This window comes from Amia ocellicauda, chromosome 19 (genome assembly GCF_036373705.1).
Source record: "Amia ocellicauda isolate fAmiCal2 chromosome 19, fAmiCal2.hap1, whole genome shotgun sequence".
Classification (NCBI taxonomy): domain Eukaryota; kingdom Metazoa; phylum Chordata; class Actinopteri; order Amiiformes; family Amiidae; genus Amia; species Amia ocellicauda.
The window spans coordinates 1,647,250-1,791,428 of NC_089868.1; the positions used below are offsets into that span (position 1 = coordinate 1,647,250).

A 144,179-nucleotide genomic window follows, 5' to 3' on the forward strand; every position below is an offset into this window, starting at 1 on the left:
CAATATACACACCCCGATGCACCCAAAGAGTGATTGTCAAAGTATGAGTGACTCGCTCCACTAGCAGCACCGACCTGCATCTCTCTGTGACACCCGGCGCCTCCGTCTGGATAAGCTGCTGGTAATGCCGAGCACGGCAGCAGATCTTGTACAGTGGAACCCTAATAATATTCCTAATAATATGGCAACATCCTGGGGGGTCGGTGTGCCGCGCCACAGTGCAGCGACCTTGGCGCATCACTAAAAGGCACCTTAGCGAGGCCTCGGAATCGCTCAAACATGAACCGAGAAATGAACATTGAATCCCATCTACTATTATTACCTAGTAGTGTTGATGTTATCTAAAGTATTTCTATACGTTTTTATTAGTGTATGAATTGTGTCGACCAGGGATCAGAAAGTGAGACAGTATAGGGTAGGCGGTAATCGAAAGCACAAGAAATACATAAAAGGGAGCTATACAGCAGGTGAATAAAACACGGATTGTGACAGTCGACTGTTAATAGCCTATAACAAGGCAGATTAAAATATAACAAACGATACGGATTCTTAAAATCAAATATAATTTCAACGTGCAGGAGACCAGACTGACTTTTATGCATCCCCTCGGGTGTAGATGCATGTTACTTAGACTAACAACGTTTGCATTCTAGGATATTAATAACACTCTCCAGAGCAGGAATTATTGAGTGATATTACAGGGAATGTTGAGTAAAAGACTGACCCCGACGTGATTTGAACACACAACCTTCTGATCTGGAGTCAGACGCGCTACCGTTGCGCCACGAGGTCCTTAAACTTCAGTTAACACAGGACGTCAAGGAAAAATATTGGGAACTATGGTGATGTTTTGCTAGTGACCATTAGGTTAATGAATGGGCAACTGAAGCATTGACGTGATGAAGAAGTTAAACAGAATGCTAAAGAGATAGTGACAGTGAGCATGACACAGAACACATGGCATGACGTGAATACCAAGTTAAACTTAAAGCAGAAATTACAGAAAGAAAGAAAACAAAGAAAACCGGACACTGCACATATGTTTGGTCTTTCCTATATCTTTAATATGATATCTCAGTAGTTTAAATTTGATACAGAAATTATTCTGGAATCCCATGAAATGGAAAATACAGTGAATATAAAACTATATTTGCTGTATTTATAACAAATATATTCCGCTTATACACTCACCTAAAGGATTATTAGGAACACCATACTAATACTGTGTTTTACCCCCTTTCGCCTTCAGAACTGCCTTAATTCTACGTGGCATTGATTCAACAAGGTGCTGAAAGCATTCTTTAGAAATGTTGGCCCATATTGATAGGATAGCATCTTGCAGTTGATCGAGATTTGCGGGATGCACATCCAGGGCACGAAGCTCCCGTTCCACCACATCCCAAAGATGCTCTATTGGGTTGAGATCTGGTGACTGTGGGGGCCAGTTTAGTACAGTGAACTCATTGTCATGTTCAAGAAACAAAATTTGAAATGATTCGACCTTTGTGACATGGTGCATTATCCTGCTGGAAGTAGCCATCAGAGGATGGGTACATGGTGGTCATAAAGGGATGGACATGCTCAGAAACAATGCTCAGGTAGGCCGTGGCATTTAAACGATGCCCAATTGGCACTAAGGGGCCTAAAGTGTGCCAAGAAGACATCCCCCACACCATTACACCACCACCACCAGCCTGCACAGTGGTAACAAGGCATGATGGATCCATGTTCTCATTCTGTTTACGCCAAATTCTGACTCTACCATCTGAATGTCTCAACAGAAATCGAGACTCATCAGACCAGGCAACATTTTTCCAGTCTTCAACTGTCCAATTTTGGTGAGCTTGTGCAAATTGTAGCCTCTTTTTCCTATGTGTAGTGGACATGAGTGGTACCCGGTGGGGTCTTCTGCTGTTGTAGCCCATCCGCCTCAAGGTTGTACGTGTTGTGGCTTCACAAATGCCTTGCTGCATACCTCGATTGTAACGAGTGTTTATTTCAGTCAAAGTTGCTCTTCTATCAGCTTGAAACAGTCGGCCCATTCTCCTCTGACCTCTAGCATCAACAAGGCATTTTCGCCCACAGGACTGCCGCATACTGGATGTTTTTCCCTTTTCACACCATTTTTTGTAAACCCTAGAAATGGTTGTGCGTGAAAATCCCAGTAACTGAGCAGATTGTGAAATACTCAGACCGGCCCGTCTGGCACCAACAACCATGCCACGCTCAAAATTGCTTAAATCACCTTTCTTTCCCATTCAGACATCCAGTTTGGAGTTCAGGAGATTGTCTTGACCAGGACCACACCCCTAAATGCATTGAAGCAACTGCCATGTGATTGGTTGGTTAGATAATTGCATTAATGAGAAATTGAACAGGTGTATCTAATAATCCTTTAGGTGAGTGTATTTGCCTTTACTAATATTGTATTTTATTTTACAATAGGTTTAATATAATAAGGTCCAAATAATAAATGTACATATTTGCACATGCTTGCTTTTGGTGAACAGGTAGAATTGGCCATTGTCTGAAAAAACATGCACTCACCTAGTTATTCACAGTTTAAACAGCGCCAGTGAATATTGGGTTTTAATGTTACAAGAGTGACGATGAAGTTATTGCGTTTAGTTGCTTTAAATAACTACAGTGGTTTGTGGATAACAGGAATATGTGCACATACAGAAAAGTTAAAAGTAACGCTGGGTAAGTACATAATCAAATCAAGTTTCACGAAAGATGATATGCTTCAGATACAACTTAATAGTAAAAATGCATTATGGTAAAGAGTTAATAGCTTTGTTGATAACCTCAACGTATGCTAATCAGTCTCTGTTTCGTGTTTATTATCATAATAATTGTAATTATTATTATTAGTAGTAGTATTCTACAATAAAACTTGCACAAGTTCGAATTGTGCCGATATGTTTTCTGCACAAGGAAAAGTATATGTATTATTAAGTTACACAAGCATTGTAAAGAAACCAACAACATATAGGCACCTGGGTGTGTTCTTCCTACTTGGATAAGTAGGTTAGCCGGCTAAGTTTCAGGATAACTTGGCATTAACTCGGGATTTTCCATTCTCCGTAGCGAGTTTAAAGTTCAGCCAGCTATGTTTCCAGAGCAGCATTTCCAGCATCTCAAACCTGCTCCCTGTCAGGTTAACTTGAAGTTAGATGGCTAACAATCTGACTGTATTTCATCTGCCCAGTTAAATGACAGCTGACTGTGTCCCCCAACAATGACGGCGCCGTTCCTAACAGATCCAGTAGTGATCCAGACCCAGTAGCTTTTCTGCGAGGAATAATTCATAGAGATTATAGATTTAAATTATACAGATTAATTATTTGAGCGTTACAGGTTCGGTCGGAAAGGAATGATTTACGTAGCCGATTAATTAGGACCGCACATCAGTCATTCCGCCCTGGGCCGGCCCTGACCAATTTGATGCCCTAGGCAAGATTTTAGCTGGTGCCCCTGGCATCGCAGCCAATTCCACCACCGATCATTGTGTTCATACACTCACACAGAAACTGCATAGCTTCATGTCTTAGATTTTCTTTATTTTTGAAACAATAAAAAACCACACAAAATAAAAACAGTATGCAAGAAACAAGTGACAAATCGAATTATGAATACAATATAAATTAGTATTGCACGAAAAAACTATATTACAGACACCATAGTGCAAGATGCATAATGTAGCAGTGTTCTACAGCCTTACCGCCTTGCCTTTCTTGCAGCAAACAAGTGACATAAAACGAATTATAAATAAGTGGATGTTTCCTGCAGCACACTTGAAAGAAAAAGTACATTTCTCAAAATTATGTTATAGGTAATGGAGGTTGATGAAAGAGTTAAATAGCTGATCGATCAAAAGGTGTGATCGTTGTGGGGCATCGGTAAGAATGCACAATTCTCATTCATTCCAAACAGTGTCCCTTTATTGCATCACTAGCAATGGGCGTTAGCCTATTTTGGTATTTGTTTTGTGTGTTTTTTATTGCTTCTTGTTTTGTTTTATTTATTCACTTTCCACTGTCAGCTCTCTGCATTCCTTTCCCATCTCTCACTTCTTGATCCTCTGCAATCCGCCTTCCAAACACCGCTCACACCACTGAGACTGCTCTCCTGGCAGTCACTGACTCCCTCAACTGTGCTCGGGCAGCCTCCCTCTCCTCAATCCTCATCCTCCTTGGTCTCTCCGCAACATTTGACACCGTCGATCACTCCATCCTACTCTCCTGCCTCGCTGACCTTGGAATCTCTGGGACTGCTCTCACTTGTTTCTCCTCCTACCTCAACGACCTATCATGTGGCGAGCTTCCTCATCCACCCCTCAACCTCTCCTCACAGGAATAACCCCCGGGTTTAGCTATCCTCCCGATGGGTCACACTTCGGTAGCTACCTTTTTTACTTTCATGGGGCCCTGAAATCCTCGCTGCGCCCCTGGTCATGAAAGCTGTAATGTCTGGTATCAAAATACATTACTGGCTTTCGGCTTACACACGTCATTTCAACCCACTTGCTCAAGCAGACCGAGTAAACGTTTACTCGAGGTATACGGTCACACAGAAGGAGCATCCCAAAAACACCAGTAAATGGCGTAGAAATTTTGAAAACATGCACAATTTTCCACGATCTAAGCCCACAGTTTACGTGCAAAATCTAACGTCTGAGATGATGGTATCCATGTAACATTCCCGAAATGGACGCATTTTAAAAGTGCAAGGTAACGGTCTGGTCCATTTATTGTGGGTTTCAAGGTAAAGTACATTGCTGATGGACGTTTCATGGTTAATGCGGATCAGTGGTTTCCTTTATCATTATGCTCTCTAAATTGTTGTGGGTCTGTTGTACACTGTTCAGTACTGTACATCGTGTTTTAATCCTAACTTGATAAAACACTTCGATGGCTTACATGGCTTTGTAGCCCCACCAGTGACGTAAAAAACCACTCGGTAAGATCATTAAAACAAAGTATTAAACAAGGCGCAATGCACAAGACAGTCCTTTGCCCTGTGCAGTGCTGCGGGTAAACAACTCGTCTCTAGTGCAATAAACTAAGACCATGTAAACCCGAGAGGGAGAGGGGCATTTAATCTGTGACTCGAGCATATTGTCTCCAGTGAGGTCAATACACGCGTCAGGGATATGTATGCTAAATGTAATGTAAATATGATGGATATAATGTATATTGTGGTGGAGTTTATAAAGATAATGTCAGGGGAACTTTAGTGATGTTCTGTGTTTTCTAAATTCCAAGCAGTGGGACTTTAAGTCATAACTTTGTGAGGAATTTACATGTCTTTATAAATTATATATCATTATAAAGTAATAATCCAGCTCACTTTGCTAGCTAGCCTACTGCCAGTTGCCATCCAAATGATGATAATGATCAGCTAGTAGTTAAGTACTGCAGTAGTTTGCCAGTTGTCAGCTAATGATTTTTCATAGTATTGTATTATTTAAATTCAGTTTTTTGTGCACTATAGTATTTTCAGTATTGAGTATTTTTGGTGTGGATGTTATTTTACCTAAACAGTTTATTAGTTATTGCTCTGATTTCAATATGCATAGTGCACTATTTACATTTGTATTGATTATTACATCAATTTCTTCAACAAGTACAGTGTATGTTAAAGTGCAATACATGTTCTGTGATGTGCATTATTTAAATGTTTGTGTTTATTTTAGTTTTAACTAAACATTCTCTATACGCCATAAACATGGGCACCACTAAAATGTTTTTCATCGAGAGGGGGGATGGTTTTGGGGCTACTATCAAATCTCGCATATGGCCCCCAAATGGCTAGGGCCGGCTCTGGACATCACACATTACATAGGATGGGGCTGACGTTGGATGGTACTTTTCGTGACTTAAATCAAGTAACAAGTTACTAGTACACACATAGCCTCTAAGTGTACTGAGTAATGATACTCTCTCTTTCGTTCATTCGTTCCTTAGTATTTTTACCTTTAGTAGTAGTAGTACTGGCCACTACTCGGAAGGTAGCGATGCGCACCAATAGATCACGAAAGCTTTCTCATAGTTTTGTGTTTTAGATAATGGTTCAATACGGACTCAATCCCCTTTCATGGACATGGCAGGGAACTTGCAGTTAGAACTAAGGAGTCTAATAAGACTTGGTGGTACGCAGAACTGAAGTGCCAAGTGACAGGCTATCACTTTCATTGCACACCGCATTGTCTTCTCGCAGGGAGCGAATTGGGGAAATGTTGGATTTACGGCATCATGTAGAAAGACTGAATGGTTTAGTTACAGAAAAAGATAAAAAAGATAGTGACCTTTCTTACTAGCTGAACTAACCTGCATAAAATTAAGAAGATACAGACATTTTCATGCAATTATTTCAAGTTACAGTCTGCTGCTCAGACACAGTTTGGCGCACAGATGCAACTATCATCAACTCAATTATAAACATATATCTAGAGAGACAGAGAGACAGACATGGACTACATATCGTGCACATTGTATGAAATCATGCTGGTATATGTAGGCTTGTAGATGATTGTTAAGAGGCCTATTTGGAAACATACGAAATGAGATATTACCATAATGAAGTCATGATACATGAAGGAAATGTTTTTCATGTTGGCAAAAGTACCCTGTCAAAATGAAAATGAATGAGAAAAGACTAAAACAAAGGGCTCGTCCGGGATTTGAACCCTTTGAATCATACCCCTAGACCAACGAGCCACATAGCACAGGTTTCTGTGAAAACTAGTTAACATCGGTGCCACGTAGAGAGTTGTGCGCTCCTCTATTTGAACACTTTCTCCTTCAAACATTGCATGAGTGTCTGACTGCCGCCATCTAGCGGTGCTGACTGACCGATGGCTCGGGTATCTTGGATGTTGTTAAATGACATAACTGTCCGCCCAAGACACTGATGACCAAGGGTCATAGTTTTCCCTTGTAATAATAACAACAATAGTAATTGGAGTGAATGGAAGTGGCATTTCTATTTCTCCTTACTTTAGCCGTCATCGTCGCCAACATTGTTGTTGGTGAGCATGGAGAGGAGTGTATTAGCTTTTAAAGTATATTCAAGCAATGAACACGTCAAATAAATGTAATACCGAATACTTTTGCACGCAAGTGCACATGTATGTTACAGCGCTTCTGGGAGCACGGCCCACGTGAAGCAAGAGGGCGCAGTAAAGGTCTGCGAGTCAAGTGTGATGTGGGTATCCTGCAGCAGGGAGAGGAACCTTTGTTTTTCTACAGACGAAGCTGGTGCTGTGGGATACTAGTGTAAGGCCATTTATTCGTCATCTGTTCATGCGCAACGGTTCACCAGAAGTGTGTTAGTGAAAACAGCGGTAAGTGCAGGCTTAGTAGGGTCGCAATAGCTTGAATGGTGTCGAACTCCCCCGAAGCATCACAAGTGTGATGGCGGAAGCCTAGAAAGAAAACGTTGCGTTGGCCGGGAATCGAACCCGGGTCAACTGCTTGGAAGGCAGCTATGCTCACCACTATACCACCAACGCCCAGAAAGTCTCTCATTCCATGACTTTTGATGCATTTCAGATCATTCATCTGACTAGATACATGCGAATAATCACAGCCTACAGTGTAAAGCTTCTGATTACAGACAGGGCGTGTTGAGTGTGCTAAGTAACTTGCTAAATTCACTAACAAACAGTCGCTGCTCTTACTACAAAACAGGTGCAAGATATATCATTCTTAGCTAAACAAACCACGTAAACAATCAATGTAACTCTTAACTAAACTAGGAAACGCGAGAGAAAAAGGCGATACTTAGCTGCGGCGACTTGAGCGACTTCTCAGCTGGCTTGCCCGAGTGTCCAGATGCATATGTGGAAATACTTCTATACAAACCATGAACATAGATTCTCGATAGATGAATACTGTTTATTTAAAGGTCAGTTTTTATTTAGCGCATAGTTTATTGAATTTACCCACCAAGGTGGAACACGGACAATGATGTATTTGATTTACAGTGTAACTTGGACTGTTGGAGTAACTTGGACAATGGAAAAACAAACTCGAGAGAAAAGTGTGTGTGTGTGTGTGTGTGTGTGTGTCACCTGCTGGTAGTGATGCATTCACATAACCTACAGACTATTTGGGCTGATTGTTCCTGGTGTATTAATGAAACTTTTCAAAGCGGTGGCTTACGTAGATGACATCACAGTCATTGTTAAGAATGGCAAGGATGTACCTTACCTTAAATGACTGTCAGAAATGAATTGAGTTTCTTCAGTGGTTAATGGCTTTTACTGGGGGAACTAGGTAGAAAGCAAGCCACTGTCTCTAGCCACATTTTGGACAAATGGACAAAACTAGATGGATTTAAAAATAGACGGATAGACAGTCGGATGGCGTCTGTCTACAATATTTTAAATGATAATAGTATATGTAGTATATGCATGTGTATTATAAACTAATCTTTACAGAAAAGGGGTAATACCATAATAAAATGCTGATGAGAGGAGAAGAGATCTTATTCACTGGCCAAATACATGATTTCGACAATTGTCGTACATCTTGACGGCACTTAGCTTTACTTTTCACAATGTATGACTGCACTTACTGTACTTAACTGTATACATTGGAAGTTGTAAAATGTATTATCTTGAATTGCTTTGTTTAATGTAAATTTGAATTTGTAATGTTTGATGCCTTGTACTTAACTGTATTCTTGCACTTATGTTGCAAGTCGCCCTGCATAAGGGCGTCTGCCAAGAAATAAAAATAATAATAATGTTTAATAATAGTATATGTAGTATATGCATGTGTATTATAAACTAATCTTTACAGAAAAGGGGTAATACCATAATAAAATGCTGATGAGAAATTAAGAAAACCGTAAAAGAAAGGCATTTTAAACCAGGACCTCTCGCACTCTAAGAGAGAATCATATCTCGAACAAACTTACATTAGTGACATCTTTACACTAGTGCCACGTAGAAAGCGGTGCGCTCCAACAGCTGGAAACTTTCTCAGTCTCAAGTTCAAGCACCTTGTGTGTGACTGCCATCTAGTGTTGCTGACTAATAGCACTATTGGACTAGAGGAGCTGGGGCTGGCAGAAATTCAGCCAGGCTTTTCTACAGGCGCAAACTCAGCTGATGCTGTGTAGGCTACTCCGTGTACGTCAATGAAAGTCTAGTGACTTCAATATACACACCCCGATGCACCCAAAGAGTGATTGTCAAAGTATGAGTGACTCGCTCCACTAGCAGCACCGACCTGCATCTCTCTGTGACACCCGGCGCCTCCGTCTGGATAAGCTGCTGGTAATGCCGAGCACGGCAGCAGATCTTGTACAGTGGAACCCTAATAATATTCCTAATAATATGGCAACATCCTGGGGGGTCGGTGTGCCGCGCCACAGTGCAGCGACCTTAGCGCATCACTAAAAGGCACCTTAGCGAGGCCTCGGAATCGCTCAAACATGAACCGAGAAATGAACATTGAATCCCATCTACTATTATTACCTAGTAGTGTTGATGTTATCTAAAGTATTTCTATACGTTTTTATTAGTGTATGAATTGTGTCGACCAGGGATCAGAAAGTGAGACAGTATTGGGTAGGCGGTAATCGAAAGCACAAGAAATACATAAAAGGGAGCTATACAGCAGGTGAATTAAACACGGATTGTGACAGTCTACTGTTAATAGCCTATAACAAGGCAGATTAAAATATAACAAACGATACGGATTCTTAAAATCAAATATAATTTCAACGTGCAGGAGACCAGACTGACTTTTATGCATCCTCTCGGGTGTAGATGCATGTTACTTAGACTAACAACGTTTGCATTCTAGGATATTAATAACACTCTCCAGAGCAGGAATTATTGAGTGATATTACAGGGAATGTTGAGTAAAAGACTGACCCCGACGTGATTTGAACACACAACCTTCTGATCTGGAGTCAGACGCGCTACCGTTGCGCCACGAGGTCCTTAAACTTCAGTTAACACAGGACGTCAAGGAAAAATATTGGGAACTATGGTGATGTTTTGCTAGTGACCATTTAGGTTAATGAATGGGCAACTGAAGCATTGACGTGATGAAGAAGTTAAACAGAATGCTAAAGAGATAGTGACAGTGAGCATGACACAGAACACATGGCATGACGTGAATACCAAGTTAAACTTAAAGCAGAAATTACAGATAGAAAGAAAAAAAAGAAAACCGGACACTGCACATATGTTTGGTCTTTCCTATATCTTTAATATGATATCTCAGTAGTTTAAATTTGATACAGAAATTATTCTGGAATCCCATGAAATGGAAAATACAGTGAATATAAAACTATATTTGCTGTATTTATAACAAATATATTCCGCTTATACACTCACCTAAAGGATTATTAGGAACACCATACTAATACTGTGTTTTACCCCCTTTCGCCTTCAGAACTGCCTTAATTCTACGTGGCATTGATTCAACAAGGTGCTGAAAGCATTCTTTAGAAATGTTGGCCCATATTGATAGGATAGCATCTTGCAGTTGATCGAGATTTGCGGGATGCACATCCAGGGCACGAAGCTCCCGTTCCACCACATCCCAAAGATGCTCTATTGGGTTGAGATCTGGTGACTGTGGGGGCCAGTTTAGTACAGTGAACTCATTGTCATGTTCAAGAAACAAAATTTGAAATGATTCGACCTTTGTGACATGGTGCATTATCCTGCTGGAAGTAGCCATCAGAGGATGGGTACATGGTGGTCATAAAGGGATGGACATGCTCAGAAACAATGCTCAGGTAGGCCGTGGCATTTAAACGATGCCCAATTGGCACTAAGGGGCCTAAAGTGTGCCAAGAAGACATCCCCCACACCATTACACCACCACCACCAGCCTGCACAGTGGTAACAAGGCATGATGGATCCATGTTCTCATTCTGTTTACGCCAAATTCTGACTCTACCATCTGAATGTCTCAACAGAAATCGAGACTCATCAGACCAGGCAACATTTTTCCAGTCTTCAACTGTCCAATTTTGGTGAGCTTGTGCAAATTGTAGCCTCTTTTTCCTATGTGTAGTGGACATGAGTGGTACCCGGTGGGGTCTTCTGCTGTTGTAGCCCATCCGCCTCAAGGTTGTACGTGTTGTGGCTTCACAAATGCCTTGCTGCATACCTCGATTGTAACGAGTGTTTATTTCAGTCAAAGTTGCTCTTCTATCAGCTTGAAACAGTCGGCCCATTCTCCTCTGACCTCTAGCATCAACAAGGCATTTTCGCCCACAGGACTGCCGCATACTGGATGTTTTTCCCTTTTCACACCATTTTTTGTAAACCCTAGAAATGGTTGTGCGTGAAAATCCCAGTAACTGAGCAGATTGTGAAATACTCAGACCGGCCCGTCTGGCACCAACAACCATGCCACGCTCAAAATTGCTTAAATCACCTTTCTTTCCCATTCAGACATCCAGTTTGGAGTTCAGGAGATTGTCTTGACCAGGACCACACCCCTAAATGCATTGAAGCAACTGCCATGTGATTGGTTGGTTAGATAATTGCATTAATGAGAAATTGAACAGGTGTATCTAATAATCCTTTAGGTGAGTGTATTTGCCTTTACTAATATTGTATTTTATTTTACAATAGGTTTAATATAATAAGGTCCAAATAATAAATGTACATATTTGCACATGCTTGCTTTTGGTGAACAGGTAGAATTGGCCATTGTCTGAAAAAACATGCACTCACCTAGTTATTCACAGTTTAAACAGCGCCAGTGAATATTGGGTTTTAATGTTACAAGAGTGACGATGAAGTTATTGCGTTTAGTTGCTTTAAATAACTACAGTGGTTTGTGGATAACAGGAATATGTGCACATACAGAAAAGTTAAAAGTAACGCTGGGTAAGTACATAATCAAATCAAGTTTCACGAAAGATGATATGCTTCAGATACAACTTAATAGTAAAAATGCATTATGGTAAAGAGTTAATAGCTTTGTTGATAACCTCAACGTATGCTAATCAGTCTCTGTTTCGTGTTTATTATCATAATAATTGTAATTATTATTATTAGTAGTAGTATTCTACAATAAAACTTGCACAAGTTCGAATTGTGCCGATATGTTTTCTGCACAAGGAAAAGTATATGTATTATTAAGTTACACAAGCATTGTAAAGAAACCAACAACATATAGGCACCTGGGTGTGTTCTTCCTACTTGGATAAGTAGGTTAGCCGGCTAAGTTTCAGGATAACTTGGCATTAACTCGGGATTTTCCATTCTCCGTAGCGAGTTTAAAGTTCAGCCAGCTATGTTTCCAGAGCAGCATTTCCAGCATCTCAAACCTGCTCCCTGTCAGGTTAACTTGAAGTTAGATGGCTAACAATCTGACTGTATTTCATCTGCCCAGTTAAATGACAGCTGACTGTGTCCCCCAACAATGACGGCGCCGTTCCTAACAGATCCAGTAGTGATCCAGACCCAGTAGCTTTTCTGCGAGGAATAATTCATAGAGATTATAGATTTAAATTATACAGATTAATTATTTGAGCGTTACAGGTTCGGTCGGAAAGGAATGATTTACGTAGCCGATTAATTAGGACCGCACATCAGTCATTCCGCCCTGGGCCGGCCCTGACCAATTTGATGCCCTAGGCAAGATTTTAGCTGGTGCCCCTGGCATCGCAGCCAATTCCACCACCGATCATTGTGTTCATACACTCACACAGAAACTGCATAGCTTCATGTCTTAGATTTTCTTTATTTTTGAAACAATAAAAAACCACACAAAATAAAAACAGTATGCAAGAAACAAGTGACAAATCGAATTATGAATACAATATAAATTAGTATTGCACGAAAAAACTATATTACAGACACCATAGTGCAAGATGCATAATGTAGCAGTGTTCTACAGCCTTACCGCCTTGCCTTTCTTGCAGCAAACAAGTGACATAAAACGAATTATAAATAAGTGGATGTTTCCTGCAGCACACTTGAAAGAAAAAGTACATTTCTCAAAATTATGTTATAGGTAATGGAGGTTGATGAAAGAGTTAAATAGCTGATCGATCAAAAGGTGTGATCGTTGTGGGGCATCGGTAAGAATGCACAATTCTCATTCATTCCAAACAGTGTCCCTTTATTGCATCACTAGCAATGGGCGTTAGCCTATTTTGGTATTTGTTTTGTGTGTTTTTTATTGCTTCTTGTTTTGTTTTATTTATTCACTTTCCACTGTCAGCTCTCTGCATTCCTTTCCCATCTCTCACTTCTTGATCCTCTGCAATCCACCTTCCAAACACCGCTCACACCACTGAGACTGCTCTCCTGGCAGTCACTGACTCCCTCAACTGTGCTCGGGCAGCCTCCCTCTCCTCAATCCTCATCCTCCTTGGTCTCTCCGCAACATTTGACACCGTCGATCACTCCATCCTACTCTCCTGCCTCGCTGACCTTGGAATCTCTGGGACTGCTCTCACTTGTTTCTCCTCCTACCTCAACGACCTATCATGTGGCGAGCTTCCTCATCCACCCCTCAACCTCTCCTCACAGGAATAACCCCCGGGTTTAGCTATCCTCCCGATGGGTCACACTTCGGTAGCTACCTTTTTTACTTTCATGGGGCCCTGAAATCCTCGCTGCGCCCCTGGTCATGAAAGCTGTAATGTCTGGTATCAAAATACATTACTGGCTTTCGGCTTACACACGTCATTTCAACCCACTTGCTCAAGCAGACCGAGTAAACGTTTACTCGAGGTATACGGTCACACAGAAGGAGCATCCCAAAAACACCAGTAAATGGCGTAGAAATTTTGAAAACATGCACAATTTTCCACGATCTAAGCCCACAGTTTACGTGCAAAATCTAATGTCTGAGATGATGGTATCCATGTAACATTCCCGAAATGGACGCATTTTAAAAGTGCAAGGTAACGGTCTGGTCCATTTATTGTGGGTTTCAAGGTAAAGTACATTGCTGATGGACGTTTCATGGTTAATGCGGATCAGTGGTTTCCTTTATCATTATGCTCTCTAAATTGTTGTGGGTCTGTTGTACACTGTTCAGTACTGTACATCGTGTTTTAATCCTAACTTGATAAAACACTTCGATTCATGGCTTTGTAGCCCCACCAGTGACGTAAAAAACCACTCGGTAAGATCATTAAAACAAAGTATTAAACAAGGCGCAATGCACAAGACAGTCCTTTGCCCTGTGCAGTGCTGCGGGTAAACAACTCGTCTCTAGTGCAATAAACTAAGACCATGTAAACCCGAGAGGGAGAGGGGCATTTAATCTGTGACTCGAGCATATTGTCTCCAGTGAGGTCAATACACGCGTCAGGGATATGTATGCTAAATGTAATGTAAATATGATGGATATAATGTATATTGTGGTGGAGTTTATAAAGATAATGTCAGGGGAACTTTAGTGATGTTCTGTGTTTTCTAAATTCCAAGCAGTGGGACTTTAAGTCATAACTTTGTGAGGAATTTACATGTCTTTATAAATTATATATCATTATAAAGTAATAATCCAGCTCACTTTGCTAGCTAGCCTACTGCCAGTTGCCATCCAAATGATGATAATGATCAGCTAGTAGTTAAGTACTGCAGTAGTTTGCCAGTTGTCAGCTAATGATTTTTCATAGTATTGTATTATTTAAATTCAGTTTTTTGTGCACTATAGTATTTTCAGTATTGAGTATTTTTGGTGTGGATGTTATTTTACCTAAACAGTTTATTAGTTATTGCTCTGATTTCAATATGCATAGTGCACTATTTACATTTGTATTGATTATTACATCAATTTCTTCAACAAGTACAGTGTATGTTAAAGTGCAATACATGTTCTGTGATGTGCATTATTTAAATGTTTGTGTTTATTTTAGTTTTAACTAAACATTCTCTATACGCCATAAACATGGGCACCACTAAAATGTTTTTCATCGAGAGGGGGGATGGTTTTGGGGCTACTATCAAATCTCGCATATGGCCCCCAAATGGCTAGGGCCGGCTCTGGACATCACACATTACATAGGATGGGGCTGACGTTGGATGGTACTTTTCGTGACTTAAATCAAGTAACAAGTTACTAGTACACACATAGCCTCTAAGTGTACTGAGTAATGATACTCTCTCTTTCGTTCATTCGTTCCTTAGTATTTTTACCTTTAGTAGTAGTAGTACTGGCCACTACTCGGAAGGTAGCGATGCGCACCAATAGATCACGAAAGCTTTCTCATAGTTTTGTGTTTTAGATAATGGTTCAATACGGACTCAATCCCCTTTCATGGACATGGCAGGGAACTTGCAGTTAGAACTAAGGAGTCTAATAAGACTTGGTGGTACGCAGAACTGAAGTGCCAAGTGACAGGCTATCACTTTCATTGCACACCGCATTGTCTTCTCGCAGGGAGCGAATTGGGGAAATGTTGGATTTACGGCATCATGTAGAAAGACTGAATGGTTTAGTTACAGAAAAAGATAAAAAAGATAGTGACCTTTCTTACTAGCTGAACTAACCTGCATAAAATTAAGAAGATACAGACATTTTCATGCAATTATTTCAAGTTACAGTCTGCTGCTCAGACACAGTTTGGCGCACAGATGCAACTATCATCAACTCAATTATAAACATATATCTAGAGAGACAGAGAGACAGACATGGACTACATATCGTGCACATTGTATGAAATCATGCTGGTATATGTAGGCTTGTAGATGATTGTTAAGAGGCCTATTTGGAAACATACGAAATGAGATATTACCATAATGAAGTCATGATACATGAAGGAAATGTTTTTCATGTTGGCAAAAGTACCCTGTCAAAATGAAAATGAATGAGAAAAGACTAAAACAAAGGGCTCGTCCGGGATTTGAACCCTTTGAATCATACCCCTAGACCAACGAGCCACATAGCACAGGTTTCTGTGAAAACTAGTTAACATCGGTGCCACGTAGAGAGTTGTGCGCTCCTCTATTTGAACACTTTCTCCTTCAAACATTGCATGAGTGTCTGACTGCCGCCATCTAGCGGTGCTGACTGACCGATGGCTCGGGTATCTTGGATGTTGTTAAATGACATAACTGTCCGCCCAAGACACTGATGACCAAGGGTCATAGTTTTCCCTTGTAATAATAACAACAATAGTAATTGGAGTGAATGGAAGTGGCATTTCTATTTCTCCTTACTTTAGCCGTCATCGTCGCCAAAATTGTTGTTGGTGAGCATGGAGAGGAGTGTATTAGCTTTTAAAGTATATTCAAGCAATGAACACGTCAAATAAATGTAATACCGAATACTTTTGCACGCAAGTGCACATGTATGTTACAGCGCTTCTGGGAGCACGGCCCACGTGAAGCAAGAGGGCGCAGTAAAGGTCTGCGAGTCAAGTGTGATGTGGGTATCCTGCAGCAGGGAGAGGAACCTTTGTTTTTCTACAGACGAAGCTGGTGCTGTGGGATACTAGTGTAAGGCCATTTATTCGTCATCTGTTCATGCGCAACGGTTCACCAGAAGTGTGTTAGTGAAAACAGCGGTAAGTGCAGGCTTAGTAGGGTCGCAATAGCTTGAATGGTGTCGAACTCCCCCGAAGCATCACAAGTGTGATGGCGGAAGCCTAGAAAGAAAACGTTGCGTTGGCCGGGAATCGAACCCGGGTCAACTGCTTGGAAGGCAGCTATGCTCACCACTATACCACCAACGCCCAGAAAGTCTCTCATTCCATGACTTTTGATGCATTTCAGATCATTCATCTGACTAGATACATGCGAATAATCACAGCCTACAGTGTAAAGCTTCTGATTACAGACAGGGCGTGTTGAGTGTGCTAAGTAACTTGCTAAATTCACTAACAAACAGTCGCTGCTCTTACTACAAAACAGGTGCAAGATATATCATTCTTAGCTAAACAAACCACGTAAACAATCAATGTAACTCTTAACTAAACTAGGAAACGCGAGAGAAAAAGGCGATACTTAGCTGCGGCGACTTGAGCGACTTCTCAGCTGGCTTGCCCGAGTGTCCAGATGCATATGTGGAAATACTTCTATACAATCCATGAACATAGATTCTCGATAGATGAATACTGTTTATTTAAAGGCCAGTTTTTATTTAGCGCATAGTTTATTGAATTTACCCACCAAGGTGGAACACGGACAATGATGTATTTGATTGACAGTGTAACTTGGACTGTTGGAGTAACTTGGACACCCATTGGAATGGAAAAACAAACTCGAGAAAAAAGTGTGTGTGTGTGTGTGTGTGTGTGTCACCTGCTGGTAGTGATGCATTTACATAACCTACAGACTATTTGGGCTGATTGTTCCTGGTGTATTAATGAAACTTTTCAAAGCGGTGGCTTACGTAGATGACATCACAGTCATTGTTAAGAATGGCAAGGATGTACCTTACCTTAAATGACTGTCAGAAATGAATTGAGTTTCTTCAGTGGTTAATGGCTTTTACTGGGGGAACTAGGTAGAAAGCAAGCCACTGTCTCTAGCCACATTTTGGACAAATGGACAAAACTAGATGGATTTAAAAATAGACGGATAGACAGTCGGATGGCGTCTGTCTACAATATTTTAAATGATAATAGTATATGTAGTATATGCATGTGTATTATAAACTAATCTTTACAGAAAAGGGGTAATACCATAATAAAATGCTGATGAGAGGAGAAGAGATCTTATTCACTGGCCAAATACATGATTTCGACAATTGTCGTACATCTTGACGGCACTTAGCTTTACTTTTCACAATGTATGACTGCACTTACTGTACTTAACTGTATACATTGGAAGTTGTAAAATGTATTATCTTGAATTGCTTTGTTTAATGTAAATTTGAATTTGTAATGTTTGATGCCTTGTACTTAACTGTATTCTTGCACTTATGTTGCAAGTCGCCCTGCATAAGGGCGTCTGCCAAGAAATAAAAATAATAATAATGTTTAATAATAGTATATGTAGTATATGCATGTGTATTATAAACTAATCTTTACAGAAAAGGGGTAATACCATAATAAAATGCTGATGAGAAATTAAGAAAACCGTAAAAGAAAGGCATTTTAAACCAGGACCTCTCGCACTCTAAGAGAGAATCATATCTCGAACAAACTTACATTAGTGACATCTTTACACTAGTGCCACGTAGAAAGCGGTGCGCTCCAACAGCCGGAAACTTTCTCAGTCTCAAGTTCAAGCACCTTGTGTGTGACTGCCATCTAATGTTGCTGACTAATAGCACTATTGGACTAGAGGAGCTGGGGCTGGCAGAAATTCAGCCAGGCTTTTCTACAGGCGCAAACTCAGCTGATGCTGTGTAGGCTACTCCGTGTACGTCAATGAAAGTCTAGTGACTTCAATATACACACCCCGATGCACCCAAAGAGTGATTGTCAAAGTATGAGTGACTCGCTCCACTAGCAGCACCGACCTGCATCTCTCTGTGACACCCGGCGCCTCCGTCTGGATAAGCTGCTGGTAATGCCGAGCACGGCAGCAGATCTTGTACAGTGGAACCCTAATAATATTCCTAATAATATGGCAACATCCTGGGGGGTCGGTGTGCCGCGCCACAGTGCAGCGACCTTAGCGCATCACTAAAAGGCACCTTAGCGAGGCCTCGGAATCGCTCAAACATGAACCGAGAAATGAACATTGAATCCCATCTACTATTATTACCTAGTAGTGTTGATGTTATCTAAAGTATTTCTATACGTTTTTATTAGTGTATGAATTGTGTCGACCAGGGATCAGAAAGTGAGACAGTATAGGGTAGGCGGTAATCGAAAGCACAAGAAATACATAAAAGGGAGCTATACAGCAGGTGAATAAAACACGGATTGTGACAGTCCACTGTTAATAGCCTATAACAAGGCAGATTAAAATATAACAAACGATACGGATTCTTAAAATCAAATATAATTTCAACGTGCAGGAGACCAGACTGACTTTTATGCATCCCATCGGGTGTAGATGCATGTTACTTAGACTAACAACGTTTGCATTCTAGGATATTAATAACACTCTCCAGAGCAGGAATTATTGAGTGATATTACAGGGAATGTTGAGTAAAAGACTGACCCCGACGTGATTTGAACACACAACCTTCTGATCTGGAGTCAGACGCGCTACCGTTGCGCCACGAGGTCCTTAAACTTCAGTTAACACAGGACGTCAAGGAAAAATATTGGGAACTATGGTGATGTTTTGCTAGTGACCATTAGGTTAATGAATGGGCAACTGAAGCATTGACGTGATGAAGAAGTTAAACAGAATGCTAAAGAGATAGTGACAGTGAGCATGACACAGAACACATGGCATGACGTGAATACCAAGTTAAACTTAAAGCAGAAATTACAGAAAGAAAGAAAAAAAAAACGGATACTGCACATGTGTTTGGTCTTTCCTATATCTTTAATATGATATCTCAGTAGTTTAAATTTGATACAGAAATTATTCTGGAATCCCATTAAATGGAAAATACAGTGAAAATAAAACTATATCTGTTATATTTATAACAAATATATTCCGCTTATACACTCACCTAAAGGATTATTAGGAACACCATACTAATACTGTGTTTTACCCCCTTTCGCCTTCAGAACTGCCTTAATTCTACGTGGCATTGATTCAACAAGGTGCTGAAAGCATTCTTTAGAAATGTTGGCCCATATTGATAGGATAGCATCTTGCAGTTGATCGAGATTTGTGGGATGCACATCCAGGGCACGAAGCTCCCGTTCCACCACATCCCAAAGATGCTCTATTGGGTTGAGATGTGGTGACTGTGGGGGCCAGTTTAGTACAGTGAACTCATTGTCATGTTCAAGAAACCAATTTGAAATGATTCGACCTTTGTGACATGGTGCATTATCCTGCTGGAAGTAGCCATCAGAGGATGGGTACATGGTGGTCATAAAGGGATGGACATGCTCAGAAACAATGCTCAGGTAGGCCGTGGCATTTAAACGATGCCCAATTGGCACTAAGGGGCCTAAAGTGTGCCAAGAAAACATCCCCCACACCATTACACCACCACCACCAGCCTGCACAGTGGTAACAAGGCATGATGGATCCATGTTCTCATTCTGTTTACGCCAAATTCTGACTCTACCATCTGAATGTCTCAACAGAAATCGAGACTCATCAGACCAGGCAACATTTTTCCAGTCTTCAACTGTCCAATTTTGGTGAGCTTGTGCAAATTGTAGCCTCTTTTCCCTATCTGTAGTGGAGATGAGTGGTACCCGGTGGGGTCTTCTGCTGTTGTAGCCCATCCGCCTCAAGGTTGTACGTGTTGTGGCTTCACAAATGCCTTGCTGCATACCTCGGTTGTAACGAGTGGTTATTTCAGTCAAAGTTGCTCTTCTATCAGCTTGAAACAGTCGGCCCATTCTCCTCTGACCTCTAGCATCAACAAGGCATTTTCGCCCACAGGACTGCCGCATACTGGATGTTTTTCCCTTTTCACACCATTTTTTGTAAACCCTAGAAATGGTTGTGCGTGAAAATCCCAGTAACTGAGCAGATTGTGAAATACTCAGACCGGCCCGTCTGGCACCAACAACCATGCCACCCTCAAAATTGCTTAAATCACCTTTCTTTCCCATTCAGACATCCAGTTTGGAGTTCAGGAGATTGTCTTGACCAGGACCACACCCCTAAATGCATTGAAGCAACTGCCATGTGATTGGTTGGTTAGATAATTGCATTAATGAGAAATTGAACAGGTGTATCTAATAATCCTTTAGGTGAGTGTATTTGCCTTTACTAATATTGTATTTTATTTTACAATAGGTTTAATATAATAAGGTCCAAATAATAAATGTACATATTTGCACATGCTTGCTTTTGGTGAACAGGTAGAATTGGCCATTATCTGAAAAAAACATGCACTCACCTAGTTATTCACAGTTTAAACAGCGCCAGTGAATATTGGGTTTTAATGTTACAGGAGTGACGATGAAGTTATTGCGTTTAGTTGCTTTAAATAACTACAGTGGTTTGTGGATAACAGGAATATGTGCACATACAGAAAAGTTAAAAGTAACGCTGGGTAAGTACATAATCAAATCAAGTTTCACGAAAGATGATATGCTTCAGATACAACTTAATAGTAAAAATGCATTATGGTAAAGAGTTAATAGCTTTGTTGATAACCTCAACGTATGCTAATCAGTCTCTGTTTCGTGTTTATTATCATAATAATTGTAATTATTATTAGTAGTAGTAGTATTCTACAATAAAACTTGCATAAGTTCGAATTGTGCCGATATGTTTTCTGCACAAGGAAAAGTATATATATTATTAAGTTACACAAGCATTGTAAAGAAACCAACAACATATAGGCACCTGGGTGTGTTCTTCCTACTTGGATAAGTAGGTTAGCCGGCTAAGTTTCAGGATAACTTGGCATTAACTCGGGATTTTCCATTCTCCGTAGCGAGTTTAAAGTTCAGCCAGCTATGTTTCCAGAGCAGCATGTCCAGCATCTCAAACCTGCTCCCTGTCAGGTTAACTTGAAGTTAGATGGCTAACAATCTCACTGTATTTCATCTGCCCAGTTAAATGACAGCTGACTGTGTCCCCCAACAATGACGGCGGCGTTCCTAACAGATCCAGTAGTGATCCAGACCCAGTAGCTTTTCTGCGAGGAATAATTCATAGAGATTATAGATTTAAATTATACAGATTAATTATTTGAGCGTTACAGGTTCGGTCGGAAAGGAATGATTTACGTAGCCGATTAATTAGGACCGCACATCAGTCATTCCGCCCTGGGCCGGCCCTGACCAATTTGATGCCCTAGGCAAGATTTTAGCTGGTGCCCCTGGCATCGCAGCCAATTCCACCACCGATCATTGTGTTCATACACTCACACAGAAACTGCATAGCTTCATGTCTTAGATTTTCTTTATTTTTGAAACAATAAAAAACCACACAAAATAAAAACAGTATGCAAGAAACAAGTGACAAAACGAATTATGAATACAATATAAATTAGTATTGCACGAAAAAACTATATTACCGACACCATAGTGCAAGATGCATAATGTAGCAGTGTTCTACAGCCTTACCGCCTTGCCTTTCTTGCAGCAAACAAGTGACATAAAACGAATTATAAATAAGTGGATGTTTCCTGCAGCACACTTGAAAGAAAAAGTACATTTCTCAAAATTATGTTATAGGTAATGGAGGTTGATGAAAGAGTTAAATAGCTGATCGATCAAAAGGTGTGATCGTTGTGGGGCATCGGTAAGAATGCACAATTCTCATTCATTCCAAACAGTGTCCCTTTATTGCATCACTAGCAATGGGCGTTAGCCTATTTTGGTATTTGTTTTGTGTGTTTTTTATTGCTTCTTGTTTTGTTTTATTTATTCACTTTCCACTGTCAGCTCTCTGCATTCCTTTCCCATCTCTCACTTCTTGATCCTCTGCAATCCGCCTTCCAAACACCGCTCACACCACTGAGACTGCTGTCCTGGCAGTCACTGACTCCCTCAACTGTGCTCGGGCAGCCTCCCTCTCCTCAATCCTCATCCTCCTTGGTCTCTCCGCAACATTTGACACCGTCGATCACTCCATCCTCCTCTCCTGCCTCGCTGACCTTGGAATCTCTGGGACTGCTCTCACTTGTTTCTCCTCCTACCTCAACGACCGGACCTATCAAGTGGCGAGGTTCCTCATCCACCCCTCAACCTCTCCTCACAGGCATAACCCCCGGGTTTAGCTATCCTCCCGATGGTTCACACTTCGGTAGCTACCTTTTTTACTTTCATGGGGCCCTGAAATCCTCGCTGCGCCCCTGGTCATGAAAGCTGTAATGTCTGGTATCAAAATACATTACTGGCTTTCGGCTTACACACGTCATTTCAACCCACTTGCTCAAGCAGACCGAGTAAACGTTTACTCGAGGTATACGGTCACACAGAAGGAGCATCCCAAGAACACCAGTAAATGGCGTTGAAATTTTGAAAACATGCACAATTTTCCACGATCTAAGCCCACAGTTTACGTGCAAAATCTAACGTCTGAGATGATGGTATCCATGTAACATTCCCGAAATGGACGCATTTTAAAAGTGCAAGGTAACGGTCTGGTCCATTTATTGTGGGTTTCAAGGTAAAGTACATTGCTGATGGACGTTTCATGGTTAATGCGGATCAGTGGTTTCCTTTATCATTATGCTCTCTAAATTGTTGTGGGTCTGTTGTACACTGTTCAGTACTGTACATCGTGTTTTAATCCTAACTTGATAAAACACTTCGATTCATGGCTTTGTAGCCCCACCAGTGACGTAAAAAACCACTCGGTAAGATCATTAAAACAAAGTATTAAACAAGGCGCAATGCACAAGACAGTCCTTTGCCCTGTGCAGTGCTGCGGGTAAACAACTCGTCTCTAGTGCAATAAACTAAGACCATGTAAACCCGAGAGGGAGAGGGGCATTTAATCTGTGACTCGAGCATATTGTCTCCAGTGAGGTCAATACACGCGTCAGGGATATGTATGCTAAATGTAATGTAAATATGATGGATATAATGTATATTGTGGTGGAGTTTATAAAGATAATGTCAGGGGAACTTTAGTGATGTTCTGTGTTTTCTAAATTCCAAGCAGTGGGACTTTAAGTCATAACTTTGTGAGGAATTTACATGTCTTTATAAATTATATATCATTATAAAGTAATAATCCAGCTCACTTTGCTAGCTAGCCTACTGCCAGTTGCCATCCAAATGATGATAATGATCAGCTAGTAGTTAAGTACTGCAGTAGTTTGCCAGTTGTCAGCTAATGATTTTTGATAGAATTGTATTATTTAAATTCAGTTTTTTGTGCACTATAGTATTTTCAGTATTGAGTATTTTTGGTGTGGATGTTATTTTACCTAAACAGTTTATTAGTTATTGCTCTGATTTCAATATGCATAGTGCACTATTTACATTTGTATTGATTATTACATCAATTTCTTCAACAAGTACAGTGTATGTTAAAGTGCAATACATGTTCTGTGATGTGCATTATTTAAATGTTTGTGTTTATTTTAGTTTTAACTAAACATTCTCTATACGCCATAAACATGGGCACCACTAAAATGTTTTTCATCGAGAGGGGGGATGGTTCTGGGGCTACTATCAAATCTCGCATATGGCCCCCAAATGGCTAGGGCCGGCTCTGGACATCACACATTACATAGGATGGGACTGACGTTGGATGCGACTTTTCGTGACTTAAATCAAGTAACAAGTTACTAGTACACACATAGCCTCTAAGTGTACTGAGTAATGATACTCTCTCTTTCGTTCATTCGTTCCTTAGTATAATTACCTTTAGTAGTAGTAGTACTGGCCACTACTCGGAAGGTAGCGATGCGCACCAATAGATCACGAAAGCTTTCTCATAGTTTTGTGTTTTAGATAATGGTTCAATACGGACTCAATCCCCTTTCATGGACATGGCAGGGAACTTGCAGTTAGAACTAAGGAGTCTAATAAGACTTGGTGGTACGCAGAACTGAAGTGCCAAGTGACAGGCTATCACTTTCATTGCACACCGCATTGTCTTCTCGCAGGGAGCGAATTGGGGAAATGTTGGATTTACGGCATCATGTAGAAAGACTGAATGGTTTAGTTACAGAAAAAGATAAAAAAAAGATAGTGACCTTTCTTACTAGCTGAACTAACCTGCATAAAATTAAGAAGATACAGACATTTTCATGCAATTATTTCAAGTTACAGTCTGCTGCTCAGACACAGTTTGGCGCACAGATGCAACTATCATCAACTCAATTATAAACATATATCTAGAGAGACAGAGAGACAGACATGGACTACATATCGTGCACATTGTATGAAATCATGCTGGTATATGTAGGCTTGTAGATGATTGTTAAGAGGCCTATTTGGAAACATACGAAATGAGATATTACCATAATGAAGTCATGATACATGAAGGAAATGTTTTTCATGTTGGCAAAAGTACCCTGTCAAAATGAAAATGAATGAGAGAAGACTAAAACAAAGGGCTCGTCCGGGATTTGAACCCTTTGAATCATACCCCTAGACCAACGAGCCACATAGCACAGGTTTCTGTGAAAACTAGTTAACATCGGTGCCACGTAGAGAGTTGTGCGCTCCTCTATTTGAACACTTTCTCCTTCAAACATTGCATGAGTGTCTGACTGCCGCCATCTAGCGGTGCTGACTGACCGATGGCTCGGGTATCTTGGATGTTGTTAAATGACATAACTGTCCGCCCAAGACACTGATGACCAAGGGTCATAGTTTTCCCTTGTAATAATAACAACAATAGTAATTGGAGTGAATGGAAGTGGCATTTCTATTTCTCCTTACTTTAGCCGTCATCGTCGCCAACATTGTTGTTGGTGAGCATGGAGAGGAGTGTATTAGCTTTTAAAGTATATTCAAGCAAAGAACACGTCAAATAAATGTAATACCGAATACTTTTGCACGCAAGTGCACATGTATGTTACAGCGCTACTGGGAGCACGGCCCACGTGAAGCAAGAGGGCGCAGTAAAGGTCTGCGAGTCAAGTGTGATGTGGGTATCCTGCAGCAGGGAGAGGAACCTTTGTTTTTCTACAGACGAAGCTGGTGCTGTGGGATACTAGTGTAAGGCCATTTATTCGTCATCTGTTCATGCGCAACGGTTCACCAGAAGTGTGTTAGTGAAAACAGCGGTAAGTGCAGGCTTAGTAGGGTCGCAATAGCTTGAATGGTGTCGAACTCCCCCGAAGCATCACAAGTGTGATGGCGGAAGCCTAGAAAGAAAACGTTGCGTTGGCCGGGAATCGAACCCGGGTCAACTGCTTGGAAGGCAGCTATGCTCACCACTATACCACCAACGCCCAGAAAGTCTCTAATTCCATGACTTTTGATGCATTTCAGATCATTCATCTGACTAGATACATGCGAATAATTACAGCCTACAGTGTAAAGCTTCTGATTACAGACAGGGCGTGTTGAGTGTGCTAAGTAACTTGCTAAATTCACTAACAAACAGTCGCTGCTCTTACTACAAAACAGGTGCAAGATATATCATTCTTAGCTAAACAAACCACGTAAACAATCAATGTAACTCTTAACTAAACTAGGAAACGCGAGAGAAAAAGGCGATACTTAGCTGCGGCGACTTGAGCGACTTCTCAGCTGGCTTGCCCGAGTGTCCAGATGCATATGTGGAAATACTTCTATACAATCCATGAACATAGATTCTCGATAGATGAATACTGTTTATTTAAAGGTCAGTTTTTATTTAGCGCATAGTTTATTGAATTTACCCACCAAGGTGGAACACGGACAATGATGTATTTGATTGACAGTGTAACTTGGACTGTTGGAGTAACTTGGACACCCATTGGAATGGAAAAACAAACTCGAGAGAAAAGTGTGTGTGTGTGTGTGTGTGTGTGTGTCACCTGCTGGTAGTGATGCATTTACATAACCTACAGACTATTTGGGCTGATTGTTCCTGGTGTATTAATGAAACTTTTCAAAGCGGTGGCTTACGTAGATGACATCACAGTCATTGTTAAGAATGGCAAGGATGTACCTTACCTTAAATGACTGTCAGAAATGAATTGAGTTTCTTCAGTGGTTAATGGCTTTTACTGGGGGAACTAGGTAGAAAGCAAGCCACTGTCTCTAGCCACATTTTGGACAAATGGACAAAACTAGATGGATTTAAAAATAGACGGATAGACAGTCGGATGGCGTCTGTCTACAATATTTTAAATGATAATAGTATATGTAGTATATGCATGTGCATTATAAACTAATCTTTACATAAAAGGGGTAATACCATAATAAAATGCTGATGAGAGGAGAAGAGATCTTATTCACTGGCCAAATACATGATTTCGACAATTGTCGTACATCTTGACGGCACTTAGCTTTACTTTTCACAATGTATGACTGCACTTACTGTACTTAACTGTATACATTGGAAGTTGTAAAATTTATTATCTTGAATTGCTTTGTTTAATGTAAATTTGAATTTGTAATGTTTGATGCCTTGTACTTAACTGTATTCTTGCACTTATGTTGCAAGTCGCCCTGCATAAGGGCGTCTGCCAAGAAATAAAAATAATAATAATGTGTTTTATACAATGAGAAATTAAGAAAACCGTAAAAGAAAGGCATTTTAAACCAGGACCTCTCGCACTCTAAGAGAGAATCATATCTCGAACAAACTTACATTAGTGACATCTTTACACTAGTGCCACGTAGAAAGCGGTGCGCTCCAACAGCTGGAAACTTTCTCAGTCTCAAGTTCAAGCACCTTGTGTGTGACTGCCATCTAATGTTGCTGACTAATAGCACTATTGGACTAGAGGAGCTGGGGCTGGCAGAAATTCAGCCAGGCTTTTCTACAGGCGCAAACTCAGCTGATGCTGTGTAGGCTACTCCGTGTACGTCAATGAAAGTCTAGTGACTTCAATATACACACCCCGATGCACCCAAAGAGTGATTGTCAAAGTATGAGTGACTCGCTCCACTAGCAGCACCGACCTGCATCTCTCTGTGACACCCGGCGCCTCCGTCTGGATAAGCTGCTGGTAATGCCGAGCACGGCAGCAGATCTTGTACAGTGGAACCCTAATAATATTCCTAATAATATGGCAACATCCTGGGGGGTCGGTGTGCCGCGCCACAGTGCAGCGACCTTAGCGCATCACTAAAAGGCACCTTAGCGAGGCCTCGGAATCGCTCAAACATGAACCGAGAAATGAACATTGAATCCCATCTACTATTATTACCTAGTAGTGTTGATGTTATCTAAAGTATTTCTATACGTTTTTATTAGTGTATGAATTGTGTCGACCAGGGATCAGAAAGTGAGACAGTATTGGGTAGGCGGTAATCGAAAGCACAAGAAATACATAAAAGGGAGCTATACAGCAGGTGAATAAAACACGGATTGTGACAGTCTACTGTTAATAGCCTATAACAAGGCAGATTAAAATATAACAAACGATACGGATTCTTAAAATCAAATATAATTTCAACGTGCAGGAGACCAGACTGACTTTTATGCATCCTCTCGGGTGTAGATGCATGTTACTTAGACTAACAACGTTTGCATTCTAGGATATTAATAACACTCTCCACAGCAGGAATTATTGAGTGATATTACAGGGAATGTAGAGTAAAAGACTGACCCCGACGTGATTTGAACACACAACCTTCTGATCTGGAGTCAGACGCGCTACCGTTGCGCCACGAGGTCCTTAAACTTCAGTTAACACAGGACGTCAAGGAAAAATATTGGGAACTATGGTGATGTTTTGCTAGTGACCATTTAGGTTAATGAATGGGCAACTGAAGCATTGACGTGATGAAGAAGTTAAACAGAATGCTAAAGAGATAGTGACAGTGAGCATGACACAGAACACATGGCATGACGTGAATACCAAGTTAAACTTAAAGCAGAAATTACAGAAAGAAAGAAAAAAAAACGGATACTGCACATGTGTTTGGTCTTTCCTATATCTTTAATATGATATCTCAGTAGTTTAAATTTGATACAGAAATTATTCTGGAATCCCATGAAATGGAAAATACAGTGAATATAAAACTATATTTGCTGTATTTATAACAAATATATTCCGCTTATACACTCACCTAAAGGATTATTAGGAACACCATACTAATACTGTGTTTTACCCCCTTTCGCCTTCAGAACTGCCTTAATTCTACGTGGCATTGATTCAACAAGGTGCTGAAAGCATTCTTTAGAAATGTTGGCCCATATTGATAGGATAGCATCTTGCAGTTGATCGAGATTTGTGGGATGCACATCCAGGGCACGAAGCTCCCGTTCCACCACATCCCAAAGATGCTCAATTGGGTCGAGATCTGGTGACTGTGGGGGCCAGTTTAGTACAGTGAACTCATTGTCATGTTCAAGAAACCAATTTGAAATGATTCGACCTTTGTGACATGGTGCATTATCCTGCTGGAAGTAGCCATCAGAGGATGGGTACATGGTGGTCATAAAGGGATGGACATGGTCAGAAACAATGCTCAGGTAGGCCGTGGCATTTAAACGATGCCCAATTGGCACTAAGGGGCCTAAAGTGTGCCAAGAAAACATCCCCCACACCATTACACCACCACCACCAGCCTGCACAGTGGTAACAAGGCATGATGGATCCATGTTCTCATTCTGTTTACGCCAAATTCTGACTCTACCATCTGAATGTCTCAACAGAAATCGAGACTCATCAGACCAGGCAACATTTTTCCAGTCTTCAACTGTCCAATTTTGGTGAGCTTGTGCAAATTGTAGCCTCTTTTTCCTATCTGTAGTGGAGATGAGTGGTACCCGGTGGGGTCTTCTGCTGTTGTAGCCCATCCGCCTCAAGGTTGTACGTGTTGTGGCTTCACAAATGCCTTGCTGCATACCTCGGTTGTAACGAGTGTTTATTTCAGTCAAAGTTGCTCTTCTATCAGCTTGAATCAGTCGGCCCATTCTCCTCTGACCTCTAGCATCAACAAGGCATTTTCGCCCACAGGACTGCTGCATACTGGATGTTTTTCCCTTTTCACACCATTTTTTGTAAACCCTAGAAATGGTTGTGCGTGAAAATCCCAGTAACTGAGCAGATTGTGAAATACTCAGACCGGCCCGTCTGGCACCAACAACCATGCCACGCTCAAAATTGCTTAAATCACCTTTCTTTCCCATTCAGACATCCAGTTTGGAGTTCAGGAGATTGTCTTGACCAGGACCACACCCCTACATGCATTGAAGCAACTGCCATGTGATTGGTTGGTTAGATAATTGCATTAATGAGAAATTGAACAGGTGTATCTAATAATCCTTTAGGTGAGTGTATTTGCCTTTACTAATATTGTATTTTATTTTACAATAGGTTTAATATAATAAGGTCCAAATAATAAATGTACATATTTGCACATGCTTGCTTTTGGTGAACAGGTAGAATTGGCCATTGTCTGAAAAAACATGCACTCACCTAGTTATTCACAGTTTAAACAGCGCCAGTGAATATTGGGTTTTAATGTTACAAGAGTGACGATGAAGTTATTGCGTTTAGTTGCTTTAAATAACTACAGTGGTTTGTGGATAACAGGAATATGTGCACATACAGAAAAGTTAAAAGTAACGCTGGGTAAGTACATAATCAAATCAAGTTTCACGAAAGATGATATGCTTCAGATACAACTTAATAGTAAAAATGCATTATGGTAAAGAGTTAATAGCTTTGTTGATAACCTCAACGTATGCTAATCAGTCTCTGTTTCGTGTTTATTATCATAATAATTGTAATTATTATTAGTAGTAGTAGTATTCTACAATAAAACTTGCATAAGTTCGAATTGTGCCGATATGTTTTCTGTACAAGGAAAAGTATATATATTATTAAGTTACACAAGCATTGTAAAGAAACCAACAACATATAGGCACCTGGGTGTGTTCTTCCTACTTGGATAAGTAGGTTAGCCGGCTAAGTTTCAGGATAACTTGGCATTAACTCGGGATTTTCCATTCTCCGTAGCGAGTTTAAAGTTCAGCCAGCTATGTTTCCAGAGCAGCATGTCCAGCATCTCAAACCTGCTCCCTGTCAGGTTAACTTGAAGTTAGATGGCTAACAATCTCACTGTATTTCATCTGCCCAGTTAAATGACAGCTGACTGTGTCCCCCAACAATGACGGCGCCGTTCCTAACAGATCCAGTAGTGATCCAGACCCAGTAGCTTTTCTGCGAGGAATAATTCATAGAGATTATAGATTTAAATTATACAGATTATTTATTTGAGCGTTACAGGTTCGGTCGGAAAGGAATGATTTACGTAGCCGATTAATTAGGACCGCACATCAGTCATTCCGCCCTGGGCCGGCCCTGACCAATTTGATGCCCTAGGCAAGATTTTAGCTGGTCCCCTTGCATCGCAGCCAATTCCACCACCGATCATTGTGTTCATACACTCACACAGAAACTGCATAGCTTCATGTCTTAGATTTTCTTTATTTTTGAAACAAGAAAAAAACACACAAAATAAAAACAGTATGCAAGAAACAAGTGACAAAACGAATTATGAATACAATATAAATAAGTATTGCACGAAAAAACTATATTACCGACACCATAGTGCAAGATGCATAATGTAGCAGTGTTCTACAGCCTTACCGCCTTGCCTTTCTTGCAGCAAACAAGTGACATAAAACGAATTATAAATAAGTGGATGTTTCCTGCAGCACACTTGAAAGAAAAGGTATATTTCTCAGAATTATGTTATAGGTAATGGAGGTTGATGAAAGAGTTAAATAGCTGATCGATCAAAAGGTGTGATCGTTGTGGGGCATCGGTAAGAATGCACAATTCTCATTCATTCCAAACAGTGTCCCTTTACTGCATCACTAGCAATGGGCGTTAGCCTATTTTGGTATTTGTTTTGTGTGTTTTTTATTGCTTTTTGTTTTGTTTTATTAATTCACTTTAAACCTCTTATATTATCACATTATTCCCATTAAAATCACGTTTGTTTACTTTGAATGTCCCGCCCCACTTCACGGAAATGCACGAGTTTTATTTACGATTGATTGATTTAAATATACACATGGCTAATCACGCATTCATGAGAGTACCCGCTTATTCGCCAGGTTCTACGAAATTCAATAATTGACCATGAGGAGCACCTGTTAGGCTGGAGATAAAATGCTCCCGGGGTGGAGCTGGGGGGGACGGGATTGCAGAGCAACGGGAACGAAACGTGGAGCCAAAGGCGAACGAAGGACTTGATGGACAAGTAACGGAAAGGGCTAAGAGACCCAGAGGAGAGCTGAGGCGACCTCTGCAACGCTAGCGAGAGTATCCAGAGAAGGGATAGCGTACAGGCTTTTTGAACTACAGTAGTGTTTCAAAGGATAAGAACGAACAACCTGTTTTTTTTTTTTTTCAACTCGGCCATTGTTTTCTTGGACTGTACATGGACATTGTAATTTCTTTGTATTGCCAAACCCGGACCAGAGCAGAAGCTGAATTTTTGTCGGAGCCCCTCATTACTTTTTACTAGGACACGTGGACTATTGCCTGCCCCATTCCAGCTCCTGGTGCTGCCGGAGGAGACCAACAGAACCCTCCACGAATGCATTTTTTAGTTTGAACTTTTTTGTCTTTTTAACATAAAGAGGAAGTCTGATGGATTTTATATTAGAGATTTGTAATCCAGTTAATTGTATACCTGTCTTGTGTGGTCTGTGGTGTGCTCCTGGCTTGAGATTCCCCAATTTAAATAACCTAAATCGAAGGGAGAATTGAGGTAGTAAATGCAAAATGGGCATATTTGGGCAATCGACAACCTCCCAATGGGTCCTAGCGGCTGTAGACAACCGCTAGGTGGTGTAGTCGTGCTTCCATAAGTTTTACCCCCCAGTGGTACTGTATAACTTCCACTCTGTGACACATCCTAGATTTTAATAGCGACAAGATGTGAAGTCATAGTGAAGAGCTTGGGAAGGTGCGGTCACGCCTGCTTCATCAATGACGGGAGCTTTGGGGAGACGGGAGGCAGTCACATTACCTTCCTGAGAGCAGTAACTGCCGAACCAACACACATTACTTGTGTGTGCCAAATACTTCTGTTTTATTAGTACCTAATTTTTCAGCACCAGTATTTAACTTTTCAGATTGTTGGAAAAAAACTGTACAGGTATTCCCTGCTAACACACAACATTGCCAATAACATTGTAGCAATATAATTTATATTGCTACAGCATTGAGGCAATGTGCTAGCAGGGTTGTTGTACTTTGGAATCGGTTCATGCTTCACGATTGGTTAATTGCCTATTTTTTTTTTTGCCTTCATAAACAATTCGTGTATCGACTTTGCTCCCTTTTTCTTGGGATTGTGCGTCTTGTAGGCAGTCCATAGGTTGTCCCTATATTAATTTATTCATGAAATTCCAACCGAAATAGCGACAGTTCTACAGCTATTTCAAACCAGAAGTTTGAATCGCTCCTGATTTCAGGAAAAGGTGTAAATAAAGAACTGTCTCGTTCTGTCCGTCCCTCCCCTCCTCAGCCTTGGATCTCTTCTGTTCTCTGCTCAACCAGTCTGCGCACCACTGAGCACAAGTGGAAGAGATCCAAACTCCCAGCTACCCTCGCACTCTACCACTCTCTACTGCCCACATTCCCCTCCTCGCTCACCTCAGTCTTACTTCCAGTCATTCTTTGAATCCACTGTCCACAACCCCCGCAAGCTTTACTCCACCTTCTCTCTCTTCTCCCCCCTCCTCCCTCATCTCATCTCACCTCATCATTTTGCCTCATTCTTCTACAAGATCACAGACATCCACAAGCTCTTCAACAGTCTCCTCTCCACTCCCACCCTGCCCAAGTCTCCCACCGATCAAGCTTCCATTTCTTCATTCTCTCCTCTCTCAGACTCTGAACTTTCCTCTCTCCTCCTAGGTCACAAACCCATAATATGTCCCCTGGACCCTCTCTCTACTCGCCTCCTGCAAGCGTCTGCTCCATTTCAACTCCCCTTCTTCTCCTCCCTCCTCAACTCCTCACTCCTCTCTGGCTGTTTCCCCTCTTGCATTTAAACAAGCTGCGGTCATCCCACTCCTCAAGAAACCTACCCTTGACCCCACCTCTCCTCAGAGGCACCTGTCTCTGCCCTGTCGCCCTACTCCCCTTCCTCTCAAAGACCCTCGAGCGTGCGGTCCACTGTCAGCTCTCTGCATTCCTTTCCCATCTCTCACTTCTTGATCCTCTGCAATCCGCCTTCCAAACACCGCTCACACCACTGAGACTGCTGTCCTGGCAGTCACTGACTCCCTCAACTGTGCTCGGGCAGCCTCCCTCTCCTCAATCCTCATCCTCCTTGGTCTCTCCGCAACATTTGACACCGTCGATCACTCCATCCTCCTCTCCTGCCTCGCTGACCTTGGAATCTCTGGGACTGCTCTCACTTGTTTCTCCTCCTACCTCAACGACCGGACCTATCAAGTGGCGAGCTTCCTCATCCACCCCTCAACCTCTCCTCACAGGCATAACCCCCGGGTTTAGCTATCCTCCCGATGGGTCACACTTCGGTAACTACCTTTTTTACTTTCATGGGGCCCTGAAATCCTCGCTGCGCCCCTGGTCATGAAAGCTGTAATGTCTGGTATCAAAATACATTACTGGCTTTCGGCTTACACACGTCATTTCAACCCACTTGCTCAAGCAGACCGAGTAAACGTTTACTCGAGGTATACGGTCACACAGAAGGAGCATCCCAAGAACACCAGTAAATGGCGTAGAAATTTTGAAAACACGCACAATTTTCCACGATCTAAGCCCACAGTTTACGTGCAAATTCTAATGTCTGAGATGATGGTATCCATGTAACATTCCGGAAATGGACGCATTTTAAAAGTGCAAGGTAACGGTCTGGTCCATTTATTGTGGGTTTCAAGGTAAAGTACATTGCTGATGGACGTTTCATGGTTAATGCAGATCAGTGGTTTCCTTTATCATTATGCTCTCTAAATTGTTGTGGGTCTGTTGTACACTGTTCAGTTTTGTACATCGTGTTTTAATCCTAACTTGATAAAACACTTCGATTCATGGCTTTGTAGCCCCACCAGTGACGTAAAAAACCACTCGGTAAGATCATTAAAACAAAGTATTAAACAAGGCGCAATGCACAAGACAGTCCTTTGCCCTGTGCAGGGCTGCGGGTAAACAACTCGTCTCTAGTGCAATAAACTAAGACCATGTAAACCCGAGAGGGAGAGGGGCATTTAATCTGTGACTCGAGCATATTGTCTCCAGTGAGGTCAATACACGCGTCAGGGATATGTATGCTAAATGTAATGTAAATATGATGGATATAATGTATATTGTGGTGGAGTTTATAAAGATAATGTCAGGGGAACTTTAGTGATGTTCTGTGTTTTCTAAATTCCAAGCAGTGGGACTTTAAGTCATAACTTTGTGAGGAATTTACATGTCTTTATAAATTATATATCATTATAAAGTAATAATCCAGCTCACTTTGCTAGCTAGCCTACTGCCAGTTGCCATCCAAATGATGATAATGATCAGCTAGTAGTTAAGTACTGCAGTAGTTTGCCAGTTGTCAGCTAATGATTTTTGATAGTATTGTATTATTTAAATTCAGTTTTTTGTGCACTACAGTATTTTCAATATTGAGTATTTTTGGTGTGGATGTTATTTTACCTAAACAGTTTATTAGTTATTGCTCTGATTTCAATATGCATAGTGCACTATTTACATTTGTATTGATTATTACATCAATTTCTTCAACAAGTACAGTGTATGTTAAAGTGCAATACATGTTCTGTGATGTGCATTATTTAAATGTTTGTGTTTATTTTAGTTTTAACTAAACATTCTCTATACGCCATAAACATGGGCACCACTAAAATGTTTTTCATCGAGAGGGGGGATGGTTCTGGGGCTACTATCAAATCTCGCATATGGCCCCCAAATGGCTAGGGCCGGCTCTGGACATCACACATTACATAGGATGGGACTGACGTTGGATGCGACTTTTCGTGACTTAAATCAAGTAACAAGTTACTAGTACACACATAGCCTCTAAGTGTACTGAGTAATGATACTCTCTCTTTCGTTCATTCGTTCCTTAGTATAATTACCTTTAGTAGTAGTAGTACTGGCCACTACTCGGAAGGTAGCGATGCGCACCAGCTTTCTCATAGTTTTGTGTTTTAGATAATGGTTCAATACGGACTCAATCCCCTTTCATGGACATGGCAGGGAACTTGCAGTTAGAACTAAGGAGTCTAATAAGACTTGGTGGTACGCAGAACTGAAGTGCCAAGTGACAGGCTATCACTTTCATTGCACACCGCATTGTCTTCTCGCAGGGAGCGAATTGGGGAAATGTTGGATTTACGGCATCATGTAGAAAGACTGAATGGTTTAGTTACAGAAAAAGATAAAAAAGATAGTGACCTTTCTTACTAGCTGAACTAACCTGCATAAAATTAAGAAGATACAGACATTTTCATGCAATTATTTCAAGTTACAGTCTGCTGCTCAGACACAGTTTGGCGCACAGATGCAACTATCATCAACTCAATTATAAACATATATCTAGAAAGACAGAGAGACAGACATGGACTACATATCGTGCACATTGTATGAAATCATGCTGGTATATGTAGGCTTGTAGATGATTGTTAAGAGGCCTATTTGGAAACATACGAAATGAGATATTACCATAATGAAGTCATGATACATGAAGGAAATGTTTTTCATGTTGGCAAAAGTACCCTGTCAAAATGAAAATGAATGAGAGAAGACTAAAACAAAGGGCTCGTCCGGGATTTGAACCCTTTGAATCATACCCCTAGACCAACGAGCCACATAGCACAGGTTTCTGTGAAAACTAGTTAACATCGGTGCCACGTAGAGAGTTGTGCGCTCCTCTATTTGAACACTTTCTCCTTCAAACATTGCATGAGTGTCTGACTGCCGCCATCTAGCGGTGCTGACTGACCGATGGCTCGGGTATCTTGGATGTTGTTAAATGACATAACTGTCCGCCCAAGACACTGATGACCAAGGGTCATAGTTTTCCCTTGTAATAATAACAACAATAGTAATTGGAGTGAATGGAAGTGGCATTTCTATTTCTCCTTACTTTAGCCGTCATCGTCGCCAACATTGTTGTTGGTGAGCATGGAGAGGAGTGTATTAGCTTTTAAAGTATATTCAAGCAATGAACACGTCAAATAAATGTAATACCGAATACTTTTGCACGCAAGTGCACATGTATGTTACAGCGCTTCTGGGAGCACGGCGCACGTGAAGCAAGAGGGCGCAGTAAAGGTCTGCGAGTCAAGTGTGATGTGGGTATCCTGCAGCAGGGAGAGGAACCTTTGTTTTTCTACAGACGAAGCTGGTGCTGTGGGATACTAGTGTAAGGCCATTTATTCGTCATCTGTTCATGCGCAACGGTTCACCAGAAGTGTGTTAGTGAAAACAGCGGTAAGTGCAGGCTTAGTAGGGTCGCAATAGCTTGAATGGTGTCGAACTCCCCCGAAGCATCACAAGTGTGATGGCGGAAGCCTAGAAAGAAAACGTTGCGTTGGCCGGGAATCGAACCCGGGTCAACTGCTTGGAAGGCAGCTATGCTCACCACTATACCACCAACGCCCGGAAAGTCTCTCATTCCATGACTTTTGATGCATTTCAGATCATTCATCTGACTAGATACATGCGAATAATCACAGCCTACAGTGTAAAGCTTCTGATTACAGACAGGGCGTGTTAAGTGTGCTAAGTAACTTGCTAAATTCACTAACAAACAGTCGCTGCTCTTACTACAAAACAGGTGCAAGATATATCATTCTTAGCTAAACAAACCACGTAAACAATCAATGTAACTCTTAACTAAACTAGGAAACGCGAGAGAAAAAGGCGATACTTAGCTGCGGCGACTTGAGCGACTTCTCAGCTGGCTTGCCCGAGTGTCCAGATGCATATGTGGAAATACTTCTATACAAACCATGAACATAGATTCTCGATAGATGAATACTGTTTATTTAAAGGTCAGTTTTTATTTAGCGCATAGTTTATTGAATTTACCCCCCGAGGTGGAACACGGACAAACAAAAATCAAACCTGCTCAGTATCAGGTTAACTTGAAGTTAGATGGCTAAATAAATTATACAGATTATTTATTTGAGCGTTACAGGTTCGGTCGGAAAGGAATGATTTACGTAGCCGATTAATTAGGACCGCACATCAGTAGATAGTAGGGTTTTTTGGGCGCGGCCTATTTTGTTATGACGTATGCCCTAAGCTTATTAATATTCCTACGTCATAATTGGGGGGCGTGATTTTAGAGTTATTTCCTTAATTATTCCTACGTCATATCCGTCAGAAAGTGTACACCCCTAAAACCCTGAACAACAAGGCCACCCATAAAGACCCCCCCCCCCCTCTGAAGGCAACGCCCTGAAACTCTCCTCTCTATTTAAGACCCCGCGCTGCTTTTAGGCAATACCTCTTTAATTCTCAGCATCTGAAACATCCCGCTTCTTCAACATGTCCAGCGACATCAACATGAAACCCCGCAAGAAACAATCCCGGGCAAGGGTTCCTGTACTCACCAATTTGAAGATTGAACGCTCCTGGGTGTTGTTCTGGGGGGGTCGACGGGGTTACCGCTTTAAAAGGGATCCCAGCTATGTTGGAGTGGAGCTTTTTGCTTTGGGAGAGAAGGAGGGTACGTTGGAACCTTTTGAGACGGTGATTGAATACTCTTTTGAGGACTGGTTGAAGGTGATGGCATGGAGAGACCTGGGGCTTGTGGATAAGACTCTAGAAGGCTTGCAAGAGGGTCCAAGAGAAGGCGAAACGGAGTCTCCGACTCAGAGTTTTGAAAGGTGTGAATGGGAAAGCTTGCAGAACTACGGTACAGTGGTGAAGAGTCTATCTCTAACTACTGATCGTAAGGTTTTGTTTAGCAGTACCCTGATTACAAACCCTATTGAAGGGGTTGTGGAGGATCCAGAAAAACAGGTTACTGAAATTATGTTTGACGCCGTGGACTGGCCGTTCTTGAAAGAGGTCATAAACTGTATAAATGATGGTTTTGACATCTTGACCAAATGTTCACAACTGGATTCTGTTAGAAGTTGAATATGCTGGATTATGGATTATATATCCCCCTTGAATGACGACGACGATGATAAAACAGACGACCTGTGGGGGGTTGGAGGGGGGTCTGACGGCTCAGGGTCTACTCTCTTCTAAGAGGGCGGTGTGTCGTGACGTAGTGAAGAGATAGGATAAAAGGCGCAACAATTCATTCATGGTTTAAAATTAGAGAGAATGTCTTACCCGAAAGCTGCGGACGTCGACAGGCTCTACAGGCCTCTTCAAACCCGGGATCACCCCTGGTTCTATTCCCCAGATTTTGTATACACTCCGGAACCCTCTGACTGCGGTTACCCTCCAAGACCTCAGACCCCGGTCCCTCAGGACGAAACAACATGCGGAGCGATGGATGTCCAAATGAGTCTCGGGGATCCCCAGCCTCTGGAGCTCATGGAGGGCCTCGATTTTGCCGAACTGTCTACCGTCTGTGCGTCTCAGGAGGGGGTCAGTCCAATGGATGTAGAAACACCCCACAAACCACCAGGCGACCCAATGAGCATCGGACTGTCTCGGGGGCGTGATGAAGACGCAGGATTTATGCCCGGGGTAGGTGTCCAAGTAAGCAGAGTGGTTAAAAGCACCCTGGTGTATATTCTGAGTGCTCTCATCGACCGAGCTCTGAAAGAAGTCTGTCGGGGGTGTGAAGTGAATCACCCCAGTCAGTTGAGACACAGTTGTTTGTTTGAACCAGACCGTTACTATTTCCTGTTCTATTTCAACGTGTTTTACAGAAGACTGAACAAACCGTGGCTGAAACTAATCAAGGCTCTGTCTTACTCCCACATACATGTCACTGCTGGACAAGTCCAGAAAATCATAGATGAGATTTTGCTGGAGCTGAAAAAGGAGCCGTTTATAATAGAGAAACTTGGGCAGCTGCTCAATGACCTGGATGAGCCAAGTAGAAAAACCGCTGGCAAGCTAAAAGCTTATTTCTTCCGTAAAGAAGTTAAAGCTGGGGGCAGCGACGAAGAATTCGACATCTACGCCACTGATTCAGACTCTGACCTGAACTAAGGGACTTTGAACATGGGGAATGTTCTGGACTGCTGCTGCAACTGGTTCTGTCATCAACACTCTGCAGCTAACCTGAGAGCGCTATTACACCATGTGCTTGACAGAAAAGTAGCCAACGCGAGCCTTTTCTCTACAGATTTAACCATCGATGAGGATCAACTTTCAAACCTGGAAAAGTTAATGGTTGCTGTAACAAAGACCGGGGGGTATGAACACTGGGATGAAGCGCTCAAGGGGGCCAAGAATGATATTAGGCCATTTCATCAACATCTGTATGACCTTTTACTGAGCATGTTTAATACCCCTCTGTTTACTTTTAAAATAGGTCATATTGTTGTTTTATTTACATATGTAACTGAGGTGTGTGCCTACAAGATAAAGAAACAGGTATTTGTTGATATAGATCAAGTAACCAATCATCTGATTTCTTTTTGTCTGGACCGTAGAAAAAATTGTTGTGTATGTTATACTTTTCTCAAATGTCTAAAAAGGGGTATCTGCTCTCCTGAAGTTGAATAAAAAACCTTGTATAAAAACTTTGCGCATAGTGTGGGTCTGTGTGTTTATTTGGCAGAATGACTCGGCAAGCTCCCCAAATGCATGAACTATACTACAACCCAGCCACGATTGGGGGTTTGGCGGGTAAGAAGGGTTTTCAAAGGGGACTCGCTGAGGCCGGTGTGAAGGTTAATGATGTGGTTGTTTCAGAATGGTTACGGGAACAAGACGCCTATACCTTACATAAACCTCTCAGGATTAACTTTAAAAGAAACCGTGTATATGCAACTGACATAGACTCACAATGGCAAATGGATCTAGTCGATATGTCAAATTTATCAAAACATAACAATGGTCACAAATTTATGTTGATGTGTATCGATGTGTTATCAAAATATGCCTGGGCTCGCATTCTACATAATAAAACAGGTCGGGCGGTGACAAGGGCCTTTGAGGATATATTGTCCCAGGGACGATGTCCTAAAAAACTGCAGACTGATAAAGGAAAAGAGTTTCTCAACAGAGAATTTCAGAATCTACTGAAGAGACACAAAATACATCATTTCACCACCGGTAATGAGCTTAAGGCATCGGTGGTGGAGAGGTTTAACCGCACCATAAAGACCAAAATGTGGAGATATTTTACAGCGGTCAACACGTTCAAGTATTTTGATAAAGTTCAGGATTTTATCGATGCTTACAACCAAGGGTATCACGCCAGTATTAAAATGAAGCCTATAGATGTTGATCAAAGTAATTCTTTTAAGGTCTATAAAAAATTATACGGCCCATTTATTAAGAAGGGGAAAACTACTTATAAGTTCAACATCGGCGATGTGGTTCGCGTTTCAAAGCTAAGGAGTACTTTTGCCAAAGATTATGAACAAACATTTTCTGACGAATATTTTACAGTTACCGAACAGGTGGCTAGAGACCCCCCCGTGTACCGGTTAAAAGACTATGACGGGGAGGATATAGAAGGAACGTTTTACGAAGCCGAGTTACAAAAAATTATTGTGGGTAAAGACATTGTATACAGAGTTGAAAAGATATTAGCTGAGAAAACCCAGAACCGGAAAAAATATGTGTTGGTGAAATGGCTTGGATGGCCTGAAAAGTTCAATAGTTGGGTCCCTGAACAACAGGTTTGTGATATTCAAGCCTTATAACAACATGCCCGCCGGTGTGAGGGGGTCATTACATTCGATACTCAAGATGGAATCAGGAGGCTTCTACGTGACTCTACCCAGTAACGCCTCTCTCGATATATACCCTAAAAATGAAATATCCAGTTACACGGTACAATTTGGAAAATCTATAGATCTAAGGGGGTCGTGGGAAGTGGGGTTGGCGGAAATACAGTATCCTTACACTTGGGCTGTTTTACAAGATAAGGATGCCACCTTCGCCATTTTTGACGATGTTAAAAAGAGTCAATGGACATTCACGATGCAAGGAGGTTATTATGACAATGTGGATACAATATTAGATGAGATGCATAAACAGTTCTCAGAAGGCACCCCCAACATCAAGCTATATTACAACCCTATTAAAAACAGAGTGTACAAGGTGTCAAAACCTGGTATTAGCATTCAAACCAAAGGACAACTGGGGCGTATATTAGGGTTCTATTCTGACACAGAGAGCAGGTTCTCAGAAGTGGTGGCCCCCTTCCCGGCTGACATCAGGGGCGGCTTTTACACTCTTTATGTGTATACGGATATCATAACACACCAGAGGGTCGGGGATAGCTATGTCCCCCTTTTGAGAAATGTACTTCTTAAAGGTAAAAGCAATGACATGGTCACAATTACTTATGACAAGCCACACTACGTACCAGTCTCAAAGACCCACTTTGACAACATCACGATCGAAGTAAAATCGGATCAGAATATCAACGTACCCTTCCGCTTCGGTAAAGTTATTGTCAAACTACATTTTCGACCCCTGAAACAGTGTGTACATTATTAAAATGGCTACCTCGAGGGGTTATGTAGATCCTAGCGCCTATGTGGATTATTACAAGATGCAAGCCGGGAACGGCTTGCCCGGTTTTGTAGGAGCCCCCACAATGTATGGAGCCGGTCTAGGAGGACTCTTTCGTGGTCTCTTTAGAATGGCCGTACCCCTGCTTAAGAGAGGCTTTGCTATAGCCAGACCCCACTTGAAATCAGCGGCTAAAAATATTGTTAGTGACGTGTTCACCAATGTTATGAACCGGGCAGCTAGCCATGAGCAGCAGGAGGGTTCGGGTCTCATGGTAATGGCGAGGAGGGGGGGTAAAAGAAGAAACAGTATGTGTCCACCAGGGCGACGAAGATCCGTGGCTAACAAAAAACGAAGAAGCTCTCATTCTCCAACATATCGTGGAAACACTCGGAGAAGGAAGCAGCACAAGAAAAAACCTGCAAAAAGAAAGTCTCAAAGAAAGACAAATAGAGCCTCAGGATACATCTTTTAAAAATGTCTTTTGTCCACAGTCTATCGGAAGAATGCGTCAAATCAGAACTGGATCTGTTTACAGTTCCATACACTCAAACGAGTATAGATAAGAGCATATATGTAGAGATACCCCCTCTTTCCGCAATTTCAGATACGGCCCCTCTGGAGTTTTTTATAGCTGGCAATGGCGAGGATTATATTGATTTGAATAACACATTTATTTTAATGAACTGTAAAGTGACTGATGAGGATGGCGATGCAATCGAGAAGACGGCCAACGCTGGGGTCATCAATTACCCGGTGGCCACCATGTTTTCACAGGTGGATGTGACCCTGGGAGATCGGCTCATTAGTCAAAGCAGCAATACTTACCCCTATAGGGCCATGATGGAGTGTATCCTTAATTATAGTGAGGAGACCCTAAGCAAACAGTTCAGCCCCGGCCTTTTCTTCAAAGACACCCCGGAAGCTATGGACGACCAGGATCCAGAGGGACTCAATAAGGGTTTGCAAAAAAGAACGGCCTTTTCAACAGAAGGGAGGACCTTTGAGCTAATGGGACATATTCATGCAGACATATTTTTCCAAGAAAAACTCATGCTCAACGGGGTAGACATTAAAATTAAAATGATCCGTAGTAAAAGTGCTTTTTGTCTGATGACCCCTGATACTGAAAAATATAAACTGACCATATTATCGGCCTCGCTGTTTGTGAAAAAAGTATCCGTCTCCCCGGCGGTTAAACTAGGACATGCGCAGGCTTTAATGACGGCAAACGCCAAGTACCCGATCGAAAGAGTCTATATGAAAGTCCACAGTATCCCCGCAGGGACACGGGTGATGAACCAGGAAAATCTGTTTCTAGGCCAGCTCCCAAAACAGGTTATTATAGGTCTCGTGGATAATGATGCATTTACCGGGGTTTACAACAAGAACCCCTTTAACTTTAAACATTATAACGCGGAATTTATAGCACTGTACGTCGATGGTGTGCAGGTTCCATCCAGACCTTTTCAACCTGACTTTGAAAACGGCAACGCGGTTCGTGAATATTACAGTCTAGTACTGGCTACGGGTCGCCATCTCAAGGATCAACCTCTGCTGATCGATCGCCGGGAATACTGCAGCGGTTACACCCTGTACGGTTTCAACCTGACCCCTGACGAAGAGTGTGGACAACATTTTTCACTGATGAAGACGGGCAATATGCGTTTGGAGATGCGTTTCAAGCAGCCTCTACCACGCACTGTAAATATGGTCGTGTATGCTGTGTTTGACAACATTATTGAGGTGAATCAGAGGAGAAACATTCCGTATGATTATTATTAAAATGAACACCAGAGAGCTCAACCACATCATGAATGCCCTGGACGGCTCACGGAAAGTGTTTCAAGGAGTCTACGCCTGCGACCAGCTGCCTAAATTTAAGATCAAGAATTTACCTGCAATGTACATAATCAACACACACCCTAAAAATATGCCTGGAGAACATTGGCTGGCTATTTATCTAAGGGAGGACCGCCGTGGGGAATTTTTTGATTCCTATGGAAACCCCCCGGATTTCAGACCTTTCCCTCGGAAGATCAATAACTTTCTGCTCAACAACTGTCAAGAAACCATTTACAGCGGTCGTCAAGTACAAAGTCTTCAGACCTTCACTTGTGGTCAACACTGTGTGTTTTTCTTATATCATAGATCTAAAGGAAGGTCATACCCCGATATTATGTCCTTGTACAGTGAGGATTTAGGCCAAAATGATAAAAAAGTGGCAGAGTTTGTCAGGACACTGTGGACCCCCCCTTATAACACAATTACTTACGACCCTAGCCAGCCATGTATACAGATGGGGTGTTCTTGTGAGGATTTTAAAAGATGTCATGCGTGTTAAAGTGAAAAAATAATGAAAACAGCCTTTGAATCATTAGTTTTGTTTTTATTCAGCACAAATCTTATACAAAGCAGGGTTATGTTATAAATAAATGTACAACATTTGAAAATAAAAAATAAAAATAAAAAAATGGTTTGTCGGTTCCTTATTTACAGGGGAGACAAATAAAAACATGAGACTAATAAGCTTCCCAACGATGGATAGATCCTGAGGAGGGTTGCTCAACACGGTCAGAGTAATGAGATATCGGCGTCAGATCAGTCACCACCTCTTTACACAGACGGATTTTTTGTCGCGTTTCCTGGTTAGGGACTGTTGATTGGGGTATGTTCAGACAGGCCATCGCCTGTAGGAAAGCATTCCAGCCTACAGGTCGGCGACTATCGGGTACCTTATTAGTGCTAGTGACACTCTTCAACAAATCAAACATGTGTGAACCTTTGAGCAGTTGTCCTTTAAAAACAAATTCACCCTGTTCATTCCAAGTCGTTACCCGCGGTTTCTGAACCATTTTGTGCAGAATATATTCTGCATGTCTTTTGCTTCTGGCCGGCATGTTTCTCAAAACATCCGTTACAACATCTCCCTCTGAACTCTCAACAGGTTCGGGCACCGCAACATCTTTATCAACCGTACCCCCCGCATCAGTCCCAGAACCATTTTCTTGAGAGGCCATGGTTAAAGTTAAAATGTTTTGATCTTTTTCACCCTGTCTAACCAGACGGAGGTAGAGCTGTAACGTGTTGCTATACATCTGGGCTTTGGAATACTGATTTAAATCGGCCCTGGCCAGTATAGCTTTCATTTCAGAGTCCAGGTTGTTTTCGGCCGTTTGTCTAATGGGCTCTGGCCCGACAACATTTTTTCTCAGTTTCTCAAGCTGCTCCTGAGGGATCAAAAACATTTTCTGAGCATATTCCATTATTAACCCACTCTGGAAGCTAGAAGACTGGTTAGGAAAGGCACGGCTATGCTCAACAGCGGTCCTATAAAACCTCCGGTTTGATTAATCTTCTTTCTTTTTCTTTTAATAGAATACTTCTTATTAGCGATGATCTTGATAACCGCTTTTTGTTTTTTGAGTTTAGAATGTTGAGAAGGGGTTAGGGGTATATTACCGCGTAAGATGTTAAAAGCTATTTCACACAGGGTCTCGATCAAATCCGAGGGGGCCCCTGCCAGCACAGCTTTCCTATGGCACGGGCTCCCCTCAAATAACATTTGCAAAAGCGGCAGATTTCTTTTAATCCGAACAGACATTCTTATTTATTTCCTTTTCTTTAGCACATACACTGCCGGCCAATCGGGCGGGCACAAACCTGTTCTGAGGCGAAAGTCTTCTGGGGTTTGTGCTTTTAAGTCCACAATCAAGTACCCGTAGGGTTTTTTGGTGGCATCCTCAAATGCCTCCAAAAAGAATTTGGTCTGGTTAGGGTACATTTGACGAGCCAAGACGGTGACCTGTAGTTTATCTCTGGGGTTTTTAAAAAGAATTATATAATTGGCATTTAAATTAATAGTGCGGCTTTTTTTACCTTGAAAAAATAGATTTTGAACTAAATAAATAATACTTAAATTCCTATGATGAGTGTACTTTGTGAAAGCTTTTTCCACTTCACTGTTGTCACCGGCCTGCTCCATCAGGTCATCAAGGATCACTAGATTAGTTTGTCCGGGCGGGAACAGGTCATCGTCACACAACGAGGCGGGGAGACCTTGCACAAATTTCAGATTATTTTTTTTTGATGCCAAATCATCGTAGAGAGGTTGCCAGCAAGAGTAACACCACACTATGTTGTCAAGAGCTTGGGACACGGTTGCGTCCACATCTTCTATGATGTTCTTTATAAGATAGCTCTTACCCGAATTGGAGGGACCGGCTATAATACAGGAGAAAGGGTGTTGAAGTCTGTTATCAAAACCACCGCTAATATCCATAAGGCAGAGTGGTATAATCAGTCTTCAACACTCTTTTATTGTACACCACCCTGAACCGTTTGTTTAGTGATCTATTTTCCAATGTGTACCCCTTTTTATTGCGATAGATCTGATTTCCGGCTGTAATAATCTCGCGAGGAGGCGCGTCTTTCTCGGTTACAAAACTTTGTACCAGGGTCGTCAGAGACTTGATGTTAATGAGCTTGTTGTTACAATGGTTCAGAGTGAAACCCTTAACTTTCATACAGGTCTTACCCGCAGCCGTTCTGTATGCGTAAGTCTTAGGACCCCCTGAAACAAACTCAACTATGTGGTCCTGAGGATCTAGCTCACTCGTTAACTCCCCAAGGTAGTCCCCGAGGGGAGGGACCCAATCCCCTGGCCTGGTGACAAAGATTACAGAGTCAGTATCATGATAGAGCGTGCGTTCCTGCAGCTGATCCATTAAGTTGTACAGTTCAAGCCGGGCGTAAGCCGTGGTAAAAACCGCTATGAAAACATTAACGTTTCCCTGTTTGGTGGGGAAATCTTTAGGGGCCCTCCACTGGACCTGTGCCACGTGGTCATTTAAGAATTGAAAGTGTGATACTGCATGTTGTTTGGAAAACATAAATTCTATAAACTGTTCAGGGGTTTTAATCAAGGTTGTGTTTAGACGGTTATTTCTTTCCCCAAACTTACCCCACAGACTGTTTAAAATCAGTTTGGACATTTGTCTCTTGGCGGGGTTTACAGTTATGTTCCCCGGCTCTAGACGGATCCCTTCCTTTTCAAAATATTGCTGAACGTACCGCTCTTTGGCAGCGGAGTCAACACACCATGAGGGATAGCCCGATGCCTCCTGTTTCCCTTTCAGATGGGTCATAATGTACTCAGCAAAAAGAGTATCAGATTTTTCAGAAAAATGCCAAACCTCATACACCTTACCGACTCTGTAACCTTTCTCCACCGCCTTGTCAAGCTCAATGCTACACCAGACACCCGTCAGCGCTCTCTCGTCATCACTGTGCAGACAAGAGGTATTTTGATTTTCAGTTTCCACACACGTTCTACACAGAGGGAACATCAATTTTCCCGAACACCTGTAAGGCAACACGGGTAAGAACAGCTCGCGAGGAGGGTACATGCTGACTTTGATCAAACCAAAGTACTGTCCGATTTCGAGAAAGTCACGATAAACAATGGTTGGATGCCCCACCGGGTACATTTTGGTCTTGTTGACATAAGGGTACAGACTGGTGAAATCATAGTAATCTACTCTCTCACCCTCCTTTACCTCATAATGTAAACAGAGGGCGTTGGTACGACCCCCAAATAACGCATCCCTGGGCTCTAGACGTTCAGGAAAGTCCAAGGTTTCCATAAACCGTTGTACCCCCACATCCTGTTGCTTCAGGGTCGTCCACGCGTGTTCCCAAATCACCAGTACATTCAAACCATAGGTGTTTTTTAAAGTTTCAATTCGTTCCTGGAAATCATAGTACATATCACCGCAGAGTTTTTGTGTTACGGGGTTAAAGGTGTTTGGGTCGAAGCACTGAGGACAGCCCTGGTAAATACAACCAGCAAACTCATAAGCGGTACGCCGCCCGGACACGTCGCTAAAACCGTCTAAGTAGTAAGGACCCATTTTGACTTCCCCTTGATTTAAAGCATGTCTGATGAAGATGTTATCCCGGGCACTCAGATATTCCAGCCACTGTATGGAGACAGTCGAAAAGTTCTTTTGTCTAGCACGATAGTTGTCAGAAGTGGTGACCGCTATAGTGTTTTTCTGCAAGAAATTGGATCGATACATTTTCATGCAGAGAGACGCTATGGTCACACTTTGCAAAGGGTCGAGACCCGACGTGTTGATAACCTCGGCGCGGAAACGCAAACAGGCTTCTTTAAGGATCACCACATCATTTTTACAATAAGCGGCCATCTCTTCTCGGAAATCAAAAACACCTCCCTTAACCGTATTGTACCATTTAAAGAATTCCTCCCTCTCATGAGACATCATAGTATCAACCCCATAATAAGAGGCGGGCGGGTAGGACCCTCGATAATTTTGAGTGTCCTTAGTATTAAAAAAATGGCAGAACCAACCTTTCTTCTGAGCCTCAAAACCCAGAGCTTTAGGCAAAGCGCTCAATTTCATGGGGAGGAAATTTAACGAGTCTATGTAACGTTGGTTGAAAGCCTCGTCGGTGAAACACATGATCTTGCTACCCTGAGCTATTATTTTTGGGGTCACCCCATTTTCCACCAGATACTTCATCAATATGTAAGAATCATAACCCTTAGCATTGTGGGCAATAAATGTGTAATTGAGGTATTTTGGACTAGCTAGCTGACCACTCACAATCCAACATGTCAATACAGTGTATATAATTAGCAACATGGACCCCGTTTTCTTGCCGGCATTCAAAATCAAAAACGACATACCGGTTGTGCGGCGGCTCCTTTTTAACCGGCTGAATAAAGCACTGGTGTTCAGACCCCGGGGTTAAATCCGCATTACAGATCCTACATCTCGGTTCCAGACATTTGTGTGGTTTAACCTCATGAAAACGGTACTGGAGGCAACACTGCGGGCAATATTTAGTTTGATCACAATAACTCCGTTTTTTAACCCCCTCAGCAGCGGCCCTCTGCACCTTATGTTCGGAAAAACAGAACGCGGAGAGACAAATCCTTAAGCAATCTTTACATCGAATGGTAGGGGCCAAACCCTTACGACATTGCGGATTGAAACAGACGTTACAGTAACCGTCACAGCGGTGCTTAAGCTTATCATTGAAGGCCTTATAACACCAATGACAAACATACGAACAACCCAAAAAAGCCGTCAAACTCTTTATTCCAAAGTAATGACTATCACTTAGGAAGAGAAACAGTGTCTGTGTATGGGTTTCAGGATGTGTCTGAAATTTCACAAATACTTCCTTTACCTCACAACGGTACCACACAACAATTTTTAAAGACAACAACTCCTCAAACATGGCAATGTCTGAAAAGGCAACCATCTGTTGAGAGTTTAAGCCGGCCCTCTGATGAAGCATTAAAGCCTCTTGCATAGCTTGGGGTTCAGGCATGTCGGGGGTGAGTAGTTTTATTAAACTGTAAGCAAAACAGAGCTTATTGTCACCATTGGAACTCACCACTAATTGCCTGAGCTTGTTCCTAATTATGTCGTTCTTCAAGCATTTCGACAGTCTTCTAAGCGCCCCACCCTCAGGGTTACGAAACACATTCATTACCAGAGACAGACTTTCATCAGCTAAGATGGATGCGTTACTTTGCAATAACGCTTCGATTTTAGCCAGAAATTCATCAACATCTAAATTATCTCCACTCAGCATTACAGATAGGTTGCTAAACAAATCATCCCCTCTGAGTTCTAACTGTACAACATCTCGAGGTCTGACCCTTTCAGCAACCTGTTCAAGCATGTTTTGCAAGGCCTCGTGTATGTTGACAAATATTTCTGCATAATTGTCACAATTTAAAAGTTCTGCAAAATTAAAACGCTGAATCATTTCAAAATTGTTATAGGCCGGTCTATCTATAATCACGGGATCACTGGTACTCTTGGACACATCATCATTTTGAACAAAGCCTTCAACCCCTACATTCTCACAGAGCATGTCATCCACAGCCTTATCAGTCTCAGAACCCTCCACATTCCGAACACCCCCACCGCTGACATCTACAAAACCCCCTTTTTGAGGAGGCTCATTTAAAGCCTGTAAAAGTCCTTCAAAGATATCCACCCGGTTAATGTCAAGACCCTCCTCTATAGTGACGGCTGCTTCTGCCGCCGTACTGTGTTCTAATGGTCTCAAATCATTTATAATAGGGGCAGAATTTGGTCGGGGTAGCGTCTCCAAAGCCTCCACCATTTCAAACAAATCGGGGTGAACTAGGGGTTGAACCTCTATAAGCGCTACCGTTGGGAGGTGGTTATTTAGATCATTGACCATCTGTAACAGGTCGGGGTTCACCGGTAAGTCTGGTAATTCACATTCTATCGGTGGTGATTGGGGGTTATTTAAATCATTTATCATTTGTAATAGTTCCTGGTTCATTGGGACATCAGAGGAGTTCACAGCAGGGCCGGGGGTGTTCTCTCGGGAAGGTCTTTTTGGGGCCCTAACTTGTTCATAATCCTTTAGTTTGTGAGTTCTTTTACCAAGTCCGGACATTTTTTTTTATTTTTTATTTTTCCAACAACCCACAATAGTAAGGCGTTTTGTATCTATTAAAACATTAAATACGGTACAATTCGTTAGTAAGGGTATTAATAAGGGTGTTTTGACTCTCTATCACAAGGTTTTGCCCCACTAACACAAGTCTTTGATTTAGTAACAAGGTATGTAGCAACTCATGCCGACCTTCAGGAAGTAGCTCCGGGGGATGGTGTCCTGGCTCAGCTGCAAAGGATGGTCGCTCCGGTAAATCTCGGTCGAAGGAGGCAGGGAGCGAGCGTATACTCACGGACGGAGACCAAGAAGGCCTTTGCGGTGACACCCTGGCCAATCGCGGTGTACTGTTCAGCGTTTCTGTAGCCAAGAAACGGGGCTGGGGGGACGATGTTGAAACCAGTCCGTCGTTGGGTGGTGTGTCAACCCTGACTGATGGCGACCCCTGAGGTTGTTGGTTGCCTGTATTTGTTCCGCCCGACAATGCGGCGGGCTGAATCTGGATTGTTGAATTACCCCCAGAAGGCTGTGGCCTGAGTAGATGTTGGGGGGTCTCCAAGACCACCGTGGGGGATCCTCTCGGTGATCTCTCCGGGGAAGATGTTTGATCCCACTTAGACGGGGTAATTGTCCTCAATAGCTCATCCACAGAATGACTATCCCAAGAGTCTTGGGAAGAATAAAAATATACATTACATTTACATCTTTAAACGGCGACAGAAATCAAACTTAAAACAACATGTCCAGGACCTTCAAAACCTTTAGCTTTTTTAGACCTTTGAAAATAGGCTTAGACATTCACTACAACGCCTTATTATTTACAGACAATATATTTATTAGGACTTGATAATAAATGTAAAACAGAGAAGCCTCTGTAAATAAACTGTTTCTTAAATGTAATATTGTTAATAAAACACTTTTTATACACACACACACCACATTTCATTTTTAAACGAACCTTCCAAGTGTAAACGCTTCCTGATCCTGGGACTTCCTGTTTCACAAACTTTTTCACGATCTGTTTAAATATTAAATACAATGAACACCTTCAAGCCTTTTCCTACAGCCACTTTAAAACAGAAGTATAATTGCGGGAGATAAGCCAAACAACTTACTAAAACCTTTCGGACAGCTTTACTTCCTAACCAGACGGTCGGGCAATCGGTCATTTCTAAACACATGCCCCAGAAACAAGCCTAGACCTGTCCGGACTTCTAAAGATCTTTCCCAGAACCCCCAAGACCTACAGGAAATGGACACCCCTCGCTTAAATATTAGCCCTCAACGGCAAACAAAACCCTTTTAAAAACATTAAAGTTTGAAAGATCTTACTTACCTCCAAAGAATAATCGTTTCTTATGTTTTTCAGCTGATTTAGCTTTTTGCACTTCTGTGAAGGTAAGAGACATGTTTAACCTTTAACCACCCCTCTTTATAAAAAGCTTTAACCTCTTACAAGCGGCAGATATATACTCACCGCTATCAGATACAGGGGCTGACGGCCTTTCAGATTCTTGAAAGGTTACGGTTCTCGAAGGTAAAACGAAACAATCCCTCGATGTGGAAGGCCTTTCGTTGTCTCGAACCACGTTTCTTAATACTGTTAGAAAGGATATTTTTTTAAATTAACAAAACGGGCCTCAAACATCTTACCGAAACGTTATACAAACAAACAGGGGTTTAGTTCTTACCCGGTCGGCAGACAGCCTGTCTAGGGACAACCACTTCTCTTGGTTGATCCTCGGAGACATTAATCACAGGCCTTTCGATAGTTTCTGTGTAATTAAAGAGACCGCCATTAATATATATTAAAACGTTTTCATAACTCTAATGAGCCGCTTCAAAACACAACCACACACCCATACATAAGAACCCTTGAGCGCAAACACAAAAATCTTACCGTCATTGTTCCAGATGATCTCCTCAGCGTTGGGAATTAACTCCTGTTGACTGGCTGAAAAATAATTTTACAGAACTTAAAACAGATGTTATAACCTTATTTACAATACATGCCCACGCTCTGAGTCAATGAAAATAATCTGAAGACTTACCTAAAAACTCGTTTAAATCGAAGTCGTTGATGTTGTTTCCGGACATTGTTGATCTTTAGGCTTAAATCGAAAGGTCAGTATGAGTCTGTCGAGCTGAAGACCAGACCTTCATACTTATACTGATGGCCGGATGCCGGATCTGCTTGTAAGGCATTGTTCTGGGCTGGCCTTTGTGCCGTCCTGTTATCAATTAACATATCAAAACCAACCAATAAAATGACCCTGCATCAATTTCAAATAGAAACCAAGATGGCGACGATCTCTCTCCTCTCTACTCTAAACTTTTATTAGAACCTTTTGGTCTCTCAAAAAAACATTTTTAAGCATCAAGACCTATAGTCAATAAACACTAAGAATATTTCAGGCCTTTATACGCGCTAAAAAACAACCTGAGCCAAGAAAATAACTATAAAGATCTAAAATAAGTAGCGCTTTTACAGTGATTTTTTTTTTTTTTTTTTTTTTTAATAGCGATGCTTTGTTTGGTATTAAACAAGTCACAAACTACTCAGAACAGCATTTATCCCCACAAAAGAGATATTTGGGTTTATTTTACAAAGCTTATAAATTATATAGTTTAAAAGTATTCTGAATGTTTTGAGACCACACGCCATGCCTACGTTTGTCTGAGCCCACCCCCGTCCCCCGTGGTGTGAGTGATTTAGCCTTGAGTGTTGTGATCTATTTAGCATTGAGTGATCAGTTGTTTTTATTTTTTAAATGATTCCTTATCATCAGGGATTGAGCCTGCTAAAATACCTTAAAAACATATCCTTATCTTAAGTCTAACTCTTATGAGCTTTAAGACCCTAGAATGTATTTAAGTAAAACGAATGAACACATTATGTGTGAGATAAAATATAACCACAGCTTTTAATTTTTTTTTTTATTTTTTATTTTTTTATATACAAATACAATTAACCTATACCCACAAACACCCACACACACACACACCCTCTTTTTTTTAATTTTATTTTTAATTAAATTTGAGGGGAGAGACAGAGCCATATACATTGGGGTTAACATAAGTACCCTATGCAAAACAGGCATTGTTAGGACCTGTGACCATTACAGACAACAGAACTTGTTGATCTTATAAAATGATTGGGCGAGAGAGAGAGATATAGAGACAGACAGAGACAGAGCCAGTGTGAATATGATAAACGCACTATTCAAAATGGCATTGTTAAGACCTGGGACCATTACAGACAACAGAACTTGTTGATCTTATAAAATGCTTGGGCGAGAGAGACAGAGAGAGAGAGACAGACAGTGACAGAGACAGAGACAGTGTGAATATGATAAACGCACTATTCAAAATGGCATTGTTAAGACCTGGGCCCCTTACATGTATATTTAAAAAAGACCCCCAACCGCTACAGGAAGAGCCGACCCATTCACACTCTACAGTTGACCAACAAGAACAACAAGAACAACCGGTTATGGGGGGCCTTGTTGTTCAGGGTTTTAGGGGTGTACACTTTCTGACGGATATGACGTAGGAATAATTAAGGAAATAATTCTAAAATCACGCCCCCCAATTATGACGTAGGAATATTAATAAGCTTAGGGCATACGTCATAACAAAATAGGCCGCGCCCAAAAAACCCTACTATCTACTCACATCAGTCATTCCGCCCTGGGCTGGCCCTGACCAATTTGATGCCCTAGGCAAGATTTTAGCTGGTCCCCTTGCATCGCAGCCAATTCCACCACCGATCATTGTGTTCATACACTTACACAGAAACTGCATAGCTTCATGTCTTAGATTTTCTTTATGTTTGAAACAAGAAAAAAACACACAAAATAAAAACAGTATGCAAGAAACAAGTGACAAAACGAATTATGAATACAATATAAATAAGTATTGCACGAAAAAACTATATTACCGACACCATAGTGCAAGATGCATAATGTAGCAGTGTTCTACAGCCTTACCGCCTTGCCTTTCTTGCAGCAAACAAGTGACATAAAACGAATTATAAATAAGTGGATGTTTCCTGCAGCACACTTGAAAGAAAAGGTATATTTCTCAGAATTATGTTATAGGTAATGGAGGTTGATGAAAGAGTTAAATAGCTGATCGATCAAAAGGTGTGATCGTTGTGGGGCATCGGTAAGAATGCACAATTCTCATTCATTCCAAACAGTGTCCCTTTACTGCATCACTAGCAATGGTATTTTGGTATTTGTTTTGTGTGTTTTTTATTGCTTTTTGTTTTGTTTTATTAATTCACTTTAAACCTCTTATATTATCACATTATTCCCATTAAAATCACGTTTGTTTACTTTGAATGTCCCGCCCCACTTCACGGAAATGCACGAGTTTTATTTACGATTGATTGATTTAAATATACACATGGCTAATCACGCATTCATGAGAGTACCCGCTTATTCGCCAGGTTCTACGAAATTCAATAATTGACCATGAGGAGCACCTGTTAGGCTGGAGATAAAATGCTCCCGGGGTGGAGCTGGGGGGGACGGGATTGCAGAGCAACGGGAACGAAACGTGGAGCCAAAGGCGAACGAAGGACTTGATGGACAAGTAACGGAAAGGGCTAAGAGACCCAGAGGAGAGCTGAGGCGACCTCTGCAACGCTAGCGAGAGTATCCAGAGAAGGGATAGCGTACAGGCTTTTTGAACTACAGTAGTGTTTCAAAGGATAACAACAAACAACCTGTTTTTTTTTTTTTTTTTACTCGGCCATTGTTTTCTTGGACTGTACATGGACATTGTAATTTCTTTGTATTGCCAAACCCGGACCAGAGCAGAAGCTGAATTTTTGTCGGAGCCCCTCATTACTTTGTACTAGGACACGTGGACTATTGCCTGCCCCATTCCAGCTCCTGGTGCTGCCGGAGGAGACCAACAGAACCCTCCACGAATGCATTTTTTAGTTTGAACTTTTGTCTTTTTAACATAAAGAGGAAGTCTGATGGATTTTATATTAGAGATTTGTAATCCAGTTAATTGTATACCTGTCTTGTGTGGTCTGTGGTGTGCTCCTGGCTTGAGATTCCCCAATTTAAATAACCTAAATCGAAGGGAGAATTGAGAGGTAGTAAATGCAAAATGGGCATATTTGGGCAATCGACAACCTCCCAATGGGTCCTAGCGGCTGTAGACAACCGCTAGGTGGTGTAGTCGTGCTTCCATAAGTTTTACCCCCCAGTGGTACTGTATAACTTCCACTCTGTGACACATCCTAGATTTTAATAGCGACAAGATGTGAAGTCATAGTGAAGAGCTTGGGAAGGTGCGGTCACGCCTGCTTCATCAATGACGGGAGCTTTGGGGAGACGGGAGGCAGTCACATTACCTTCCTGAGAGCAGTAACTGCCGAACCAACACACATTACTTGTGTGTGCCAAATACTTCTGTTTTATTAGTACCTAATTTTTCAGCACCAGTATTTAACTTTGCAGATTGTTGGAAAAAAACTGTACAGGTATTCCCTGCTAACACACAACATTGCCAATAACATTGTAGCAATATCATTTATATTGCTACAGCATTGAGGCAATGTGCTAGCAGGGTTGTTGTACTTTGGAATCGGTTCATGCTTCACGATTGGTTAATTGCCTATTTTTTTTTTGCCTTCATAAACAATTCGTGGATCGACTTTGCTCCCTTTTTCTTGGGATTGTGCGTCTTGTAGGCAGTCCATAGGTTGTCCCTATATTAATTTATTCATGAAATTCCAACTGAAATAGCGACAGTTCTACAGCTATTTCAAACCGGAAGTTTGAATCGCTCCTGATTCAGGAAAAAGTTCTTCATTTACACCGTCTCGTTCTGTCCGTCCCTCCCCTCCTCAGCCTTGGATCTCTTCTGTTCTCCGCTCAACCTGATCCAGTCTGCGCACCACTGAGCACAAGTGGAAGAGATCCAAACTCCCAACGACCCTCGCACTCTACCACTCTCTACTGCCCACATTCCCCTCCTCGCTCACCTCAGTCTTACTTCCAGTCATTCTTTGAATCCACTGTCCACAACCCCTGCAAGCTTTACTCCACCTTCTCTCTCATCTCCCCCCTCCTCCCTCATCTCATCTCACCTCATCATTTTGCCTCATTCTTCTACAAGATCACAGACATCCACAAGCTCTTCAACAGTCTCCTCTCCACTCCCACCCTGCCCAAGTCTCCCACCGATCAAGCTTCCATTTCTTCATTCTCTCCTCTCTCAGACTCTGAACTTTCCTCTCTCCTCCTAGGTCACAAACCCATAATATGTCCCCTGGACCCTCTCTCTACTCGCCTCCTGCAAGCGTCTGCTCCATTTCAACTCCCCTTCTTCTCCTCCCTCCTCAACTCCTCACTCCTCTCTGGCTGTTTCCCCTCTTGCATTTAAACAAGCTGCGGTCATCCCACTCCTCAAGAAACCTACCCTTGACCCCACCTCTCCTCAGAGGCACCTGTCTCTGCCCTGTCGCCCTACTCCCCTTCCTCTCAAAGACCCTCGAGCGTGCGGTCCACTGTCAGCTCTCTGCATTCCTTTCCCATCTCTCACTTCTTGATCCTCTGCAATCCGCCTTCCAAACACCGCTCACACCACTGAGACTGCTGTCCTGGCAGTCACTGACTCCCTCAACTGTGCTCGGGCAGCCTCCCTCTCCTCAATCCTCATCCTCCTTGGTCTCTCCGCAACATTTGACACCGTCGATCACTCCATCCTCCTCTCCTGCCTCGCTGACCTTGGAATCTCTGGGACTGCTCTCACTTGTTTCTCCTCCTACCTCAACGACCGGACCTATCAAGTGGCGAGGTTCCTCATCCACCCCTCAACCTCTCCTCACAGGCATAACCCCCGGGTTTAGCTATCCTCCCGATGGGTCACACTTCGGTAACTACCTTTTTTACTTTCATGGGGCCCTGAAATCCTCGCTGCGCCCCTGGTCATGAAAGCTGTAATGTCTGGTATCAAAATACATTACTGGCTTTCGGCTTACACACGTCATTTCAACCCACTTGCTCAAGCAGACCGAGTAAACGTTTACTCGAGGTATACGGTCACACAGAAGGAGCATCCCAAGAACACCAGTAAATGGCGTAGAAATTTTGAAAATATGCACAATTTTCCACGATCTAAGCCCACAGTTTACATGCAAAATCTAATGTCTGAGATGATGGTATCCATGTAACATTCCCGAAATGGACGCATTTTAAAAGTGCAAGGTAACGGTCTGGTCCATTTATTGTGGGTTTCAAGGTAAAGTACATTGCTGATGGACGTTTCATGGATAATGCGGATCAGTGGTTTCCTTTATCATTATGCTCTCTAAATTGTTGTGGGTCTGTTGTACACTGTTCAGTACTGTACATCGTGTTTTAATCCTAACTTGATAAAACACTTCGATTCATGGCTTTGTAGCCCCACCAGTGATGTAAAAAAACACTCGGTAAGATCATTAAAACAAAGTATTAAACAAGGCGCAATGCACAAGACAGTCCTTTGCCCTGTGCAGTGCTGAGGGTAAACAACTCGTCTCTAGTGCAATAAACTAAGACCATGTAAACCCGAGAGGGAGAGGGGCATTTAATCTGTGACTCGAGCATATTGTCTCCAGTGAGGTCAATACATGCGTCAGGGATATGTATGCTAAATGTAATGTAAATATGATGGATATAATGTATATTGTGGTGGAGTTTATAAAGATAATGTCAGGGGAACTTTAGTGATGTTCTGTGTTTTCTAAATTCCAAGCAGTGGGACTTTAAGTCATAACTTTGTGAGGAATTTACATGTCTTTATAAATTATATATCATTATAAAGTAATAATCCAGCTCACTTTGCTAGCTAGCCTACTGCCAGTTGCCATCCAAATGATGATAATGATCAGCTAGTAGTTAAGTACTGCAGTAGTTTGCCAGTTGTCAGCTAATGATTTTTCATAGTATTGTATTATTTAAATTCAGTTTCTTGTGCACTATAGTATTTTCAGTATTGAGTATTTTTGGTGTGGATGTTATTTTACCTAAACAGTTTATTAGTTATTGCTCTGATTTCAATATGCATAGTGCACTATTTACATTTGTATTGATTATTACATCAATTTCTTCAACAAGTACAGTGAATGTTAAAGTGCAATACATGTTCTGTGATGTGCATTATTTAATTGTTTGTGTTTATTTTAGTTTTAACTAAACATTCTCTATACGCCATAAACATGGGCACCACTAAAATGTTTTTCATCGAGAGGGGGGATGGTTCTGGGGCTACTATCAAATCTCGCATATGGCCCCCAAATGGCTAGGGCCGGCTCTGGACATCACACATTACATAGGATGGGACTGACGTTGGATGGGACTTTTCGTGACTTAAATCAAGTAACAAGTTACTAGTACACACATAGCCTCTAAGTGTACTGAGTAATGATACTCTCTCTTTCGTTCATTCGTTCCTTAATATAATTACCTTTAGTAGTAGTAGTACTGGCCACTACTCGGAAGGCAGCGATGCGCACCAATAGATCACGAAAGCTTTCTCATAGTTTTGTGTTTTAGATAATGGTTCAATACGGACTCAATCCCCTTTCATGGACATGGCAGGGAACTTGCAGTTAGAACTAAGGAGTCTAATAAGACTTGGTGGTACGCAGAACTGAAGTGCCAAGTGACAGGCTATTACTTTCATGGACATTGTAATTTCTTTGTATTGCCAAACCCGGACCAGAGCAGAAGCTGAATTTTTGTCGGAGCCCCTCATTAATTTGTACTAGGACACGTGGACTATTGCCTGCCCCATTCCAGCTCCTGGTGCTGCCGGAGGAGACCAACAGAACCCTCCACGAATGCATTTTTTAGTTTGAACTTTTGTCTTTTTAACATAAAGAGGAAGTCTGATGGATTTTATATTAGAGATTTGTAATCCAGTTAATTGTATACCTGTCTTGTGTGGTCTGTGGTGTGCTCCTGGCTTGAGATTCCCCAATTTAAATAACCTAAATCGAAGGGAGAATTGAAAGGTAGTAAATGCAAAATGGGCATATTTGGGCAATCGACAACCTCCCAATGGGTCCTAGCGGCTGTAGACAACCGCTAGGTGGTGTAGTCGTGCTTCCATAAGTTTTACCCCCCAGTGGTACTGTATAACTTCCACTCTGTGACACATCCTAGATTTTAATAGCGACAAGATGTGAAGTCATAGTGAAGAGCTTGGGAAGGTGCGGTCACGCCTGCTTCATCAATGACGGGAGCTTTGGGGAGACGGGAGGCAGTCACATTACCTTCCTGAGAGCAGTAACTGCCGAACCAACACACATTACTTGTGTGTGCCAAATACTTCTGTTTTATTAGTACCTAATTTTTCAGCACCAGTATTTAACTTTGCAGATTGTTGGAAAAAAACTGTACAGGTATTCCCTGCTAACACACAACATTGCCAATAACATTGTAGCAATATCATTTATATTGCTACAGCATTGAGGCAATGTGCTAGCAGGGTTGTTGTACTTTGGAATCGGTTCATGCTTCACGATTGGTTAATTGCCTATTTTTTTTTTGCCTTCATAAACAATTCGTGGATCGACTTTGCTCCCTTTTTCTTGGGATTGTGCGTCTTGTAGGCAGTCCATAGGTTGTCCCTATATTAATTTATTCATGAAATTCCAACTGAAATAGCGACAGTTCTACAGCTATTTCAAACCGGAAGTTTGAATCGCTCCTGATTCAGGAAAAAGTTCTTCATTTACACCGTCTCGTTCTGTCCGTCCCTCCCCTCCTCAGCCTTGGATCTCTTCTGTTCTCCGCTCAACCTGATCCAGTCTGCGCACCACTGAGCACAAGTGGAAGAGATCCAAACTCCCAACGACCCTCGCACTCTACCACTCTCTACTGCCCACATTCCCCTCCTCGCTCACCTCAGTCTTACTTCCAGTCATTCTTTGAATCCACTGTCCACAACCCCTGCAAGCTTTACTCCACCTTCTCTCTCATCTCCCCCCTCCTCCCTCATCTCATCTCACCTCATCATTTTGCCTCATTCTTCTACAAGATCACAGACATCCACAAGCTCTTCAACAGTCTCCTCTCCACTCCCACCCTGCCCAAGTCTCCCACCGATCAAGCTTCCATTTCTTCATTCTCTCCTCTCTCAGACTCTGAACTTTCCTCTCTCCTCCTAGGTCACAAACCCATAATATGTCCCCTGGACCCTCTCTCTACTCGCCTCCTGCAAGCGTCTGCTCCATTTCAACTCCCCTTCTTCTCCTCCCTCCTCAACTCCTCACTCCTCTCTGGCTGTTTCCCCTCTTGCATTTAAACAAGCTGCGGTCATCCCACTCCTCAAGAAACCTACCCTTGACCCCACCTCTCCTCAGAGGCACCTGTCTCTGCCCTGTCGCCCTACTCCCCTTCCTCTCAAAGACCCTCGAGCGTGCGGTCCACTGTCAGCTCTCTGCATTCCTTTCCCATCTCTCACTTCTTGATCCTCTGCAATCCGCCTTCCAAACACCGCTCACACCACTGAGACTGCTGTCCTGGCAGTCACTGACTCCCTCAACTGTGCTCGGGCAGCCTCCCTCTCCTCAATCCTCATCCTCCTTGGTCTCTCCGCAACATTTGACACCGTCGATCACTCCATCCTCCTCTCCTGCCTCGCTGACCTTGGAATCTCTGGGACTGCTCTCACTTGTTTCTCCTCCTACCTCAACGACCGGACCTATCAAGTGGCGAGGTTCCTCATCCACCCCTCAACCTCTCCTCACAGGCATAACCCCCGGGTTTAGCTATCCTCCCGATGGGTCACACTTCGGTAACTACCTTTTTTACTTTCATGGGGCCCTGAAATCCTCGCTGCGCCCCTGGTCATGAAAGCTGTAATGTCTGGTATCAAAATACATTACTGGCTTTCGGCTTACACACGTCATTTCAACCCACTTGCTCAAGCAGACCGAGTAAACGTTTACTCGAGGTATACGGTCACACAGAAGGAGCATCCCAAGAACACCAGTAAATGGCGTAGAAATTTTGAAAATATGCACAATTTTCCACGATCTAAGCCCACAGTTTACATGCAAAATCTAATGTCTGAGATGATGGTATCCATGTAACATTCCCGAAATGGACGCATTTTAAAAGTGCAAGGTAACGGTCTGGTCCATTTATTGTGGGTTTCAAGGTAAAGTACATTGCTGATGGACGTTTCATGGATAATGCGGATCAGTGGTTTCCTTTATCATTATGCTCTCTAAATTGTTGTGGGTCTGTTGTACACTGTTCAGTACTGTACATCGTGTTTTAATCCTAACTTGATAAAACACTTCGATTCATGGCTTTGTAGCCCCACCAGTGATGTAAAAAAACACTCGGTAAGATCATTAAAACAAAGTATTAAACAAGGCGCAATGCACAAGACAGTCCTTTGCCCTGTGCAGTGCTGCGGGTAAACAACTCGTCTCTAGTGCAATAAACTAAGACCATGTAAACCCGAGAGGGAGAGGGGCATTTAATCTGTGACTCGAGCATATTGTCTCCAGTGAGGTCAATACATGCGTCAGGGATATGTATGCTAAATGTAATGTAAATATGATGGATATAATGTATATTGTGGTGGAGTTTATAAAGATAATGTCAGGGGAACTTTAGTGATGTTCTGTGTTTTCTAAATTCCAAGCAGTGGGACTTTAAGTCATAACTTTGTGAGGAATTTACATGTCTTTATAAATTATATATCATTATAAAGTAATAATCCAGCTCACTTTGCTAGCTAGCCTACTGCCAGTTGCCATCCAAATGATGATAATGATCAGCTAGTAGTTAAGTACTGCAGTAGTTTGCCAGTTGTCAGCTAATGATTTTTCATAGTATTGTATTATTTAAATTCAGTTTCTTGTGCACTATAGTATTTTCAGTATTGAGTATTTTTGGTGTGGATGTTATTTTACCTAAACAGTTTATTAGTTATTGCTCTGATTTCAATATGCATAGTGCACTATTTACATTTGTATTGATTATTACATCAATTTCTTCAACAAGTACAGTGAATGTTAAAGTGCAATACATGTTCTGTGATGTGCATTATTTAATTGTTTGTGTTTATTTTAGTTTTAACTAAACATTCTCTATACGCCATAAACATGGGCACCACTAAAATGTTTTTCATCGAGAGGGGGGATGGTTCTGGGGCTACTATCAAATCTCGCATATGGCCCCCAAATGGCTAGGGCCGGCTCTGGACATCACACATTACATAGGATGGGACTGACGTTGGATGGGACTTTTCGTGACTTAAATCAAGTAACAAGTTACTAGTACACACATAGCCTCTAAGTGTACTGAGTAATGATACTCTCTCTTTCGTTCATTCGTTCCTTAGTATAATTACCTTTAGTAGTAGTAGTACTGGCCACTACTCGGAAGGCAGCGATGCGCACCAATAGATCACGAAAGCTTTCTCATAGTTTTGTGTTTTAGATAATGGTTCAATACGGACTCAATCCCCTTTCATGGACATGGCAGGGAACTTGCAGTTAGAACTAAGGAGTCTAATAAGACTTGGTGGTACGCAGAACTGAAGTGCCAAGTGACAGGCTATTACTTTCATGGACATTGTAATTTCTTTGTATTGCCAAACCCGGACCAGAGCAGAAGCTGAATTTTTGTCGGAGCCCCTCATTAATTTGTACTAGGACACGTGGACTATTGCCTGCCCCATTCCAGCTCCTGGTGCTGCCGGAGGAGACCAACAGAACCCTCCACGAATGCATTTTTTAGTTTGAACTTTTGTCTTTTTAACATAAAGAGGAAGTCTGATGGATTTTATATTAGAGATTTGTAATCCAGTTAATTGTATACCTGTCTTGTGTGGTCTGTGGTGTGCTCCTGGCTTGAGATTCCCCAATTTAAATAACCTAAATCGAAGGGAGAATTGAAAGGTAGTAAATGCAAAATGGGCATATTTGGGCAATCGACAACCTCCCAATGGGTCCTAGCGGCTGTAGACAACCGCTAGGTGGTGTAGTCGTGCTTCCATAAGTTTTACCCCCCAGTGGTACTGTATAACTTCCACTCTGTGACACATCCTAGATTTTAATAGCGACAAGATGTGAAGTCATAGTGAAGAGCTTGGGAAGGTGCGGTCACGCCTGCTTCATCAATGACGGGAGCTTTGGGGAGACGGGAGGCAGTCACATTACCTTCCTGAGAGCAGTAACTGCCGAACCAACACACATTACTTGTGTGTGCCAAATACTTCTGTTTTATTAGTACCTAATTTTTCAGCACCAGTATTTAACTTTGCAGATTGTTGGAAAAAAACTGTACAGGTATTCCCTGCTAACACACAACATTGCCAATAACATTGTAGCAATATCATTTATATTGCTACAGCATTGAGGCAATGTGCTAGCAGGGTTGTTGTACTTTGGAATCGGTTCATGCTTCACGATTGGTTAATTGCCTATTTTTTTTTTGCCTTCATAAACAATTCGTGGATCGACTTTGCTCCCTTTTTCTTGGGATTGTGCGTCTTGTAGGCAGTCCATAGGTTGTCCCTATATTAATTTATTCATGAAATTCCAACTGAAATAGCGACAGTTCTACAGCTATTTCAAACCGGAAGTTTGAATCGCTCCTGATTCAGGAAAAAGTTCTTCATTTACACCGTCTCGTTCTGTCCGTCCCTCCCCTCCTCAGCCTTGGATCTCTTCTGTTCTCCGCTCAACCTGATCCAGTCTGCGCACCACTGAGCACAAGTGGAAGAGATCCAAACTCCCAACGACCCTCGCACTCTACCACTCTCTACTGCCCACATTCCCCTCCTCGCTCACCTCAGTCTTACTTCCAGTCATTCTTTGAATCCACTGTCCACAACCCCTGCAAGCTTTACTCCACCTTCTCTCTCATCTCCCCCCTCCTCCCTCATCTCATCTCACCTCATCATTTTGCCTCATTCTTCTACAAGATCACAGACATCCACAAGCTCTTCAACAGTCTCCTCTCCACTCCCACCCTGCCCAAGTCTCCCACCGATCAAGCTTCCATTTCTTCATTCTCTCCTCTCTCAGACTCTGAACTTTCCTCTCTCCTCCTAGGTCACAAACCCATAATATGTCCCCTGGACCCTCTCTCTACTCGCCTCCTGCAAGCGTCTGCTCCATTTCAACTCCCCTTCTTCTCCTCCCTCCTCAACTCCTCACTCCTCTCTGGCTGTTTCCCCTCTTGCATTTAAACAAGCTGCGGTCATCCCACTCCTCAAGAAACCTACCCTTGACCCCACCTCTCCTCAGAGGCACCTGTCTCTGCCCTGTCGCCCTACTCCCCTTCCTCTCAAAGACCCTCGAGCGTGCGGTCCACTGTCAGCTCTCTGCATTCCTTTCCCATCTCTCACTTCTTGATCCTCTGCAATCCGCCTTCCAAACACCGCTCACACCACTGAGACTGCTGTCCTGGCAGTCACTGACTCCCTCAACTGTGCTCGGGCAGCCTCCCTCTCCTCAATCCTCATCCTCCTTGGTCTCTCCGCAACATTTGACACCGTCGATCACTCCATCCTCCTCTCCTGCCTCGCTGACCTTGGAATCTCTGGGACTGCTCTCACTTGTTTCTCCTCCTACCTCAACGACCGGACCTATCAAGTGGCGAGGTTCCTCATCCACCCCTCAACCTCTCCTCACAGGCATAACCCCCGGGTTTAGCTATCCTCCCGATGGGTCACACTTCGGTAACTACCTTTTTTACTTTCATGGGGCCCTGAAATCCTCGCTGCGCCCCTGGTCATGAAAGCTGTAATGTCTGGTATCAAAATACATTACTGGCTTTCGGCTTACACACGTCATTTCAACCCACTTGCTCAAGCAGACCGAGTAAACGTTTACTCGAGGTATACGGTCACACAGAAGGAGCATCCCAAGAACACCAGTAAATGGCGTAGAAATTTTGAAAATATGCACAATTTTCCACGATCTAAGCCCACAGTTTACATGCAAAATCTAATGTCTGAGATGATGGTATCCATGTAACATTCCCGAAATGGACGCATTTTAAAAGTGCAAGGTAACGGTCTGGTCCATTTATTGTGGGTTTCAAGGTAAAGTACATTGCTGATGGACGTTTCATGGATAATGCGGATCAGTGGTTTCCTTTATCATTATGCTCTCTAAATTGTTGTGGGTCTGTTGTACACTGTTCAGTACTGTACATCGTGTTTTAATCCTAACTTGATAAAACACTTCGATTCATGGCTTTGTAGCCCCACCAGTGATGTAAAAAAACACTCGGTAAGATCATTAAAACAAAGTATTAAACAAGGCGCAATGCACAAGACAGTCCTTTGCCCTGTGCAGTGCTGCGGGTAAACAACTCGTCTCTAGTGCAATAAACTAAGACCATGTAAACCCGAGAGGGAGAGGGGCATTTAATCTGTGACTCGAGCATATTGTCTCCAGTGAGGTCAATACATGCGTCAGGGATATGTATGCTAAATGTAATGTAAATATGATGGATATAATGTATATTGTGGTGGAGTTTATAAAGATAATGTCAGGGGAACTTTAGTGATGTTCTGTGTTTTCTAAATTCCAAGCAGTGGGACTTTAAGTCATAACTTTGTGAGGAATTTACATGTCTTTATAAATTATATATCATTATAAAGTAATAATCCAGCTCACTTTGCTAGCTAGCCTACTGCCAGTTGCCATCCAAATGATGATAATGATCAGCTAGTAGTTAAGTACTGCAGTAGTTTGCCAGTTGTCAGCTAATGATTTTTCATAGTATTGTATTATTTAAATTCAGTTTCTTGTGCACTATAGTATTTTCAGTATTGAGTATTTTTGGTGTGGATGTTATTTTACCTAAACAGTTTATTAGTTATTGCTCTGATTTCAATATGCATAGTGCACTATTTACATTTGTATTGATTATTACATCAATTTCTTCAACAAGTACAGTGAATGTTAAAGTGCAATACATGTTCTGTGATGTGCATTATTTAATTGTTTGTGTTTATTTTAGTTTTAACTAAACATTCTCTATACGCCATAAACATGGGCACCACTAAAATGTTTTTCATCGAGAGGGGGGATGGTTCTGGGGCTACTATCAAATCTCGCATATGGCCCCCAAATGGCTAGGGCCGGCTCTGGACATCACACATTACATAGGATGGGACTGACGTTGGATGGGACTTTTCGTGACTTAAATCAAGTAACAAGTTACTAGTACACACATAGCCTCTAAGTGTACTGAGTAATGATACTCTCTCTTTCGTTCATTCGTTCCTTAGTATAATTACCTTTAGTAGTAGTAGTACTGGCCACTACTCGGAAGGCAGCGATGCGCACCAATAGATCACGAAAGCTTTCTCATAGTTTTGTGTTTTAGATAATGGTTCAATACGGACTCAATCCCCTTTCATGGACATGGCAGGGAACTTGCAGTTAGAACTAAGGAGTCTAATAAGACTTGGTGGTACGCAGAACTGAAGTGCCAAGTGACAGGCTATTACTTTCATTGCACATCCTGCAGCAGGGAGAGGAACCTTTGTTTTTCTACAGACGAAGCTGGTGCTGTGGGATACTAGTGTAAGGCCATTTATTCGTCATCTGTTCATGCGCAACGGTTCACCAGAAGTGTGTTAGTGAAAACAGCGGTAAGTGCAGGCTTAGTAGGGTCGCAATAGCTTGAATGGTGTCGAACTCCCCCGAAGCATCACAAATGTGATGGCGGAAGCCTAGAAAGAAAACGTTGCGTTGGCCGGGAATCGAACCCGGGTCAACTGCTTGGAAGTCAGCTATGCTCACCACTATACCACCAACGCCCAGAAAGTCTCTCATTCCATGACTTTTGATGCATTTCAGATCATTCATCTGACTAGATACATGCGAATAATCACAGCCTACAGTGTAAAGCTTCTGATTACAGACAGGGCGTGTTGAGTGTGCTAAGTAACTTGCTAAATTCACTAACAAACAGTCGCTGCTCTTACTACAAAACAGGTGCAAGATATATCATTCTTAGCTAAACAAACCACGTAAACAATCAATGTAACTCTTAACTAAACTAGGAAACGCGAGAGAAAAAGGCGATACTTAGTTGCGGCGACTTGAGCGACTTCTCAGCTGGCTTGCCCGAGTGTCCAGATGCATATGTGGAAATACTTCTATACAAACCATGAACATAGATTCTCGATAAATGAATACTGTTTATTTAAAGGTCAGTTTTTATTTAGCGCATAGTTTATTGAATTTACCCCCCGAGGTGGAACACGGACAATGATGTATTTGATTGACAGTGTAACTTGGACTGTTGGAGTAACTTGGACACCCATTGGAATGGAAAAACAAACTCGAGAAAAAAGTGTGTGTGTGTGTGTGTGTGTGTCACCTGCTGGTAGTGATGCATTCACATAACCTACAGACTATTTGGGCTGATTGTTCCTGGTGTATTAATGAAACTTTTCAAAGCGGTGGCTTACGTAGATGACATCACAGTCATTGTTAAGAATGGCAAGGATGTACCTTACCTTAAATGACTGTCAGAAATGAATTGAGTTTCTTCAGTGGTTAATGGCTTTTACTGGGGGAACTAGGTAGAAAGCAAGCCACTGTCTCTAGCCACATTTTGGACAAATGGACAAAACTAGATGGATTTAAAAATAGACGGATAGACAGTCGGATGGCGTCTGTCTACAATATTTTAAATGATAATAGTATATGTAGTATATGCATGTGTATTATAAACTAATCTTTACAGAAAAGGGGTAATACCATAATAAAATGCTGATGAGAGGAGAAGAGATCTTATTCACTGGCCAAATACATGATTTCGACAATTGTCGTACATCTTGACGGCACTTAGCTTTACTTTTCACAATGTATGACTGCACTTACTGTACTTAACTGTATACATTGGAAGTTGTAAAATGTATTATCTTGAATTGCTTTGTTTAATGTAAATTTGAATTTGTAATGTTTGATGCCTTGTACTTAACTGTATTCTTGCACTTATGTTGCAAGTCGCCCTGCATAAGGGCGTCTGCCAAGACATAAAAATAATAATAATGTGTTTTATACAATGAGAAATTAAGAAAACCGTAAAAGAAAGGCATTTTAAACCAGGACCTCTCGCACTCTAAGAGAGAATCATATCTCGAACAAACTTACATTAGTGACATCTTTACACTAGTGCCACGTAGAAAGCGGTGCGCTCCAACAACTGGAAACTTTCTCAGTCTCAAGTTCAAGCACCTTGTGTGTGACTGCCATCTAATGTTGCTGACTAATAGCACTATTGGACTAGAGGAGCTGGGGCTGGCAGAAATTCAGCCAGGCTTTTCTACAGGCGCAAACTCAGCTGATGCTGTGTAGGCTACTCCGTGTACGTCAATGAAAGTCTAGTGACTTCAATATACACACCCCGATGCACCCAAAGAGTGATTGTCAAAGTATGAGTGACTCGCTCCACTAGCAGCACCGACCTGCATCTCTCTGTGACACCCGGCGCCTCCGTCTGGATAAGCTGCTGGTAATGCCGAGCACGGCAGCAGATCTTGTACAGTGGAACCCTAATAATATTCCTAATAATATGGCAACATCCTGGGGGGTCGGTGTGCCGCGCCACAGTGCAGCGACCTTAGCGCATCACTAAAAGGCACCTTAGCGAGGCCTCGGAATCGCTCAAACATGAACCGAGAAATGAACATTGAATCCCATCTACTATTATTACCTAGTAGTGTTGATGTTATCTAAAGTATTTCTATACGTTTTTATTAGTGTATGAATTGTGTCGACCAGGGATCAGAAAGTGAGACAGTATAGGGTAGGCGGTAATCGAAAGCACAAGAAATACATAAAAGGGAGCTATACAGCAGGTGAATAAAACACGGATTGTGACAGTCCACTGTTAATAGCCTATAACAAGGCAGATTAAAATATAACAAACGATACGGATTCTTAAAATCAAATATAATTTCAACGTGCAGGAGACCAGACTGACTTTTATGCATCCTCTCGGGTGTAGATGCATGTTACTTAGACTAACAACGTATGCATTCTAGGATATTAATAACACTCTCCAGAGCAGGAATTATTGAGTGATATTACAGGGAATGTAGAGTAAAAGACTGACCCCGACGTGATTTGAACACACAACCTTCTGATCTGGAGTCAGACGCGCTACCGTTGCGCCACGAGGTCCTTAAACTTCAGTTAACACAGGACGTCAAGGAAAAATATTGGGAACTATGGTGATGTTTTGCTAGTGACCATTAGGTTAATGAATGGGCAACTGAAGCATTGACGTGATGAAGAAGTTAAACAGAATGCTAAAGAGATAGTGACAGTGAGCATGACACAGAACACATGGCATGACGTGAATACCAAGTTAAACTTAAAGCAGAAATTACAGAAAGAAAGAAAAAAAAGAAAACCGGACACTGCACATATGTTTGGTCTTTCCTATATCTTTAATATGATATCTCAGTAGTTTAAATTTGATACAGAAATTATTCTGGAATCCCATGAAATGGAAAATACAGTGAATATAAAACTATATTTGCTGTATTTATAACAAATATATTCCGCTTATACACTCACCTAAAGGATTATTAGGAACACCATACTAATACTGTGTTTTACCCCCTTTCGCCTTCAGAACTGCCTTAATTCTACGTGGCATTGATTCAACAAGGTGCTGAAAGCATTCTTTAGAAATGTTGGCCCATATTGATAGGATAGCATCTTGCAGTTGATCGAGATTTGTGGGATGCACATCCAGGGCACGAAGCTGCCGTTCCACCACATCCCAAAGATGCTCTATTGGGTTGAGATGTGGTGACTGTGGGGGCCAGTTTAGTACAGTGAACTCATTGTCATGTTCAAGAAACCAATTTGAAATGATTCGACCTTTGTGACATGGTGCATTATCCTGCTGGAAGTAGCCATCAGAGGATGGGTACATGGTGGTCATAAAGGGATGGACATGCTCAGAAACAATGCTCAGGTAGGCCGTGGCATTTAAACGATGCCCAATTGGCACTAAGGGGCCTAAAGTGTGCCAAGAAAACATCCCCCACACCATTACACCACCACCACCAGCCTGCACAGTGGTAACAAGGCATGATGGATCCATGTTCTCATTCTGTTTACGCCAAATTCTGACTCTACCATCTGAAGGTCTCAACAGAAATCGAGACTCATCAGACCAGGCAACATTTTTCCAGTCTTCAACTGTCCAATTTTGGTGAGCTTGTGCAAATTGTAGCCTCTTTTTCCTATTTGTAGTGGAGATGAGTGGTACCCGGTGGGGTCTTCTGCTGTTGTAGCCCATCCGCCTCAAGGTTGTACGTGTTGTGGCTTCACAAATGCCTTGCTGCATACCTCGGTTGTAACGAGTGGTTATTTCAGTCAAAGTTGCTCTTCTATCAGCTTGAATCAGTCGGCCCATTCTCCTCTGACCTCTAGCATCAACAAGGCATTTTCGCCCACAGGACTGCCGCATACTGGATGTTTTTCCCTTTTCACACCATTTTTTGTAAACCCTAGAAATGGTTGTGCGTGAAAATCCCAGTAACTGAGCAGATTGTGAAATACTCAGAACGGCCCGTCTGGCACCAACAACCATGCCACGCTCAAAATTGCTTAAATCACCTTTCTTTCCCATTCAGACATCCAGTTTGGAGTTCAGGAGATTGTCTTGACCAGGACCACACCCCTAAATGCATTGAAGCAACTGCCATGTGATTGGTTGGTTAGATATTTGCATTAATGAGAAATTGAACAGGTGTATCTAATAATCCTTTAGGTGAGTGTATTTGCCTTTACTAATATTGTATTTTATTTTACAATAGGTTTAATATAATAAGGTCCAAATAATAAATGTACATATTTGCACATGCTTGCTTTTGGTGAACAGGTAGAATTGGCCATTATCTGAAAAAAACATGCACTCACCTAGTTATTCACAGTTTAAACAGCGCCAGTGAATATTGGGTTTTAATGTTACAAGAGTGACGATGAAGTTATTGCGTTTAGTTGCTTTAAATAACTACAGTGGTTTGTGGATAACAGGAATATGTGCACATACAGAAAAGTGAAAAGTAACGCTGGGTAAGTACACAATCAAATCAAGTTTCACGAAAGATGATATGCTTCAGATACAACTTAATAGTAAAAATGCATTATGGTAAAGAGTTAATAGCTTTGTTGATAACCTCAACGTATGCTAATCAGTCTCTGTTTCGTGTTTATTATCATAATAATTGTAATTATTATTAGTAGTAGTAGTATTCTACAATAAAACTTGCATAAGTTCGAATTGTGCCGATATGTTTTCTGCACAAGGAAAAGTATATATATTATTAAGTTACACAAGCATTGTAAAGAAACCAACAACATATAGGCACCTGGATGTGTTCTTCCTACTTGGATAAGTAGGTTAGCCGGCTAAGTTTCAGGATAACTTGGCATTAACTCGGGATTTTCCATTCTCCGTAGCGAGTTTAAAGTTCAGCCAGCTATGTTTCCAGAGCAGCATGTCCAGCATCTCAAACCTGCTCCCTGTCAGGTTAACTTGAAGTTAGATGGCTAACAATCTGACTGTATTTCATCTGCCCAGTTAAATGACAGCTGACTGTGTCCCCCAACAATGACGGCGCCGTTCCTAACAGATCCAGTAGTGATCCAGACCCAGTAGCTTTTCTGCGAGGAATAATTCATAGAGATTATAGATTTAAATTATACAGATTAATTATTTGAGCGTTACAGGTTCGGTCGGAAAGGAATGATTTACGTAGCCGATTAATTAGGACCGCACATCAGTCATTCCGCCCTGGGCCGGCCCTGACCAATTTGATGCCCTAGGCAAGATTTTAGCTGGTCCCCTTGCATCGCAGCCAATTCCACCACCGATCATTGTGTTCATACACTCACACAGAAACTGCATAGCTTCATGTCTTAGATTTTCTTTATTTTTGAAACAATAAAAAACCACACAAAATAAAAACAGTATGCAAGAAACAAGTGACAAAACGAATTATGAATACAATATAAATAAGTATTGCACGAAAAAACTATATTACCGACACCATAGTGCAAGATGCATAATGTAGCAGTGTTCTACAGCCTTACTCGCCTTGCCTTTCTTGCAGCAAACAAGTGACATAAAACGAATTATAAATAAGTGGATGTTTCCTGCAGCACACTTGAAAGAAAAAGTACATTTCTCAGAATTATGTTATAGGTAATGGAGGTTGATGAAAGAGTTAAATAGCTGATCGATCAAAAGGTGTGATCGTTGTGGGGCATCTGTAAGAATGCACAATTCTCATTCATTCCAAACAGTGTCCCTTTATTGCATCACAAGCAATGGGCGTTAGCCTATTTTGGTATTTGTTTTGTGTGTTTTTTATTGCTTCTTGTTTTGTTTTATTTATTCACTTTCCACTGTCAGCTCTCTGCATTCCTTTCCCATCTCTCACTTCTTGATCCTCTGCAATCCGCCTTCCAAACACCTCTCACACCAGTGAGACTGCTCTCCTGGCAGTCACTGACTCCCTCAACTGTGCTCGGGCAGCCTCCCTCTCCTCAATCCTCATCCTCCTTGGTCTCTCCGCAACATTTGACACCGTCGATCACTCCATCCTCCTCTCCTGCCTCGCTGACCTTGGAATCTCTGGGACTGCTCTCACTTGTTTCTCCTCCTACCTCAACGACCGGACCTATCAAGTGGCGAGCTTCCTCATCCACCCCTCAACCTCTCCTCACAGGCATAACCCCCGGGTTTAGCTATCCTCCCGATGGGTCACACTTCGGTAGCTACCTTTTTTACTTTCATGGGGCCCTGAAATCCTCGCTGCGCCCCTGGTCATGAAAGCTGTAATGTCTGGTATCAAAATACATTACTGGCTTTCGGCTTACACACGTCATTTCAACCCACTTGCTCAAGCAGACCGAGTAAACGTTTACTCGAGGTATACGGTCACACAGAAGGAGCATCCCAAGAACACCAGTTAATGGCGTAGAAATTTTGAAAACATGCACAATTTTCCACGATCTAAGCCCACAGTTTACGTGCAAAATCTAATGTCTGAGATGATGGTATCCATGTAACATTCCCGAAATGGACGCATTTTAAAAGTGCAAGGTAACGGTCTGGTCCATTTATTGTGGGTTTCAAGGTAAAGTACATTGCTGATGGACGTTTCATGGTTAATGCGGATCAGTGGTTTACTTTATCATTATGCTCTCTAAATTGTTGTGGGTCTGTTGTACACTGTTCAGTACTGTACATCGTGTTTTAATCCTAACTTGATAAAACACTTCGATTCATGGCTTTGTAGCCCCACCAGTGACGTAAAAAACCACTCGGTAAGATCATTAAAACAAAGTATTAAACAAGGCGCAATGCACAAGACAGTCCTTTGCCCTGTGCAGTGCTGCGGGTAAACAACTCGTCTCTAGTGCAATAAACTAAGACCATGTAAACCCGAGAGGGAGAGGGGCATTTAATCTGTGACTCGAGCATATTGTCTCCAGTGAGGTCAATACACGCGTCAGGGATATGTATGCTAAATGTAATGTAAATATGATGGATATAATGTATATTGTGGTGGAGTTCATAAACATAATGTCAGGTGAACTTTAGTGATATTCTGTGTTTTCTAAATTCCAAGCAGTGGGACTTTAAGTCATAACTTTGTGAGGAATTTACATGTCTTTATAAATTATATATCATTATAAAGTAATAATCCAGCTCACTTTGCTAGCTAGCCTACTGCCAGTTGCCATCCAAATGATGATCATGATCAGCTAGTAGTTAAGTACTGTAGTAGTTTGCCAGTTGTCAGCTAATGATTTTTCATAGTATTGTATTATTGAAATTCAGTTTTTTATGCACTATAGTATTTTCAGTATTGAGTATTTTTGGTGTGGATGTTATTTTACCTAAACAGTTTATTAGTTATTGCTCTGATTTCAATATGCATAGTGCACTATTTACATTTGTATTGATTATTACATCAATTTCTTCAACAAGTACAGTGTATGTTAAAGTGCAATACATGTTCTGTGATGTGCATTAGTTCAGTTTTTTATGCACTATAGTATTTTCAGTATAGAACTAAGGAGTCTAATAAGACTTGGTGGTACGCAGAACTGAAGTGCCAAGTGACAGGCAATCACTTTCATTGCACATCGCATTGTCTTCTCGCAGGGAGCGAATTGGGGAAATGTTGGATTTACGGCATCATGTAGAAAGACTGAATGGTTTAGTTACAGAAAAAGATAAAAAAGATAGTGACCTTTCTTACTAGCTGAACTAACCTGCATAAAATTAAGAAGATACAGACATTTTCATGCAATTATTTCAAGTTACAGTCTGCTGCTCAGACACAGTTTGGCGCACAGATGCAACTATCATCAACTCAATTATAAACATATATCTAGAGAGACAGAGAGACAGACATGGACTACATATTGTGCACATTGTCTGAAATCATGCTGGTATATGTAGACTTGTAGATGATTGTAAAGAGGCCTATTTGGAATTATACGAAATGAGATATTACCATAATGAAGTCATGATACATGAAGGAAATGTTTTTCATGTTGGCAAAAGTACCCTGTCAAGGGTGCTTTGCTGAGAAAATGAAAATGAATGAGAGAAGACTAAAACAAAGGGCTCGTCCGGGATATGAACCCTTTGAATCATACCCCTAGACCAACGAGCCACATAGCACAGGTTTCTGTGAAAACTAGTTAACATCGGTGCCACGTAGAGAGTTGTGCGCTCCTCTATTTGAACACTTTCTTCTTCAAACATTGCATGAGTGTCTGACTGCCGCCATCTAGCGGTGCTGACTGACCGATGGCTTGGGTATCTTGGATGTTGTTAAATGACATAACTGTCCGCCCAAGACACTGATGACCAAGGGTCATAGTTTTCCCTTGTAATAATAACAACAATAGTAATTGGAGTGAATGGAAGTGGCATTTCTATTTCTCCTTACTTTAGCCGTCATCATCGCCAACATTGTTGTTGGTGAGCATAGAGAGGAGTGTATTAGCTTTTAAAGTATATTCAAGCAATGAACACGTCAAATAAATGTAATACCAAATACTTTTGCACGCAAGTGCACATGTATGTTACAGCGCTTCTGGGAGCACGGCCCACATGAAGCAAGAGGGCGCAGTAAAGGTCTGCGAGTCAAGTGTGATGTGGGTATCCTGCAGCAGGGAGAGGAACCTTTGTTTTTCTACAGACGAAGCTGGTGCTGTGGGATACTAGTGTAAGGCCATTTATTCGTCATCTGTTCATGCGCAACGGTTCACCAGAAGTGTGTTAGTGAAAACAGCGGTAAGTGCAGGCTTAGTAGGGTCGCAATAGCTTGAATGGTGTCGAACTCCCCCGAAGCATCACAAGTGTGATGGCGGAAGCCTAGAAAGAAAACGTTGCGTTGGCCGGGAATCGAACCCGGGTCAACTGCTTGGAAGGCAGCTATGCTCACCACTATACCACCAACGCCCAGAAAGTCTCTCATTCCATGACTTTTGATGCATTTCAGATCATTCATCTGACTAGATACATGCGAATAATCACAGCCTACAGTGTAAAGCTTCTGATTGAGTGTGCTAAGTAACTTGCTAAATTCACTAACAAACAGTCGCTGCTCTTACTACAAAACAGGTGCAAGATATATCATTCTTAGCTAAACAAACCACGTAAACAATCAATGTAACTCTTAACTAAACTAGGAAACGCGAGAGAAAAAGGCGATACTTAGCTGCGGCGACTTGAGCGACTTCTCAGCTGGCTTGCCCGAGTGTCCAGATGCATATGTGGAAATACTTCTATACAAACCATGAACATAGATTCTCGATAGATGAATACTGTTTATTTAAAGGTCAGTTTTTATTTAGCGCATAGTTTATTGAATTTACCCCCCGAGGTGGAACACGGACAAACAAAAATCAAACCTGCTCAGTGTCAGGTTAACTTGAAGTTAGATGGCTAAATAAATTATACAGATTATTTATTTGAGCGTTACAGGTTCGGTCGGAAAGGAATGATTTACGTAGCCGATTAATTAGGACCGCACATCAGTAGATAGTAGGGTTTTTTGGGCGCGGCCTATTTTGTTATGACGTATGCCCTAAGCTTATTAATATTCCTACGTCATAATTGGGGGGCGTGATTTTAGAGTTATTTCCTTAATTATTCCTACGTCATATCCGTCAGAAAGTGTACACCCCTAAAACCCTGAACAACAAGGCCACCCATAAAGACCCCCCCCCCCCTCTGAAGGCAACGCCCCGAAACTCTCCTCTCTATTTAAGACCCCGCACTGCTTTTAGGCAATACCTCTTTAATTCTCAGCATCTGAAACATCCCGCTTCTTCAACATGTCCAGCGACATCAACATGAAACCCCGCAAGAAACAATCCCGGGCAAGGGTTCCTGTACTCACCAATTTGAAGATTGAACGCTCCTGGGTGTTGTTCTGGGGGGGTCGACGGGGTTACCGCTTTAAAAGGGATCCCAGCTATGTTGGAGTGGAGCTTTTTGCTTTGGGAGAGAAGGAGGGTACGTTGGAACCTTTTGAGACGGTGATTGAATACTCTTTTGAGGACTGGTTGAAGGTGATGGCATGGAGAGACCTGGGGCTTGTGGATAAGACTATAGAAGGCTTGCAAGAGGGTCCAAGAGAAGGCGAAACGGAGTCTCCGACTCAGAGTTTTGAAAGGTGTGAATGGGAAAGCTTGCAGAACTACGGTACAGTGGTGAAGAGTCTATCTCTAACTACTGATCGTAAGGTTTTGTTTAGCAGTACCCTGATTACAAACCCTATTGAAGGGGTTGTGGAGGATCCAGAAAAACAGGTTACTGAAATTATGTTTGACGCCGTGGACTGGCCGTTCTTGAAAGAGGTCATAAACTGTATAAATGATGGTTTTGACATCTTGACCAAATGTTCACAACTGGATTCTGTTAGAAGTTGAATATGCTGGATTATGGATTATATATCCCCCTTGAATGACGACGACGATGATAAAACAGACGACCTGTGGGGGGTTGGAGGGGGGTCTGACGGCTCAGGGTCTACTCTCTTCTAAGAGGGCGGTGTGTCGTGACGTAGTGAAGAGATAGGATAAAAGGCGCAACAATTCATTCATGGTTTAAAATTAAAGAGAATGTCTTACCCGAAAGCTGCGGACGTCGACAGGCTCTACAGGCCTCTTCAAACCCGGGATCACCCCTGGTTCTATTCCCCAGATTTTGTATACACTCCGGAACCCTCTGACTGCGGTTACCCTCCAAGACCTCAGACCCCGGTCCCTCAGGACGAAACAACATGCGGAGCGATGGATGTCCAAATGAGTCTCGGGGATCCCCAGCCTCTGGAGCTCATGGAGGGCCTCGATTTTGCCGAACTGTCTACCGTCTGTGCGTCTCAGGAGGGGGTCAGTCCAATGGATGTAGAAACACCCCACAAACCACCAGGCGACCCAATGAGCATCGGACTGTCTCGGGGGCGTGATGAAGACGCAGGATTTATGCCCGGGGTAGGTGTCCAAGTAAGCAGAGTGGTTAAAAGCACCCTGGTGTATATTCTGAGTGCTCTCATCGACCGAGCTCTGAAAGAAGTCTGTCGGGGGTGTGAAGTGAATCACCCCAGTCAGTTGAGACACAGTTGTTTGTTTGAACCAGACCGTTACTATTTCCTGTTCTATTTCAACGTGTTTTACAGAAGACTGAACAAACCGTGGCTGAAACCGGCACTAATCAAGGCTCTGTCTTACTCCCACATACATGTCACTGCTGGACAAGTCCAGAAAATCATAGATGAGATTTTGCTGGAGCTGAAAAAGGAGCCGTTTATAATAGAGAAACTTGGGCAGCTGCTCAATGACCTGGATGAGCCAAGTAGAAAAACCGCTGGCAAGCTAAAAGCTTATTTCTTCCGTAAAGAAGTTAAAGCTGGGGGCAGCGACGAAGAATTCGACATCTACGCCACTGATTCAGACTCTGACCTGAACTAAGGGACTTTGAACATGGGGAATGTTCTGGACTGCTGCTGCAACTGGTTCTGTCATCAACACTCTGCAGCTAACCTGAGAGCGCTATTACACCATGTGCTTGACAGAAAAGTAGCCAACGCGAGCCTTTTCTCTACAGATTTAACCATCGATGAGGATCAACTTTCAAACCTGGAAAAGTTCATGGCTGCTGTAACAAAGACCGGGGGGTACGAACACTGGGATGAAGCGCTCAAGGGGGCCAAGAATGATATTAGGCCATTTCATCAACATCTGTATGACCTTTTACTGAGCATGTTTAATACCCCTCTGTTTACTTTTAAAATAGGTCATATTGTTGTTTTATTTACATATGTAACTGAGGTGTGTGCCTACAAGATAAAGAAACAGGTATTTGTTGATATAGATCAAGTAACCAATCATCTGATTTCTTTTTGTCTGGACCGTAGAAAAAATTGTTGTGTATGTTATACTTTTCTCAAATGTCTAAAAAGGGGTATCTGCTCTCCTGAAGTTGAATAAAAAACCTTGTATAAAAACTTTGCGCATAGTGTGGGTCTGTGTGTTTATTTGGCAGAATGACTCGGCAAGCTCCCCAAATGCATGAACTATACTACAACCCAGCCAAGATTGGGGGTTTGGCGGGTAAGAAGGGTTTTCAAAGGGGACTCGCTGAGGCCGGTGTGAAGGTTAATGATGTGGTTGTTTCAGAATGGTTACGGGAACAAGACGCCTATACCTTACATAAACCTCTCAGGATTAACTTTAAAAGAAACCGTGTATATGCAACTGACATAGACTCACAATGGCAAATGGATCTAGTCGATATGTCAAATTTATCAAAACATAACAATGGTCACAAATTTATGTTGATGTGTATCGATGTGTTATCAAAATATGCCTGGGCTCGCATTCTACATAATAAAACAGGTCGGGCGGTGACAAGGGCCTTTGAGGATATATTGTCCCAGGGACGATGTCCTAAAAAACTGCAGACTGATAAAGGAAAAGAGTTTCTCAACAGAGAATTTCAGAATCTACTGAAGAGACACAAAATACATCATTTCACCACCGGTAATGAGCTTAAGGCATCGGTGGTGGAGAGGTTTAACCGCACCATAAAGACCAAAATGTGGAGATATTTTACAGCGGTCAACACGTTCAAGTATTTTGATAAAGTTCAGGATTTTATCGATGCTTACAACCAAGGGTATCACGCCAGTATTAAAATGAAGCCTATAGATGTTGATCAAAGTAATTCTTTTAAGGTCTATAAAAAATTATACGGCCCATTTATTAAGAAGGGGAAAACTACTTATAAGTTCAACATCGGCGATGTGGTTCGCGTTTCAAAGCTAAGGAGTACTTTTGCCAAAGATTATGAACAAACATTTTCTGACGAATATTTTACAGTTACCGAACAGGTGGCTAGAGACCCCCCCGTGTACCGGTTAAAAGACTATGACGGGGAGGATATAGAAGGAACGTTTTACGAAGCCGAGTTACAAAAAATTATTGTGGGTAAAGACATTGTATACAGAGTTGAAAAGATATTAGCTGAGAAAACCCAGAACCGGAAAAAATATGTGTTGGTGAAATGGCTTGGATGGCCTGAAAAGTTCAATAGTTGGGTCCCTGAACAACAGGTTTGTGATATTCAAGCCTTATAACAACATGCCCGCCGGTGTGAGGGGGTCATTACATTCGATACTCAAGATGGAATCAGGAGGCTTCTACGTGACTCTACCCAGTAACGCCTCTCTCGATATATACCCTAAAAATGAAATATCCAGTTACACGGTACAATTTGGAAAATCTATAGATCTAAGGGGGTCGTGGGAAGTGGGGTTGGCGGAAATACAGTATCCTTACACTTGGGCTGTTTTACAAGATAAGGATGCCACCTTCGCCATTTTTGACGATGTTAAAAAGAGTCAATGGACATTCACGATGCAAGGAGGTTATTATGACAATGTGGATACAATATTAGATGAGATGCATAAACAGTTCTCAGAAGGCACCCCCAACATCAAGCTATATTACAACCCTATTAAAAACAGAGTGTACAAGGTGTCAAAACCTGGTATTAGCATTCAAACCAAAGGACAACTGGGGCGTATATTAGGGTTCTATTCTGACACAGAGAGCAGGTTCTCAGAAGTGGTGGCCCCCTTCCCGGCTGACATCAGGGGCGGCTTTTACACTCTTTATGTGTATACGGATATCATAACACACCAGAGGGTCGGGGATAGCTATGTCCCCCTTTTGAGAAATGTACTTCTTAAAGGTAAAAGCAATGACATGGTCACAATTACTTATGACAAGCCACACTACGTACCAGTCTCAAAGACCCACTTTGACAACATCACGATCGAAGTAAAATCGGATCAGAATATCAACGTACCCTTCCGCTTCGGTAAAGTTATTGTCAAACTACATTTTCGACCCCTGAAACAGTGTGTACATTATTAAAATGGCTACCTCGAGGGGTTATGTAGATCCTAGCGCCTATGTGGATTATTACAAGATGCAAGCCGGGAACGGCTTGCCCGGTTTTGTAGGAGCCCCCACAATGTATGGAGCCGGTCTAGGAGGACTCTTTCGTGGTCTCTTTAGAATGGCCGTACCCCTGCTTAAGAGAGGCTTTGCTATAGCCAGACCCCACTTGAAATCAGCGGCTAAAAATATTGTTAGTGACGTGTTCACCAATGTTATGAACCGGGCAGCTAGCCATGAGCAGCAGGAGGGTTCGGGTCTCATGGTAATGGCGAGGAGGGGGGGTAAAAGAAGAAACAGTATGTGTCCACCAGGGCGACGAAGATCCGTGGCTAACAAAAAACGAAGAAGCTCTCATTCTCCAACATATCGTGGAAACACTCGGAGAAGGAAGCAGCACAAGAAAAAACCTGCAAAAAGAAAGTCTCAAAGAAAGACAAATAGAGCCTCAGGATACATCTTTTAAAAATGTCTTTTGTCCACAGTCTATCGGAAGAATGCGTCAAATCAGAACTGGATCTGTTTACAGTTCCATACACTCAAACGAGTATAGATAAGAGCATATATGTAGAGATACCCCCTCTTTCCGCAATTTCAGATACGGCCCCTCTGGAGTTTTTTATAGCTGGCAATGGCGAGGATTATATTGATTTGAATAACACATTTATTTTAATGAACTGTAAAGTGACTGATGAGGATGGCGATGCAATCGAGAAGACGGCCAACGCTGGGGTCATCAATTACCCGGTGGCCACCATGTTTTCACAGGTGGATGTGACCCTGGGAGATCGGCTCATTAGTCAAAGCAGCAATACTTACCCCTATAGGGCCATGATGGAGTGTATCCTTAATTATAGTGAGGAGACCCTAAGCAAACAGTTCAGCCCCGGCCTTTTCTTCAAAGACACCCCGGAAGCTATGGACGACCAGGATCCAGAGGGACTCAATAAGGGTTTGCAAAAAAGAACGGCCTTTTCAACAGAAGGGAGGACCTTTGAGCTAATGGGACATATTCATGCAGACATATTTTTCCAAGAAAAACTCATGCTCAACGGGGTAGACATTAAAATTAAAATGATCCGTAGTAAAAGTGCTTTTTGTCTGATGACCCCTGATACTGAAAAATATAAACTGACCATATTATCGGCCTCGCTGTTTGTGAAAAAAGTATCCGTCTCCCCGGCGGTTAAACTAGGACATGCGCAGGCTTTAATGACGGCAAACGCCAAGTACCCGATCGAAAGAGTCTATATGAAAGTCCACAGTATCCCCGCAGGGACACGGGTGATGAACCAGGAAAATCTGTTTCTAGGCCAGCTCCCAAAACAGGTTATTATAGGTCTCGTGGATAATGATGCATTTACCGGGGTTTACAACAAGAACCCCTTTAACTTTAAACATTATAACGCGGAATTTATAGCACTGTACGTCGATGGTGTGCAGGTTCCATCCAGACCTTTTCAACCTGACTTTGAAAACGGCAACGCGGTTCGTGAATATTACAGTCTAGTACTGGCTACGGGTCGCCATCTCAAGGATCAACCTCTGCTGATCGATCGCCGGGAATACTGCAGCGGTTACACCCTGTACGGTTTCAACCTGACCCCTGACGAAGAGTGTGGACAACATTTTTCACTGATGAAGACGGGCAATATGCGTTTGGAGATGCGTTTCAAGCAGCCTCTACCACGCACTGTAAATATGGTCGTGTATGCTGTGTTTGACAACATTATTGAGGTGAATCAGAGGAGAAACGTTCTGTATGATTATTATTAAAATGAACACCAGAGAGCTCAACCACATCATGAATGCCCTGGACGGCTCACGGAAAGTGTTTCAAGGAGTCTACGCCTGCGACCAGCTGCCTAAATTTAAGATCAAGAATTTACCTGCAATGTACATAATCAACACACACCCTAAAAATATGCCCGGAGAACATTGGCTGGCTATTTATCTAAGGGAGGACCGCCGTGGGGAATTTTTTGATTCCTATGGAAACCCCCCGGATTTCAGACCTTTCCCTCGGAAGATCAATAACTTTCTGCTCAACAACTGTCAAGAAACCATTTACAGCGGTCGTCAAGTACAAAGTCTTCAGACCTTCACTTGTGGTCAACACTGTGTGTTTTTCTTATATCATAGATCTAAAGGAAGGTCATACCCCGATATTATGTCCTTGTACAGTGAGGATTTAGGCCAAAATGATAAAAAAGTGGCAGAGTTTGTCAGGACACTGTGGACCCCCCCTTATAACACAATTACTTACGACCCTAGCCAGCCATGTATACAGATGGGGTGTTCTTGTGAGGATTTTAAAAGATGTCATGCGTGTTAAAGTGAAAAAATAATGAAAACAGCCTTTGAATCATTAGTTTTGTTTTTATTCAGCACAAATCTTATACAAAGCAGGGTTATGTTATAAATAAATGTACAACATTTGAAAATAAAAAATAAAAATAAAAAAATGGTTTGTCGGTTCCTTATTTACAGGGGAGACAAATAAAAACATGAGATTAATAAGCTTCCCAACGATGGATAGATCCTGAGGAGGGTTGCTCAACACGGTCAGAGTAATGAGATATCGGCGTCAGATCAGTCACCACCTCTTTACACAGACGGATTTTTTGTCGCGTTTCCTGGTTAGGGACTGTTGATTGGGGTATGTTCAGACAGGCCATCGCCTGTAGGAAAGCATTCCAGCCTACAGGTCGGCGACTATCGGGTACCTTATTAGTGCTAGTGACACTCTTCAACAAATCAAACATGTGTGAACCTTTGAGCAGTTGTCCTTTAAAAACAAATTCACCCTGTTCATTCCAAGTCGTTACCCGCGGTTTCTGAACCATTTTGTGCAGAATATATTCTGCATGTCTTTTGCTTCTGGCCGGCATGTTTCTCAATACATCCGTTACAACATCTCCCTCTGAACTCTCAACAGGTTCGGGCACCGCAACATCTTTATCAACCGTACCCCCCGCATCAGTCCCAGAACCATTTTCTTGAGAGGCCATGGTTAAAGTTAAAATGTTTTGATCTTTTTCACCCTGTCTAACCAGACGGAGGTAGAGCTGTAACGTGTTGCTATACATCTGGGCTTTGGAATACTGATTTAAATCGGCCCTGGCCAGTATAGCTTTCATTTCAGAGTCCAGGTTGTTTTCGGCCGTTTGTCTAATGGGCTCTGGCCCGACAACATTTTTTCTCAGTTTCTCAAGCTGCTCCTGAGGGATCAAAAACATTTTCTGAGCATATTCCATTATTAACCCACTCTGGAAGCTAGAAGACTGGTTAGGAAAGGCACGGCTATGCTCAACAGCGGTCCTATAAAACCTCCGGTTTGATTAATCTTCTTTCTTTTTCTTTTAATAGAATACTTCTTATTAGCGATGATCTTGATAACCGCTTTTTGTTTTTTGAGTTTAGAATGTTGAGAAGGGGTTAGGGGTATATTACCGCGTAAGATGTTAAAAGCTATTTCACACAGGGTCTCGATCAAATCCGAGGGGGCCCCTGCCAGCACAGCTTTCCTATGGCACGGGCTCCCCTCAAATAACATTTGCAAAAGCGGCAGATTTCTTTTAATCCGAACAGACATTCTTATTTATTTCCTTTTCTTTAGCACATACACTGCCGGCCAATCGGGCGGGCACAAACCTGTTCTGAGGCGAAAGTCTTCTGGGGTTTGTGCTTTTAAGTCCACAATCAAGTACCCGTAGGGTTTTTTGGTGGCATCCTCAAATGCCTCCAAAAAGAATTTGGTCTGGTTAGGGTACATTTGACGAGCCAAGACGGTGACCTGTAGTTTATCTCTGGGGTTTTTAAAAAGAATTATATAATTGGCATTTAAATTAATAGTGCGGCTTTTTTTACCTTGAAAAAATAGATTTTGAACTAAATAAATAATACTTAAATTCCTATGATGAGTGTACTTTGTGAAAGCTTTTTCCACTTCACTGTTGTCACCGGCCTGCTCCATCAGGTCATCAAGGATCACTAGATTAGTTTGTCCGGGCGGGAACAGGTCATCGTCACACAACGAGGCGGGGAGACCTTGCACAAATTTCAGATTATTTTTTTTTGATGCCAAATCATCGTAGAGAGGTTGCCAGCAAGAGTAACACCACACTATGTTGTCAAGAGCTTGGGACACGGTTGCGTCCACATCTTCTATGATGTTCTTTATAAGATAGCTCTTACCCGAATTGGAGGGACCGGCTATAATACAGGAGAAAGGGTGTTGAAGTCTGTTATCAAAACCACCGCTAATATCCATAAGGCAGAGTGGTATAATCAGTCTTCAACACTCTTTTATTGTACACCACCCTGAACCGTTTGTTTAGTGATCTATTTTCCAATGTGTACCCCTTTTTATTGCGATAGATCTGATTTCCGGCTGTAATAATCTCGCGAGGAGGCGCGTCTTTCTCGGTTACAAAACTTTGTACCAGGGTCGTCAGAGACTTGATGTTAATGAGCTTGTTGTTACAATGGTTCAGAGTGAAACCCTTAACTTTCATACAGGTCTTACCCGCAGCCGTTCTGTATGCGTAAGTCTTAGGACCCCCTGAAACAAACTCAACTATGTGGTCCTGAGGATCTAGCTCACTCGTTAACTCCCCAAGGTAGTCCCCGAGGGGAGGGACCCAATCCCCTGGCCTGGTGACAAAGATTACAGAGTCAGTATCATGATAGAGCGTGCGTTCCTGCAGCTGATCCATTAAGTTGTACAGTTCAAGCCGGGCGTAAGCCGTGGTAAAAACCGCTATGAAAACATTAACGTTTGCCTGTTTGGTGGGGAAATCTTTAGGGGCCCTCCACTGGACCTGTGCCACGTGGTCATTTAAGAATTGAAAGTGTGATACTGCATGTTGTTTGGAAAACATAAATTCTATAAACTGTTCAGGGGTTTTAATCAAGGTTGTGTTTAGACGGTTATTTCTTTCCCCAAACTTACCCCACAGACTGTTTAAAATCAGTTTGGACATTTGTCTCTTGGCGGGGTTTACAGTTATGTTCCCCGGCTCTAGACGGATCCCTTCCTTTTCAAAATATTGCTGAACGTACCGCTCTTTGGCAGCGGAGTCAACACACCATGAGGGATAGCCCGATGCCTCCTGTTTCCCTTTCAGATGGGTCATAATGTACTCAGCAAAAAGAGTATCAGATTTTTCAGAAAAATGCCAAACCTCATACACCTTACCGACTCTGTAACCTTTCTCCACCGCCTTGTCAAGCTCAATGCTACACCAGACACCCGTCAGCGCTCTCTCGTCATCACTGTGCAGACAAGAGGTATTTTGATTTTCAGTTTCCACACACGTTCTACACAGAGGGAACATCAATTTTCCCGAACACCTGTAAGGCAACACGGGTAAGAACAGCTCGCGAGGAGGGTACATGCTGACTTTGATCAAACCAAAGTACTGTCCGATTTCGAGAAAGTCACGATAAACAATGGTTGGATGCCCCACCGGGTACATTTTGGTCTTGTTGACATAAGGGTACAGACTGGTGAAATCATAGTAATCTACTCTCTCACCCTCCTTTACCTCATAATGTAAACAGAGGGCGTTGGTACGACCCCCAAATAACGCATCCCTGGGCTCTAGACGTTCAGGAAAGTCCAAGGTTTCCATAAACCGTTGTACCCCCACATCCTGTTGCTTCAGGGTCGTCCACGCGTGTTCCCAAATCACCAGTACATTCAAACCATAGGTGTTTTTTAAAGTTTCAATTCGTTCCTGGAAATCATAGTACATATCACCGCAGAGTTTTTGTGTTACGGGGTTAAAGGTGTTTGGGTCGAAGCACTGAGGACAGCCCTGGTAAATACAACCAGCAAACTCATAAGCGGTACGCCGCCCGGACACGTCGCTAAAACCGTCTAAGTAGTAAGGACCCATTTTGACTTCCCCTTGATTTAAAGCATGTCTGATGAAGATGTTATCCCGGGCACTCCGATATTCCAGCCACTGTATGGAGACAGTCGAAAAGTTCTTTTGTCTAGCACGATAGTTGTCAGAAGTGGTGACCGCTATAGTGTTTTTCTGCAAGAAATTGGATCGATACATTTTCATGCAGAGAGACGCTATGGTCACACTTTGCAAAGGGTCGAGACCCGACGTGTTGATAACCTCGGCGCGGAAACGCAAACAGGCTTCTTTAAGGATCACCACATCATTTTTACAATAAGCGGCCATCTCTTCTCGGAAAACCAAAAACACCACCCTTAACCGTATTGTACCATTTAAAGAATTCCTCCCTCTCATGAGACATCATAGTATCAACCCCATAATAAGAGGCGGGCGGGTAGGACCCTCGATAATTTTGAGTGTCCTTAGTATTAAAAAAATGGCAGAACCAACCTTTCTTCTGAGCCTCAAAACCCAGAGCTTTAGGCAAAGCGCTCAATTTCATGGGGAGGAAATTTAACGAGTCTATGTAACGTTGGTTGAAAACCTCGTCGGTGAAACACATGATCTTGCTACCCTGAGCTATTATTTTTGGGGTCACCCCATTTTCCACCAGATACTTCATCAATATGTAAGAATCATAACCCTTAGCATTGTGGGCAATAAATGTGTAATTGAGGTATTTTGGACTAGCTAGCTGACCACTCACAATCCAACATGTCAATACAGTGTATATAATTAGCAACATGGACCCCGTTTTCTTGCCGGCATTCAAAATCAAAAAAGACATACCGGTTGTGCGGCGGCTCCTTTTTAACCGGCTGAATAAAGCACTGGTGTTCAGACCCCGGGGTTAAATCCGCATTACAGATCCTACATCTCGGTTCCAGACATTTGTGTGGTTTAACCTCATGAAAACGGTACTGGAGGCAACACTGCGGGCAATATTTAGTTTGATCACAATAACTCCGTTTTTTAACCCCCTCAGCAGCGGCCCTCTGCACCTTATGTTCGGAAAAACAGAACGCGGAGAGACAAATCCTTAAGCAATCTTTACATCGAATGGTAGGGGCCAAACCCTTACGACATTGCGGATTGAAACAGACGTTACAGTAACCGTCACAGCGGTGCTTAAGCTTATCATTGAAGGCCTTATAACACCAATGACAAACATACGAACAACCCAAAAAAGCCGTCAAACTCTTTATTCCAAAGTAATGACTATCACTTAGGAAGAGAAACAGTGTCTGTGTATGGGTTTCAGGATGTGTCTGACATTTCACAAATACTTCCTTTACCTCACAACGGTACCACACAACAATTTTTAAAGACAACAACTCCTCAAACATGGCAATGTCTGAAAAGGCAACCATCTGTTGAGAGTTTAAGCCGGCCCTCTGATGAAGCATTAAAGCCTCTTGCATAGCTTGGGGTTCAGGCATGTCGGGGGTGAGTAGTTTTATTAAACTGTAAGCAAAACAGAGCTTATTGTCACCATTGGAACTCACCACTAATTGCCTGAGCTTGTTCCTAATTATGTCGTTCTTCAAGCATTTCGACAGTCTTCTAAGCGCCACACCCTCAGGGTTACGAAACACATTCATTACCAGAGACAGACTTTCATCAGCTAAGATGGATGCGTTACTTTGCAATAACGCTTCGATTTTAGCCAGAAATTCATCAACATCTAAATTATCTCCACTCAGCATTACAGATAGGTTGCTAAACAAATCATCCCCTCTGAGTTCTAACTGTACAACATCTCGAGGTCTGACCCTTTCAGCAACCTGTTCAAGCATGTTTTGCAAGGCCTCGTGTATGTTGACAAATATTTCTGCATAATTGTCACAATTTAAAAGTTCTGCAAAATTAAAACGCTGAATCATTTCAAAATTGTTATAGGCCGGTCTATCTATAATCACGGGATCACTGGTACTCTTGGACACATCATCATTTTGAACAAAGCCTTCAACCCCTACATTCTCACAGAGCATGTCATCCACAGCCTTATCAGTCTCAGAACCCTCCACATTCCGAACACCCCCACCGCTGACATCTACAAAACCCCCTTTTTGAGGAGGCTCATTTAAAGCCTGTAAAAGTCCTTCAAAGATATCCACCCGGTTAATGTCAAGACCCTCCTCTATAGTGACGGCTGCTTCTGCCGCCGTACTGTGTTCTAATGGTCTCAAATCATTTATAATAGGGGCAGAATTTGGTCGGGGTAGCGTCTCCAAAGCCTCCACCATTTCAAACAAATCGGGGTGAACTAGGGGTTGAACCTCTATAAGCGCTACCGTTGGGAGGTGGTTATTTAGATCATTGACCATCTGTAACAGGTCGGGGTTCACCGGTAAGTCTGGTAATTCACATTCTATCGGTGGTGATTGGGGGTTATTTAAATCATTTATCATTTGTAATAGTTCCTGGTTCATTGGGACATCAGAGGAGTTCACAACAGGGCCGGGGGTGTTCTCTCGGGAAGGTCTTTTTGGGGCCCTAACTTGTTCATAATCCTTTAGTTTGTGAGTTCTTTTACCAAGTCCGGACATTTTTTTTTATTTTTTATTTTTCCAACAACCCACAATAGTAAGGCGTTTTGTATCTATTAAAACATTAAATACGGTACAATTCGTTAGTAAGGGTATTAATAAGGGTGTTTTGACTCTCTATCACAAGGTTTTGCCCCACTAACACAAGTCTTTGATTTAGTAACAAGGTATGTAGCAACTCATGCCGACCTTCAGGAAGTAGCTCCGGGGGATGGTGTCCTGGCTCAGCTGCAAAGGATGGTCGCTCCGGTAAATCTCGGTCGAAGGAGGCAGGGAGCGAGCGTATACTCACGGACGGAGACCAAGAAGGCCTTTGCGGTGACACCCTGGCCAATCGCGGTGTACTGTTCAGCGTTTCTGTAGCCAAGAAACGGGGCTGGGGGGACGATGTTGAAACCAGTCCGTCGTTGGGTGGTGTGTCAACCCTGACTGACGGCGACCCCTGAGGTTGTTGGTTGCCTGTATTTGTTCCGCCCGACAATGCGGCGGGCTGAATCTGGATTGTTGAATTACCCCCAGAAGGCTGTGGCCTGAGTAGATGTTGGGGGGTCTCCAAGACCACCGTGGGGGATCCTCTCGGTGATCTCTCCGGGGAAGATGTTTGATCCCACTTAGACGGGGTAATTGTCCTCAATAGCTCATCCACAGAATGACTATCCCAAGAGTCTTGGGAAGAATAAAAATATACATTACATTTACATCTTTAAACGGCGACAGAAATCAAACTTAAAACAACATGTCCAGGACCTTCAAAACCTTTAGCTTTTTTAGACCTTTGAAAATAGGCTTAGACATTCACTACAACGCCTTATTATTTACAGACAATATATTTATTAGGACTTGATAATAAATGTAAAACAGAGAAGCCTCTGTAAATAAACTGTTTCTTAAATGTAATATTGTTAATAAAACACTTTTTATACACACACACACCACATTTCATTTTTAAACGAACCTTCCAAGTGTAAACGCTTCCTGATCCCGGGACTTCCTGTTTCACAAACGTTTTCACGATCTGTTTAAATATTAAATACAATGAACACCTTCAAGCCTTTTCCTACAGCCACTTTAAAACAGAAGTATAATTGCGGGAGATAAGCCAAACAACTTACTAAAACCTTTCGGACAGCTTTACTTCCTAACCAGACGGTCGGGCAATCGGTCATTTCTAAACACATGCCCCAGAAACAAGCCTAGACCTGTCCGGACTTCTAAAGATCTTTCCCAGAACCCCCAAGACCTACAGGAAATGGACACCCCTCGCTTAAATATTAGCCCTCAACGGGCAAACAAAACCCTTTTAAAAACATTAAAGTTTGAAAGATCTTACTTACCTCCAAAGAATAATCGTTTCTTATGTTTTTCAGCTGATTTAGCTTTTTGCACTTCTGTGAAGGTAAGAGACATGTTTAACCTTTAACCACCCCTCTTTATAAAAAGCTTTAACCTCTTACAAGCGGCAGATATATACTCACCGCTATCAGATACAGGGGCTGACGGCCTTTCAGATTCTTGAAAGGTTACGGTTCTCGAAGGTAAAACGAAACAATCCCTCGATGTGGAAGGCCTTTCGTTGTCTCGAACCACGTTTCTTAATACTGTTAGAAAGGATATTTTTTTAAATTAACAAAACGGGCCTCAAACATCTTACCGAAACGTTATACAAACAAACAGGGGTTTAGTTCTTACCCGGTCGGCAGACAGCCTGTCTAGGGACAACCACTTCTCTTGGTTGATCCTCGGAGACATTAATCACAGGCCTTTCGATAGTTTCTGTGTAATTAAAGAGACCGCCATTAATATATATTAAAACGTTTTCATAACTCTATTGAGCCGCTTCAAAACACAACCACACACCCATACATAAGAACCCTTGAGCGCAAACACAAAAATCTTACCGTCGTTGTTCCAGATGATCTCCTCAGCGTTGGGAATTAACTCCTGTTGACTGGCTGAAAAATAATTTTACAGAACTTAAAACAGATGTTATAACCTTATTTACAATACATGCCCACGCTCTGAGTCAATGAAAATAATCTGAAGACTTACCTAAAAACTCGTTTAAATCGAAGTCGTTGATGTTGTTTCCGGACATTGTTGATCTTTAGGCTTAAATCGAAAGGTCAGTATGAGTCTGTCGAGCTGAAGACCAGACCTTCATACTTATACTGATGGCCGGATGCCGGATCTGCTTGTAAGGCATTGTTCTGGGCTGGCCTTTGTGCCGTCCTGTTATCAATTAACATATCAAAACCAACCAATAAAATGACCCTGCATCAATTTCAAATAGAAACCAAGATGGCGACGATCTCTCTCCTCTCTACTCTAAACTTTTATTAGAACCTTTTGGTCTCTCAAAAAAACATTTTTAAGCATCAAGACCTATAGTCAATAAACACTAAGAATATTTCAGGCCTTTATACGCGCTAAAAAACAACCTGAGCCAAGAAAATAACTATAAAGATCTAAAATAAGTAGCGCTTTTACAGTGATTTTTTTTTTTTTTTTTTTTTTTTTAATAGCGATGCTTTGTTTGGTATTAAACAAGTCACAAACTACTCAGAACAGCGTTTATCCCCACAAAAGAGATATTTGGGTTTATTTTACAAAGCTTATAAATTATATAGTTTAAAAGTATTCTGAATGTTTTGAGACCACACGCCATGCCTACGTTTGTCTGAGCCCACCCCCGTCCCCCGTGGTGTGAGTGATTTAGCCTTGAGTGTTGTGATCTATTTAGCATTGAGTGATCAGTTGTTTTTATTTTTTAAATGATTCCTTATCATCAGGGATTGAGCCTGCTAAAATACCTTAAAAACATATCCTTATCTTAAGTCTAACTCTTATGAGCTTTAAGACCCTAGAATGTATTTAAGTAAAACGAATGAACACATTATGTGTGAGATAAAATATAACCACAGCTTTTTTTTTTTTTTTTTTTTTTTTTTTTTTTTTTTACAAATACAATTAACCTATACCCACAAACACCCACACACACACACACCCTCTTTTTTTTAATTTTATTTTTAATTAAATTTGAGGGGAGAGACAGAGCCATATACATTGGGGTTAACATAAGTACCCTATGCATAACAGGAATTGTTAGGACCTGTGACCATTACAGACAACAGAACTTGTTGATCTTATAAAATGATTGGGCGAGAGAGAGAGATATAGAGACAGACAGAGACAGAGCCAGTGTGAATATGATAAACGCACTATTCAAAATGGCATTGTTAAGACCTGGGACCATTACAGACAACAGAACTTGTTGATCTTATAAAATGCTTGGGCGAGAGAGACAGAGAGAGAGAGACAGACAGAGACAGAGACAGAGACAGTGTGAATATGATAAACGCACTATTCAAAATGGCATTGTTAAGACCTGGGCCCCTTACATGTATATTTAAAAAAGACCCCCAACCGCTACAGGAAGAGCCGACCCATTCACACTCTACAGTTGACCAACAAGAACAACCGGTTATGGGGGGCCTTGTTGTTCAGGGTTTTAGGGGTGTACACTTTCTGACGGATATGACGTAGGAATAATTAAGGAAATAACTCTAAAATCACGCCCCCCGATTATGACGTAGGAATATTAATAAGCTTAGGGCATACGTCATAACAAAATAGGCCGCGCCCAAAAAAACCTACTATCTACTCACATCAGTCATTCCGCCCTGGGCCGGCCCTGACCAATTTGATGCCCTAGGCAAGATTTTAGCTGGTCCCCTTGCATCGCAGCCAATTCCACCACCGATCATTGTGTTCATACACTTACACAGAAACTGCATAGCTTCATGTCTTAGATTTTCTTTATGTTTGAAACAAGAAAAAAACACACAAAATAAAAACAGTATGCAAGAAACAAGTGACAAAACGAATTATGAATACAATATAAATAAGTATTGCACGAAAAAACTATATTACCGACACCATAGTGCAAGATGCATAATGTAGCAGTGTTCTACAGCCTTACCGCCTTGCCTTTCTTGCAGCAAACAAGTGACATAAAACGAATTATAAATAAGTGGATGTTTCCTGCAGCACACTTGAAAGAAAAGATATATTTCTCAGAATTATGTTATAGGTAATGGAGGTTGATGAAAGAGTTAAATAGCTGATCGATCAAAAGGTGTGATCGTTGTGGGGCATCGGTAAGAATGCACAATTCTCATTCATTCCAAACAGTGTCCCTTTACTGCATCACTAGCATTTGGTATTTGTTTTGTGTGTTTTTGATTGCTTTTTGTTTTGTTTTATTAATTCACTTTAAACCTCTTATATTATCACATTATTCCCATTAAAATCACGTTTGTTTACTTTGAATGTCCCGCCCCACTTCACGGAAATGCACGAGTTTTATTTACGATTGATTGATTTAAATATACACATGGCTAATCACGCATTCATGAGAGTACCCGCTTATTCGCCAGGTTCTACGAAATTCAATAATTGACCATGAGGAGCACCTGTTAGGCTGGAGATAAAATGCTCCCGGGGTGGAGCTGGGGGGGACGGGATTGCAGAGCAACGGGAACGAAACGTGGAGCCAAAGGCGAACGAAGGACTTGATGGACAAGTAACGGAAAGGGCTAAGAGACCCAGAGGAGAGCTGAGGCGACCTCTGCAACGCTAGCGAGAGTATCCAGAGAAGGGATAGCGTACAGGCTTTTTGAACTACAGTAGTGTTTCAAAGGATAACAACAAACAACCTGTTTTTTTTTTTTTTTACTCGGCCATTGTTTTCTTGGACTGTACATGGACATTGTAATTTCTTTGTATTGCCAAACCCGGACCAGAGCAGAAGCTGAATTTTTGTCGGAGCCCCTCATTACTTTGTACTAGGACACGTGGACTATTGCCTGCCCCATTCCAGCTCCTGGTGCTGCCGGAGGAGACCAACAGAACCCTCCACGAATGCATTTTTTAGTTTGAACTTTTGTCTTTTTAACATAAAGAGGAAGTCTGATGGATTTTATATTAGAGATTTGTAATCCAGTTAATTGTATACCTGTCTTGTGTGGTCTGTGGTGTGCTCCTGGCTTGAGATTCCCCAATTTAAATAACCTAAATCGAAGGGAGAATTGAGAGGTAGTAAATGCAAAATGGGCATATTTGGGCAATCGACAACCTCCCAATGGGTCCTAGCGGCTGTAGACAACCGCTAGGTGGTGTAGTCGTGCTTCCATAAGTTTTACCCCCCAGTGGTACTGTATAACTTCCACTCTGTGACACATCCTAGATTTTAATAGCGACAAGATGTGAAGTCATAGTGAAGAGCTTGGGAAGGTGCGGTCACGCCTGCTTCATCAATGACGGGAGCTTTTTTGGAGACGGGAGGCAGTCACATTACCTTCCTGAGAGCAGTAACTGCCGAACCAACACACATTACTTGTGTGTGCCAAATACTTCTGTTTTATTAGTACTTAATTTTTCAGCACCAGTATTTAACTTTTCAGATTGTTGGAAAAAAACTGTACAGGTATTCCCTGCTAACACACAACATTGCCAATAACATTGTAGCAATATAATTTATATTGCTACAGCATTGAGGCAATGTGCTAGCAGGGTTGTTGTACTTTGGAATCGATTCATGCTTCACGATTGGTTAATTGCCTATTTTTTTTTTGCCTTCATAAACAATTCGTGGATCGACTTTGCTCCCTTTTTCTTGGGATTGTGCGTCTTGTAGGCAGTCCATAGGTTGTCCCTATATTAATTTATTCATGAAATTCCAACCGAAATAGCGACAGTTCTACAGCTATTTCAAACCGGAAGTTTGAATCGCTCCTGATTTCAGGAAAAAGTTCTTCATTTACACCGTCTCGTTCTGTCCGTCCCTCCCCTCCTCAGCCTTGGATCTCTTCTGTTCTCCGCTCAACCTGATCCAGTCTGCGCACCACTGAGCACAAGTGGAAGAGATCCAAACTCCCAGCGACCCTCGCACTCTACCACTCTCTACTGCCCACATTCCCCTCCTCGCTCACCTCAGTCTTACTTCCAGTCATTCTTTGAATCCACTGTCCACAACCCCTGCAAGCTTTACTCCACCTTCTCTCTCATCTCCCCCCTCCTCCCTCATCTCATCTCACCTCATCATTTTGCCTCATTCTTCTACAAGATCACAGACATCCACAAGCTCTTCAACAGTCTCCTCTCCACTCCCACCCTGCCCAAGTCTCCCACCGATCAAGCTTCCATTTCTTCATTCTCTCCTCTCTCAGACTCTGAACTTTCCTCTCTCCTCCTAGGTCACAAACCCATAATATGTCCCCTGGACCCTCTCTCTACTCGCCTCCTGCAAGCGTCTGCTCCATTTCAACTCCCCTTCTTCTCCTCCCTCCTCAACTCCTCACTCCTCTCTGGCTGTTTCCCCTCTTGCATTTAAACAAGCTGCGGTCATCCCACTCCTCAAGAAACCTACCCTTGACCCCACCTCTCCTCAGAGGCACCTGTCTCTGCCCTGTCGCCCTACTCCCCTTCCTCTCAAAGACCCTCGAGCGTGCGGTCCACTGTCAGCTCTCTGCATTCCTTTCCCATCTCTCACTTCTTGATCCTCTGCAATCCGCCTTCCAAACACCGCTCACACCACTGAGACTGCTGTCCTGGCAGTCACTGACTCCCTCAACTGTGCTCGGGCAGCCTCCCTCTCCTCAATCCTCATCCTCCTTGGTCTCTCCGCAACATTTGACACCGTCGATCACTCCATCCTCCTCTCCTGCCTCGCTGACCTTGGAATCTCTGGGACTGCTCTCACTTGTTTCTCCTCCTACCTCAACGACCTGACCTATCAAGTGGCGAGCTTCCTCATCCACCCCTCAACCTCTCCTCACAGGCATAACCCCCGGGTTTAGCTATCCTCCCGATGGGTCACATTTCGGTAACTACCTTTTTTACTTTCATGGGGCCCTGAAATCCTCGCTGCGCCCCTGGTCATGAAAGCTGTAATGTCTGGTATCAAAATACATTACTGGCTTTCGGCTTACACACGTCATTTCAACCCACTTGCTCAAGCAGACCGAGTAAACGTTTACTCGAGGTATACGGTCACACAGAAGGAGCATCCCAAGAACACCAGTAAATGGCGTAGAAATTTTGAAAACATGCACAATTTTCCACGATCTAAGCCCACAGTTTACGTGCAAAATCTAATGTCTGAGATGATGGTATCCATGTAACATTCCCGAAATGGACGCATTTTAAAAGTGCAAGGTAACGGTCTGGTCCATTTATTGTGGGTTTCAAGGTAAAGTACATTGCTGATGGACGTTTCATGGTTAATGCGGATCAGTGGTTTCCTTTATCATTATGCTCTCTAAATTGTTGTGGGTCTGTTGTACACTGTTCAGTACTGTACATCGTGTTTTAATCCTAACTTGATAAAACACTTCGATTCATGGCTTTGTAGCCCCACCAGTGACGTAAAAAACCACTCGGTAAGATCATTAAAACAAAGTATTAAACAAGGCGCAATGCACAAGACAGTCCTTTGCCCTGTGCAGTGCTGCGGGTAAACAACTCGTCTCTAGTGCAATAAACTAAGACCATGTAAACCCGAGAGGGAGAGGGGCATTTAATCTGTGACTCGAGCATATTGTCTCCAGTGAGGTCAATACACGCGTCAGGGATATGTATGCTAAATGTAATGTAAATATGATGGATATAATGTATATTGTGGTGGAGTTTATAAAGATAATGTCAGGGGAACTTTAGTGATGTTCTGTGTTTTCTAAATTCCAAGCAGTGGGACTTTAAGTCATAACTTTGTGAGGAATTTACATGTCTTTATAAATTATATATCATTATAAAGTAATAATCCAGCTCACTTTGCTAGCTAGCCTACTGCCAGTTGCCATCCAAATGATGATAATGATCAGCTAGTAGTTAAGTACTGCAGTAGTTTGCCAGTTGTCAGCTAATGATTTTTGATAGAATTGTATTATTTAAATTCAGTTTTTTGTGCACTATAGTATTTTCAGTATTGAGTATTTTTGGTGTGGATGTTATTTTACCTAAACAGTTTATTAGTTATTGCTCTGATTTCAATATGCATAGTGCACTATTTACATTTGTATTGATTATTACATCAATTTCTTCAACAAGTACAGTGTATGTTAAAGTGCAATACATGTTCTGTGATGTGCATTATTTAAATGTTTGTGTTTATTTTAGTTTTAACTAAACATTCTCTATACGCCATAAACATGGGCACCACTAAAATTTTTTTCATCGAGAGGGGGGATGGTTCTGGGGCTACTATCAAATCTCGCATATGGCCCCCAAATGGCTAGGGCCGGCTCTGGACATCACACATTACATAGGATGGGACTGACGTTGGATGCGACTTTTCGTGACTTAAATCAAGTAACAAGTTACTAGTACACACATAGCCTCTAAGTGTACTGAGTAATGATACTCTCTCTTTCGTTCATTCGTTCCTTAGTATAATTACCTTTAGTAGTAGTAGTACTGGCCACTACTCGGAAGGTAGCGATGCGCACCAATAGATCACGAAAGCTTTCTCATAGTTTTGTGTTTTAGATAATGGTTCAATACGGACTCAATCCCCTTTCATGGACATGGCAGGGAACTTGCAGTTAGAACTAAGGAGTCTAATAAGACTTGGTGGTACGCAGAACTGAAGTGCCAAGTGACAGGCTATCACTTTCATTGCACACCGCATTGTCTTCTCGCAGGGAGCGAATTGGGGAAATGTTGGATTTACGGCATCATGTAGAAAGACAGAATGGTTTAGTTACAGAAAAAGATAAAAAAAAGATAGTGACCTTTCTTACTAGCTGAACTAACCTGCATAAAATTAAGAAGATACAGACATTTTCATGCAATTATTTCAAGTTACAGTCTGCTGCTCAGACACAGTTTGGCGCACAGATGCAACTATCATCAACTCAATTATAAACATATATCTAGAGAGACAGAGAGACAGACATGGACTACATATCGTGCACATTGTATGAAATCATGCTGGTATATGTAGGCTTGTAGATGATTGTTAAGAGGCCTATTTGGAAACATACGAAATGAGATATTACCATAATGAAGTCATGATACATGAAGGAAATGTTTTTCATGTTGGCAAAAGTACCCTGTCAAAATGAAAATGAATGAGAGAAGACTAAAACAAAGGGCTCGTCCGGGATTTGAACCCTTTGAATCATACCCCTAGACCAACGAGCCACATAGCACAGGTTTCTGTGAAAACTAGTTAACATCGGTGCCACGTAGAGAGTTGTGCGCTCCTCTATTTGAACACTTTCTCCTTCAAACATTGCATGAGTGTCTGACTGCCGCCATCTAGCGGTGCTGACTGACCGATGGCTCGGGTATCTTGGATGTTGTTAAATGACATAACTGTCCGCCCAAGACACTGATGAACAAGGGTCATAGTTTTCCCTTGTAATAATAACAACAATAGTAATTGGAGTGAATGGAAGTGGCATTTCTATTTCACTTTACTTTAGCCGTCATCGTCGCCAACATTGTTGTTGGTGAGCATGGAGAGGAGTGTATTAGCTTTTAAAGTATATTCAAGCAAAGAACACGTCAAATAAATGTAATACCGAATACTTTTGCACGCAAGTGCACATGTATGTTACAGCGCTACTGGGAGCACGGCCCACGTCAAGCAAGAGGGCGCAGTAAAGGTCTGCGAGTCAAGTGTGATGTGGGTATCCTGCAGCAGGGAGAGGAACCTTTGTTTTTCTACAGACGAAGCTGGTGCTGTGGGATACTAGTGTAAGGCCATTTATTCGTCATCTGTTCATGCGCAACGGTTCACCAGAAGTGTGTTAGTGAAAACAGCGGTAAGTGCAGGCTTAGTAGGGTCGCAATAGCTTGAATGGTGTCGAACTCCCCCGAAGCATCACAAGTGTGATGGCGGAAGCCTAGAAAGAAAACGTTGCGTTGGCCGGGAATCGAACCCGGGTCAACTGCTTGGAAGGCAGCTATGCTCACCACTATACCACCAACGCCCGGAAAGTCTCTCATTCCATGACTTTTGATGCATTTCAGATCATTCATCTGACTAGATACATGCGAATAATCACAGCCTACAGTGTAAAGCTTCTGATTACAGACAGGGCGTGTTGAGTGTGCTAAGTAACTTGCTAAATTCACTAACAAACAGTCGCTGCTCTTACTACAAAACAGGTGCAAGATATATCATTCTTAGCTAAACAAACCACGTAAACAATCAATGTAACTCTTAACTAAACTAGGAAACGCGAGAGAAAAAGGCGATACTTAGCTGCGGCGACTTGAGCGACTTCTCAGCTGGCTTGCCCGAGTGTCCAGATGCATATGTGGAAATACTTCTATACAATCCATGAACATAGATTCTCGATAGATGAATACTGTTTATTTAAAGGTCAGTTTTTATTTAGCGCATAGTTTATTGAATTTACCCACCAAGGTGGAACACGGACAATGATGTATTTGATTGACAGTGTAACTTGGACTGTTGGAGTAACTTGGACACCCATTGGAATGGAAAAACAAACTCGAGAGAAAAGTGTGTGTGTGTGTGTGTGTGTGTGTGTCACCTGCTGGTAGTGATGCATTTACATAACCTACAGACTATTTGGGCTGATTGTTCCTGGTGTATTAATGAAACTTTTCAAAGCGGTGGCTTACGTAGATGACATCACAGTCATTGTTAAGAATGGCAAGGATGTACCTTACCTTAAATGACTGTCAGAAATGAATTGAGTTTCTTCAGTGGTTAATGGCTTTTACTGGGGGAACTAGGTAGAAAGCAAGCCACTGTCTCTAGCCACATTTTGGACAAATGGACAAAACTAGATGGATTTAAAAATAGACGGATAGACAGTCGGATGGCGTCTGTCTACAATATTTTAAATGATAATAGTATATGTAGTATATGCATGTGCATTATAAACTAATCTTTACATAAAAGGGGTAATACCATAATAAAATGCTGATGAGAGGAGAAGAGATCTTATTCACTGGCCAAATACATGATTTCGACAATTGTCGTACATCTTGACGGCACTTAGCTTTACTTTTCACAATGTATGACTGCACTTACTGTACTTAACTGTATACATTGGAAGTTGTAAAATGTATTATCTTGAATTGCTTTGTTTAATGTAAATTTGAATTTGTAATGTTTGATGCCTTGTACTTAACTGTATTCTTGCACTTATGTTGCAAGTCGCCCTGCATAAGGGCGTCTGCCAAGAAATAAAAATAATAATAATGTGTTTTATACAATGAGAAATTAAGAAAACCGTAAAAGAAAGGCATTTTAAACCAGGACCTCTCGCACTCTAAGAGAGAATCATATCTCGAACAAACTTACATTAGTGACATCTTTACACTAGTGCCACGTAGAAAGCGGTGCGCTCCAACAGCTGGAAACTTTCTCAGTCTCAAGTTCAAGCACCTTGTGTGTGACTGCCATCTAATGTTGCTGACTAATAGCACTATTGGACTAGAGGAGCTGGGGCTGGCAGAAATTCAGCCAGGCTTTTCTACAGGCGCAAACTCAGCTGATGCTGTGTAGGCTACTCCGTGTACGTCAATGAAAGTCTAGTGACTTCAATATACACACCCCGATGCACCCAAAGAGTGATTGTCAAAGTATGAGTGACTCGCTCCACTAGCAGCACCGACCTGCATCTCTCTGTGACACCCGGCGCCTCCGTCTGGATAAGCTGCTGGTAATGCCGAGCACGGCAGCAGATCTTGTACAGTGGAACCCTAATAATATTCCTAATAATATGGCAACATCCTGGGGGGTCGGTGTGCCGCGCCACAGTGCAGCGACCTTGGCGCATCACTAAAAGGCACCTTAGCGAGGCCTCGGAATCGCTCAAACATGAACCGAGAAATGAACATTGAATCCCATCTACTATTATTACCTAGTAGTGTTGATGTTATCTAAAGTATTTCTATACGTTATTATTAGTGTATGAATTGTGTCGACCAGGGATCAGAAAGTGAGACAGTATTGGGTAGGCGGTAATCGAAAGCACAAGAAATACATAAAAGGGAGCTATACAGCAGGTGAATAAAACACGGATTGTGACAGTCTACTGTTAATAGCCTATAACAAGGCAGATTAAAATATAACAAACGATACGGAATCTTAAAATCAAATATAATTTCAACGTGCAGGAGACCAGACTGACTTTTATGCATCCTCTCGGGTGTAGATGCATGTTACTTAGACTAACAACGTTTGCATTCTAGGATATTAATAACACTCTCCACAGCAGGAATTATTGAGTGATATTACAGGGAATGTAGAGTAAAAGACTGACCCCGACGTGATTTGAACACACAACCTTCTGATCTGGAGTCAGACGCGCTACCGTTGCGCCACGAGGTCCTTAAACTTCAGTTAACACAGGACGTCAAGGAAAAATATTGGGAACTATGGTGATGTTTTGCTAGTGACCATTTAGGTTAATGAATGGGCAACTGAAGCATTGACGTGATGAAGAAGTTAAACAGAATGCTAAAGAGATAGTGACAGTGAGCATGACACAGAACACATGGCATGACGTGAATACCAAGTTAAACTTAAAGCAGAAATTACAGAAAGAAAGAAAAAAAAACGGATACTGCACATGTGTTTGGTCTTTCCTATATCTTTAATATGATATCTCAGTAGTTTAAATTTGATACAGAAATTATTCTGGAATCCCATGAAATGGAAAATACAGTGAATATAAAACTATATTTGCTGTATTTATAACAAATATATTCCGCTTATACACTCACCTAAAGGATTATTAGGAACACCATACTAATACTGTGTTTTACCCCCTTTCGCCTTCAGAACTGCCTTAATTCTACGTGGCATTGATTCAACAAGGTGCTGAAAGCATTCTTTAGAAATGTTGGCCCATATTGATAGGATAGCATCTTGCAGTTGATCGAGATTTGTGGGATGCACATCCAGGGCACGAAGCTCCCGTTCCACCACATCCCAAAGATGCTCAATTGGGTCGAGATCTGGTGACTGTGGGGGCCAGTTTAGTACAGTGAACTCATTGTCATGTTCAAGAAACCAATTTGAAATGATTCGACCTTTGTGACATGGTGCATTATCCTGCTGGAAGTAGCCATCAGAGGATGGGTACATGGTGGTCATAAAGGGATGGACATGCTCAGAAACAATGCTCAGGTAGGCCGTGGCATTTAAACGATGCCCAATTGGCACTAAGGGGCCTAAAGTGTGCCAAGAAAACATCCCCCACACCATTACACCACCACCACCAGCCTGCACAGTGGTAACAAGGCATGATGGATCCATGTTCTCATTCTGTTTACGCCAAATTCTGACTCTACCATCTGAATGTCTCAACAGAAATCGAGACTCATCAGACCAGGCAACATTTTTCCAGTCTTCAACTGTCCAATTTTGGTGAGCTTGTGCAAATTGTAGCCTCTTTTTCCTATCTGTAGTGGAGATGAGTGGTACCCGGTGGGGTCTTCTGCTGTTGTAGCCCATCCGCCTCAAGGTTGTACGTGTTGTGGCTTCACAAATGCCTTGCTGCATACCTCGGTTGTAACGAGTGGTTATTTCAGTCAAAGTTGCTCTTCTATCAGCTTGAATCAGTCGGCCCATTCTCCTCTGACCTCTAGCATCAACAAGGCATTTTCGCCCACAGGACTGCTGCATACTGGATGTTTTTCCCTTTTCACACCATTTTTTGTAAACCCTAGAAATGGTTGTGCGTGAAAATCCCAGTAACTGAGCAGATTGTGAAATACTCAGACCGGCCCGTCTGGCACCAACAACCATGCCACGCTCAAAATTGCTTAAATCACCTTTCATTCCCATTCAGACATCCAGTTTGGAGTTCAGGAGATTGTCTTGACCAGGACCACACCCCTAAATGCATTGAAGCAACTGCCATGTGATTGGTTGGTTAGATAATTGCATTAATGAGAAATTGAACAGGTGTATCTAATAATCCTTTAGGTGAGTGTATTTGCCTTTACTAATATTGTATTTTATTTTACAATAGGTTTAATATAATAAGGTCCAAATAATAAATGTACATATTTGCACATGCTTGCTTTTGGTGAACAGGTAGAATTGGCCATTGTCTGAAAAAACATGCACTCACCTAGTTATTCACAGTTTAAACAGCGCCAGTGAATATTGGGTTTTAATGTTACAAGAGTGACGATGAAGTTATTGCGTTTAGTTGCTTTAAATAACTACAGTGGTTTGTGGATAACAGGAATATGTGCACATACAGAAAAGTTAAAAGTAACGCTGGGAAAGTACATAATCAAATCAAGTTTCACGAAAGATGATATGCTTCAGATACAACTTAATAGTAAAAATGCATTATGGTAAAGAGTTAATAGCTTTGTTGATAACCTCAACGTATGCTAATCAGTCTCTGTTTCGTGTTTATTATCATAATAATTGTAATTATTATTATTAGTAGTAGTATTCTACAATAAAACTTGCACAAGTTCGAATTGTGCCGATATGTTTTCTGCACAAGGAAAAGTATATATATTATTAAGTTACACAAGCATTGTAAAGAAACCAACAACATATAGGCACCTGGGTGTGTTCTTCCTACTTGGATAAGTAGGTTAGCCGGCTAAGTTTCAGGATAACTTGGCATTAACTCGGGATTTTCCATTCTCCGTAGCGAGTTTAAAGTTCAGCCAGCTATGTTTCCAGAGCAGCATGTCCAGCATCTCAAACCTGCTCCCTGTCAGGTTAACTTGAAGTTAGATGGCTAACAATCTGACTGTATTTCATCTGCCCAGTTAAATGACAGCTGACTGTGTCCCCCAACAATGACGGCGCCGTTCCTAACAGATCCAGTAGTGATCCAGACCCAGTAGCTTTTCTGCGAGGAATAATTCATAGAGATTATAGATTTAAATTATACAGATTAATTATTTGAGCGTTACAGGTTCGGTCGGAAAGGAATGATTTACGTAGCCGATTAATTAGGACCGCACATCAGTCATTCCGCCCTGGGCCGGCCCTGACCAATTTGATGCCCTAGGCAAGATTTTAGCTGGTGCCCCTGGCATCGCAGCCAATTCCACCACCGATCATTGTGTTCATACACTCACACAGAAACTGCATAGCTTTATGTCTTAGATTTTCTTTATTTTTGAAACAATAAAAAACCACACAAAATAAAAACAGTATGCAAGAAACAAGTGACAAATCGAATTATGAATACAATATAAATTAGTATTGCACGAAAAAACTATATTACAGACACCATAGTGCAAGATGCATAATGTAGCAGTGTTCTACAGCCTTACCGCCTTGCCTTTCTTGCAGCAAACAAGTGACATAAAACGAATTATAAATAAGTGGATGTTTCCTGCAGCACACTTGAAAGAAAAAGTACATTTCTCAAAATTATGTTATAGGTAATGGAGGTTGATGAAAGAGTTAAATAGCTGATCGATCAAAAGGTGTGATCGTTGTGGGGCATCGGTAAGAATGCACAATTCTCATTCATTCCAAACAGTGTCCCTTTATTGCATCACTAGCAATGGGCGTTAGCCTATTTTGGTATTTGTTTTGTGTGTTTTTTATTGCTTTTTGTTTTGTTTTATTAATTCACTTTAAACCTCTTATATTATCACATTATTCCCATTAAAATCACGTTTGTTTACTTTGAATGTCCCGCCCCACTTCACGGAAATGCACGAGTTTTATTAACGATTGATTGATTTAAATATACACATGGCTAATCACGCATTCATGAGAGTACCCGCTTATTCGCCAGGTTCTACGAAATTCAATAATTGACCATGAGGAGCACCTGTTAGGCTGGAGATAAAATGCTCCCGGGGTGGAGCTGGGGGGGACGGGATTGCAGAGCAACGGGAACGAAACGTGGAGCCAAAGGCGAACGAAGGACTTGATGGACAAGTAACGGAAAGGGCTAAGAGACCCAGAGGAGAGCTGAGGCGACCTCTGCAACGCTAGCGAGAGTATCCAGAGAAGGGATAGCGTACAGGCTTTTTGAACTACAGTGGTGTTTCAAAGGATAACAACGAGCAACCTGTTTTTTTTTTTTTCAACTCGGCCATTGTTTTCTTGGACTGTACATGGACATTGTAATTTCTTTGTATTGCCAAACCCGGACCAGAGCAGAAGCTGAATTTTTGTCGGAGCCCCTCATTACTTTTTACTAGGACACGTGGACTATTGCCTGCCCCATTCCAGCTCCTGGTGCTGCCGGAGGAGACCTACAGAACCCTCCACGAATGCATTTTTTAGTTTGAACTTTTTTGTCTTTTTAACATAAAGAGGAAGTCTGATGGATTTTATATTAGAGATTTGTAATCCAGTTAATTGTATACCTGTCTTGTGTGGTCTGTGGTGTGCTCCTGGCTTGAGATTCCCCAATTTAAATAACCTAAATCGAAGGGAGAATTGAGGTAGTAAATGCAAAATGGGCATATTTGGGCAATCGACAACCTCCCAATGGGTCCTAGCGGCTGTAGACAACCGCTAGGTGGTGTAGTCGTGCTTCCATAAGTTTTACCCCCCAGTGGTACTGTATAACTTCCACTCTGTGACACATCCTAGATTTTAATAGCGACAAGATGTGAAGTCATAGTGAAGAGCTTGGGAAGGTGCGGTCACGCCTGCTTCATCAATGACGGGAGCTTTGGGGAGACGGGAGGCAGTCACATTACCTTCCTGAGAGCAGTAACTGCCGAACCAACACACATTACTTGTGTGTGCCAAATACTTCTGTTTTATTAGTACCTAATTTTTCAGCACCAGTATTTAACTTTTCAGATTGTTGGAAAAAAACTGTACAGGTATTCCCTGCTAACACACAACATTGCCAATAACATTGTAGCAATATAATTTATATTGCTACAGCATTGAGGCAATGTGCTAGCAGGGTTGTTGTACTTTGGAATCGGTTCATGCTTCACGATTGGTTAATTGCCTATTTTTTTTTTTTGCCTTCATAAACAATTCGTGTATCGACTTTGCTCCCTTTTTCTTGGGATTGTGCGTCTTGTAGGCAGTCCATAGGTTGTCCCTATATTAATATATTCATGAAATTCCAACCGAAATAGCGACAGTTCTACAGCTATTTCAAACCAGAAGTTTGAATCGCTCCTGATTTCAGGAAAAGGTGTAAATAAAGAACTGTCTCGTTCTGTCCGTCCCTCCCCTCCTCAGCCTTGGATCTCTTCTGTTCTCTGCTCAACCAGTCTGCGCACCACTGAGCACAAGTGGAAGAGATCCAAACTCCCAGCTACCCTCGCACTCTACCACTCTCTACTGCCCACATTCCCCTCCTCGCTCACCTCAGTCTTACTTCCAGTCATTCTTTGAATCCACTGTCCACAACCCCCGCAAGCTTTACTCCACCTTCTCTCTCTTCTCCCCCCTCCTCCCTCATCTCATCTCACCTCATCATTTTGCCTCATTCTTCTACAAGATCACAGACATCCACAAGCTCTTCAACAGTCTCCTCTCCACTCCCACCCTGCCCAAGTCTCCCACCGATCAAGCTTCCATTTCTTCATTCTCTCCTCTCTCAGACTCTGAACTTTCCTCTCTCCTCCTAGGTCACAAACCCATAATATGTCCCCTGGACCCTCTCTCTACTCGCCTCCTGCAAGCGTCTGCTCCATTTCAACTCCCCTTCTTCTCCTCCCTCCTCAACTCCTCACTCCTCTCTGGCTGTTTCCCCTCTTGCATTTAAACAAGCTGCGGTCATCCCACTCCTCAAGAAACCTACCCTTGACCCCACCTCTCCTCAGAGGCACCTGTCTCTGCCCTGTCGCCCTACTCCCCTTCCTCTCAAAGACCCTCGAGCGTGCGGTCCACTGTCAGCTCTCTGCATTCCTTTCCCATCTCTCACTTCTTGATCCTCTGCAATCCGCCTTCCAAACACCGCTCACACCACTGAGACTGCTGTCCTGGCAGTCACTGACTCCCTCAACTGTGCTCGGGCAGCCTCCCTCTCCTCAATCCTCATCCTCCTTGGTCTCTCCGCAACATTTGACACCGTCGATCACTCCATCCTCCTCTCCTGCCTCGCTGACCTTGGAATCTCTGGGACTGCTCTCACTTGTTTCTCCTCCTACCTCAACGACCGGACCTATCAAGTGGCGAGCTTCCTCATCCACCCCTCAACCTCTCCTCACAGGCATAACCCCCGGGTTTAGCTATCCTCCCGATGGGTCACACTTCGGTAACTACCTTTTTTACTTTCATGGGGCCCTGAAATCCTCGCTGCGCCCCTGGTCATGAAAGCTGTAATGTCTGGTATCAAAATACATTACTGGCTTTCGGCTTACACACGTCATTTCAACCCACTTGCTCAAGCAGACCGAGTAAACGTTTACTCGAGGTATACGGTCACACAGAAGGAGCATCCCAAGAACACCAGTAAATGGCGTAGAAATTTTGAAAACACGCACAATTTTCCACGATCTAAGCCCACAGTTTACGTGCAAATTCTAATGTCTGAGATGATGGTATCCATGTAACATTCCGGAAATGGACGCATTTTAAAAGTGCAAGGTAACGGTCTGGTCCATTTATTGTGGGTTTCAAGGTAAAGTACATTGCTGATGGACGTTTCATGGTTAATGCAGATCAGTGGTTTCCTTTATCATTATGCTCTCTAAATTGTTGTGGGTCTGTTGTACACTGTTCAGTTTTGTACATCGTGTTTTAATCCTAACTTGATAAAACACTTCGATTCATGGCTTTGTAGCCCCACCAGTGACGTAAAAAACCACTCGGTAAGATCATTAAAACAAAGTATTAAACAAGGCGCAATGCACAAGACAGTCCTTTGCCCTGTGCAGGGCTGCGGGTAAACAACTCGTCTCTAGTGCAATAAACTAAGACCATGTAAACCCGAGAGGGAGAGGGGCATTTAATCTGTGACTCGAGCATATTGTCTCCAGTGAGGTCAATACACGCGTCAGGGATATGTATGCTAAATGTAATGTAAATATGATGGATATAATGTATATTGTGGTGGAGTTTATAAAGATAATGTCAGGGGAACTTTAGTGATGTTCTGTGTTTTCTAAATTCCAAGCAGTGGGACTTTAAGTCATAACTTTGTGAGGAATTTACATGTCTTTATAAATTATATATCATTATAAAGTAATAATCCAGCTCACTTTGCTAGCTAGCCTACTGCCAGTTGCCATCCAAATGATGATAATGATCAGCTAGTAGTTAAGTACTGCAGTAGTTTGCCAGTTGTCAGCTAATGATTTTTGATAGTATTGTATTATTTAAATTCAGTTTTTTGTGCACTACAGTATTTTCAATATTGAGTATTTTTGGTGTGGATGTTATTTTACCTAAACAGTTTATTAGTTATTGCTCTGATTTCAATATGCATAGTGCACTATTTACATTTGTATTGATTATTACATCAATTTCTTCAACAAGTACAGTGTATGTTAAAGTGCAATACATGTTCTGTGATGTGCATTATTTAAATGTTTGTGTTTATTTTAGTTTTAACTAAACATTCTCTATACGCCATAAACATGGGCACCACTAAAATGTTTTTCATCGAGAGGGGGGATGGTTCTGGGGCTACTATCAAATCTCGCATATGGCCCCCAAATGGCTAGGGCCGGCTCTGGACATCACACATTACATAGGATGGGACTGACGTTGGATGCGACTTTTCGTGACTTAAATCAAGTAACAAGTTACTAGTACACACATAGCCTCTAAGTGTACTGAGTAATGATACTCTCTCTTTCGTTCATTCGTTCCTTAGTATAATTACCTTTAGTAGTAGTAGTACTGGCCACTACTCGGAAGGTAGCGATGCGCACCAGCTTTCTCATAGTTTTGTGTTTTAGATAATGGTTCAATACGGACTCAATCCCCTTTCATGGACATGGCAGGGAACTTGCAGTTAGAACTAAGGAGTCTAATAAAACTTGGTGGTACGCAGAACTGAAGTGCCAAGTGACAGGCTATCACTTTCATTGCACACCGCATTGTCTTCTCGCAGGGAGCGAATTGGGGAAATGTTGGATTTACGGCATCATGTAGAAAGACTGAATGGTTTAGTTACAGAAAAAGATAAAAAAGATAGTGACCTTTCTTACTAGCTGAACTAACCTGCATAAAATTAAGAAGATACAGACATTTTCATGCAATTATTTCAAGTTACAGTCTGCTGCTCAGACACAGTTTGGCGCACAGATGCAACTATCATCAACTCAATTATAAACATATATCTAGAGAGACAGAGAGACAGACATGGACTACATATCGTGCACATTGTATGAAATCATGCTGGTATATGTAGGCTTGTAGATGATTGTTAAGAGGCCTATTTGGAAACATACGAAATGAGATATTACCATAATGAAGTCATGATACATGAAGGAAATGTTTTTCATGTTGGCAAAAGTACCCTGTCAAAATGAAAATGAATGAGAGAAGACTAAAACAAAGGGCTCGTCCGGGATTTGAACCCTTTGAATCATACCCCTAGACCAACGAGCCACATAGCACAGGTTTCTGTGAAAACTAGTTAACATCGGTGCCACGTAGAGAGTTGTGCGCTCCTCTATTTGAACACTTTCTCCTTCAAACATTGCATGAGTGTCTGACTGCCGCCATCTAGCGGTGCTGACTGACCGATGGCTCGGGTATCTTGGATGTTGTTAAATGACATAACTGTCCGCCCAAGACACTGATGACCAAGGGTCATAGTTTTCCCTTGTAATAATAACAACAATAGTAATTGGAGTGAATGGAAGTGGCATTTCTATTTCTCCTTACTTTAGCCGTCATCGTCGCCAACATTGTTGTTGGTGAGCATGGAGAGGAGTGTATTAGCTTTTAAAGTATATTCAAGCAATGAACACGTCAAATAAATGTAATACCGAATACTTTTGCACGCAAGTGCACATGTATGTTACAGCGCTTCTGGGAGCACGGCCCACGTGAAGCAAGAGGGCGCAGTAAAGGTCTGCGAGTCAAGTGTGATGTGGGTATCCTGCAGCAGGCAGAGGAACCTTTGTTTTTCTACAGACGAAGCTGGTGCTGTGGGATACTAGTGTAAGGCCATTTATTCGTCATCTGTTCATGCGCAACGGTTCACCAGAAGTGTGTTAGTGAAAACAGCGGTAAGTGCAGGCTTAGTAGGGTCGCAATAGCTTGAATGGTGTCGAACTCCCCCGAAGCATCACAAGTGTGATGGCGGAAGCCTAGAAAGAAAACGTTGCATTGGCCGGGAATCGAACCCGGGTCAACTGCTTGGAAGGCAGCTATGCTCACCACTATACCACCAATGCCCGGAAAGTCTCTCATTCCATGACTTTTGATGCATTTCAGATCATTCATCTGACTAGATACATGCGAATAATCACAGCCTACAGTGTAAAGCTTCTGATTGAGTGTGCTAAGTAACTTGCTAAATTCACTAACAAACAGTCGCTGCTCTTACTACAAAACAGGTGCAAGATATATCATTCTTAGCTAAACAAACCACGTAAACAATCAATGTAACTCTTAACTAAACTAGGAAACGCGAGAGAAAAAGGCGATACTTAGCTGCGGCGACTTGAGCGACTTCTCAGCTGGCTTGCCCGAGTGTCCAGATGCATATGTGGAAATACTTCTATACAAACCATGAACATAGATTCTCGATAGATGAATACTGTTTATTTAAAGGTCAGTTTTTATTTAGCGCATAGTTTATTGAATTTACCCCCCGAGGTGGAACACGGACAAACAAAAATCAAACCTGCTCAGTGTCAGGTTAACTTGAAGTTAGATGGCTAAATAAATTATACAGATTATTTATTTGAGCGTTACAGGTTCGGTCGGAAAGGAATGATTTACGTAGCCGATTAATTAGGACCGCACATCAGTAGATAGTAGGGTTTTTTGGGCGCGGCCTATTTTGTTATGACGTATGCCCTAAGCTTATTAATATTCCTACGTCATAATTGGGGGGCGTGATTTTAGAGTTATTTCCTTAATTATTCCTACGTCATATCCGTCAGAAAGTGTACACCCCTAAAACCCTGAACAACAAGGCCACCCATAAAGACCCCCCCCCCCTCTGAAGGCAACGCCCCGAAACTCTCCTCTCTATTTAAGACCCCGCGCTGCTTTTAGGCAATACCTCTTTAATTCTCAGCATCTGAAACATCCCGCTTCTTCAACATGTCCAGCGACATCAACATGAAACCCCGCAAGAAACAATCCCGGGCAAGGGTTCCTGTACTCACCAATTTGAAGATTGAACGCTCCTGGGTGTTGTTCTGGGGGGGTCGACGGGGTTACCGCTTTAAAAGGGATCCCAGCTATGTTGGAGTGGAGCTTTTTGCTTTGGGAGAGAAGGAGGGTACGTTGGAACCTTTTGAGACGGTGATTGAATACTCTTTTGAGGACTGGTTGAAGGTGATGGCATGGAGAGACCTGGGGCTTGTGGATAAGACTCTAGAAGGCTTGCAAGAGGGTCCAAGAGAAGGCGAAACGGAGTCTCCGACTCAGAGTTTTGAAAGGTGTGAATGGGAAAGCTTGCAGAACTACGGTACAGTGGTGAAGAGTCTATCTCTAACTACTGATCGTAAGGTTTTGTTTAGCAGTACCCTGATTACAAACCCTATTGAAGGGGTTGTGGAGGATCCAGAAAAACAGGTTACTGAAATTATGTTTGACGCCGTGGACTGGCCGTTCTTGAAAGAGGTCATAAACTGTATAAATGATGGTTTTGACATCTTGACCAAATGTTCACAACTGGATTCTGTTAGAAGTTGAATATGCTGGATTATGGATTATATATCCCCCTTGAATGACGACGACGATGATAAAACAGACGACCTGTGGGGGGTTGGAGGGGGGTCTGACGGCTCAGGGTCTACTCTCTTCTAAGAGGGCGGTGTGTCGTGACGTAGTGAAGAGATAGGATAAAAGGCGCAACAATTCATTCATGGTTTAAAATTAAAGAGAATGTCTTACCCGAAAGCTGCGGACGTCGACAGGCTCTACAGGCCTCTTCAAACCCGGGATCACCCCTGGTTCTATTCCCCAGATTTTGTATACACTCCGGAACCCTCTGACTGCGGTTACCCTCCAAGACCTCAGACCCCGGTCCCTCAGGACGAAACAACATGCGGAGCGATGGATGTCCAAATGAGTCTCGGGGATCCCCAGCCTCTGGAGCTCATGGAGGGCCTCGATTTTGCCGAACTGTCTACCGTCTGTGCGTCTCAGGAGGGGGTCAGTCCAATGGATGTAGAAACACCCCACAAACCACCAGGCGACCCAATGAGCATCGGACTGTCTCGGGGGCGTGATGAAGACGCAGGATTTATGCCCGGGGTAGGTGTCCAAGTAAGCAGAGTGGTTAAAAGCACCCTGGTGTATATTCTGAGTGCTCTCATCGACCGAGCTCTGAAAGAAGTCTGTCGGGGGTGTGAAGTGAATCACCCCAGTCAGTTGAGACACAGTTGTTTGTTTGAACCAGACCGTTACTATTTCCTGTTCTATTTCAACGTGTTTTACAGAAGACTGAACAAACCGTGGCTGAAACCGGCACTAATCAAGGCTCTGTCTTACTCCCACATACATGTCACTGCTGGACAAGTCCAGAAAATCATAGATGAGATTTTGCTGGAGCTGAAAAAGGAGCCGTTTATAATAGAGAAACTTGGGCAGCTGCTCAATGACCTGGATGAGCCAAGTAGAAAAACCGCTGGCAAGCTAAAAGCTTATTTCTTCCGTAAAGAAGTTAAAGCTGGGGGCAGCGACGAAGAATTCGACATCTACGCCACTGATTCAGACTCTGACCTGAACTAAGGGACTTTGAACATGGGGAATGTTCTGGACTGCTGCTGCAACTGGTTCTGTCATCAACACTCTGCAGCTAACCTGAGAGCGCTATTACACCATGTGCTTGACAGAAAAGTAGCCAACGCGAGCCTTTTCTCTACAGATTTAACCATCGATGAGGATCAACTTTCAAACCTGGAAAAGTTCATGGCTGCTGTAACAAAGACCGGGGGGTACGAACACTGGGATGAAGCGCTCAAGGGGGCCAAGAATGATATTAGGCCATTTCATCAACATCTGTATGACCTTTTACTGAGCATGTTTAATACCCCTCTGTTTACTTTTAAAATAGGTCATATTGTTGTTTTATTTACATATGTAACTGAGGTGTGTGCCTACAAGATAAAGAAACAGGTATTTGTTGATATAGATCAAGTAACCAATCATCTGATTTCTTTTTGTCTGGACCGTAGAAAAAATTGTTGTGTATGTTATACTTTTCTCAAATGTCTAAAAAGGGGTATCTGCTCTCCTGAAGTTGAATAAAAAACCTTGTATAAAAACTTTGCGCATAGTGTGGGTCTGTGTGTTTATTTGGCAGAATGACTCGGCAAGCTCCCCAAATGCATGAACTATACTACAACCCAGCCAAGATTGGGGGTTTGGCGGGTAAGAAGGGTTTTCAAAGGGGACTCGCTGAGGCCGGTGTGAAGGTTAATGATGTGGTTGTTTCAGAATGGTTACGGGAACAAGACGCCTATACCTTACATAAACCTCTCAGGATTAACTTTAAAAGAAACCGTGTATATGCAACTGACATAGACTCACAATGGCAAATGGATCTAGTCGATATGTCAAATTTATCAAAACATAACAATGGTCACAAATTTATGTTGATGTGTATCGATGTGTTATCAAAATATGCCTGGGCTCGCATTCTACATAATAAAACAGGTCGGGCGGTGACAAGGGCCTTTGAGGATATATTGTCCCAGGGACGATGTCCTAAAAAACTGCAGACTGATAAAGGAAAAGAGTTTCTCAACAGAGAATTTCAGAATCTACTGAAGAGACACAAAATACATCATTTCACCACCGGTAATGAGCTTAAGGCATCGGTGGTGGAGAGGTTTAACCGCACCATAAAGACCAAAATGTGGAGATATTTTACAGCGGTCAACACGTTCAAGTATTTTGATAAAGTTCAGGATTTTATCGATGCTTACAACCAAGGGTATCACGCCAGTATTAAAATGAAGCCTATAGATGTTGATCAAAGTAATTCTTTTAAGGTCTATAAAAAATTATACGGCCCATTTATTAAGAAGGGGAAAACTACTTATAAGTTCAACATCGGCGATGTGGTTCGCGTTTCAAAGCTAAGAAGTACTTTTGCCAAAGATTATGAACAAACATTTTCTGACGAATATTTTACAGTTACCGAACAGGTGGCTAGAGACCCGCCCGTGTACCGGTTAAAAGACTATGACGGGGAGGATATAGAAGGAACGTTTTACGAAGCCGAGTTACAAAAAATTATTGTGGGTAAAGACATTGTATACAGAGTTGAAAAGATATTAGCTGAGAAAACCCAGAACCGGAAAAAATATATGTTGGTGAAATGGCTTGGATGGCCTGAAAAGTTCAATAGTTGGGTCCCTGAACAACAGGTTTGTGATATTCAAGCCTTATAACAACATGCCCGCCGGTGTGAGGGGGTCATTACATTCGATACTCAAGATGGAATCAGGAGGCTTCTACGTGACTCTACCCAGTAACGCCTCTCTCGATATATACCCTAAAAATGAAATATCCAGTTACACGGTACAATTTGGAAAATCTATAGATCTAAGGGGGTCGTGGGAAGTGGGGTTGGCGGAAATACAGTATCCTTACACTTGGGCTGTTTTACAAGATAAGGATGCCACCTTCGCCATTTTTGACGATGTTAAAAAGAGTCAATGGACATTCACGATGCAAGGAGGTTATTATGACAATGTGGATACAATATTAGATGAGATGCATAAACAGTTCTCAGAAGGCACCCCCAACATCAAGCTATATTACAACACTATTAAAAACAGAGTGTACAAGGTGTCAAAACCTGGTATTAGCATTCAAACCAAAGGACAACTGGGGCGTATATTAGGGTTCTATTCTGACACAGAGAGCAGGTTCTCAGAAGTGGTGGCCCCCTTCCCGGCTGACATCAGGGGCGGCTTTTACACTCTTTATGTGTATACGGATATCATAACACACCAGAGGGTCGGGGATAGCTATGTCCCCCTTTTGAGAAATGTACTTATTAAAGGTAAAAGCAATGACATGGTCACAATTACTTATGACAAGCCACACTACGTACCAGTCTCAAAGACCCACTTTGACAACATCACGATCGAAGTAAAATCGGATCAGAATATCAACGTACCCTTCCGCTTCGGTAAAGTTATTGTCAAACTACATTTTCGACCCCTGAAACAGTGTGTACATTATTAAAATGGCTACCTCGAGGGGTTATGTAGATCCTAGCGCCTATGTGGATTATTACAAGATGCAAGCCGGGAACGGCTTGCCCGGTTTTGTAGGAGCCCCCACAATGTATGGAGCCGGTCTAGGAGGACTCTTTCGTGGTCTCTTTAGAATGGCCGTACCCCTGCTTAAGAGAGGCTTTGCTATAGCCAGACCCCACTTGAAATCAGCGGCTAAAAATATTGTTAGTGACGTGTTCACCAATGTTATGAACCGGGCAGCTGGCCATGAGCAGCAGGAGGGTTCGGGTCTCATGGTAATGGCGAGGAGGGGGGGTAAAAGAAGAAACAGTATGTGTCCACCAGGGCGACGAAGATCCGTGGCTAACAAAAAACGAAGAAGCTCTCATTCTCCAACATATCGTGGAAACACTCGGAGAAGGAAGCAGCACAAGAAAAAACCTGCAAAAAGAAAGTCTCAAAGAAAGACAAATAGAGCCTCAGGATACATCTTTTAAAAATGTCTTTTGTCCACAGTCTATCGGAAGAATGCGTCAAATCAGAACTGGATCTGTTTACAGTTCCATACACTCAAACGAGTATAGATAAGAGCATATATGTAGAGATACCCCCTCTTTCCGCAATTTCAGATACGGCCCCTCTGGAGTTTTTTATAGCTGGCAATGGCGAGGATTATATTGATTTGAATAACACATTTATTTTAATGAACTGTAAAGTGACTGATGAGGATGGCGATGCAATCGAGAAGACGGCCAACGCTGGGGTCATCAATTACCCGGTGGCCACCATGTTTTCACAGGTGGATGTGACCCTGGGAGATCGGCTCATTAGTCAAAGCAGCAATACTTACCCCTATAGGGCCATGATGGAGTGTATCCTTAATTATAGTGAGGAGACCCTAAGCAAACAGTTTCAGCCCCGGCCTTTTCTTCAAAGACACCCCGGAAGCTATGGACGACCAGGATCCAGAGGGACTCAATAAGGGTTTGCAAAAAAGAACGGCCTTTTCAACAGAAGGGAGGACCTTTGAGCTAATGGGACATATTCATGCAGACATATTTTTCCAAGAAAAACTCATGCTCAACGGGGTAGACATTAAAATTAAAATGATCCGTAGTAAAAGTGCTTTTTGTCTGATGACCCCTGATACTGAAAAATATAAACTGACCATATTATCGGCCTCGCTGTTTGTGAAAAAAGTATCCGTCTCCCCGGCGGTTAAACTAGGACATGCGCAGGCTTTAATGACGGCAAACGCCAAGTACCCGATCGAAAGAGTCTATATGAAAGTCCACAGTATCCCCGCAGGGACACGGGTGATGAACCAGGAAAATCTGTTTCTAGGCCAGCTCCCAAAACAGGTTATTATAGGTCTCGTGGATAATGATGCATTTACCGGGGTTTACAACAAGAACCCCTTTAACTTTAAACATTATAACGCGGAATTTATAGCACTGTACGTCGATGGTGTGCAGGTTCCATCCAGACCTTTTCAACCTGACTTTGAAAACGGCAACGCGGTTCGTGAATATTACAGTCTAGTACTGGCTACGGGTCGCCATCTCAAGGATCAACCTCTGCTGATCGATCGCCGGGAATACTGCAGCGGTTACACCCTGTACGGTTTCAACCTGACCCCTGACGAAGAGTGTGGACAACATTTTTCACTGATGAAGACGGGCAATATGCGTTTGGAGATGCGTTTCAAGCAGCCTCTACCACGCACTGTAAATATGGTCGTGTATGCTGTGTTTGACAACATTATTGAGGTGAATCAGAGGAGAAACGTTCTGTATGATTATTATTAAAATGAACACCAGAGAGCTCAACCACATCATGAATGCCCTGGACGGCTCACGGAAAGTGTTTCAAGGAGTCTACGCCTGCGACCAGCTGCCTAAATTTAAGATCAAGAATTTACCTGCAATGTACATAATCAACACACACCCTAAAAATATGCCCGGAGAACATTGGCTGGCTATTTATCTAAGGGAGGACCGCCGTGGGGAATTTTTTGATTCCTATGGAAACCCCCCGGATTTCAGACCTTTCCCTCGGAAGATCAATAACTTTCTGCTCAACAACTGTCAAGAAACCATTTACAGCGGTCGTCAAGTACAAAGTCTTCAGACCTTCACTTGTGGTCAACACTGTGTGTTTTTCTTATATCATAGATCTAAAGGAAGGTCATACCCCGATATTATGTCCTTGTACAGTGAGGATTTAGGCCAAAATGATAAAAAAGTGGCAGAGTTTGTCAGGACACTGTGGACCCCCCCTTATAACACAATTACTTACGACCCTAGCCAGCCATGTATACAGATGGGGTGTTCTTGTGAGGATTTTAAAAGATGTCATGCGTGTTAAAGTGAAAAAATAATGAAAACAGCCTTTGAATCATTAGTTTTGTTTTTATTCAGCACAAATCTTATACAAAGCAGGGTTATGTTATAAATAAATGTACAACATTTGAAAATAAAAAATAAAAATAAAAAAATGGTTTGTCGGTTCCTTATTTACAGGGGAGACAAATAAAAACATGAGATTAATAAGCTTCCCAACGATGGATAGATCCTGAGGAGGGTTGCTCAACACGGTCAGAGTAATGAGATATCGGCGTCAGATCAGTCACCACCTCTTTACACAGATGGATTTTTTGTCGCGTTTCCTGGTTAGGGACTGTTGATTGGGGTATGTTCAGACAGGCCATCGCCTGTAGGAAAGCATTCCAGCCTACAGGTCGGCGACTATCGGGTACCTTATTAGTGCTAGTGACACTCTTCAACAAATCAAACATGTGTGAACCTTTGAGCAGTTGTCCTTTAAAAACAAATTCACCCTGTTCATTCCAAGTCGTTACCCGCGGTTTCTGAACCATTTTGTGCAGAATATATTCTGCATGTCTTTTGCTTCTGGCCGGCATGTTTCTCAAAACATCCGTTACAACATCTCCCTCTGAACTCTCAACAGGTTCGGGCACCGCAACATCTTTATCAACCGTACCCCCCGCATCAGTCCCAGAACCATTTTCTTGAGAGGCCATGGTTAAAGTTAAAATGTTTTGATCTTTTTCACCCTGTCTAACCAGACGGAGGTAGAGCTGTAACGTGTTGCTATACATCTGGGCTTTGGAATACTGATTTAAATCGGCCCTGGCCAGTATAGCTTTCATTTCAGAGTCCAGGTTGTTTTCGGCCGTTTGTCTAATGGGCTCTGGCCCGACAACATTTTTTCTCAGTTTCTCAAGCTGCTCCTGAGGGATCAAAAACATTTTCTGAGCATATTCCATTATTAACCCACTCTGGAAGCTAGAAGACTGGTTAGGAAAGGCACGGCTATGCTCAACAGCGGTCCTATAAAACCTCCGGTTTGATTAATCTTCTTTCTTTTTCTTTTAATAGAATACTTCTTATTAGCGATGATCTTGATAACCGCTTTTTGTTTTTTGAGTTTAGAATGTTGAGAAGGGGTTAGGGGTATATTACCGCGTAAGATGTTAAAAGCTATTTCACACAGGGTCTCGATCAAATCCGAGGGGGCCCCTGCCAGCACAGCTTTCCTATGGCACGGGCTCCCCTCAAATAACATTTGCAAAAGCGGCAGATTTCTTTTAATCCGAACAGACATTCTTATTTATTTCCTTTTCTTTAGCACATACACTGCCGGCCAATCGGGCGGGCACAAACCTGTTCTGAGGCGAAAGTCTTCTGGGGTTTGTGCTTTTAAGTCCACAATCAAGTACCCGTAGGGTTTTTTGGTGGCATCCTCAAATGCCTCCAAAAAGAATTTGGTCTGGTTAGGGTACATTTGACGAGCCAAGACGGTGACCTGTAGTTTATCTCTGGGGTTTTTAAAAAGAATTATATAATTGGCATTTAAATTAATAGTGCGGCTTTTTTTACCTTGAAAAAATAGATTTTGAACTAAATAAATAATACTTAAATTCCTATGATGAGTGTACTTTTGTAAAGCTTTTTCCACTTCACTGTTGTCACCGGCCTGCTCCATCAGGTCATCAAGGATCACTAGATTAGTTTGTCCGGGCGGGAACAGGTCATCGTCACACAACGAGGCGGGGAGACCTTGCACAAATTTCAGATTATTTTTTTTTGATGCCAAATCATCGTAGAGAGGTTGCCAGCAAGAGTAACACCACACTATGTTGTCAAGAGCTTGGGACACGGTTGCGTCCACATCTTCTATGATGTTCTTTATAAGATAGCTCTTACCCGAATTGGAGGGACCGGCTATAATACAGGAGAAAGGGTGTTGAAGTCTGTTATCAAAACCACCGCTAATATCCATAAGGCAGAGTGGTATAATCAGTCTTCAACACTCTTTTATTGTACACCACCCTGAACCGTTTGTTTAGTGATCTATTTTCCAATGTGTACCCCTTTTTATTGCGATAGATCTGATTTCCGGCTGTAATAATCTCGCGAGGAGGCGCGTCTTTCTCGGTTACAAAACTTTGTACCAGGGTCGTCAGAGACTTGATGTTAATGAGCTTGTTGTTACAATGGTTCAGAGTGAAACCCTTAACTTTCATACAGGTCTTACCCGCAGCCGTTCTGTATGCGTAAGTCTTAGGACCCCCTGAAACAAACTCAACTATGTGGTCCTGAGGATCTAGCTCACTCGTTAACTCCCCAAGGTAGTCCCCGAGGGGAGGGACCCAATCCCCTGGCCTGGTGACAAAGATTACAGAGTCAGTATCATGATAGAGCGTGCGTTCCTGCAGCTGATCCATTAAGTTGTACAGTTCAAGCCGGGCGTAAGCCGTGGTAAAAACCGCTATGAAAACATTAACGTTTCCCTGTTTGGTGGGGAAATCTTTAGGGGCCCTCCACTGGACCTGTGCCACGTGGTCATTTAAGAATTGAAAGTGTGATACTGCATGTTGTTTGGAAAACATAAATTCTATAAACTGTTCAGGGGTTTTAATCAAGGTTGTGTTTAGACGGTTATTTCTTTCCCCAAACTTACCCCACAGACTGTTTAAAATCAGTTTGGACATTTGTCTCTTGGCGGGGTTTACAGTTATGTTCCCCGGCTCTAGACGGATCCCTTCCTTTTCAAAATATTGCTGAACGTACCGCTCTTTGGCAGCGGAGTCAACACACCATGAGGGATAGCCCGATGCCTCCTGTTTCCCTTTCAGATGGGTCATAATGTACTCAGCAAAAAGAGTATCAGATTTTTCAGAAAAATGCCAAACCTCATACACCTTACCGACTCTGTAACCTTTCTCCACCGCCTTGTCAAGCTCAATGCTACACCAGACACCCGTCAGCGCTCTCTCGTCATCACTGTGCAGACAAGAGGTATTTTGATTTTCAGTTTCCACACACGTTCTACACAGAGGGAACATCAATTTTCCCGAACACCTGTAAGGCAACACGGGTAAGAACAGCTCGCGAGGAGGGTACATGCTGACTTTGATCAAACCAAAGTACTGTCCGATTTCGAGAAAGTCACGATAAACAATGGTTGGATGCCCCACCGGGTACATTTTGGTCTTGTTGACATAAGGGTACAGACTGGTGAAATCATAGTAATCTACTCTCTCACCCTCCTTTACCTCATAATGTAAACAGAGGGCGTTGGTACGACCCCCAAATAACGCATCCCTGGGCTCTAGACGTTCAGGAAAGTCCAAGGTTTCCATAAACCGTTGTACCCCCACATCCTGTTGCTTCAGGGTCGTCCACGCGTGTTCCCAAATCACCAGTACATTCAAACCATAGGTGTTTTTTAAAGTTTCAATTCGTTCCTGGAAATCATAGTACATATCACCGCAGAGTTTTTGTGTTACGGGGTTAAAGGTGTTTGGGTCGAAGCACTGAGGACAGCCCTGGTAAATACAACCAGCAAACTCATAAGCGGTACGCCGCCCGGACACGTCGCTAAAACCGTCTAAGTAGTAAGGACCCATTTTGACTTCCCCTTGATTTAAAGCATGTCTGATGAAGATGTTATCCCGGGCACTCAGATATTCCAGCCACTGTATGGAGACAGTCGAAAAGTTCTTTTGTCTAGCACGATAGTTGTCAGAAGTGGTGACCGCTATAGTGTTTTTCTGCAAGAAATTGGATCGATACATTTTCATGCAGAGAGACGCTATGGTCACACTTTGCAAAGGGTCGAGACCCGACGTGTTGATAACCTCGGCGCGGAAACGCAAACAGGCTTCTTTAAGGATCACCACATCATTTTTACAATAAGCGGCCATCTCTTCTCGGAAATCAAAAACACCTCCCTTAACCGTATTGTACCATTTAAAGAATTCCTCCCTCTCATGAGACATCATAGTATCAACCCCATAATAAGAGGCGGGCGGGTAGGACCCTCGATAATTTTGAGTGTCCTTAGTATTAAAAAAATGGCAGAACCAACCTTTCTTCTGAGCCTCAAAACCCAGAGCTTTAGGCAAAGCGCTCAATTTCATGGGGAGGAAATTTAACGAGTCTATGTAACGTTGGTTGAAAGCCTCGTCGGTGAAACACATGATCTTGCTACCCTGAGCTATTATTTTTGGGGTCACCCCATTTTCCACCAGATACTTCATCAATATGTAAGAATCATAACCCTTAGCATTGTGGGCAATAAATGTGTAATTGAGGTATTTTGGACTAGCTAGCTGACCACTCACAATCCAACATGTCAATACAGTGTATATAATTAGCAACATGGACCCCGTTTTCTTGCCGGCATTCAAAATCAAAAAAGACATACCGGTTGTGCGGCGGCTCCTTTTTAACCGGCTGAATAAAGCACTGGTGTTCAGACCCCGGGGTTAAATCCACATTACAGATCCTACATCTCGGTTCCAGACATTTGTGTGGTTTAACCTCATGAAAACGGTACTGGAGGCAACACTGCGGGCAATATTTAGTTTGATCACAATAACTCCGTTTTTTAACCCCCTCAGCAGCGGCCCTCTGCACCTTATGTTCGGAAAAACAGAACGCGGAGAGACAAATCCTTAAGCAATCTTTACATCGAATGGTAGGGGCCAAACCCTTACGACATTGCGGATTGAAACAGACGTTACAGTAACCGTCACAGCGGTGCTTAAGCTTATCATTGAAGGCCTTATAACACCAATGACAAACATACGAACAACCCAAAAAAGCCGTCAAACTCTTTATTCCAAAGTAATGACTATCACTTAGGAAGAGAAACAGTGTCTGTGTATGGGTTTCAGGATGTGTCTGAAATTTCACAAATACTTCCTTTACCTCACAACGGTACCACACAACAATTTTTAAAGACAACAACTCCTCAAACATGGCAATGTCTGAAAAGGCAACCATCTGTTGAGAGTTTAAGCCGGCCCTCTGATGAAGCATTAAAGCCTCTTGCATAGCTTGGGGTTCAGGCATGTCGGGGGTGAGTAGTTTTATTAAACTGTAAGCAAAACAGAGCTTATTGTCACCATTGGAACTCACCACTAATTGCCTGAGCTTGTTCCTAATTATGTCGTTCTTCAAGCATTTCGACAGTCTTCTAAGCGCCCCACCCTCAGGGTTACGAACCACATTCATTACCAGAGACAGACTTTCATCAGCTAAGATGGATGCGTTACTTTGCAATAACGCTTCGATTTTAGCCAGAAATTCATCAACATCTAAATTATCTCCACTCAGCATTACAGATAGGTTGCTAAACAAATCATCCCCTCTGAGTTCTAACTGTACAACATCTCGAGGTCTGACCCTTTCAGCAACCTGTTCAAGCATGTTTTGCAAGGCCTCGTGTATGTTGACAAATATTTCTGCATAATTGTCACAATTTAAAAGTTCTGCAAAATTAAAACGCTGAATCATTTCAAAATTGTTATAGGCCGGTCTATCTATAATCACGGGATCACTGGTACTCTTGGACACATCATCATTTTGAACAAAGCCTTCAACCCCTACATTCTCACAGAGCATGTCATCCACAGCCTTATCAGTCTCAGAACCCTCCACATTCCGAACACCCCCACCGCTGACATCTACAAAACCCCCTTTTTGAGGAGGCTCATTTAAAGCCTGTAAAAGTCCTTCAAAGATATCCACCCGGTTAATGTCAAGACCCTCCTCTATAGTGACGGCTGCTTCTGCCGCCGTACTGTGTTCTAATGGTCTCAAATCATTTATAATAGGGGCAGAATTTGGTCGGGGTAGCGTCTCCAAAGCCTCCACCATTTCAAACAAATCGGGGTGAACTAGGGGTTGAACCTCTATAAGCGCTACCGTTGGGAGGTGGTTATTTAGATCATTGACCATCTGTAACAGGTCGGGGTTCACCGGTAAGTCTGGTAATTCACATTCTATCGGTGGTGATTGGGGGTTATTTAAATCATTTATCATTTGTAATAGTTCCTGGTTCATTGGGACATCAGAGGAGTTCACAACAGGGCCGGGGGTGTTCTCTCGGGAAGGTCTTTTTGGGGCCCTAACTTGTTCATAATCCTTTAGTTTGTGAGTTCTTTTACCAAGTCCGGACATTTTTTTTTATTTTTTATTTTTCCAACAACCCACAATAGTAAGGCGTTTTGTATCTATTAAAACATTAAATACGGTACAATTCGTTAGTAAGGGTATTAATAAGGGTGTTTTGACTCTCTATCACAAGGTTTTGCCCCACTAACACAAGTCTTTGATTTAGTAACAAGGTATGTAGCAACTCATGCCGACCTTCAGGAAGTAGCTCCGGGGGATGGTGTCCTGGCTCAGCTGCAAAGGATGGTCGCTCCGGTAAATCTCGGTCGAAGGAGGCAGGGAGCGAGCGTATACTCACGGACGGAGACCAAGAAGGCCTTTGCGGTGACACCCTGGCCAATCGCGGTGTACTGTTCAGCGTTTCTGTAGCCAAGAAACGGGGCTGGGGGGACGATGTTGAAACCAGTCCGTCGTTGGGTGGTGTGTCAACCCTGACTGACGGCGACCCCTGAGGTTGTTGGTTGCCTGTATTTGTTCCGCCCGACAATGCGGCGGGCTGAATCTGGATTGTTGAATTACCCCCAGAAGGCTGTGGCCTGAGTAGATGTTGGGGGGTCTCCAAGACCACCGTGGGGGATCCTCTCGGTGATCTCTCCGGGGAAGATGTTTGATCCCACTTAGACGGGGTAATTGTCCTCAATAGCTCATCCACAGAATGACTATCCCAAGAGTCTTGGGAAGAATAAAAATATACATTACATTTACATCTTTAAACGGCGACAGAAATCAAACTTAAAACAACATGTCCAGGACCTTCAAAACCTTTAGCTTTTTTAGACCTTTGAAAATAGGCTTAGACATTCACTACAACGCCTTATTATTTACAGACAATATATTTATTAGGACTTGATAATAAATGTAAAACAGAGAAGCCTCTGTAAATAAACTGTTTCTTAAATGTAATATTGTTAATAAAACACTTTTTATACACACACACACCACATTTCATTTTTAAACGAACCTTCCAAGTGTAAACGCTTCCTGATCCCGGGACTTCCTGTTTCACAAACGTTTTCACGATCTGTTTAAATATTAAATACAATGAACACCTTCAAGCCTTTTCCTACAGCCACTTTAAAACAGAAGTATAATTGCGGGAGATAAGCCAAACAACTTACTAAAACCTTTCGGACAGCTTTACTTCCTAACCAGACGGTCGGGCAATCGGTCATTTCTAAACACATGCCCCAGAAACAAGCCTAGACCTGTCCGGACTTCTAAAGATCTTTCCCAGAACCCCCAAGACCTACAGGAAATGGACACCCCTCGCTTAAATATTAGCCCTCAACGGGCAAACAAAACCCTTTTAAAAACATTAAAGTTTGAAAGATCTTACTTACCTCCAAAGAATAATCGTTTCTTATGTTTTTCAGCTGATTTAGCTTTTTGCACTTCTGTGAAGGTAAGAGACATGTTTAACCTTTAACCACCCCTCTTTATAAAAAGCTTTAACCTCTTACAAGCGGCAGATATATACTCACCGCTATCAGATACAGGGGCTGACGGCCTTTCAGATTCTTGAAAGGTTACGGTTCTCGAAGGTAAAACGAAACAATCCCTCGATGTGGAAGGCCTTTCGTTGTCTCGAACCACGTTTCTTAATACTGTTAGAAAGGATATTTTTTTAAATTAACAAAACGGGCCTCAAACATCTTACCGAAACGTTATACAAACAAACAGGGGTTTAGTTCTTACCCGGTCGGCAGACAGCCTGTCTAGGGACAACCACTTCTCTTGGTTGATCCTCGGAGACATTAATCACAGGCCTTTCGATAGTTTCTGTGTAATTAAAGAGACCGCCATTAATATATATTAAAACGTTTTCATAACTCTATTGAGCCGCTTCAAAACACAACCACACACCCATACATAAGAACCCTTGAGCGCAAACACAAAAATCTTACCGTCGTTGTTCCAGATGATCTCCTCAGCGTTGGGAATTAACTCCTGTTGACTGGCTGAAAAATAATTTTACAGAACTTAAAACAGATGTTATAACCTTATTTACAATACATGCCCACGCTCTGAGTCAATGAAAATAATCTGAAGACTTACCTAAAAACTCGTTTAAATCGAAGTCGTTGATGTTGTTTCCGGACATTGTTGATCTTTAGGCTTAAATCGAAAGGTCAGTATGAGTCTGTCGAGCTGAAGACCAGACCTTCATACTTATACTGATGGCCGGATGCCGGATCTGCTTGTAAGGCATTGTTCTGGGCTGGCCTTTGTGCCATCCTGTTATCAATTAACATATCAAAACCAACCAATAAAATGACCCTGCATCAATTTCAAATAGAAACCAAGATGGCGACGATCTCTCTCCTCTCTACTCTAAACTTTTATTAGAACCTTTTGGTCTCTCAAAAAAACATTTTTAAGCATCAAGACCTATAGTCAATAAACACTAAGAATATTTCAGGCCTTTATACGCGCTAAAAAACAACCTGAGCCAAGAAAATAACTATAAAGATCTAAAATAAGTAGCGCTTTTACAGTGTTTTTTTTTTTTTTTTTTTTTTTTTTAATAGCGATGCTTTGTTTGGTATTAAACAAGTCACAAACTACTCAGAACAGCGTTTATCCCCACAAAAGAGATATTTGGGTTTATTTTACAAAGCTTATAAATTATATAGTTTAAAAGTATTCTGAATGTTTTGAGACCACACGCCATGCCTACGTTTGTCTGAGCCCACCCCCGTCCCCCGTGGTGTGAGTGATTTAGCCTTGAGTGTTGTGATCTATTTAGCATTGAGTGATCAGTTGTTTTTATTTTTTAAATGATTCCTTATCATCAGGGATTGAGCCTGCTAAAATACCTTAAAAACATATCCTTATCTTAAGTCTACCTCTTATGAGCTTTAAGACCCTAGAATGTATTTAAGTAAAACGAATGAACACATTATGTGTGAGATAAAATATAACCACAGCTTTTTTTTTTTTTTTTTTTTTTTTTACAAATACAATTAACCTATACCCACAAACACCCACACACACACACACCCTCTTTTTTTTAATTTTATTTTTAATTAAATTTGAGGGGAGAGACAGAGCCATATACATTGGGGTTAACATAAGTACCCTATGCATAACAGGAATTGTTAGGACCTGTGACCATTACAGACAACAGAACTTGTTGATCTTATAAAATGATTGGGCGAGAGAGAGAGATATAGAGACAGACAGAGACAGAGCCAGTGTGAATATGATAAACGCACTATTCAAAATGGCATTGTTAAGACCTGGGACCATTACAGACAACAGAACTTGTTGATCTTATAAAATGCTTGGGCGAGAGAGACAGAGAGAGAGAGACAGACAGAGACAGAGACAGAGACAGTGTGAATATGATAAACGCACTATTCAAAATGGCATTGTTAAGACCTGGGCCCCTTACATGTATATTTAAAAAAGACCCCCAACCGCTACAGGAAGAGCCGACCCATTCACACTCTACAGTTGACCAACAAGAACAACCGGTTATGGGGGGCCTTGTTGTTCAGGGTTTTAGGGGTGTACACTTTCTGACGGATATGACGTAGGAATAATTAAGGAAATAACTCTAAAATCACGCCCCCCGATTATGACGTAGGAATATTAATAAGCTTAGGGCATACGTCATAACAAAATAGGCCGTGCCCAAAAAAACCTACTATCTACTCACATCAGTCATTCCGCCCTGGGCCGGCCCTGACCAATTTGATGCCCTAGGCAAGATTTTAGCTGGTCCCCTTGCATCGCAGCCAATTCCACCACCGATCATTGTGTTCATACACTTACACAGAAACTGCATAGCTTCATGTCTTAGATTTTCTTTATGTTTGAAACAAGAAAAAAACACACAAAATAAAAACAGTATGCAAGAAACAAGTGACAAAACGAATTATGAATACAATATAAATAAGTATTGCACGAAAAAACTATATTACCGACACCATAGTGCAAGATGCATAATGTAGCAGTGTTCTACAGCCTTACCGCCTTGCCTTTCTTGCAGCAAACAAGTGACATAAAACGAATTATAAATAAGTGGATGTTTCCTGCAGCACACTTGAAAGAAAAGGTATATTTCTCAGAATTAAGTTATAGGTAATGGAGGTTGATGAAAGAGTTAAATAGCTGATCGATCAAAAGGTGTGATCGTTGTGGGGCATCGGTAAGAATGCACAATTCTCATTCATTCCAAACAGTGTCCCTTTACTGCATCACTAGCAATGGGCGTTAGCCTATTTTGGTATTTGTTTTGTGTGTTTTTGATTGCTTTTTGTTTTGTTTTATTAATTCACTTTTAACCTCTTATATTATCACATTATTCCCATTAAAATCACGTTTGTTTACTTTGAATGTCCCGCCCCACTTCACGAAATGCACGAGTTTTATTTACGATTGATTGATTTAAATATACACATGGCTAATCACGCATTCATGAGAGTACCCGCTTATTCGCCAGGTTCTACGAAATTCAATAATTGACCATGAGGAGCACCTGTTAGGCTGGAGATAAAATGCTCCCGGGGTGGAGCTGGGGGGGACGGGATTGCAGAGCAACGGGAACGAAACGTGGAGCCAAAGGCGAACGAAGGACTTGATGGACAAGTAACGGAAAGGGCTAAGAGACCCAGAGGAGAGCTGAGGCGACCTCTGCAACGCTAGCGAGAGTATCCAGAGAAGGGATAGCGTACAGGCTTTTTGAACTACAGTAGTGTTTCAAAGGATAACAACAAACAACCTGTTTTTTTTTTTTTTTACTCGGCCATTGTTTTCTTGGACTGTACATGGACATTGTAATTTCTTTGTATTGCCAAACCCGGACCAGAGCAGAAGCTGAATTTTTGTCGGAGCCCCTCATTACTTTGTACTAGGACACGTGGACTATTGCCTGCCCCATTCCAGCTCCTGGTACTGCCGGAGGAGACCAACAGAACCCTCCACGAATGCATTTTTTAGTTTGAACTTTTTTGTCTTTTTAACATAAAGAGGAAGTCTGATGGATTTTATATTAGAGATTTGTAATCCAGTTAATTGTATACCTGTCTTGTGTGGTCTGTGGTGTGCTCCTGGCTTGAGATTCCCCAATTTAAATAACCTAAATCGAAGGGAGAATTGAGAGGTAGTAAATGCAAAATGGGCATATTTGGGCAATCGACAACCTCCCAATGGGTCCTAGCGGCTGTAGACAACCGCTAGGTGGTGTAGTCGTGCTTCCATAAGTTTTACCCCCCAGTGGTACTGTATAACTTCCACTCTGTGACACATCCTAGATTTTAATAGCGACAAGATGTGAAGTCATAGTGAAGAGCTTGGGAAGGTGCGGTCACGCCTGCTTCATCAATGACGGGAGCTTTGGGGAGACGGGAGGCAGTCACATTACCTTCCTGAGAGCAGTAACTGCCGAACCAACACACATTACTTGTGTGTGCCAAATACTTCTGTTTTATTAGTACCTAATTTTTCAGCACCAGTATTTAACTTTGCAGATTGTTGGAAAAAAACTGTACAGGTATTCCCTGCTAACACACAACATTGCCAATAACATTGTAGCAATATAATTTATATTGCTACAGCATTGAGGCAATGTGCTAGCAGGGTTGTTGTACTTTGGAATCGGTTCATGCTTCACGATTGGTTAATTGCCTATTTTTTTTTTGCCTTCATAAACAATTCGTGGATCGACTTTGCTCCCTTTTTCTTGGGATTGTGCGTCTTGTAGGCAGTCCATAGGTTGTCCCTATATTAATTTATTCATGAAATTCCAACCGAAATAGCGACAGTTCTACAGCTATTTCAAACCGGAAGTTTGAATCGCTCCTGATTTCAGGAAAAAGTTCTTCATTTACACCGTCTCGTTCTGTCCGTCCCTCCCCTCCTCAGCCTTGGATCTCTTCTGTTCTCCGCTCAACCTGATCCAGTCTGCGCACCACTGAGCACAAGTGGAAGAGATCCAAACTCCCAGCGACCCTCGCACTCTACCACTCTCTACTGCCCACATTCCCCTCCTCGCTCACCTCAGTCTTACTTCCAGTCATTCTTTGAATCCACTGTCCACAACCCCTGCAAGCTTTACTCCACCTTCTCTCTCATCTCCCCCCTCCTCCCTCATCTCATCTCACCTCATCATTTTGCCTCATTCTTCTACAAGATCACAGACATCCACAAGCTCTTCAACAGTCTCCTCTCCACTCCCACCCTGCCCAAGTCTCCCACCGATCAAGCTTCCATTTCTTCATTCTCTCCTCTCTCAGACTCTGAACTTTCCTCTCTCCTCCTAGGTCACAAACCCATAATATGTCCCCTGGACCCTCTCTCTACTCGCCTCCTGCAAGCGTCTGCTCCATTTCAACTCCCCTTCTTCTCCTCCCTCCTCAACTCCTCACTCCTCTCTGGCTGTTTCCCCTCTTGCATTTAAACAAGCTGCGGTCATCCCACTCCTCAAGAAACCTACCCTTGACCCCACCTCTCCTCAGAGGCACCTGTCTCTGCCCTGTCGCCCTACTCCCCTTCCTCTCAAAGACCCTCGAGCGTGCGGTCCACTGTCAGCTCTCTGCATTCCTTTCCCATCTCTCACTTCTTGATCCTCTGCAATCTGCCTTCCAAACACCGCTCACACCACTGAGACTGCTGTCCTGGCAGTCACTGACTCCCTCAACTGTGCTCGGGCAGCCTCCCTCTCCTCAATCCTCATCCTCCTTGGTCTCTCCGCAACATTTGACACCGTCGATCACTCCATCCTCCTCTCCTGCCTCGCTGACCTTGGAATCTCTGGGACTGCTCTCACTTGTTTCTCCTCCTACCTCAACGACCGGACCTATCAAGTGGCGAGCTTCCTCATCCACCCCTCAACCTCTCCTCACAGGCATAACCCCCGGGTTTAGCTATCCTCCCGATGGGTCACATTTCGGTAACTACCTTTTTTACTTTCATGGGGCCCTGAAATCCTCGCTGCGCCCCTGGTCATGAAAGCTGTAATGTCTGGTATCAAAATACATTACTGGCTTTCGGCTTACACACGTCATTTCAACCCACTTGCTCAAGCAGACCGAGTAAACGTTTACTCGAGGTATACGGTCACACAGAAGGAGCATCCCAAGAACACCAGTAAATGGCGTAGAAATTTTGAAAACATGCACAATTTTCCACGATCTAAGCCCACAGTTTACGTGCAAAATCTAATGTCTGAGATGATGGTATCCATGTAACATTCCCGAAATGGACGCATTTTAAAAGTGCAAGGTAACGGTCTGGTCCATTTATTGTGGGTTTCAAGGTAAAGTACATTGCTGATGGACGTTTCATGGATAATGCGGATCAGTGGTTTCCTTTATCATTATGCTCTCTAAATTGTTGTGGGTCTGTTGTACACTGTTCAGTACTGTACATCGTGTTTTAATCCTAACTTGATAAAACACTTCGATTCATGGCTTTGTAGCCCCACCAGTGATGTAAAAAACCACTCGGTAAGATCATTAAAACAAAGTATTAAACAAGGCGCAATGCACAAGACAGTCCTTTGCCCTGTGCAGTGCTGCGGGTAAACAACTCGTCTCTAGTGCAATAAACTAAGACCATGTAAACCCGAGAGGGAGAGGGGCATTTAATCTGTGACTCGAGCATATTGTCTCCAGTGAGGTCAATACACGCGTCAGGGATATGTATGCTAAATGTAATGTAAATATGATGGATATAATGTATATTGTGGTGGAGTTTATAAAGATAATGTCAGGGGAACTTTAGTGATGTTCTGTGTTTTCTAAATTCCAAGCAGTGGGACTTTAAGTCATAACTTTGTGAGGAATTTACATGTCTTTATAAATTATATATCATTATAAAGTAATAATCCAGCTCACTTTGCTAGCTAGCCTACTGCCAGTTGCCATCCAAATGATGATAATGATCAGCTAGTAGTTAAGTACTGCAGTAGTTTGCCAGTTGTCAGCTAATGATTTTTGATAGAATTGTATTATTTAAATTCAGTTTTTTGTGCACTATAGTATTTTCAGTATTGAGTATTTTTGGTGTGGATGTTATTTTACCTAAACAGTTTATTAGTTATTGCTCTGATTTCAATATGCATAGTGCACTATTTACATTTGTATTGATTATTACATCAATTTCTTCAACAAGTACAGTGTATGTTAAAGTGCAATACATGTTCTGTGATGTGCATTATTTAAATGTTTGTGTTTATTTTAGTTTTAACTAAACATTCTCTATACGCCATAAACATGGGCACCACTAAAATGTTTTTCATCGAGAGGGGGGATGGTTTTGGGGCTACTATCAAATCTCGCATATGGCCCCCAAATGGCTAGGGCCGGCTCTGGACATCACACATTACATAGGATGGGGCTGACGTTGGATGGTACTTTTCGTGACTTAAATCAAGTAACAAGTTACTAGTACACACATAGCCTCTAAGTGTACTGAGTAATGATACTCTCTCTTTCGTTCATTCGTTCCTTAGTATAATTACCTTTAGTAGTAGTAGTACTGGCCACTACTCGGAAGGTAGCGATGCGCACCAATAGATCACGAAAGCTTTCTCATAGTTTTGTGTTTTAGATAATGGTTCAATACGGACTCAATCCCCTTTCATGGACATGGCAGGGAACTTGCAGTTAGAACTAAGGAGTCTAATAAGACTTGGTGGTACGCAGAACTGAAGTGCCAAGTGACAGGCTATCACTTTCATTGCACACCGCATTGTCTTCTCGCAGGGAGCGAATTGGGGAAATGTTGGATTTACGGCATCATGTAGAAAGACTGAATGGTTTAGTTACAGAAAAAGATAAAAAAGATAGTGACCTTTCTTACTAGCTGAACTAACCTGCATAAAATTAAGAAGATACAGACATTTTCATGCAATTATTTCAAGTTACAGTCTGCTGCTCAGACACAGTTTGGCGCACAGATGCAACTATCATCAACTCAATTATAAACATATATCTAGAGAGACAGAGAGACAGACATGGACTACATATCGTGCACATTGTATGAAATCATGCTGGTATATGTAGGCTTGTAGATGATTGTTAAGAGGCCTATTTGGAAACATACGAAATGAGATATTACCATAATGAAGTCATGATACATGAAGGAAATGTTTTTCATGTTGGCAAAAGTACCCTGTCAAAATGAAAATGAATGAGAGAATACTAAAACAAAGGGCTCGTCCGGGATTTGAACCCTTTGAATCATACCCCTAGACCAACGAGCCACATAGCACAGGTTTCTGTGAAAACTAGTTAACATCAGTGCCACGTAGAGAGTTGTGCGCTCCTCTATTTGAACACTTCCTTCTTCAAACATTGCATGAGTGTCTGACTGCCGCCATCTAGCGGTGCTGACTGACCGATGGCTCGGGTATCTTGGATGTTGTTAAATGACATAACTGTCCGCCCAAGACACTGATGACCAAGGGTCATAGTTTTCCCCTGTAATAATAACAACAATAGTAATTGGAGTGAATGGAAGTGGCATTTCTATTTCTCCTTACTTTAGCCGTCATCGTCGCCAACATTGTTGTTGGTGAGCATGGAGAGGAGTGTATTAGCTTTTAAAGTATATTCAAGCAATGAACACGTCAAATAAATGTAATACCGAATACTTTTGCACGCAAGTGCACATGTATGTTACAGCGCTTCTGGGAGCACGGCCCACGTGAAGCAAGAGGGCGCAGTAAAGGTCTGCGAGTCAAGTGTGATGTGGGTATCCTGCAGCAGGGAGAGGAACCTTTGTTTTTCTACAGACGAAGCTGGTGCTGTGGGATACTAGTGTAAGGCCATTTATTCGTCATCTGTTCATGCGCAACGGTTCACCAGAAGTGTGTTAGTGAAAACAGCGGTAAGTGCAGGCTTAGTAGGGTCGCAATAGCTTGAATGGTGTCGAACTCCCCCGAAGCATCACAAGTGTGATGGCGGAAGCCTAGAAAGAAAACGTTGCGTTGGCCGGGAATCGAACCCGGGTCAACTGCTTGGAAGGCAGCTATGCTCACCACTATACCACCAACGCCCGGAAAGTCTCTCATTCCATGACTTTTGATGCATTTCAGATCATTCATCTGACTAGATACATGCGAATAATTACAGCCTACAGTGTAAAGCTTCTGATTACAGACAGGGCGTGTTGAGTGTGCTAAGTAACTTGCTAAATTCACTAACAAACAGTCGCTGCTCTTACTACAAAACAGGTGCAAGATATATCATTCTTAGCTAAACAAACCACGTAAACAATCAATGTAACTCTTAACTAAACTAGGAAACGCGAGAGAAAAAGGCGATACTTAGCTGCGGCGACTTGAGCGACTTCTCAGCTGGCTTGCCCGAGTGTCCAGATGCATATGTGGAAATACTTCTATACAAACCATGAACATAGATTCTCGATAGATGAATACTGTTTATTTAAAGGCCAGTTTTTATTTAGCGCATAGTTTATTGAATTTACCCACCAAGGTGGAACACGGACAATGATGTATTTGATTGACAGTGTAACTTGGACTGTTGGAGTAACTTGGACACCCATTGGAATGGAAAAACAAACTCGAGAAAAAAGTGTGTGTGTGTGTGTGTGTGTGTGTCACCTGCTGGTAGTGATGCATTTACATAACCTACAGACTATTTGGGCTGATTGTTCCTGGTGTATTAATGAAACTTTTCAAAGCGGTGGCTTACGTAGATGACATCACAGTCATTGTTAAGAATGGCAAGGATGTACCTTACCTTAAATGACTGTCAGAAATGAATTGAGTTTCTTCAGTGGTTAATGGCTTTTACTGGGGGAACTAGGTAGAAAGCAAGCCACTGTCTCTAGCCACATTTTGGACAAATGGACAAAACTAGATGGATTTAAAAATAGACGGATAGACAGTCGGATGGCGTCTGTCTACAATATTTTAAATGATAATAGTATATGTAGTATATGCATGTGTATTATCAACTAATCTTTACAGAAAAGGGGTAATACCATAATAAAATGCTGATGAGAGGAGAAGAGATCTTATTCACTGGCCAAATACATGATTTCGACAATTGTCGTACATCTTGACGGCACTTAGCTTTACTTTTCACAATGTATGACTGCACTTACTGTACTTAACTGTATACATTGGAAGTTGTAAAATGTATTATCTTGAATTGCTTTGTTTAATGTAAATTTGAATTTGTAATGTTTGATGCCTTGTACTTAACTGTATTCTTGCACTTATGTTGCAAGTCGCCCTGCATAAGGGCGTCTGCCAAGAAATAAAAATAATAATAATGTTTAATAATAGTATATGTAGTATATGCATGTGTATTATAAACTAATCTTTACAGAAAAGGGGTAATACCATAATAAAATGCTGATGAGAAATTAAGAAAACCGTAAAAGAAAGGCATTTTAAACCAGGACCTCTCGCACTCTAAGAGAGAATCATATCTCGAACAAACTTACATTAGTGACATCTTTACACTAGTGCCACGTAGAAAGCGGTGCGCTCCAACAGCCGGAAACTTTCTCAGTCTCAAGTTCAAGCACCTTGTGTGTGACTGCCATCTAATGTTGCTGACTAATAGCACTATTGGACTAGAGGAGCTGGGGCTGGCAGAAATTCAGCCAGGCTTTTCTACAGGCGCAAACTCAGCTGATGCTGTGTAGGCTACTCCGTGTACGTCAATGAAAGTCTAGTGACTTCAATATACACACCCCGATGCACCCAAAGAGTGATTGTCAAAGTATGAGTGACTCGCTCCACTAGCAGCACCGACCTGCATCTCTCTGTGACACCCGGCGCCTCCGTCTGGATAAGCTGCTGGTAATGCCGAGCACGGCAGCAGATCTTGTACAGTGGAACCCTAATAATATTCCTAATAATATGGCAACATCCTGGGGGGTCGGTGTGCCGCGCCACAGTGCAGCGACCTTAGCGCATCACTAAAAGGCACCTTAGCGAGGCCTCGGAATCGCTCAAACATGAACCGAGAAATGAACATTGAATCCCATCTACTATTATTACCTAGTAGTGTTGATGTTATCTAAAGTATTTCTATACGTTTTTATTAGTGTATGAATTGTGTCGACCAGGGATCAGAAAGTGAGACAGTATAGGGTAGGCGGTAATCGAAAGCACAAGAAATACATAAAAGGGAGCTTTACAGCAGGTGAATAAAACACGGATTGTGACAGTCCACTGTTAATAGCCTATAACAAGGCAGATTAAAATATAACAAACGATACGGATTCTTAAAATCAAATATAATTTCAACGTGCAGGAGACCAGACTGACTTTTATGCATCCTCTCGGGTGTAGATGCATGTTACTTAGACTAACAACGTTTGCATTCTAGGATATTAATAACACTCTCCAGAGCAGGAATTATTGAGTGATATTACAGGGAATGTTGAGTAAAAGACTGACCCCGACGTGATTTGAACACACAACCTTCTGATCTGGAGTCAGACGCGCTACCGTTGCGCCACGAGGTCCTTAAACTTCAGTTAACACAGGACGTCAAGGAAAAATATTGGGAACTATGGTGATGTTTTGCTAGTGACCATTAGGTTAATGAATGGGCAACTGAAGCATTGACGTGATGAAGAAGTTAAACAGAATGCTAAAGAGATAGTGACAGTGAGCATGACACAGAACACATGGCATGACGTGAATACCAAGTTAAACTTAAAGCAGAAATTACAGAAAGAAAGAAAAAAAAGAAAACCGGACACTGCACATATGTTTGGTCTTTCCTATATCTTTAATATGATATCTCAGTAGTTTAAATTTGATACAGAAATTATTCTGGAATCCCATGAAATGGAAAATACAGTGAATATAAAACTATATTTGCTGTATTTATAACAAATATATTCCGCTTATACACTCACCTAAAGGATTATTAGGAACACCATACTAATACCCCCTTTCGCCTTCAGAACTGCCTTAATTCTACGTGGCATTGATTCAACAAGGTGCTGAAAGCATTCTTTAGAAATGTTGGCCCATATTGATAGGATAGCATCTTGCAGTTGATCGAGATTTGTGGGATGCACATCCAGGGCACGAAGCTCCCGTTCCACCACATCCCAAAGATGCTCTATTGGGTTGAGATGTGGTGACTGTGGGGGCCAGTTTAGTACAGTGAACTCATTGTCATGTTCAAGAAACCAATTTGAAATGATTCGACCTTTGTGACATGGTGCATTATCCTGCTGAAAGTAGCCATCAGAGGATGGGTACATGGTGGTCATAAAGGGATGGACATGCTCAGAAACAATGCTCAGGTAGGCCGTGGCATTTAAACGATGCCCAATTGGCACTAAGGGGCCTAAAGTGTGCCAAGAAAACATCCCCCACACCATTACACCACCACCACCAGCCTGCACAGTGGTAACAAGGCATGATGGATCCATGTTCTCATTCTGTTTACGCCAAATTCTGACTCTACCATCTGAAGGTCTCAACAGAAATCGAGACTCATCAGACCAGGCAACATTTTTCCAGTCTTCAACTGTCCAATTTTGGTGAGCTTGTGCAAATTGTAGCCTCTTTTTCCTATTTGTAGTGGAGATGAGTGGTACCCGGTGGGGTCTTCTGCTGTTGTAGCCCATCCGCCTCAAGGTTGTACGTGTTGTGGCTTCACAAATGCCTTGCTGCATACCTCGGTTGTAACGAGTGGTTATTTCAGTCAAAGTTGCTCTTCTATCAGCTTGAATCAGTCGGCCCATTCTCCTCTGACCTCTAGCATCAACAAGGCATTTTCGCCCACAGGACTGCCGCATACTGGATGTTTTTCCCTTTTCACACCATTTTTTGTAAACCCTAGAAATGGTTGTGCGTGAAAATCCCAGTAACTGAGCAGATTGTGAAATACTCAGAACGGCCCGTCTGGCACCAACAACCATGCCACGCTCAAAATTGCTTAAATCACCTTTCTTTCCCATTCAGACATCCAGTTTGGAGTTCAGGAGATTGTCTTGACCAGGACCACACCCCTAAATGCATTGAAGCAACTGCCATGTGATTGGTTGGTTAGATATTTGCATTAATGAGAAATTGAACAGGTGTATCTAATAATCCTTTAGGTGAGTGTATTTGCCTTTACTAATATTGTATTTTATTTTACAATAGGTTTAATATAATAAGGTCCAAATAATAAATGTACATATTTGCACATGCTTGCTTTTGGTGAACAGGTAGAATTGGCCATTATCTGAAAAAAACATGCACTCACCTAGTTATTCACAGTTTAAACAGCGCCAGTGAATATTGGGTTTTAAAGTTACAAGAGTGACGATGAAGTTATTGCGTTTAGTTGCTTTAAATAACTACAGTGGTTTGTGGATAACAGGAATATGTGCACATACAGAAAAGTGAAAAGTAACGCTGGGTAAGTACACAATCAAATCAAGTTTCACGAAAGATGATATGCTTCAGATACAACTTAATAGTAAAAATGCATTATGGTAAAGAGTTAATAGCTTTGTTGATAACCTCAACGTATGCTAATCAGTCTCTGTTTCGTGTTTATTATCATAATAATTGTAATTATTATTATTAGTAGTAGTATTCTACAATAAAACTTGCATAAGTTCGAATTGTGCCGATATGTTTTCTGCACAAGGAAAAGTATATATATTATTAAGTTACACAAGCATTGTAAAGAAACCAACAACATATAGGCACCTGGATGTGTTCTTCCTACTTGGATAAGTAGGTTAGCCGGCTAAGTTTCAGGATAACTTGGCATTAACTCGGGATTTTCCATTCTCCGTAGCGAGTTTAAAGTTCAGCCAGCTATGTTTCCAGAGCAGCATGTCCAGCATCTCAAACCTGCTCCCTGTCAGGTTAACTTGAAGTTAGATGGCTAACAATCTCACTGTATTTCATCTGCCCAGTTAAATGACAGCTGACTGTGTCCCCCAACAATGACGGCGCCGTTCCTAACAGATCCAGTTGTGATCCAGACCCAGTAGCTTTTCTGCGAGGAATAATTCATAGAGATTATAGATTTAAATTATACAGATTAATTATTTGAGCGTTACAGGTTCGGTCGGAAAGGAATGATTTACGTAGCCGATTAATTAGGACCGCACATCAGTCATTCCGCCCTGGGCCGGCCCTGACCAATTTGATGCCCTAGGCAAGATTTTAGCTGGTCCCCTTGCATCGCAGCCAATTCCACCACCGATCATTGTGTTCATACACTCACACAGAAACTGCATAGCTTCATGTCTTAGATTTTCTTTATTTTTGAAACAATAAAAAACCACACAAAATAAAAACAGTATGCAAGAAACAAGTGACAAAACGAATTATGAATACAATATAAATAAGTATTGCACGAAAAAACTATATTACCGACACCATAGTGCAAGATGCATAATGTAGCAGTGTTCTACAGCCTTACTCGCCTTGCCTTTCTTGCAGCAAACAAGTGACATAAAACGAATTATAAATAAGTGGATGTTTCCTGCAGCACACTTGAAAGAAAAAGTACATTTCTCAGAATTATGTTATAGGTAATGGAGGTTGATGAAAGAGTTAAATAGCTGATCGATCAAAAGGTGTGATCGTTGTGGGGCATCTGTAAGAATGCACAATTCTCATTCATTCCAAACAGTGTCCCTTTATTGCATCACAAGCAATGGGCGTTAGCCTATTTTGGTATTTGTTTTGTGTGTTTTTTATTGCTTCTTGTTTTGTTTTATTTATTCACTTTCCACTGTCAGCTCTCTGCATTCCTTTCCCATCTCTCACTTCTTGATCCTCTGCAATCCGCCTTCCAAACACCTCTCACACCAGTGAGACTGCTCTCCTGGCAGTCACTGACTCCCTCAACTGTGCTCGGGCAGCCTCCCTCTCCTCAATCCTCATCCTCCTTGGTCTCTCCGCAACATTTGACACCGTCGATCACTCCATCCTCCTCTCCTGCCTCGCTGACCTTGGAATCTCTGGGACTGCTCTCACTTGTTTCTCCTCCTACCTCAACGACCGGACCTATCAAGTGGCGAGCTTCCTCATCCACCCCTCAACCTCTCCTCACAGGCATAACCCCCGGGTTTAGCTATCCTCCCGATGGGTCACACTTCGGTAGCTACCTTTTTTACTTTCATGGGGCCCTGAAATCCTCGCTGCGCCCCTGGTCATGAAAGCTGTAATGTCTGGTATCAAAATACATTACTGGCTTTCGGCTTACACACGTCATTTCAACCCACTTGCTCAAGCAGACCGAGTAAACGTTTACTCGAGGTATACGGTCACACAGAAGGAGCATCCCAAGAACACCAGTTAATGGCGTAGAAATTTTGAAAACACGCACAATTTTCCACGATCTAAGCCCACAGTTTACGTGCAAAATCTAATGTCTGAGATGATGGTATCCATGTAACATTCCCGAAATGGACGCATTTTAAAAGTGCAAGGTAACGGTCTGGTCCATTTATTGTGGGTTTCAAGGTAAAGTACATTGCTGATGGACGTTTCATGGTTAATGCGGATCAGTGGTTTCCTTTATCATTATGCTCTCTAAATTGTTGTGGGTCTGTTGTACACTGTTCAGTACTGTACATCGTGTTTTAATCCTAACTTGATAAAACACTTCGATTCATGGCTTTGTAGCCCCACCAGTGACGTAAAAAACCACTCGGTAAGATCATTAAAACAAAGTATTAAACAAGGCGCAATGCACAAGACAGTCCTTTGCCCTGTGCAGTGCTGCGGGTAAACAACTCGTCTCTAGTGCAATAAACTAAGACCATGTAAACCCGAGAGGGAGAGGGGCATTTAATCTGTGACTCGAGCATATTGTCTCCAGTGAGGTCAATACACGCGTCAGGGATATGTATGCTAAATGTAATGTAAATATGATGGATATAATGTATATTGTGGTGGAGTTCATAAACATAATGTCAGGTGAACTTTAGTGATATTCTGTGTTTTCTAAATTCCAAGCAGTGGGACTTTAAGTCATAACTTTGTGAGGAATTTACATGTCTTTATAAATTATATATCATTATAAAGTAATAATCCAGCTCACTTTGCTAGCTAGCCTACTGCCAGTTGCCATCCAAATGATGATAATGATCAGCTAGTAGTTAAGTACTGCAGTAGTTTGCCAGTTGTCAGCTAATGATTTTTGATAGTATTGTATTATTTAAATTCAGTTTTTTGTGCACTACAGTATTTTCAGTATTGAGTATTTTTGGTGTGGATGTTATTTTACCTAAACAGTTTATTAGTTATTGCTCTGATTTCAATATGCATAGTGCACTATTTACATTTGTATTGATTATTACATCAATTTCTTCAACAAGTACAGTGTATGTTAAAGTGCAATACATGTTCTGTGATGTGCATTATTTAAATGTTTGTGTTTATTTTAGTTTTAACTAAACATTCTCTATACGCCATAAACATGGGCACCACTAAAATGTTTTTCATCGAGAGGGGGGATGGTTCTGGGGCTACTATCAAATCTCGCATATGGCCCCCAAATGGCTAGGGCCGGCTCTGGACATCACACATTACATAGGATGGGACTGACGTTGGATGCGACTTTTCGTGACTTAAATCAAGTAACAAGTTACTAGTACACACATAGCCTCTAAGTGTACTGAGTAATGATACTCTCTCTTTCGTTCATTCGTTCCTTAGTATAATTACCTTTAGTAGTAGTAGTACTGGCCACTACTCGGAAGGTAGCGATGCGCACCAATAGATCACGAAAGCTTTCTCATAGTTTTGTGTTTTAGATAATGGTTCAATACGGACTCAATCCCCTTTCATGGACATGGCAGGGAACTTGCAGTTAGAACTAAGGAGTCTAATAAGACTTGGTGGTACGCAGAACTGAAGTGCCAAGTGACAGGCTATCACTTTCATTGCACACCGCATTGTCTTCTCGCAGGGAGCGAATTGGGGAAATGTTGGATTTACGGCATCATGTAGAAAGACTGAATGGTTTAGTTACAGAAAAAGATAAAAAAGATAGTGACCTTTCTTACTAGCTGAACTAACCTGCATAAAATTAAGAAGATACAGACATTTTCATGCAATTATTTCAAGTTACAGTCTGCTGCTCAGACACAGTTTGGCGCACAGATGCAACTATCATCAACTCAATTATAAACATATATCTAGAGAGACAGAGAGACAGACATGGACTACATATCGTGCACATTGTATGAAATCATGCTGGTATATGTAGGCTTGTAGATGATTGTTAAGAGGCCTATTTGGAAACATACGAAATGAGATATTACCATAATGAAGTCATGATACATGAAGGAAATGTTTTTCATGTTGGCAAAAGTACCCTGTCAAAATGAAAATGAATGAGAGAAGACTAAAACAAAGGGCTCGTCCGGGATTTGAACCCTTTGAATCATACCCCTAGACCAACGAGCCACATAGCACAGGTTTCTGTGAAAACTAGTTAACATCGGTGCCACGTAGAGAGTTGTGCGCTCCTCTATTTGAACACTTTCTCCTTCAAACATTGCATGAGTGTCTGACTGCCGCCATGACTGATGGCTCGGGTATCTTGGATGTTGTTAAATGACATAACTGTCCGCCCAAGACACTGATGACCAAGGGTCATAGTTTTCCCTTGTAATAATAACAACAATAGTAATTGGAGTGAATGGAAGTGGCATTTCTATTTCTCCTTACTTTAGCCGTCATCGTCGCCAACATTGTTGTTGGTGAGCATGGAGAGGAGTGTATTAGCTTTTAAAGTATATTCAAGCAATGAACACGTCAAATAAATGTAATACCGAATACTTTTGCACGCAAGTGCACATGTATGTTACAGCGCTTCTGGGAGCACGGCCCACGTCAAGCAAGAGGGCGCAGTAAAGGTCTGCGAGTCAAGTGTGATGTGGGTATCCTGCAGCAGGCAGAGGAACCTTTGTTTTTCTACAGACGAAGCTGGTGCTGTGGGATACTAGTGTAAGGCCATTTATTCGTCATCTGTTCATGCGCAACGGTTCACCAGAAGTGTGTTAGTGAAAACAGCGGTAAGTGCAGGCTTAGTAGGGTCGCAATAGCTTGAATGATGGCTATTGGCGGAAGCCTAGAAAGAAAACGTTGCGTTGGCCGGGAATTGAACCCGGGTCAACTGCTTGGAAGGCAGCTATGCTCACCACTATACCACCAACGCCCAGAAAGTCTCTCATTCCATGACTTTTGATGCATTTCAGATCATTCATCTGACTAGATACATGCGAATAATCACAGCCTACAGTGTAAAGCTTCTGATTACAGACAGGGCGTGTTGAGTGTGCTAAGTAACTTGCTAAATTCACTAACAAACAGTCGCTGCTCTTACTACAAAACAGGTGCAAGATATATCATTCTTAGCTAAACAAACCACGTAAACAATCAATGTAACTCTTAACTAAACTAGGAAACGCGAGAGAAAAAGGCGATACTTAGCTGCGGCGACTTGAGCGACTTCTCAGCTGGCTTACCCGAGTGTCCAGATGCATATGTGGAAATACTTCTATACAAACCATGAACATAGATTCTCGATAGATGAATACTGTTTATTTAAAGGTCAGTTTTTATTTAGCGCATAGTTTATTGAATTTACCCCCCGAGGTGGAACACGGACAAACAAAAATCAAACCTGCTCAGTGTCAGGTTAACTTGAAGTTAGATGGCTAAATAAATTATACAGATTATTTATTTGAGCGTTACAGGTTCGGTCGGAAAGGAATGATTTACGTAGCCGATTAATTAGGACCGCACATCAGTAGATAGTAGGGTTTTTTGGGCGCGGCCTATT

General features: G+C 42.1%; 17 non-coding genes across 17 annotated transcripts; all 17 read right to left on the bottom strand.

The window, feature by feature from the left end:
* Window positions 1–720: 720 nt before the first annotated feature.
* Window positions 721–792, bottom strand: trnaw-cca (transfer RNA tryptophan (anticodon CCA)). The gene has a single exon. It is a non-coding gene; the product is annotated as a tRNA-Trp (tRNA).
* A 6,652-nt stretch (window positions 793–7,444) lies between these two features.
* trnag-ucc (transfer RNA glycine (anticodon UCC)) lies at window positions 7,445–7,516 on the bottom strand. Its single transcript has one exon. It is a non-coding gene; the product is annotated as a tRNA-Gly (tRNA).
* A 2,372-nt stretch (window positions 7,517–9,888) lies between these two features.
* trnaw-cca (transfer RNA tryptophan (anticodon CCA)) lies at window positions 9,889–9,960 on the bottom strand. The gene has a single exon. It is a non-coding gene; the product is annotated as a tRNA-Trp (tRNA).
* A 6,648-nt stretch (window positions 9,961–16,608) lies between these two features.
* Window positions 16,609–16,680, bottom strand: trnag-ucc (transfer RNA glycine (anticodon UCC)). Its single transcript has one exon. It is a non-coding gene; the product is annotated as a tRNA-Gly (tRNA).
* Window positions 16,681–19,059: 2,379 nt separating this feature from the next.
* trnaw-cca (transfer RNA tryptophan (anticodon CCA)) lies at window positions 19,060–19,131 on the bottom strand. The gene has a single exon. It is a non-coding gene; the product is annotated as a tRNA-Trp (tRNA).
* Window positions 19,132–25,781: 6,650 nt separating this feature from the next.
* trnag-ucc (transfer RNA glycine (anticodon UCC)) lies at window positions 25,782–25,853 on the bottom strand. Its single transcript has one exon. It is a non-coding gene; the product is annotated as a tRNA-Gly (tRNA).
* A 2,309-nt stretch (window positions 25,854–28,162) lies between these two features.
* On the bottom strand, window positions 28,163–28,234 carry trnaw-cca (transfer RNA tryptophan (anticodon CCA)). Its single transcript has one exon. It is a non-coding gene; the product is annotated as a tRNA-Trp (tRNA).
* An 8,866-nt stretch (window positions 28,235–37,100) lies between these two features.
* Window positions 37,101–37,172, bottom strand: trnag-ucc (transfer RNA glycine (anticodon UCC)). Its single transcript has one exon. It is a non-coding gene; the product is annotated as a tRNA-Gly (tRNA).
* Window positions 37,173–67,394: 30,222 nt separating this feature from the next.
* trnag-ucc (transfer RNA glycine (anticodon UCC)) lies at window positions 67,395–67,466 on the bottom strand. Its single transcript has one exon. It is a non-coding gene; the product is annotated as a tRNA-Gly (tRNA).
* A 2,305-nt stretch (window positions 67,467–69,771) lies between these two features.
* trnaw-cca (transfer RNA tryptophan (anticodon CCA)) lies at window positions 69,772–69,843 on the bottom strand. The gene has a single exon. It is a non-coding gene; the product is annotated as a tRNA-Trp (tRNA).
* A 6,253-nt stretch (window positions 69,844–76,096) lies between these two features.
* Window positions 76,097–76,168, bottom strand: trnag-ucc (transfer RNA glycine (anticodon UCC)). The gene has a single exon. It is a non-coding gene; the product is annotated as a tRNA-Gly (tRNA).
* A 23,396-nt stretch (window positions 76,169–99,564) lies between these two features.
* trnag-ucc (transfer RNA glycine (anticodon UCC)) lies at window positions 99,565–99,636 on the bottom strand. Its single transcript has one exon. It is a non-coding gene; the product is annotated as a tRNA-Gly (tRNA).
* Window positions 99,637–101,945: 2,309 nt separating this feature from the next.
* Window positions 101,946–102,017, bottom strand: trnaw-cca (transfer RNA tryptophan (anticodon CCA)). Its single transcript has one exon. It is a non-coding gene; the product is annotated as a tRNA-Trp (tRNA).
* An 8,867-nt stretch (window positions 102,018–110,884) lies between these two features.
* trnag-ucc (transfer RNA glycine (anticodon UCC)) lies at window positions 110,885–110,956 on the bottom strand. Its single transcript has one exon. It is a non-coding gene; the product is annotated as a tRNA-Gly (tRNA).
* A 23,399-nt stretch (window positions 110,957–134,355) lies between these two features.
* Window positions 134,356–134,427, bottom strand: trnag-ucc (transfer RNA glycine (anticodon UCC)). The gene has a single exon. It is a non-coding gene; the product is annotated as a tRNA-Gly (tRNA).
* A 2,379-nt stretch (window positions 134,428–136,806) lies between these two features.
* Window positions 136,807–136,878, bottom strand: trnaw-cca (transfer RNA tryptophan (anticodon CCA)). Its single transcript has one exon. It is a non-coding gene; the product is annotated as a tRNA-Trp (tRNA).
* A 6,602-nt stretch (window positions 136,879–143,480) lies between these two features.
* On the bottom strand, window positions 143,481–143,552 carry trnag-ucc (transfer RNA glycine (anticodon UCC)). The gene has a single exon. It is a non-coding gene; the product is annotated as a tRNA-Gly (tRNA).
* Between the last annotated feature and the right edge of the window lie 627 nt (window positions 143,553–144,179).